At 38.8% G+C, this 103,874-nt stretch overlaps 4 protein-coding genes and 1 pseudogene across 10 annotated transcripts; 2 read left to right on the top strand and 3 right to left on the bottom strand.

Moving 5' to 3' along the window:
- Window positions 1–2,676: 2,676 nt before the first annotated feature.
- Window positions 2,677–17,741, bottom strand: CTSS (cathepsin S). The gene is made up of 8 exons (XM_079760658.1): window positions 17,333–17,741; window positions 16,002–16,128; window positions 13,626–13,748; window positions 12,588–12,737; window positions 10,414–10,641; window positions 9,234–9,399; window positions 7,885–7,987; window positions 2,677–3,993 (listed from the first exon to the last, which is right to left on the bottom strand). The coding sequence occupies exons 1-8, from the start codon at window positions 17,356–17,358 to the stop codon at window positions 3,894–3,896; spliced, it is 1,023 nt and encodes a 340-aa protein (XP_079616784.1). The 5' UTR covers window positions 17,359–17,741; the 3' UTR covers window positions 2,677–3,893.
- A 140-nt stretch (window positions 17,742–17,881) lies between these two features.
- LOC307093011 lies at window positions 17,882–19,613 on the top strand (annotated as a pseudogene). Its single transcript has one exon. The product of its transcript is annotated as an uncharacterized misc_RNA (transcript).
- Window positions 19,614–24,485: 4,872 nt separating this feature from the next.
- CTSK (cathepsin K) lies at window positions 24,486–32,833 on the bottom strand. The gene is made up of 8 exons (XM_079760659.1): window positions 32,702–32,833; window positions 31,030–31,153; window positions 30,444–30,566; window positions 30,204–30,359; window positions 28,575–28,793; window positions 26,283–26,448; window positions 25,913–26,018; window positions 24,486–25,177 (listed from the first exon to the last, which is right to left on the bottom strand). Exons 2-8 carry the CDS (start codon window positions 31,150–31,152, stop codon window positions 25,078–25,080), a joined length of 993 nt encoding a protein of 330 aa, XP_079616785.1. The 5' UTR covers window position 31,153; window positions 32,702–32,833; the 3' UTR covers window positions 24,486–25,077.
- A 377-nt stretch (window positions 32,834–33,210) lies between these two features.
- On the bottom strand, window positions 33,211–84,425 carry ARNT (aryl hydrocarbon receptor nuclear translocator). 6 transcript variants are annotated; one of them, XM_079760631.1, is made up of 22 exons: window positions 84,254–84,425; window positions 74,045–74,156; window positions 70,497–70,541; window positions 65,756–65,800; window positions 60,451–60,495; window positions 58,317–58,530; window positions 55,932–56,145; window positions 54,672–54,774; window positions 52,637–52,702; window positions 52,157–52,242; window positions 47,768–47,844; window positions 46,937–47,071; window positions 44,692–44,766; window positions 42,666–42,817; window positions 41,797–41,907; window positions 41,571–41,643; window positions 41,293–41,416; window positions 40,999–41,101; window positions 40,468–40,615; window positions 38,064–38,226; window positions 36,982–37,148; window positions 33,211–36,225 (listed from the first exon to the last, which is right to left on the bottom strand). In XM_079760631.1, exons 1-22 carry the CDS (start codon window positions 84,276–84,278, stop codon window positions 36,136–36,138), a joined length of 2,373 nt encoding a protein of 790 aa, XP_079616757.1. In that variant the 5' UTR covers window positions 84,279–84,425; the 3' UTR covers window positions 33,211–36,135. The 6 variants fall into 6 exon arrangements, with proteins under 6 accessions (XP_079616757.1, XP_079616758.1, XP_079616759.1 ...); XM_079760632.1 differs by having other exon boundaries at window positions 38,064–38,223; XM_079760633.1 differs by having other exon boundaries at window positions 40,468–40,609.
- A 15,404-nt stretch (window positions 84,426–99,829) lies between these two features.
- CTXND2 (cortexin domain containing 2) lies at window positions 99,830–99,991 on the top strand (the record flags this gene model as incomplete). Its single annotated transcript, XM_079762096.1, has 1 exon — window positions 99,830–99,991. One exon carries the CDS (start codon window positions 99,830–99,832, stop codon window positions 99,989–99,991), a length of 162 nt encoding a protein of 53 aa, XP_079618222.1.
- Window positions 99,992–103,874: the final 3,883 nt, after the last annotated feature.

The following is a 103,874-nucleotide window of genomic DNA, read 5'->3' as shown; positions in this document are numbered from 1 at the left end:
AGAGACGTCGATTGGTTGCCTCCCCCAGAGATGCGCCCTTGACCGGGATCCCTGCCGCGCGCGCGGGCGGCCGCTCTAACCACTGAGCCACCGGCCAGGGCTCAAAGGCTTTTTTTAAAAAAAGCATAATCTTCTATTTTTCTTCACTTCATAGTATTCAAGCATTAACAACATTGTACAGGTAGGTACTGGGTAATGAAAACCTGCCCCTGCCAAACCCTGTACAACAATCTTTTAATTTTTGTTTTAAATTTGTAGTTTCAAAATAAGCGAATCAGGTAACGTTCCTTCACTGAGCTTGTAGCACGGCTCTGGATGGAAGCCTCCTCTGTGGAACAACCATAAATTAGGCAAACAGAAAATATCCTAGATTTTTAATTTTTTTTTTTTTACTGAGTCTGGTTTCTCAATTATAACTTCGTTATTTTGCCGTTTCCATTTTTTCGGCCCCAATTTCATTTTTCTTCATCAGACAATTCAACTAGAAAAGCTCATAGGAGGGTCTATTTACTGTAAACATTTAAATTTCTCCTGATGAAGCCTGGACGAGACGTGAGGTAACCTATTTTCAAAGGCCTCTAACTAAGAAGACATTCTCCCCTGAATGTTTCGCCTTTAAGACTCTAAGAAACTTAAAAGTAAGCAGCCGGGGCCAGAAAAAGAGATTTAAAAGCAAATATTACTACTAATAATACAATTAATAAAGGAAAATAGACACAAACATATATATTACATAACGTCTGAGGGACCAGCGACCAGGAGAGCGCCGCACGAAGCACGAAGCACGCTCTTTGCCCAATGCGCATGCGCTATCCTTCAACGGTTGCCGGAAGCAGCGCGACAGTAGCCTTTTGACCCCCAGCGAGGTCAGCTTTCCCGCCAAGAGTAGCGCAAGGCAGGCTGGGAACCCCAAGAACCTGGTGCCGCATCTCAACTAGAAAAGCCAGGTGCCCGAGGAGGGGAAGGTTAAGTAAGTGCATGTGCAAAACTTTGCCGGTGTGCACAGATTTCCTGCCGTGACCAACGTGTCCTCAACCTCCATTTAATTAGTCATAGTAATCTCGGATCGTTTTCTTTGATTTTGTTATTGAATCTACCATATAGTGCATTACCACCTTACAGTCTCATGTGACTTCGGGGAAACCAGTTTGCTCTAGCAGTCTCCGACATAAGATGTTTATCCTGTGCCATACACCTGGGGACAGCAGATAGCTTCGAATATCATGAATGTCTCGTTTAGAAACAAAATAATAAAATCAGAGCTGGTAGGTAATTTGAGATTGTCTAGCAGTACAAACTTCCTAGTTTACCGATTGTTATATGTCCGAATAAATTGGGTTAGAGGTGTAAACATATCGTAATTATTCATAATCTTGGTATGTCTGTATTACCAGTTAGAAAACAGTGACTCCATATATGAAAAGACTTGCCCAGGGTCAAATAGGAGAGGAATGGAGACTAGAACCCTGTTTTCAGGGTCAAAAATAGTGAAAATCCCCTGGTATAAAAATTATTGTGGTTTATATTTCTCACACACTTGAAGTTTATGAAGAGCTTTCACATTCACTGTCACATTCTCCTACCTTACTCTTACTTACTACGTCTCTCCCAAGCGCCTTGTGAGGAAGACTCCTGTTTTAGAGATGAGAAAACCTATTCAATTGGTTTGCCCCAATCACAACTAATTTCAGTGTTGGCAGAGGAGGAGCCAAACCCCTAATGACAACATGTTAAATTTATGGTATGGTGCTTCATATGAAATTTACTTTGAGTCATTAATAACTCTAGGAAAAAAAACAACAAAAATATGAAACCGTAAATGCCCATCTGTGAATCATAGAATCAGAATAATGCTGTAGGGGAGGGATAATTTCTCCTCTACCTTCTTCTTAGGATCCTTGGCTACCATTTAAAGACAGAAAGGGAGAGCGAGATAGACAAACAATGATGACAGAGACTTGATCGGCTGCCTCCTGCACAATCCCTCCTGGGGATCGAGTCCACAACCTCCAGCATGTGCCCTGACGGAGAATCTAATCATGACCTCCTGTTTCATAGGTAAACTCAACCACTGAGATACACTGGACGGGCAAAAAATTACATCTTTATCTTTACTAACCTCCAACTGATTTATTTTATTTTTTATTTTAAAATTTATTGGGGTGACGTTAGTCTACATGAACATATAGGCCTAACCTCTAACTGAAAGTTCGCATTTCTTTTATGTAGTTCATAACCCACAATATTAGCAATACTTGTAATTTTACAACCAAAAGAAAACTCAGATATTTTTATATCACCTTACAGTTTTTGCAGATATCTTCAAATATGCTCATCACTACTTCAAATTTAAGATAGTTATTAACTCTTGTTATTTAATGCATTTATAAAGAAGCATGTACAGTATGTTACTATAGCACAAATTTATATTTTAACATTTTAATAATCAGCTTCCTTTGTAATCCTATATATTTTATTTTATGCACTTAAGAACATTATTCTGAGAAGGTGTCCATAGGCTTCATTAGACTGACAAAGGTAAAGAACCCATATTTTTACTCCATTTACAGTGCTTGAAAAATTGTGGGCAAAATAAAAACGAAAGAATAGTCAGGAGACTTATGTAATACTTTAAACAATAAAGAATTTAAATTAAAAAAAGAATACTCAACTAAATACCTTTTTAAAAAATACATTTTTATTGATTTTAGAGAGAGGGAAAGGGAGAGGGAGAAAGAGAGAAACATCGATCAGCTGCCCCCTGCATGTCCCAGTGGGGGACGGAGCCTGAACCCAGACATGTGCCCTGACCCTGAATTGAACCTGTGACCTCTTGGTGCATGGGGTGACACTCAACCAACTGAGCCACACCGGCCAGAGCTTAACTAAATACTTTTTAATTATAATGTTTCTCTATACGTACATTTGATGATAGTTATATAGTATAACCATGTTTTTATAGTTAGCAATCCTTGTTCTTTAAAATGTACTTTATGGGGGGAAATGTACTTTATGGGGAGGGATTAAGAGATAGTGAAATTAGTTTAAGTTCAGTTTAAGATATACTAATGACATCATCCTGCACACATTTTATGTCGTAGGCATGAGCTTATAAAATTTAAAGTTCTTGCTGCCTTTTCAGAACCCATTTATATATCTATAGCAGTTGTGAGGAAAGATCAATCTGAATTATATAAAAATGAGTAATGGAATATTAAATATCAAAACAAATGCAGTTTGGTTATTTTATTCAGGTTGACTTCATTATTTGCTCCAAAAAGGTCCTGGCCAAATTGCTAATAATTGAATTAGTATATTAATTGTTGATCATTAAATCTTGCAAAGTATGTGAAAACAATCTCTTAAGCATTTGTCTACTTTAATAAATGTTTCATTTAAAACATTTATTGAATACTTTTATGTGCAAAGATACAATCTGAGCCACATTAATAACTTAATAGTTTCTTCCATTGAAGTTGCCATAGCCCATCACCAGCATACCACAATTTATACTTTCATGATAGATTATAGTATTACCTAAGAATAAGAAAAGAATGTTATGTGGTAATGATACTAAGTTGAAAAGACAGATAATTATTAAGCATATTCCATCAAGTTACAAAAGGATATCAAGGGACATAAAAAGACAAAGAGGTAAAATAAGACAATGACAAATTGGATTAGGTTGACTAATTCTCATACAGTTATATCTACAATATATTATTAATTTTTACTTTGCAATTTTTTTCAAGATCTGCAAAGTTAACAAAGTAGAAGAGTCAAACTATATATCTACATTGATCATGACACACTTATTTCTACTGGTTATAGCAGGTAAAATTGAAGAGAAAGTGTTACATCTTTCTTGACTTGTTATATAATGAAGAGATCCTCTAGATTTCTGGGTAAGAGGGATAACTAGCAATCCCACAATGATTTCCGCTATTTCTTGCCATCCGAACATATCCTTGTTCACCAAAGTGGAGGCCCCAGCTTTAGAAAAAGAAATAACACAAAATTACAAATGAATGCCACATTATCAATTTTTTATCTGTTAGACTGTGTTTCTCATAAAGAACTCTATATAAAAAGCTGTAGGCCCTGGCTAGGTAGCTCAGTTGGTTAGAGCATTGTCCCAATACACCAAGGTTGTGGGTTTGATCCCTGGCCAGGGCACATACAAGAATCAACTAATGAATGCATAAATAAGTAGAACAACAAATTGATGTTTCTTTCTCTCCCTCTCCTTCCCTCTCTCTCTCTCTCAAATCAATAAAATTGTTTTTTTTTAAAAAAGCTATAAAACAAAATTAGAACAAAATAATATAATAATTTCCCAAGAACTTTCAGGCAATTTTCAAAGGAATTTTAGAAGGCTTTTGTGCTAAACAGGGTGGGGCAAAAGTAAGCTTCTAGTTGTGACTACGTGAAACAGTTTATTCTTGTATTATTACTTATTATATTATTTTCCATATGAACAATTGTAAACCTACTTTTGCCTCACCCTATTTTGATGAATACTTAATACGTAAAGAAAACAATGAAAGGTCATTCCAAACCTTTAATCCTCCTACTTTGTAAATATGCCTTATGCAGGGAATGAGTATTATTATTCTTTCCAAGGCCCCCTCTAAATGTTTTTGCATAATAGGATCATAGGTGATCATTTTCTATTAAACTTAAATTCCTTTAGAGAATGTCAATTAAATATTTTTGAGAGACTACTATAGAAAAGGCATAGGGCAGGGAATTCTAAAGTAAGCAATAAAAAGTACAGCTCTCCATCTCCTTTCCTCTCTCTGAAATCAATAAAAACATATTTTAAAATAAAATCAATAAATAGCATGTCCTCAAATGAGGATTTTAAAAAAAGGAGAAAGAAATGCAGCAGAGAGTTTATAAAGCAGAGAAGTCTTTCACATTTCTGTGCCATGGCATAGGCTTTTTAGGTCATTGGGGAACTTATTTTCCTCCTCCAGTACAGGAGCAATTCTCATCTGAAAACTTAGTACAAGTAGTGTCTTCTCTGTGGAGGCAATTAGGAATCTCTTCCTCTATGGTCCCATAATCATTTAGACATGTCATTATACCATGAGTTATATTTTATTATTTAAAGATATATCTAATTCCCCATTATCAGGGAAGAATAATTTCTTATTAACTTTTGTATCTCCATAGCCTAGATAATGCTTGTCATGTTATAGATGCCTAGTAAAAGCTTATTGAACAAATAAATACTGAAAAGAGGTTTTAGATTTAAACACTAAAAGAAATATATAATCTTTAAGAAGAGTAGTTTCAGTGGAGAAGGGAATTTAGAATATTTAGTATTAAAGATAAATACTGTACAGAGTCAACAAGATCTAAGTGAAAATATTGCTTATTTTAAATGAGCTATCATTTGCCCTAGTGTCTATCAGCTTCAGGATAATTTGAGAAATGTTTTTCCCTTTGATATTTCTTTTTTTAAAAATATATTTTAATTGATTTTTTACAGAGAGGAAGGGAGAAGAATAGAGTTAGAAACATCAATGAGAGAGAAGCATTGATCATCTGCCTCCTGCACACCCCCCACTGGGGATGTGCCCACAACCCAGGTACATGCCCTTGATCGGAATCGAACCTGGGACCCTTTAGTCCTCAGGCTGACGCTCTATCCACTGAGCCAAACCAGCTAGGGCTCCCTTTGATATTTCTTAAACGTGATCTAAATTTGAATATGTGTAACCTATGGAAAGTCTCTGTATTGTTGATGAGATCTTGCACCTGTGCTGTTGTAACCAGTGTCTATATGAAAACATTACTTTTCTATGACAGAATGGTGCAGATGTGAACGCCAAGGATATGCTGAAGATGACAGCTTTGCACTGGGTCACAGAATACCACCATCGCGATGTTGTAGAGCTACTTATCAAATATGGAGCTGATGTCCATGCTTTCAGCAAGTTTGATAAATCTGCCTTTGACATAGCCCTGGAGAAGAACAATGCTGAGATTCTAATCATCCTCCAGGTCTGTTTTTTTGTGTGTTTTTTTTTAATCCCCAGAGTATACTTGAATTGAAGTTAAGAATTTATTATGGGAGCTGAATCAAAACAGATTTTCCCTCTCTTATCAAAGAAGTACTTCTAATATGCCTTAGTCTTGTGACTTAGTGTCATTAGTATACTTAAATATATATATATATATATTCTATAAAGCATTGAATTATTCATGGTGATCAAATAATTTTGGTGTTCATTACAAAAACAAGACTTATTTGGTTTTATAATGATTTTTTTTCCCTCCATGAAAATTTTTCTTTCTAATTAAACTTGATTTGGGACTATATTAAAAGCCTCTTTATGGTTTTTTTGTTTTCTTTTAAATATATTTTTATTGATTTCAGAGAGGAAGGGAGAGGGATAGAGAGATAGAAACATCAATGATGAGAGAGAATCATTGATTGGCTGCCTCCTGCATACCTCCTACTGGGGACCAAGCCTGAAACCGGGGCATGTGCCTTTGACAGGAATTGAACCTGGGACCCTTCAGTCGCAGGTCGACGCTCTATGCACTGAGCCAAATTAGCTATGTTTTCTGAATGTACATCAACTGATGTGAGACAGTACATAGCTCTAAAGCCTATGGAGTCATCTCAGAATTAAAAGTTAGCTGCCCGACCAGGGTGGTTCAGTTGGTTGAGCATCATCCTGTGCACCAAAAGGTTGCCAGTCTGATTCCTGGTAAAGATAAATAATTGAATATATGAATGGGAACCATAAGTGTGTATAGTTCAATATAACTAGAATCAGAAATTTAAGACAACAAGCGCCAGGAGTTGAGGCTGACCAGGCAGGTAGGGAGCAAAGCATAGACAACTTGTCTTCTTTACTAGGGAATATTAATTTTACACTGAATGGTACTAAGTAGAAGAGTTATAAGTTCAGACTCATATTTTAGACAGACCAGTTTGGAAGCAGTATGAAAGATGGATTTGAGATTAAAATTAGAAGGCTATAGGACTAGTCCAGGCAAGAGATGTCTGACCTGGAACAATAAAAGAAGAAATGGAGAGGGAACAGAAGCAAGGACAGATATGAGGAAAAATTAATTTGACTTGTTGCTTGATTGGATCTGGAGGGGTCTAGACAAATCCATAGTATCTAATTGGGTGACTGTGTTTTGTGGTATTGTCATTTAGTGATATGGGAAGCTCTGGGGAAGGACAGTATGGTAGAGAGGGTACTGAATTCCTTGGATATATTGAGTTTGGAGAAAATAAGATACACAGAAGTGAATATGTCCCGATAAATAAGTCTGAAGTTCAGGGCAGAAATCTGAACTAGAGTTAGAGATTTGAAAGTATCTATAATAATAAAAGCGTAATATGCTAATTAGACCAGACTTCCTTCCGGACGAAGCTGGGGCTGTGAGGGAAGCCCGGGTCCCAGGTGCCAGAGGAAAGCTGGTGCTGGCAGCTGGGGGAAGGAAGGCCTACTCTTGCACGAATTTCATGCATCGGGCCTCTAATATAGTATATACCTAATATCCTAAGAATGGAAGGATGTTACCCAAGAAAAATGTAAAAGAGTAATGGGCAAAGGATGGGGCCCTGGAGGAAAGACCAACATTGGCGAGCTAAGCAGAGGAGTAGGTATTCTTAAAGGAGATCAAGAAGGAATGATCAGAAAAGTATTGTAGAAGATCAGCCATGAAAACAAAGTGCTGAAGGCACAATAGGAAGTGAAGAAATGGGGGCACTGAGTTATTTAGAATGTCACTTTATAAGATGTTATCATTATCAATATCATGATCATCATCATAATCACAAGAAAGCATTTGTTGAGGCTCCCTCCAATTCCTGATTTTAATTAAATATACATTAAAGTACAAATATATTACCTGTTTTTCACCAGCCAGTAGTCTTTTCCATTATAGTTACCGTAGCCAACCACTAATACAGCATGATTCACATTTAGAGTACAGGCTTGGTCATAGTAGACACCTGAGAATAAAATGGGTGGATATAGAAAAAGAGTGAATGGTATGTGACAATGAAGGACATTTGAAAATTATATTATTTTTATTAGACTGTTTTGCATATATGGCTAGGTTAATTAAAATTTTAGGAACATATGCTCTAATTTTTAAACTATTTATATTTAATAACTTTTTGCCATCAATGCTGTGTTTGTCAGGGTTTTTTTTTGCCAAGTTTCCTAAAAAGTTTTCTTTGATAAACTGTCACCCTTTTCTAATTATTTTTAACTCATAAATAGTTATTGTATTTTTTTTAACTTAAGAGAGAGAGAGAGAGAGAGAGAGAGAGAGAGAGAGAGAGAGAGATCGCTTTGTTGTTCCAGCTACCTATGCATTCATTGGTTGCTTCTTATATGTGCCCTGACCAGGAATGGGACCCTCCACCTTGGCCTATCCAGATGACGCTCTAACCAACAGAGCTAGCCAGCCAGGGCTACTGAATTTCTTTGTAAATATTCCTAAATTGTTTCTTCCATACATTTTCATTCTTTATTAGATTAAATTATTTTGTTAAAATTTTCTGTTAATCTTCCCCGATGATATTTTTTCCATTGCTTTTCAGAGAATGTAGAAGGGAAGGAGGAAGGGGGAGAGAAAGAAACATTGATGTGAGAGAAACACATCAACTGGAGGCGGGGAGTGAACCTGCAACCCAGGTACATGCCCTTGACTGGGAAGCAAACCAACTACCCTGAGGTATGTGGGGCCAACACTGTAACCACTGAGCATACCATCCAGGGCTAGATTAAATTATTTTTAAGGTGAGGTTTAGAAAATATTATTATGGCCTTCTACCCATCAGTGGGTGCCCTCCTTTATACTGCTATGCTGCACCTGTAGTACACAGAGGCTACAGTGGTTAGGAGCACAGGTGCTGGAGTCAAGTAGCATAGTTTCTAATCCCAGCTAACCGTTTTCAGACTGTGTGACTTTAGGCACGTTAACCTAAGACTTAATTTTTTCATTTGTAAAATAGGGTTATTGTGAGGATTAAATGAGATAATGCATAGGAAGAATTCATCATGGTACTTGGCATATAGTGTTAGTAAACTTGGGCAAGTATTACTTTACTAATTAGAACTGGGTATAAAATGTGTATATGAAATGGAGGGTTCTGTTTATCCTACTCAAAACATTCAGAGGTGGATAATATTCTTTCTAATAGTGCAAGGGCAGAATATAACAAGAGGATGCTATATCTGAGTTTTTACCACTTTTGTAGAGGAAGAAAGAAGGATGGCTCGCATCTATAGCAACAGACACAGGTCCTTTATTGGCCACAGCTTCTTTCAAGGCCTCTTCACTACCAAAAGGAAGTTCAACATACTTTGAGCATGTGGCAGCTCGATATTTTGAGTCATACTGGCACTTTCCCTCCTGCAAAAAAAGAGTATAAATTAGATAAAGAAGTATACTTCACTTTCTTTCATAAATCACCAATATCCTAAGTTTGGACTTCAAATATCTTTTCTTTCCTCATTAGCCTTTTCAAGTATCTAAGGTGCCTTCCTGTTTTTGAAGAAAGAAAAATCAAATCTTCCAAAGCCCAGTTCCATGTTTCATCAATAGCAGAGGATGTACAGAATTATTCTATTGTTTTACATTGTGCACATTTCATATATGCATAAGTTGCCCAGATAATGTCCTCAGACTCTAAGGTGGATTGTAGGGGTGTACAACATAAAGATCATAAACTCTAAACTAGAGCTTTAAAATCTTTTTGGTAATATAATGCCTGCAAGATGATCTGCAGTTTAAATAATGGTTTAACAACCATGTAATATGGAAAACAGTATATTTCATGTGGGAAAGGGGAGGTTACCAATTCATGTTTGTTTCTACAACTACGCTTTTTAAGTGCTTAGTAGAAAAAGAACTTGAAAGAAATAAACCAAAATAATAGTGGATAAGATAGGAGGTTTTGGAGTGACTTTATCTTTTCTAAATTTTCTGCAATATGGATGGATATATTACTTATATTATTTAATAAAATATATCATGAACTCGCAAGGAGGAGGAAGAGAGCATTACTTAGTTTTTTAGTAGCTAGAAGAATGATGTGGTTGATGATTTGAGATCAGAGTAATCATGGGAGGCTACAGAACAGAGTTTAAATACCAGGCAGATATATAGAAAGAATTTTAAGGAAAGTTTGCTGAAATTCCATTTTTAAGCATGAATTGTATTTGCTTGTCTAAAACTAATATGCCACTGATAAATTAAGAAACCTCCTGCATAAGAAAGAGAACTCTTGAGAATTTAGAATTCCTAATCAGGATTTTTACACGCACAACACTGTTTCTCAAGCTATTGGCTTGGTGGTGAGTTTAGTACAGTCAGTCAAGGGATGTAAGATCATGGGGCAGCCCAAAATATTTGCTTGTGACACACCATGGCTTTATAGGGATAGGAAGCGTCTGAATCGATGCCTTTGTTGTCAATGATATATTGGAAAGCCTGTGTCATGTATCCACCATTGCAGCCTTTATTGCTGTATTTTTCAGTTGAGCAATCCACCAGGTTCTGGGCACTCAGAGACACCAGCTTTCCTGTCTTCAGCTTCAGCTGTGCTTCCAGGGCCCCCACAGCACTGAAAGCCCAACAGGAGCCACAAGAACCCTAAAACAGAGAGAAGGTCATAAAGGCAATCAGAGAAAGTCAGTAACACCCAAACTGGGCAACACCCAACATGTCAGCCCTGTCGATAGTTATCGGAAGAGCTCTCCCACTATAATTTCCTCTTCTCTTAGACCAGTGATTTTCAACTGGTATGCCACAACACACTGGTGTGCTGCAAGAATTTTTAAAACATACAATACCTGACTATTTAGTCAGGGGCACTGACCATTTTTCCCTTGATTGTCAAATAAAAAAGAGACAATAGCTGCCCTGGCCAATGTGGCTTGGTTGGTTGAGCGTTGTCACAGGCACCTAGAGGTCACGGGTTCCATTCCCTGTCACGGCACATGCCTGGGTTTCAGGGTTTCAGTAGGGGGGCATTTGGTAGGCAGCCAATTGATGTTTCTCTCATCATGTTTTTCTGTCTGTCTCTCTTTCTCCTCCTCCCTCTTCCTCTCTAAAGTCAATAAAAACGTATTTTTCAAAAATGACAACAACTAATACAATAGCTGTCCAGTATGAATGAATCAAAAATATACCTATTTTCTGTGTCAAATAGGCAAAAACCATATTTTTTGTTGTGCCACAGATTTTAGTAATTTGTTTATTTGTGCTATGAGATGAAAAAGGTTGACAATCATTGTCTTAGACAATGGGAATGAAGACTAAACCCTTGCTCATTCTCTGGGCAAGGTTCAACCTTGATAAAGATTTGCAAATGGCTGAGCTCAGAGCTTAATTACCATATTCAAGCATATTAAGAAACAGTACTTATTAAGCATGTACTAAATCCAAGCTATTTTCACCCATAAATAAAGGAAATAGTTGCCTACAATAAAATGATTTTGAAAGGAGCTGGGGTGATTCCCTTGATCTAAAATACCCTTTCTCCTGCCAAATGATGCCATGCCTGAAACATAAGGTCAAAATTTATTTTAGCTTCTGAATTTTTAATTCCAAAGACATTTTACAAACAGAAAAACAAAAGATACAGAGGGTCCTGAGCCCTATCATAATTGCTCTCACTCTCTTCTCTTCTCATCCCACCTTGCTCTCTACCCAAAGAAAGCACACTGAAATTGCTTTTGGTTAAAGCAAAATCACCTATTGAAATGCAAGCACCCAGGGAAAGAAGTTCAATACATTATTTATAGTCAACACCTAAATAAGCAGTTTATCAGATCTTCCCTAACTTTTATTTTAGAGAATCTCCTATAAGAAACCCAAACCTAGTTGAAAGAAAAGTAACCAGGTGAAAAAAGAGATTAACAGTAGCATTCACTTATTAATTTTTACCTTCTTTATGGGTCACAAGCCGGGGCAGGTGCTTAGAATATTCTGATTCTTCCGTACCTAGATCTCTAAGGTGATACATGTGTTTTACTCTTATTTATCCCTAATTTAGGATTTTTGTAGCTTGTTGGTTTTTTTTACAAGCAAAATAAAGGAAATATAAAAACATAGAAACAAAAATTTAAAAGCTTGTATTTCTTATTCTAACAATGCAAGCCTAATCAAATTAATTGACTGTGTAATTTATAGACTACTCTGAGCTCTAACTCCTTCCTCTCCTTCCAACCTGAATTTCCCAAGTGAGATGGACGGAGATATTCTCACACACACAATACTATTTCTCAAGCAGTTAGCGTGGTGGAGGGTTCAGTGCAGTCGATGGATAGCATGAGCAGTGAAAGTCTGTCTTGACCTATTTGCTTAGTTCACAGTTTTTGTATAATGTGGCTGTAACCATTAGTGAGGAATACAAATAAAGTACGATATGTGGTCCTTGCTCTTAGAAGTTCACAATTTAGTTGGGAAGACAGAATAATAAAAATAATTAGAAAGTACATAAGGGAGATTCACTGCCAGATTATGTAGCTAGACTAAGTATTTACAGAAGAGAGAACTCTACCTAGGGTGCAGAGGCCTGGCATGATGATACTCACCTGGTATTTCACTTCGGTAACACACCCCTTGTCTCTCCAGTCCATAGAATCAGGTAATTTTTTATTAGGGTTTGACTTGTAAGTGACATTTCTCTGCCATGGGCTGGGAACTCTTAGGGAACTCATCAATAACATTACTTCTTCACTGGTCTACAAGGCAAAAATAAAAAAATAAAAAATAAATAAATATAGATCCTTTCACTTATATCCTGCTTTTCAATATCCTAGTAACTATAACTCTGAATATATTTGACAACTGAGAAAAAACAAGTGGTAGTTGTGACCATCATAGATACCTTGTGGGTGAATTATCTGGGTCTCTTTTTTACTCTTACATTTTGCATTAGTATCCCAGTTAGACAGTAGGAAGGAGAAGAAGAAAATTATAAAAACTAGAAGTTACAGGGAGACAGATTTTTGGTTCAAAGTAAGGCATAATTCTATAAAAGAGCTGTCTAAAAAGTGGATTGAACTGGTTTTCCTTGTGAGAAAGAATTACAAAGGAGAGTCCAACATTTAAGTGGGAATTTAATCTACCTAGGGTGTTCCCTTCCAAGGAGGGATTCCAGGGTGCAAAATCTCAAATGATCCCATGATTCTTAATTTTGGCCACAGTGGTGCAGTTTTGCAGGGTAGTACAGAATCTAAAATGGGAGATTTTTTGTGTGATATTAAATGCCTGCATATTAAGAAAGCAGGTGGACCATATTAAATTGTCAATTTAGACTTACATGAGTAGGGTAACTACAAGATTGTGAGCAGTCTTACCAGGCTTTAAAAAATTGGGCAATGTTTTATAAAATTAATAAGAACAAAAAACTATAGTCTATGAGTTTAAAATAAAGAAGGGATTTGTTAAGGAAAGTGGTAACATTAGGACTAAAGGAATCTGTGCAAATTCTTGTCTTTAAATTCTGCATTTTCTAACTTCGTACATGTAGATAATTTGCCTTTGTCATTTACTTTCAATTTGCTTTTGGAAAGACAGAAATCATGCTTACCAAGAGATAAGAGTAGGATTATCTGTGGTTTACCTACCATGTCTGCCAGGTGGTTCATGCCTAGATCATATGAATGCATTCCCATTGAATGCTCCAGGTTGTGAAGCATCACAAATTTTAGATTCTTTTCCCAGATGAAACGTCGTGTTACTTCCTCATTCTAATATGTAAGGAAAAAGAACATAGTTGTACTGAATCCTGCACAAATAAGTGTTCAATAATGAAAATAAACATATTATGAAGCATTCTACCAAATGTGGATCTGCCAGGGGGCATGTGAATAAATGAATATATTCAATATAACTGGTAAAACTGTATATTAATCTTAATTCTTGCTCTTAATTGCTTGATGTAATTAATATTATTTTATGATATATAATGAACTTCTTCAATCTGCTAAAAAGATTTTTGTTTTACAAAGTGCTATTGGTTGAAGTATATCCTTTGTAGGTAGTAAATTCACAACATCTTTACAGGCTTAAAAAATTTTTTTTGCCCTCACTCTTGAAAGATAGTTTAACTGATTATATATTTCTAGCTATTTTTCTTTAGTGATTTGAAGCTATTTCTCCATTTTCTTCTGGTATTTATTATTCTAAACCACTAGAATAGAAAAATGGAATAAAGAAAAATAAATATAATGAAGTATAGGAAAGCAGATTATTGCTTTTAACTTTGGTAACTTTTATGATTCCCTTTCTCTTTGATATTTTGCAGCTTCATTACATGTGTCTGGGTGTGGGTTTCTTTATTACCTCTCTTGGGTACTTTTGATTGAAAGACGCAGGACTTTTTTTTCATATCTAGAAACTTCTCAATTACTACCATTTTAATTTTCAAGATTCCTAATTGAATTTCTAATTTCTTTTATACTTTCTTGTTCATTTGTGTGGATGTTATTATGTATGTTTTATATATGTATATATATTTGTCTTAATATCATTTTTGGTTCTATTATTTTAATTTTATCCAGAGTGAATCCATATTTTGACTATTGAATTGGTTGCCCTCAGGGAGTTTCATTTACATAGGATCAATGTACATGGAATACAACGTATACGGTGCCTCCTAAAATCCCAAGCCCTCATCCCCACGCCCAAGGCTATAGTTTCCAATAAGTGATAACCCGATGAGCAACCAGCAACAACTATTTTCTGCCTCATCTCATTTAAGTGTTAGAGCCCAAGCCCAGACCCTGGTTCCAGGTAGCAAGTCTAGATGCAGCCCTCTCTTCCTTGGAGCAAGATTTTATTGTTACCTCAGTAGTGGTCATGTACAGATATATTGCCAAACCACTGGAGTGGAAAAAATGGAATAAAGAAAAATAAACATAATGAAGTATAGGAAAGGAAACAAGAAATGAACTTTGAAATAACTAAAGTAGGATAAATTAAATAAATTAAGGTAAGATACCAATGGAAAGTCATTTTTATTTCCCCTTAGGGAGTGAATTCATTAAAAAGAGAGATAGCTTTAACCAGACAGTGGTGCCATCTGCACATCTAACTCTAGTGGACTTTGAAATTAGAGTGAGGGTGAAGTCCATCATCCCAAGAAAACAACTCAGAGTGCACGTTCTACTCAAAGTATCTTTTTATACAAAAATGATACATCAAATAAGTAATTGCATGTTTGCCTACAAACTCATTAGTACTATATACCAAGTGTCCCACAAAATGTATATATACAATGTCTGTAGATTCTGTTACATTTTGAAAATGAAATGTATTTTAATAAATACTGACTTTATAATTATTCAAAGTATGTATACCTTTTGGGGGGACACCCTGTAGTTACAGGACTTAGTTATTTGGAGCACTAGGGTTAAGGACTTAAAATCAATAAGTATATTTTGAAATAAAAACAAGAGTACAAAGTGGGAAGTGAGAGTCAAGAAACAACATCTGGCATTCCATCTGCCAGGGGCGGAAATAAGGGTCTTTTATTTCCCAAACATGTCCTCTTTCCCCTTGGCCTGGCACCTTCACTCTAGTGATCTGCTTTGCTTGCTCCCTGGCTTCTCTCCATTCTCTGCTCAAATGTCACCTTATAGGTGAGGCCTTCCCTGACTATTCTATAGAATAATCATTCCCAGCCTCTCCCAGCCATCACCCAGGGCCCTTCCTACCCTCCATGCCTTGCTTTGTTTTTCTCTACTTCACTTATCACCATTTAACCTACTATATACCTGCTTATTTATTGACTTATTTCCTATCTCCTCTACCAGGGTATAAGCTCTATAAAAACAGGAACTTTGTTTTGTTTTGTTTCCGGCTGTACCAAGAGCAGAATCTGCAAAAAAATGTGAACGGAACATTTATTGAAAACACTGCTTGTAAGAATATAATCTGAGAGGGAGAAAGCACAGAGTACTAGAGTAAAAGCAAATCACTCCAGTGGCAATCCCGTCTACCTGTTCCGTGTATTGCTTGCCATAGGTTTTCTTCCAGAGATCCCAGTGGTGATCCAACGTGGGATCTTTGTGCAGTTGTGCCATGGCAGAGGAGCACCCCAGGAGAACCCAGAGCAGCCATTTCATTCTGTGAAAGGAAAGGTCACATAGGAAGAGTAGCTGTTAGCTGCATCTATTGTGACCATATCTTTTGTAACAAAAAATAGCAATGCAAAGTCTGTCAAAGGGACAGAATACTACACATCAGAATTATACAGGAAAACTTTGGGAGGATATGTAGGGTGGGGCAAAGTAGGTTTACAGTTGTTTGTATGAAAATAATACAATAATTAATTAATAAATAATAATACAAGAATAAACTTGTGTACAGAGTTTATTCTTGTAATCAACTCTGTTTCATGTACAAAATTTATTCTTGGAATAAACTCTGTTTCGTGTACAAAATTTATTCTTTGCTATTTTTATGAATTATTGTATTATTTTCCACACAAACAACTGTAAACCTACTTTTGCCCCACCCCGTATAGTCACAGGGAATAACTGCAGATTCAGGGCATAAATACTACTACTAATGCTTATTAGCTCTTTAAAAAGTGATTTTCAGAAATTTCCTGGTATTTGGTAAACCAAACTCACTTGCAGGGTTGGCATTGTTGCATGCAGGAAGCAGGGACTTTCCAGGATTTGCCAACAAATCTAATCAAGGGGAATCCTCTTTCCTCATTAAGGGAAAGGCAAACCTTGGAAAAATCATTTATCTTCAGAATTTTTGAATGCGTAAGTTCTTCTTAATGGGCCTACTTAAATATTCACAACATTTAGAGGTGGTTAAAAGACAACTCCCAAGTATTCTTTTCACATCCAAAGGTCATTTTATTGAGTTAGTTTTTTAACTCCCCCCCCCCCCCCCCGCCAGGAATCAAAATTTTGATTTTAAAGGAAGCAATTAACTTCTTTTGAAAACACCACTTATCTATTTAATACAAAAACATTTTAACAGAAATTCAGTGACTAGCCCTTTCTCAAACTGGATTCTCCTTTTAATTCCGTTTCTTTTTAATTTAAAATAACTGGAATTGGAACCATGTAAATCTTCAAATTATACGCCGAAGAAAACTACATTTCAGCCTCAGGCTTAAATGTCTAAGCACACATTTAACTTTTCAAAAATAAATTCCTTTTAGTCCAAAAGCAAAGAGGCAAATTGAGCCATTTGATTTTTTAGTTTACTTCCTGAAATCAAAGATTTAAAACCTGGCAGGCAGAGCAAGTTGAAGACACAAAGGGTTTAAAGACCAAATGCGAGAAAACAAAACCCAGACAGTACATACATATTGGAACCAGCAGATGCTCCCATATTAAGAATGCTTGAAGGTGGTCTCTATCCAAAGGTTTCAAAGGCAGCAAAGAGACTTCAGCTAAATTTGACTTTAAAAAGAAGTTGGAACTTGTCACATGAGTCATCCCGAAGAGGAAGTGAACTTTCATTTCAGTTTCATTTAAAATCTGCTAGGTCAGCTGCCTCCAGCTCTATCTCTATGATTTTGGAAACAAAGTGGGTACACTAGGCATCATAAGAGCCCTCAGTACAGGAGATCAGTAGAACCTACTCAGTAAAATAAGAGCACTACAAGTTCACCCTTTAATCCTTCATCATTTTGATAATTCACTTTACCCTAAAGTCACCAATTTTCAGATTGGTTTCTCTCACACATTGATGTTTTTCTCTCTCTTCCTTTCCCTTCCTCTCTCTCTAAAAAATAAATTTTAAAAAATATAAAAAGAGAGAGAGAGAGAAACAATGGTAGAGCTGAGCAGCAGCAGCAGATTTTCTAGCCATCTGGTCCCCAGTGTTACCTGTATGAGTTGTAGTATTCATGTCAACTGTGTTTTTGTTCAGTAGCATCCTAGGTTGAGCACCTCTCCCTGTGTAGTTTAAGAAATGTTCCTGGTTACTTGATCTCCAAACCTGAATGGCTTTCTGACTTTCCCAGAGATTTTGTGAGCTCCCTACTATTTTTTTTAAATATATTTTTTATTGATTTCAGAGAGTAAGGGAGAGGGAGAGAGATAGAAACATCAGTGATGAGAGAGAAATTGATCGGCTATCTTCTGCTCCTTAGTATTTGTCCAAAAGTTAAAAACGTATGTCCAGGTTAGACATGCACCTGTGCTATGCGACGGGGCAGTGAGGCGAGCTGTATGGCCTTTAGCCCTTCATCCTTGGCTAAGGAAATGACCAACAAGTACAGTATTCTCTTCAAACAAGAGCAAGCCCATGATGATGTCACTTAGTCAGTGGCCTGGGGGACAAACAAGAAGGAAAACTCTGAGACAGTGGTCATGGGGTCCCTGGATGACCTGGTGAAAGTCTGGAAATGGCGTGATGAGAGGCTGGACCTGCAGCGCAGTCTGGAGGGACATCAGCTGGGAATGGTGTCTGTGGACATCAGCCACACGCTGCCCATCACTGCATCCAGTTCTCTCGATGCCCACATTTGTCTCTGGGACTTGGAGTATGGCAAACAGATGAAGTCCATAGATGCAGGATGGGTGGATGCCTGGACTTTGGCCTTTTCTCCTGATTCCCAGTATCTGGCCACAGGAACTCAAGTGGGGAAAGTGAACATTTTTGATGTGGAAAGTGGGAAAAAGGAATATTCTTTGGACAATTCATTCTTAGCATTGCCTATAGTCCTGATGGGAAGTATCATCAATATTTTTGATATTGCAACGGGAAACATGCTGGAAGACCATGCCATGCCCATTCGCTCCTTGACCTTTTCCCCAGATTCCAAGCTCCTCATCACTGCTTCAGATGATGGCTACATCATGATCTACGATGTTTAACACACCAACGTAGCTGGCACTCTGAGTGGCCTCGCATCCTGGGTGCTGAATGTGGTATTCTATCCTAATAACACTCACTTTGTTTCCAGTTCATCTGACAAGAGTGTGAAAGTCTGGGACACTGGAACGAAGACTTGTGTTCACACCTTCTTCGACTACCAGGATCAGGTCTGGGGAGTAAAATACAATGGAAATGGCTCAAAATTTGTGTCTATTGGAGATGATCAGGAAATTCACATCTACGAATGCCCAATTTAAACGTCAGTCTTCCACGCTAATGCTGCAGAGAGAATGTACAGATTTAACATAATATTCCTCATCCTTCTAGCTTGTTTAAAAGATACAGCATTTATTATAGCCAAAACTTAAATTGTGTAGATATGACATAAATATTTTCATGTTTTAGTGGGCGGGGGGGGACTTATGTCCACACAAAAATCTGCACTCAGATATTTATAGCAGATTTATTCATATTTGCCAAAACTTGGAAACACTGAAGATGTTTTTCAGTGGGTGAATGGATAAACTGTGGTACATCCAGATAATGGAATTTTTTTTTTTAAGGAATTTACAAGTTTTTTTTTTTAATTGATTTTTTACAGAGAGGAAGGGAGAGGGACAGAAAGCTAGAAACATCAATGAGAGAGAAACATCGACCAGCCGCCTCCTGCAAGCCCCCCACCGGGGAAGTGCCCGCAATCAATGTACATGCCCTTGACCGGAATCAAACCCGGGGCCCCCCAGTCCGCAGACGGATGCTCTATCCACAGAGCCAAACCGGTCTCGGCAATGGAATATTATTTGGCACTAAAAAGAAATGAGCTGTCAAACCAGGAAAAGACCTGGAGGAACCTTAAATTCACATTACTAAGTGAAAGAAGCCAATCTAAAAAGGCTACATACTATAAAGTCCAAAACAAGGCAAAACTATGGAGACACTAAAAAAATCAGGTTGGCAGGAGTTAGGGGAAGGAGGATGAATAGGCAGAGCACAAAAGATTTTTAGGGCAGTGAAACTACTTTGTATGATACTATAATGGTAGATACATATCTTTATACATCTGTCCAAACACTTGGAATGTACACCAAGAGTGAATCCTAATGTAAACTATGGTCTTTGGGTGATTATGATATGTCAGTGTAGGTTCATCATTTGTTAACAAATGTGCCACTCTGATGGGGAATGTTGATAATGGGGGAGGCTATGCTTGTGTGGGGACAAAGGATATATGGGAAGTCTCTGTACCTTCTCAATTTTGCTGTGAACCTAAAACTGTTCTAAAAAAATAAAATCAATTTTTAAAAAAACGTATCACCCTATACTTTACAGCTTCTCTTCACTATTGCCATAGCCTGAGGTTTTGACATTCCACCCTCCCCCATTCAGATTTTGAAACCTAATCTCCAATGTGAAGGTATTTGGATGTGGGGCCTTTATTAGGAGGTTAGGTTCCCAGGGTGGAGCCCTCATGAATGGGATTATTGCCCTTATAAAAGAGTTCCCCTTGGCCCTCTACAAAAAGATAGCCAACTATGAACCAGGAAGGGGCTCACACCAGGAACTGAATCTGCCAGAGTCATGATCTTGGACTTCCCAACCTCCAGAATTGTGAAAAATAAATGTCTTTTGTTTATAAACCACCCCGTTTGTGTTATTTTGTTACAGCAGCTCAAACAGACTAAGCCATCTATACCCACATAAACCTTATAGTCAAAGCAACTAGTTTTGATGTTCCCAAAACATCCACACTTATCCTCTGCACTTTTTTTTACTCATTTTATAATTTTAACTGTCCCAGCTAACAAATCTTGGACACCGATTATATGCCAATGAATGTGTATTATTATTAAAATTTCATAACACTATAAGGTAGGTACAATTCTTATCCTCATTTTATACAAGGGAAATTAAAGTTCTGAGAGATTATATAACTTGTTCAAGAGGACAGAACTGGTTGCTGACCTGGGATTGAACCCAGTTTTAAAAGTAGTGTTTTCCCACTGTCTGGAACTTCCTTCCCTCATCTCTGCCTCTTGAAATCCTGTTCAAACTTCATAGCCCATCTCAGAAGATACTTTTTTCAAAAAACCTTTTTTAAATTTCCAACCAGATGTCTTTTTTTTTCCAGCTTCTGCATTGCTTTGAGGCACTCTTGTGGCAGACTCAGAGATTCTGGGGAGAGAGAAATCATACCCTTAATTGTCTACCTAATATTACAATTATTTATTCTTTGCCATATAAGTCCACCTGTTAGCCCCCTAAGTACTAGAGTTATATATTTCTTACCATCTTTGTATCCTCCACAGTATATAGTGCAATGATACAGTAGACAATAAATATTTGCTGACATGGTTTAAATTATTTCAATAGCCTTCATTCCAGTCTATCTTGAAATCTCATCCTGTATATTACTGCCAAATTGTGCACCTAAGGCATATTACTATTATGCCATTTCCCACAAATGCTGTTGCATTCCTGATCATCTGACTCATCCTTGCTCACTGTACTCAATTTAGAACAAATTTTTAACTTTCAACCTCTACTGCAGTCACGCTGGTCTTATGGGCCTCCGACATTGCACTAACTCCCTTCCATCACAGATTAGGAAATATTTGAATAATGTGGGAAAAGGAAATGAAAGCAGAATAAGGAAACATAGCGCCTTCTTCGGGTTTTGAAATCATCATCTGTTAGCTTCATGCACCCCAAAAGTTAGCTGCTTCTAGTCTCTCCAAGGAACTATCTTATTTAGTTTTAAAGAAAAGGGACTCTGAATTTCAGGATAATACTGATGCTAGTTTAATTCTCTGTTAATTTTCCCAAGTGATTAACTTTGTACTGGAAATTTAATACAATTTAATTTTAATTGTGATGTGTCACAGTGAGGGCCTCTTTGGGTTCATCTTGTTTTGGATTCTCTGCACTTCCTGTACTTGTATGTCAATTTCCTTCACCAAGTTAGGGAAGTTTTCTGTCATTTTTTCAAATAGGTTTCAATTTCTTGATTTTTCTCTTCTCCTTCCAGCATCCCCATAATGCAAATATTGGTACACTTAAATTGTGCCAGAAGCTCCTTTTTTTTTTCTTTTTTCTGTTCTGACTGGGTGCTTTTTGCTTCCTTATATTCCAATTGCTGATTTGATTCTCAGTTTCATCTACTCTACCGTGGATTACCTGTAAATTATTCTTCATTTCAATTAGTCTATTCTCCAATTCTGACTGGTTCTTTTTTATAATTTTCATGTCCATTTTTATTCTCATTAAGTTCATTGAATATCCTTAAAACCAGTGTTTTGAACTCTGCATCTAGTAGATTGCTTCTCCTCATTTTTTTTTTAATCTTCACCTGAGGATATTTCTTCCTTTTTTTTTTTTTTAATAAATAGTGGGAGAGAGGGAGGAGAGGGAGAGAGAAACATCGACATGAGAGAGACACATCAATTGGTTGCCTCCTGCACGCACCCTACTGGGGCCAGAGACAGAACCTGCAAACAAGGTACATGCCCTCGATCAGGAATCAAATCCATGACCCTTAGGTCTATAGGTTGACACTCTAACCATTGAGCAAAACTGGCCAGGGTAACTAGTGTCCATTTTGTTTAATTATTTTTTTCTGGAGCTTTTTCTGTTCTTTCATTTGGGGCCTCTTTCTTTGTCTCCTCATTTTGGCAGTTTCCCTGTACTTGTTTCTATGTATTAGGTAGAGCTACTATATCTCCCAGGCTTGATAGAGTAGGCTAAGGCAGTAGGTGTCCTATAGGGTCCAGTGGCACAGCCTGCCCATTCACCCAAGCTGGATACTCGAGATGTGCCCTCTATGTGGGTGAAAAGCCTTGGATGCCTAGTAATAACAATTGTAGAGTAGGACTTTGCCACCAGGGTGACCATTCCTCCCCTAGCATATCACTAAAAATAAACCCAACTACATATAGGGATAGAGTCTATTGGTTGCCCACATGTCCATACAAAAGGAAATTCTAAAAAAATGCTCTTTAGGCAGAAGGGAAAAAGTTCCAACTCAAAATAACACAACTGTATAGATTTGCCTGGTGGGGAGTCTGATATCTCTCAAGTTTGTCTTTGGTCCTTTCAAAGCTCAGAAAAAATACATGCTTATTGCTGACCATGCTCTCTCCTGCCTACACATTTGAATATGCTATGCTTTGGGTCTGGAATGCCTTTCCTAACACCCCATCTGCAAACATATACACAAGCTTCAGAAAAGTTCAGGAGTCATTTTTCTGTGAAGGACCCTTCTTTGAAAAGAAGCAGAGTATGTGCTGTATTCATCACATGTCGACTTTCCTCTACTTTCTTGCATCTTCATTTTGTTCTTCATCTGTTATTTGTTCTTTACACCACTGCCAGAGGAATATTGCTAAAATACAGATCTGATCATGTCTCTCTCCTGCTCAAAAATACCTGATGCCTTCTAAATGCCTGTGTATCTATAAAATAACGTATATACTTCCTGGGACATGGGAGGCATTCAAGGCCTTCCATGATTCTTCTCCAACCTACTTTTCTCACCTCAGCTCTATCATGTATGTCTTTGTATCCTATACTTGAGACACCCCAGCCCTCACCATTCACACACACAATTCTCTCAGTGACTTTGTTCACTGAGAACCTTTGGCCTGATTTGCCTTCTCTCCTCCCACTCCACTCCCCATCCATCTTCTCTGCCCATTCAGATCTTCCAAAGCTCTGTTCTCAATGAAACCTCATCTAAAGTCCCCATTAAGAATGAATGACTCATTTCCAAACTTGCATAATTAGTATTTATTTCATTATGGTTGGTATTATTAATTGTATGTCTATCACTGGTCTATAATATTCTTGAAGTTTGGGCTGTGTCTTACTAATATATTTCATCATCATGCCTTTAAATACACTGCATACCACATAATAAATATTTACATATAAAAATAAATGATTTTGCATAGAATAAAATTAAATACTGCCTGACATATGGTTAGCATTTTCTAAATGTGAATTCTTTCTAGTGGTAAGAATGAGGATTTTGTGAAAAACGGTAAAATCAGTTATGCAGATTTATTACTAGCCTGCTAAATTCTTTTAGAATTAATACTGCTTGGAAACCATTATAAAGAGTTTCCAATGGAAAAAAAAAGTTTCCAATAGAGTGGTGAAGGCCTGGGAGGGGCGGATGGAGGGTGGAAGGGGTCAATGGAAAAAAAACCCATAAACAAACAAAGGGGACAACTGTTATACTTTCAACAATAAAGAAAAAAGTAAAAATAAATAAATGTATTTTTTTAAAAGTTTAAATTTCCTCTCCTGGTGACAGCATAAGTTTAGGTTCTAGAACTTGAGAGGGCCCTAAGGTATTTTTCAAGGCCCAAGTATTATGTGCCACTTAATCTGGTCCCCCTAAAATGGAATTAAATATTGAAATCTCATTAGATCCATTTAATTCCTGAAATTTAGTACAGTTCTTAGTACAGAGCACTTAATAGAAGTTGGTTGAAGGAATGAACAAATACATAAATTAAGATGAATTATTTATGTTATGATCTCTTCAGACAAACTATGAGCACATCAAGTATAAGAATATGTTTTATTCACCTTTTTGTCTCCAGCACCTAGGACAGTATCCAACACAAAATGAGTTGTTACCAAATAGCTATTTATTAAGTTATAGACAAGATAAATACGAGGTTTACTTAAAAAATGCAAAGAAGGAAAAAGAAAACACATTTCTTGTATCATGTTAACTTGTACCAAAAATTGATAAATAGATTTATGAATTGGGGTGCATAGATTTTTCTACCTTGGGATATAGAAGAAGTGAACGTGGTGATCGACAAGTCAGATCACCTTATTCCCCTAGAGTGGTCAAAGCTAGCTAGGCCCTGTGAATGAGAATCTGGCCTAAGATGTCTAGCTTCTAACTGTTTGCACAGCATTAGCCTCAGGACAACACAGTCAGGGCAGGCTATGGTCACATCTCTTAGCCTAAGAATGCACACCTGTTAGGAAAATTCCTCGTGTGGTCACAGTGAAAAATAAAGGCCTTGGGTGGAGAGAAGGAAAGTAGTAGGAGTGTCGCCTGAAGCACAAACGAATGAGGAGCCTGAATGGACAATCGCTGTATTACTACATCTGCTTCAAGAAAGGCATACCACTCCCTTCCAAAGTGCATCACTTCACTGCACCATCATGGAAGGAATGGACGAGCAGGATAGGGTTGGCTGGCTGAAGTCACATCCTGGGGAAGCTGGCCAGGTTGGCAATGCCACAAGCATTGTTCTTATTCCGAGCCATGAGGATATAGCCTTTGTTTCCCCAGTTTTCTCCCCAGCTGTAGGACCAATGAAGAAAAATACTTAGTACCCTCATTTATACATTAAAACACTAAGTATTGCGCTAGGAACTAATGGCATACAAAATAAATAAGACAGTTTTTATCTTTAAAAAGTTTAAAGTCAAGAAATGGAAGGCCTAATACTATAGGTCTTAAAGAGAGGAGAGATTGCTTCTGGTCAAGAGGAACAAAAAGACAATGTAAGAGGTAGCATTTGAGCTGAGCCCAAAGGCTGGATAGAGTTGGGGCCTGTTGAAATGGGATGCTAGTGGAGGAGTGTGCAATGAGTAACAGGCAGGAAAGCATGGGACATGTGTTACAGTCTTATGACTGAAAAATAGGGTGCCTGACAGGGTGTGATGAGAAGTATGTCTGGTGAGGTAGCTCGAGATCAAGTTGAGTTATTTTTACTGCCAGGCTAAATAAAGACTTGGACTCGGTGGTCCATCATAGTGGAGGAGACACTGAAGGTTTCTGATTGGGAGAGTGATGTAATCTGATTTGTGCTTTAGGAAGAGTAATCTTGAAAACATGAGTCTAGAGCATAAGAAAGAAGGAAGAGAGGCTGAAGTTAGTGATTTTAGTTTGGGAATAAAAACCATAGGAAAAATAAATGAAGCTATGAGAATGGATGAGGTTGCTAAGGAAATAAGTGGAGAGAATGGAAGACTGGAGGGCGGGGAGGGGAGAGGGAGAGTGATTGACTGACAAACGTAGTGTTCCCCTCATTACCTGTTTTTAATTATCCAGTGCTTTTTCCCCTTCTGGATCCCATATCCCACTGCCAAAACTGCATGGTTCAGATTATCACTGTTGCAGTTTTCATCGTAATACACACCTAGGAAACAATCAATCAAGGTAAAGCTTTCTGTATTCCCAGGGGCGCCCTGTGGGGTCTTCCACTCTTGGTGACCCTTTGTAGACTCCATCCCAATCAGAAGGGCTTACATCAGAGATGCTCTGTGCCATGGCAGCTGTTAGTTTCTCTCTGGCAGACTCAGTCTGAATATGGAAACGAAGTACTGAAAAGGCTCAGTGCCCTCTGAGAAGCTGCCAAGCCCACATCATAAGCTGACTGTGCTCCATTGGAGCAGCTCCTTACCTTTGCTATAAAACTGAAAGGAGCTCAGGCTTGCATCAATGGCCACTGAGATGGGTCCCACTCGGGCCACTGCCCTCTTCAGGGCTTTCTCGTTCCCCTCAGGGATCTCTTTGTACCCTCTGCACTTAGCTGCCTTCCCTGTTGGATTGTACATACAACTTTCATCCTGCAGCGGAATAAAAATAAAAAAAAAAAAGTTGAAAAAGGAGTAGGACAAAGCAACAGGCAATGAATTGGTGAGTGAGAAACTCTACCAATGTTTTTTTTTTTAATTGTTTAATATATTTCATTGATTTTTTTACAGAAAGGAAGAGAATGGGATAGAGAGTTAGAAACATCAATGAGAGAGAAATGTCGATCAGCTGCCTCCTGCACACCCCCTACTGGGGAAGTGCCTGCAACCAAGGTACATGCCCTTGACCGGAATCGAACCTGGGACCCTTGAGTCCGCAGGCCGACGCTCTATCCACTGAGCCAATCCAGTCAGGGCTCTACCAACGTTTTAATGATGTTAGTGAACTAACAGGGGCAGTGACCAATCTCTAGAGAGGTGTGTTCTCTCTCTGCCATTTTAGAGCACTGTGAAAAAGTGACTACCTTGCACCATACACAAAAATCAGTTTCAAGTGGTTTTAAAATATAAATATGGAAGCAAACACTATAAAACCTAAAAAACAGGTAAAGAAAGAATTTTTTATTACCTAAGTGTAAAGATTTCTGAAATAAGATTTTTTTAAAAGCACGTTTCATCTTCTGGCCCTATAGTTTGTGGGAGCTTGGGAGGGCTACCATTATTGTTAATATTTAGATAAGGGTTTGTTTGTTTTTTGAGCATTTTATTGCAGCAGACATCATTTCAGATGACTAAACATTAATTAATAAACTCATTGTTATTGAATTTTTAAAGGAACAAACTACAAAGGAAAAAATTAATAATTTTACTACACTAAAATTAAGAGTGAAAAGACAAACATCAACCTATAATACACATATTAGTATCCAAATATCTTTTTTAAATCCCTAAAAATCAGTAAGAAAGAGAAAAATAACCAAATTAAAATGGGCAAAAGATATAAACATTCAATGCACTGAAGAAGAAATGCAGATGGCCACATAAACACACTGATGAACATGTGAGACTTTCCGTCAAGATGGCGGAGTCAGTAGACACTGTGCTCACCTCTTCCCACGACCACATCAAAATTCCAACTAAGTCATAGAACAACCACCCTTGAGAATCACCTGAAGACTAGATAAACAGAACTCCTGCAACTAAGGACATAAAGAAGCCACATCAAGACTGAATGTTAATTGTCATTGAAAAATAAGTTTTTTAAAAAGATGTAAATCAATGGGATTTCTTATACACTGAATGTGGGAATATAAATTTTCCAAATACTTTGATAAAATATTTGATATTATCTATCTAGCAAAGTTAAATAACTTAAGACTTAGATAATTCTTGCATATATGCGTAGAAGACGTGCCTGGCAATGTTTGCAGCAGATAAACAGATCTGGGAGATAAATGCTGGCTCTGCTACAAAACTAGTGGTATGAATTTGAATATGCTGTTTTACCTCGTGCCAATTTCCTCTTACAAAGTGAGGATACATCTACCTTACAGGGCTGTTAAGATTACATGAGAAAATGCACCAAGCACATGGCTTAGCACATAGTAGCCATCATTTTCATTACTAAAACTGGTTATCCCTTCTCCAAAGGCTCCTGTTGCAAAGGCCCCATATTATATTATCAACCCCATGTCTATAAAAAGCCCTCAGAATTTCTTCATTTTAGATAAGAAAGATCTGCTTTCTATTGCTAAAGAGGCTTATAGGAGGAAGTGAGTTGACCTCTAAAATTACAACAAATATGAAGCAACTTGTTTTCTCTCTCATTTTATACATGTTAACTTACATAATTTGCTTAAATGTTCCCAGAACCCACACTGAGATCATACAAAATAAAGCCACATGATTCATGAAATTAGATTTGTGATGGGAGTGGGCGTTGAACAGAGGGTTATAGAGACCTTCTCAGAGATCTATGCAATAGCCTATCCCCGGTTTCTCCCCACTCCCCCAGGGCACAGAGGCAGATGGGATCTATGGTAGCCTAAGCTCCCCAAATTCTCCCAGAGTGTGGGAATCTTCTTGGCCTCAGTGGACTATTTTCCCAGTAAGAAAGCAGAATAAGGTAACCGAAAACAAGATTTCTGGAATTGTTTCTAGTACAAAATATCATGCCGGGGCAGGAGGATCCATTACAGAGCTATGTGGGATGGTCTCACCTGTCCCACATACGGGTAGGCGTCTTCGGAGTCAATGCCCCGGTTCTTTTGCACATACTGGAAGGCATTGGTCATGTAGCCCCCTCCGCAGCCATCATTCTCAGACACACAATCCACCAGGTTTTGGGGACTAAGATTTAAGAGTTTACCAGTTTTCTTCATGAGTTGACCCTCCAGGGCACCCACAGAGCTAAAAGCCCAACAGGAACCACACTGACCCTGAGAGGCATAACAGAGAAACTATCAGTCATTGTTATTCACGCTTTTTGTTTTTTCACCTCTACCTGCCTGATGAAATTCCATAGATTTTATAAATTCCAGCACACATGTCCCCTTTGCTGTGAAAGCTTCCTATTTCCCTTCATTTAACATTTGTTGCACTGTTCTATTGCTATTATTGCTATTGATAACTTTTGTTACTATTGTTCCATTAGCTGTAGTATAGCAGAGTACTGACTTTGTAACCTCTTAGATATGTAACCTTGAGTTAAGTTACTAAACCTCTTTTTCCCTCAGTTTCCTTATCGGTAAAATGTGGATAATAAAAGTGCTAGCTATCATTAGTGTTTCTTAAGATAGGTGGTAGATTTTTCTTTTTTATATTTTTATTATTATTTTTTGGTCCTTACCTAAGGATATGTTTTTCATTGATTCTAGAGAGAGAAGAAGGGAGAGGGAGAGAAACATCGATGTGAGAAACATCCATTGGCTGCCTTCCATACGCCCCAATAGAGGATTAAGCCTGCAAGCAACCTACGCATGCGCCCTGACTGGTAATCAAACCTGTGAGCTTTCAGTGCATGGGATGACACTCCAACCAACTGAGCCACACTGGCCAGGGCTTTCTTTCTATTTTTTAAGATGGAGGATTTCTTGAGGACACAGGTGTGTCTTAGTTATCTTGAATCTCTACTGCCTAGCACATATCTGGTTAAGTTCTGGAAAAAAAATGTATTCGTTGAATGAATATTAAATCAGTTGTTCATCTGGTTGACACATACAATCAACATTGTTAAGGTTGTGGGAAAACTGGCATTCTCGTGCTGATAAGAATGTAAGATAGTAAAACCTTTTTGGAAAGGATCTATTCATTTTAATTAGAGGATTTATTTTGCATGAATATTTGTATATGGATACAAAAATATATGCACAAGGTGCTTACACTATTTGAAAAAAGGAAAACGCAGAAACAACCTAAAGCCCTGTCCAGTGTTGCTCAATGGTTAGAGTTGGCCTGCACACCAAAGGGTTGAGGGTTCGATTCCTGGTCAAGGGCATGTATCTGGATTGCAGGTTTGATCCCCTGCCTGGGTTGGGGGTTGGGGCATTGTGAGGGAGGTAACCAATTGATGTCTCTCTCACATCATCTTCTTTCTTTCCTCCTCTCTTCCCCCGCTTCTACTCTTTCTAAAAATCAATGGAAAAAATATCCTCAGTTGAGGATTAACAGAAAAACCTAAAAGTTCAAAAATAGATGAGTTAAATGATGGAATAGGCTATTAGCACGGGGAGAGGTAACCTTAATTCCTCACCCCCTTCCTAATGCCCTCGTATCTTAAGAACAAAGAAACAGCAAAAGGAAGAGGTCATGCCAGCTTACATACCCATTCCCAGGAGACAGGAGGGTACCTGATTTTTGACAGGAGTAACATATCCCTTCTTTCGATAATCAATGGAGTCTGGGGCTTTGCCTTCCCAGTCTGGGATATAGAGGGTGTCATTGCTGCGAGAATGGGATGGAGGTACTCTGAGTCCAGTCATCTTCTGAACCACCTCTTCACTGGTCTGGGACAAAGAAGAGAGAGGCCAGGCATAATCAGGAAACTAAGGCAAACAGGACAGGTAGGACAAGAGCTGAGGTTCACTCACCATGTCCCCCAAGTGGTTCATTGCCAGTTCATATGTATGGACACCAAGAGAGGCCTCAAGATTATGGATGGAAATATGCTTCAGGTTTTTTTCCCAAATTAAACGCCGAGAGATTTCATCCACCTAAATAGAGCATCGTCAGTACTGGCATAGACTGGGTTCTGTGTGCAAAGTTACATATGCAATATTATGGAGGTATTTAGGAGAAAAGATAAAAACTTACAATAATTGAGAGTATACAATCTAGTTTGGGAAATGATCATGGAATTATTAAGAACATGCAAGAAGAAACATATAAGCATATTCAAATAATAGAATGCAAAGATCTGGAGAGATGTACAGAAAAGTTGCTTATGGATTAACAGCATTAATCTGAGAAGTCTTCCCAAAAGAAAAATATAAAGAAGAGTAAGGATAGGACTTGATGGTGACTTGAGGAGTAGGAATAAAAACTCTATGTTAACAGCTGGGGAACAAGGCAGGTTTGCTTGGTTGGAGTGGTTCAAGTATTGGATAGGAGTCTGGAACCTGCACTGGAAGTCCCACTTAGCCCTCCCATCATGCTCCCCTCCAGGTCCCCGGGCACCTTGCTGTTATACTGCTTCTTGTAGGTCTTCTTCCATAGCTCCCATTGGGTGTCCAGTATCTCCTCAGGGTATAGAGCAAAGCTCACCATGGGCAGCAGCAGTAGAACCTTGAGCTCCCACATCCTGAGGAATGGGATAATTAGGGGCAACTCTTCTATTTGCCAAGGAAGTCCTAGCCTGGCTTAGGAGGAAATACCTGGAGCCATCTTCCCAGACAGGTGGTTCTCAACCTTTGGCAGTCACAGACTCCTTTCAGAAGCTAATAAAAATTTGCAAGCCACTATATAATCCCTCGAACCAGAAAAAAATGCATGCACACACAATAATTCTGGGGTGTTGATGAGCCTGAAGTTGAGAACCTCTTCCTATCGACTATGAGGCAAAGGAAAATTGGGCTTCATGAAGATAGAAAAACAACTGAAGGTGATTTCCATGTGATAAACCTGATAGTCGGGAGGAGTCTGGGTTTGGATGGGGTGCATGCAGATACTTCTGGTGCTAAGTATTTTGACCTAGGGAGATTCCATACACACACACACACACACACACACACACACACACACACACACACACACAACTTGCACTGACAACCTAAACCGGGTAGAAAATGGACTATCAGCATGGGCTCAGCACCCGTCTCCTCCCATATCCCCAGCAGGCTTGGAAAAGATGGACAAGGTTACATAGATAAGCGCAGGGTGTATGATGGTGGTTGAATGATACAAAAAAGGGAAGACTGCCCGTTACATTTTGCTTCCTGGTCATTTCTTTAAGGCCTTCTTCTTTTCTGTGCCTAAGTTCTGATATTTTTCCAGACCTTGCCAGGAGAGGACAAAGGAAAAGTTGACAGTATTTCCTATTCGCTAACTATGAGAGAATATTTTACTGTCTCCTTAGTCGTAAGCATTTCTTCTTTCTCTTCCTGCTCCCTCCTCAGGCAGGAAACTGTCCTAATTTCAACCAGCTGCTTTGGGCAGGAAGGGTTTTTTTTTTATTTTTCTGACAACGAAAACCTCTGTGACTGCCTCACAAGACAAATAGCCTCAGAACCAAAGTTTGTTAAAAGAATGCAAGACAGTAAAGCAATGTTCTATGACCAAATATACAGCTTCCCCTAGTTTGCTCTAGCTTCACTCCTTGCAGTGGCTTAATTACGTCCTCCATTTTAAGAACAATTTACAGTCTGTAGCAAGTCACACAGCTTGCATTAAGTTTTGAATTTATAGTCCATTTTTATGCAATCTTTGCAAACTGGCAAATATACAGCAGGACATTTAATGTGTGGAGTGTTAAGGGCTTTGGGATGTCTCAGAGTAGCAAGTACTGAGCTGCCACTCCCTGCACCACTCCACTTCCCGCTATGTTAACCCTTTTGGTCCCTTTGGCCAAAACAGAAAACCCCAGAGGCTATTCTAAGTGAAGCATGGGTAAAGGATTCCTATATTTTTGCTTTTACTAACAACCATGTATACATACAGTCTTAGAAGTAATCCTAAAGATTTCCAGGCAGATTTTATTTGGCCAGGAAATGACCTACGAAGGGTATCATTGTTTTCTTGCACAGAGCCTACAAAGTTCATTTTGATCCCCAAGTCACTACATCCCTAACACCCCTAAAATGTAGAACTGGCAGGAATGAAAAACCAAGAGCTAGGAAGTTGAAAATGTTACCTGCTGATGGGATTCTGTTCTCTGGGCTCGTTTCAGCAGGGAAGTGTCGATAATGTGGGCAGATGCCTAGGATTGCTGGATTTATTCCATCAGAATTGCGGAAGTCAGCTCCAGCTGTTGGCTGGAAAATTTGGACAGGGGAGGGAGGCGGAGATAGAAATACTGAGAAGGGCGATTAGGGAGGAGGGAAGGAGGCATCGAATTTGCAGTGTTTCTGTATGCAAGTGGAGTGAGCCAGGGTGGAGAGCTTTTACAAGGGCAGACAACAATAGACCCAATACACAGTACTCAAGTCAGGGCTTATCTTCTCTCAGTAGAGGGACCTAGTCCTGATCTCTCCCATCATTTTTATTATATTGGAGGATTATTATCTTTTCCTGCTACCCATCTCTCCAACTTTAAACCTTTGCACTCACTTGCTTTTTTCTCGATTCTTTTATTCTAATGCTAACCGTGTCGAGTCACACTCGACATCCGAGTGCAAAAGGTTAAACCTTGTTTTTGAATTTGTGTCTGAGATGAAGGAATAAAAACTAAAGGCTAGAAGATTATATAAGAGAAGCCATAGGCTTCAAAATCATTTGTATTTTATAAGCTTGTTGGGTAACTGTTGTCACTGCTTCTATGCACAGGAACAGCTCTCCCAGCCTAATACAGTTGTGCTGAGGAAGGATATGCCCAGAAAATCCAGATGAAACCAGTTCTAAAAGTAGCAAAAATCAGTATTCTTAGAAATTTATGACAGCACATGAATCAATGCCACGGCACTGACAAACTCCCATGTGACTTATTTGTTGCTAAACTCTGATGGTGGGATGCCTGATGAACATTATCTGTCTCAATTACTAAAATCCCCAACCAGGTCCAGTCATGAGCTCCTCCACATACTTCCCCCAATATCCAGGCATGTGACAGATCATGAGCTACACTCCCAAACTCCATATTCTTCCATAAACGGATGTGGGGGAAGAGGAAAGAGGGTCCTTGGAACAGAAAGGATAATACATGGGATCTAGATTCAGTGTCTGGTAGATTACATAGACTCTCAAGAACACAGGCTTATGCCTATGCGTTTTAAGATTTGCTAATGAACCTAGAGGGAAACCAGGTCCAGACCTGAATAGTTTAAATTTCCCTGCCCCTAACTCCTTTTCATCCAGAAGAGGGGGAGATGCTGGGAGAAGAAATCCAGATGTGCCCAACTCGTCTCCAGTCCCAATTCTCCCCTCTCACAGGACTTTGGCATTCCCCAACCCCACCCCACGGTCAGATGTCCCTAACTTCACTCAGAATGAGTCAGGATCAGGAGGACAACCAAGGAATACTGAGTGATCAGAGCCCTATGATTTCCCATTTCTGAAATTATAGACACATTGTGCTTTATGTTTTTGTATATTTGGAACTAAAGCTATGGATTCAACTATTTGTGGGAGTCTGTTGTTTATGAGCTGCAAAGGAATAATAAAGCCGCAATCAAGATGACACAACACAAAGTTTACAAAAGGAAAAATATTTTGTTTTAAAATACTTGCTACATGTCATTATTTTTGCCACTGTAAGGCTCAGCACAGATGCCAGCAGTACAGAAATGGCCAACAAGAGAAAAACAACCAAAAATAAAACCCTGAAGGAAAAGCAGAAACAAAACCCCCAGAGCATCTTCTCCCTCCCTTCCCCACCCCTCCCCCAAAGCCCTATAATAACTATACAATATTATAGTCTTGATCACATTTAAAAACAGGCGATTATTAAAAAACAAGGACTTTATTGGAAACTCAACGTTTTGGTTTCTTAAATTGTGATATAAATATATATGTATACTGTATGTGTGCACATAGAATAAAAAAATAAACTGTCTCCTTTTCCACTCCAATACCTGGCACCAGACTGGAGACAAAAGGGAGGGAAACCCCGTAATGACATTCTCTGAGCCTCTCCAAGGCCATCCGTGCTCCTCAGTCCCCTATGGCTACATTTAAAATGTCTTCTTATTAATTCAGTCTTTCACTTACAATACTGGCCTAAGCCAATTAAAAAAAAAAGGCTGATACACATGACTGTTACCTGAGGAAGGTAAAGAGTGATAATAGTAACCTGTATCCACATTTATATGGCTATAGTTAATTAATTACTAAGTGACCCTGTTGGGATGGGAGTCCAGGCCCCATCTATCACATGGATTTATTTATTTTGCACTACAAAGCAAAATCCAATCTCAAGACTGAGAGGGAGTAAAGAGGAAAGAGTTATAGGTCAGAAAAGACCTAAATCTCAGTTTCTTGCCAGACTGGATACTGTGAGAATGGGATGAGAGGCTACTTTGCAAGAAGGCTAGTATTTGGTTCAAACTGCACCAGTGAGGGTTTTCACTGGGACTACTAATCCAAGAAGTTGAGTTTCCATGCAGAAATAACCTCCATGGAACACATATATGTAATTCTGACAAAAATGCAGCATTATCCTTATGGCCAAGTATGGCGTTTCTGAAAGTTTTATCCTGCCAGCCTATTTCTGTAATGTTTGCACATCTTCCATATAAGGTGAGAGCACCAAAAGCAGGAACGACCCAGTTTTATCACTAAATATGTCTGATGATAGACCAACCATATCAACAGAAAATGTTATATATCTGCTTAGAGTTGCATATTGGCTGGGCACAGATGTAAGTACAGCAAAGACATTTATTTAAATACTCTTTGGCTGCAATACTAAGTAGAAAATATCTGGAAGATTTAACTCCTTAGGACTCTTTGAAAAACACAGAGAAAGACAAAGATAAAATCTGGGACAAATTTTGCATAACTCCCTAATAGGGAGAAAGAAATACACAAAGAAATACATGTGTACACACACACACACACACACACACTCTCTCTCTCTCTCTCTCTCTCTCTCTCTCTCTCTCTCTCTTCTCTCTCATTTCCTCACATTTCTTTCCAGAGGAACTGCTCACAGGCAGCAGAAAGAACATATTCTCACTTCCTAAAGCCCTATATATACCTACCATGTTTCATGGTCCTCAAATATGAGGACATTTCTCCTCTCCCCCGCCTTATTCAGAATTTCTTTCCAAAAACAAGCCACAGTACAAGGCAAATAGTGGACACCAGGTTCTCTAATCTATCCCTTGACCCTAGCAGAAATCACCTCTGTACAAATTGCTGGTCAGGAGACGTAAGGCAAGGCATTTTTAACTTCACCCAGCCTCAATTTTTCAAACGGTCCACAAAACCTTGAGGATTTACTCCATCTCATCTATAAATTATGTCAGAGAGGCAGGAGGGCAAGGGAAAGGCCGGAAGTGAAAGGGGGTACACAATAGGGGTGAGGGAAGGGAAGGGAGAGGAACTTTTATTCTGTTTACAGAAAGATTTGTTTTTTAAAAACAAATGGTAATTTTTCTCCCCCACCCCTTTATCCTCACCCCAATAGTTCTATTCTGAAAAGGAGGGAAACATAGTTAGATCAGGAAATTCTTCATTGTTGTAGCTGTTGCCCTGGTCTCCCAACATGGACAGCATCTCCTAATAAGAGAAAAGTAAGTTGGGTCACACACCTTGATCCCTTACATTTATTAAGCTCCCTTCCCAACAATCCCCTGAACCACCATTCCTGTCCCCAGAGTTTCTGCTGTGCTGAGTTCTCTTAGCTTTCCTCAGTCTCAGCAACTCTGACTCCTTTAGATGACGAACTTTCGTCCTAGTCCCGTCTCTGTCTTCCCCCTATAGTTCCACACACATTTCCCTCTTTTCCAGTACTCAGTATTTTCAAAAGTGGAAAAATCTGCTTGTCACATTTCATATACCACCTCCTCCCCCATAGATATATTATGGAGAATCTCTTATCCTCTTTGTTTTCTACCAAAATCTGTTTTGCCTTCTTTCAACCTGTGTTTTAAACTAGCTCTTCCTTTGTCCTGACTAAGATTACTCCACTCAGTCTTGCAGTCCCCTCAGGACTAGGTAAACAGACCTTTATAACTATAATCAGTATGTTTATACTCAAGATTTTGTGAAGTGGGGATGTGGTTCTCCTTGAATGGGCTATAATTACTTTCTTTGACATCTTTGCATGGTGCTACACATCACTAACTATGGTCTGGTTAAAGGCTGTGCATCAAACTAAATTCATAATCTTTCCTATTAATGACAATTATCCCTACATGTCCCCACTGTCTTCTCCCACTCACACCCTAATACATGCATGCTTCCTTCTCTGTCTCTCCTCTGTTACCCTTTCTCTCCAATTTCTGATTTTCTAAAGCCTTTTCATCCTCTTACCTGGAAGACTTCAGGCTGGCCAGGTTGCGGTGCTGATGGCTGTTGAACATGTTGCTCATTAGAACCTGAACGATGATGAGGCTGCTGGCCCTGCCACTGTGGCCAGACTCCCACACCCTCTGCTGTCCGTGTCTGGAATTGTCCTGCAGTCTGTCCAGTCTCAGGAGCTAGCGAGGAAGAATAAACTTCAATCTACTAATTCCATTGGAGAGGAAAATCTAGCACATAACTACATGCAAGTCATTAATTTTACCTAGAAACCTCTTGCCTTTCTTTCTGCCAATCAATGCCTCTTCTATTTAAAAACCCAACCCAATTTATTTTTCTTCTCTAAGAAGCTGTTCCAAAGAGTCCTTTGCTCATTTTAGAATAAATTTGCATATTTAATTAATAATATTTTACATGTTTTTTGTTATAGATCTTTTTCATGTGGGTAGATTTTATTTACAAAAGGCCTGGTGTACAAAATTCGTGCACTGGGGGGAGGGGGAGGGGTGGTGGTGGTGGTGGTGGTTGTGTGTGGTGTTTGTGTGTCCCCTCAGCCTGGCCTGCGCCCTCTGGCAGTTCTGGGAGCCTTGGGGGATGTCCGAATGACGGTACCCGTGAACCCGGCTTCACTGACCACCAGGGGACAGCTCCTGCATTGAGCGTCTGCCCCCTGGTGGTCAATGTGCATCATAGCGACTGGTTGTTCCACCGTTTGGTCAATTTGCATATTAGCCTTTTATTATGTAGGGTTTATTTTTATTGATTTCAGAGAGGAAGGGACAGGGAGAGATAGAAACATCAATAATGAGACAGAATCACTGATAGGCTGCCTCCTGCATGCCCCCTATTGGGTACTGAGCCAACAACACGGGTATGTGTCCTTGACCAGAATCAAACCTGGGACCCTTCAGTCTGCAGGCCAACACTCAACCCACTGAGCCAAACCGGCCAGGGCCATGTGGCTAGGTTTTAAATAGCAAATACCTGGCATTTTCTCATAATTAGCTCAGTGCACAGCAAACCATCTTAACCTCCAAATCCTTTCTCTTTACTGCTGTGATTTTCCTTTTATCCATCTTCTGGACTGAACTCACCAAAGTTGGATCCACGACTGGTGAGAGTAGGGTAAGCAGCAGCACCAGGTGATGCAGTGGAAGCACCAGGGACGGACATGGGACTAAAGGAAGATGGAGTCTGAAAGTTGCCCACACCAAATTGGGAAGAACGAGTCTTGCCTGTAGCCTGGGTGGCCACCTGCTAAGAGAGAGAAAGGAACAGAGAACAATAGGTGGAACATTAAGATTATTGCACATACCATTCCTATGAGAGTCAACGCTCTCTGTCAATCACTGGATTCTTTTGAGCGAAACTCAGCAATTTCCTAATGCACATTTCTTCCAATTAATCCCCAATCTCTCTTGACACTATCTTTAGGCAATGTAAAAAGTGCAAAAAGAAATGAACTACAAAATTAATAAAAGTATACGTTTAGAGTTGTGAAAATTAAATAAAAATGATTTATATAAAAGCATTTTATCAATTGTAAAGTTATATAAAAATGGAGGCATTAATAACACTATGGTGTGTGTGTATATATATATATAAAAACACTTTGCATCATTTTATTTTTCAGTCTGTACCACATTCATTTGTTTCTAATGATGTCCATTTTTTTAATAACTAGCATTTTTCTCACCATAATAGTAATGTATATGCACTATGGAATATTTGCGAAGTGAAGAAAATACTTTTTAAAAATTAATCACAATTCTACCACCAAAGACATATGGTGGATAATTTCTTCCAGTTTTTATTTTCCTATGCATTTTTTTATATAATTGAGATCACATTGTGTAATAATAATTCTGGAGCCTACTTTTGGCTTTAGCTTTTTAAATTTAAAATATTACCATTTATATTTGTATTATATAACATATAAAGAATGTTACATATTATTATATGTTATATATTACTAATGTAAGTATATATGAACTTATGAAAGGATATTAGCTTTAGCTTAACATATTATACTAGAGGCCCGGTGCATGGATTCATGCACCGGTGGGGTCCCTTGGCCTGGCCGACAGGGATCGGGCCGAAACTGGCTCTCCGACATCCCCCGAGGGATCCAGATTGCAAGAAGGTGCAGGCCAGACTGAGGGACCCCACCAGTGCATGAACGGAGTGGGGAGGGACCGGGGGAGGGCTCCAGGGAGTGTCTGGCCCGTCTCACCGCCAAGTCCCAATTAGGGCTGATTGGGACCACCTCGTCCTGTCCTGATTGGGGCTGATAAGGGCCAGCTGGCCGGGGAGGGCCCGCGGGAGGGCTCCAGGGCATGTCCGGCCCGTCTCGCCCAATCCCAATTGGGGCTGATTGGGGTCATCTTGCCCAGTCCCAATTGGGGCCGATAAGGGCCAGCCGGGCAGGGAGGGATCGTGGGAGGTTGACCAGCCAGGGTGTGTCCAGCCCGTTTCACCCAGTCCTGATCTGCCGGACCCCAGCAGCAAGCTAACCTACCAGTCAGAGCATCTGCCCCTGGTGGTCAGTGCGCATCATAGCGACTGGTCAAACAGTTGAACGGTTGGAAACTTAGCATATTAGGTTTTTATTATATAGGATATACATACAGACTATATAGGGACTTTTCACCACTTTTGTTTTGTAAATAGACATCCCTGTGTCTAAATTCATAATTTTCTCCTTTGTTCCTATATTGTGTAGTCCTAAACGAAGTGGAAGCCTCTTAGAATTTACTTCAGCCCTAGTGGGTTTGGCTTAGTGGATAGAGCGTCAGCCTGTTGACTGAAGGGTCCCAGGTTCAATTCCAGTCAAGGGTCTATGCTGGGGTTGTGGGCTCAATCCCCAGTAGGGGGGTATGCAGGAGGCAGCTGATCAATGATTCTCTCTCATTATTGATGTTTCTATCCCTCTCCTTTCCTCTCTAAAATCAATAAAAGTATATATATTTTAAAAATCTTAGAAAAAAAATTTATTCCAAAACACATTTGAAAATCTGTTCAAGATGTTTTATGTGAGCAATTCTGATTTATTTAAAATATATATATATATTATTGATTTTTTTTTTATAGAGAGGAAGGAAGAGGGATAGAGAGTTAGAAACATTGATGAGAGAGAAACATCAATCAGCTACCTCCTGCACACCCCCTACTGGGGATGTGCCCACAACCAAGGTACATGCCCTTGACCAGAATCGAGCCTGGGACCCTTCAGTCCACAGGCCAACGCTCTATTCACTGAGCCAAACCAGCTAGGGCAGCAATTCTGATTTAAAGTGGGTATGTAAACACCACAGACTCTGAGTTTCAGATTATCCATGGTTTTTAATTATCTAGTTGATCCCAACCAAGATAAAAATTGGAAGGTAGGTGGTGGGGGTTGAGGAAAAGGAGCCTAAGATAAACAACAGTAACTTTACATATGGAAAACAGCCCAAACAAACAAAAAACAATATCCAGGGGACAGGTGAGAATCTTTACCTGGGCAGAGAAGCCTGGGCGGGTACTAGGGGTCCAAGTTGGGGCTGCTCCCTGGGTGGGGTTGGAGTGGCGGGAAATCTGGGCCAACATTTGTCCTGCAGAAGCTGATGGCTGAACGATGGTTACAGGAGGTGCCAGACCACTATTTCTAGGCATGAACAAATAGTTAAGGTAAAGGATTAAAAGGATGGGTTTATCACAGAATCTAGGAATCATAGGACAATCTAGTGCTATTCTCAGATTCCCTTGACTTCCTTGGGGTTAAGGAGAACTTGATAAAAAAAAATGTGAAAAAGATCAGAAAGACTGACAGTCACACACTGATCAGGACACAAAGATGGAACCTAGAACATGGCAACAGGCAAAGTGCAGAGACACAGGAGGAAGAAAAGCAGCTTGCCTCATCCTAGGCCCTATAAGTTCCACTGCTTTGTCTGAAATAACCAGAGAAAGCTAGGGAAGAATAAAACCTGGACTCAGCAAATGAATCCATCAGTTGCCCTTAAAGCAATACACACATATGGGGCTCACCTGAAATTCTCTGCCGGCCGGGGGGTAGGAGGGAATGTGTTGCCCTGGGAGAATAGCTGTTGGGTGGCAGGGACAGTGCTGGAAGAGATGCCTTTACTCTGATCTGTGGACCAAAAGGAGTAGGGGAAGGGCCAGTCAAGGGGCTGTACTATATTAGTTCAGCAAGTTCCTATTTACTCATGAGGTATTACGACTAAGAGGGAATATGTTGGACGACTACTGATTGGGCAGCAGCAGGCCCATTAGTAAGTGATCAAAATGAGAATTTAAAAGGAGAATGAGTAAGAAACATACCTGCATTGATGTTGGAATAGATTTCTGAAAATCTTGGATCTCTATCCTGGGCAAACAGACCATCTGACTTCTCAAGGGGCTTGCTGTGTTCTGGCCCTGTGGTTGTCACAGGCTGGACAGAAACCTGTGGAATACAATGATAAAAATAACCATGAAAGGTTTAACATGACAATCCAATAACCCTAAAATTCACATAGATACATTTATACTCTAACTGGCACTGGGAGACATTTCTTTAAAAAATGCTCACGGTCCTTCTTCAAAGAAGATACACTAACCTGGGAATGATTGTAGCTGGCCAGTCCATCTCTTCCTGGTACTACGTCCAGTTCTGTTTGTTGTTGCTGCTGCCTATATGTTAAAGCCAGTGAGGAGAGAAATAGGGGGGAAAATTTTTTTTTTAAGAATCTGGGGAAAAGCCTTAACAAAATAAAAAAGTAATGGGATTGCAGATGGCCCTGGACTAGTCACTGCTCAATAAATGATTCTTCCAACATTTCTCACCTGGGTGCCAGCTGCCCTGAGCCCATCTCCAGGGATAAATTAGCTGTGGGACCTAGCTGTGGCCTCTGAATTGTGTTGGACAGTGTAGGCCGTGGTTCCTGGCTGGAATTCCTGGGAAAATGGAGAGAAAGTAACACTGAGAAAAAATATATCTAACACTGCTTGTGCATAAAGCTCTATATATTCACTTGTAGGTGGGGTGATCCCTAATAAATTCCCTTTCAAGTCCAATCCTAAAGGCAACCTATGACCTCAGATTCAACAAATAATTCACAACTATGGACAACATGGCACAAAGAGAAACTATGTCCTATGGCACATGGGACCCGCGGGCCGTAGTTTGAGGACGCCTGCTCTAAAGCAAACTATGGTCCCTGGGGCAAATGCAGTCCATTGCATTTTTGGAAAGAAAAGTTTGGTGGAAGATAGATATCTTTGCTCATTTTATTCGTCTAGGACTATTTTTATGCTATAACAACAGAGTTCAGTAGTTGCAATAGCAAGTGTATGCCCCACAAAGCCTTTAAAATATTTACTATCTGGCCTTTTATAGAAAGTCTTCAGATATCTGCTGTAGAGAAAAATTCTGCCAGACTAGAGCAATAAAATGGGGTATACAACAAAATCCTTTCTAGAGAGAATTGAAACGAAATGGAAATATAAACCTTTCACATCTCAGAACCTCATCTCTAATCTATTGCTTATTAAAATCTTATTCTACCTGGATGAACTACCCAAACTGTAAGAAGTTGGAAGATGAGGAACTTCAAACTAATGCTATTGACTACTAGAAAAGTAGAAGAGAAGGAGGTAAGCAGATTTGGCCCAGGAGAAATCCCAACATTCGAAAAGGCCTTTATGGTACATACTTCACATTGGTGTTGGTACAGATGATGTACTCAATTTCATCTGAGTAAGGGTTCTGGAAAGTAAAGGAGCTGGTTCTCATCCAGAGCCACTCTCGGTTCTTGGACCGGAACCGGAACATGACAGACAGCACCTGGCCTTTTAATTTCACCACCTGAAAAAGTTTTCATGCTATCAGTGAAACCCACAAAAATTATCCTTAGAAAATTAAAAAATAAAATTCCCACTCTATAACCCTAAGATTCCTGTGTCACTGTCTCTTTCAATGTTACTAATAAAACAGTATGAGGAGTGAAAACTAAGTGACTAAATAATTAGGAGATATATTTATCATATTTCTTCCCAGAATCCCAGAACTACCTGACCTCTCTAGTCAAAGTAAAAAAGGAATAACAATTCTTTCCAGGAAAGACAGACTATGTTTCCACACTTCCCTTGGAAAGTCCCTTAAAGATAATGCTGATCTAGCTTTACAAGTCTAAACTAGAAATTTATACATTTAATAACACTGAATTTAGCTTATGCATTGCTCCTTAATCCTCGCTTTCCCCCCAAACCTAAGCATTTCTGTTCTCACAGCACCCATGAAGGTTTCTATAAATTAAACAAAATTGGCTTTAGTTCTTATTTTGCTTTAGTTTTGCAAAAGAAACTAATTTTAGATTATTTTAGCTTCTAGTCTAAAAGGAAATAATCTTTTGATTCTCATTCTAAAAAAGTAATATTAGCAGTAATATTTATCATATAGTTTCTATATGTCAACCACTAGGTTTTGTGTTTTTTCTTTTAAAAACACCATCATTCACTTAACATGATTTAAAAAATGTAATGTAAATATCTGCATTTAAACAACAGTAAGTAGCTTTTAAAACTTAAATGTATTCACTGTATAATATGTATAAAATGAACATAATTACGTTTGTACACAAACTAAGTACTGGTTCTGAAAACCTGCTTATTGCTGTACATATCTATTCCAATGATGTATAAGCCCAGTACTTCAAAATATCCACACTTAAAATTTTTTTTTAAATAAATGATAACATTTATGTTTCAGCTGATGAATGCGACAGTATCAGCTGATCTTACAAACTGACTGAAAAATAAGTATAGCAGAAAATAGGACATACTTACCTTAGCAATAATAAAATAGCACATTTTAAATATATGTCTAAAACTTTTACAAATCAAGTGTGAAACAAAGCACTAAAATAATCAAAATGAGGAAAAGGAAGCTTCATCCTTATACTAATACAATGAGGACACTACTGAAATATACTGTACAATATGTTCTCCCACTACTGAAGGTTCGTATCTTTAGCTATGAATAATTTCCACACAAGTCAGACTAGGTTTTGAGACTAGACATACAAGGAATATGATCCTTCTGTGAGCTGCAGCCGAGTGGATGGAACTGATAATGCTGAGTACTCGGGAGACAGACTTTTTACGGCCAATGTCTGATTTCCTCCAGAAGTTGGGTTATGTGCTTTACTGCATTATCTTATTTAATCTTCCCAACAACCCTCCGAATTTAAGTACTATTATTATACCTATTGTATCAATGAGGACACTACTGAGGCATAAAGAGAAAAATTAACTAGTCTGGTACAAAGTAAGAACTACCACCTAATTGACCAGATATTTTCAGGATATATGGCCTGAAAATTACAATTAAAGAGTCCGCTTACAATTAAGAGTTAACTATTTAAGAACTATAAAATGCATTTTTCTAATACTATCCACAGTTCAGTAAAGCATAGAATATTTTACATACTTTAAAGAGTCCCTTGGATGCAGCTAGTTAGATTTAAGATGGTCAGTAGCCAAAGCCAAACTAAAATATTTTGGACATTATTCAGTTTCAAAGATTGATCTTTTTCTGTTCCTTAAAAATACAGGTTAAGTACTATAGAATGTAAAACTGTAGTGCCTGTCACAATACTCAATTAATCAGTAGTCAATAAATATTTGTGGAATGAATGTGATAAAAATTTTACTCAGATCCAAACCAGGAAAAAAAGTTACCTGTTGGAAGCTGTCTCTTAGAAGCTGCTGGTCTTCAGGATGACAGAATTCTACAATATTCTTTCCTAAAAGTTCCTAAAAGGGAAAAAGAAGAGTAAGAACAACACTTTTATGAGCATCTAACTTTCCTGGCCCATTACTGAGGGGTTGGATTTTATTTCACCTATCTTTATCCTAGGATTATTGATAAGTGTGGAAGGGGGAAAGAAAAAATAACAGATGGAATCTGCTAAACTGGCCTCTGGAGCATTTTCCTTTCAGAGCATTGTAAGTTTATCATAACTACATTTTTTATAGATTTGAGGTTATAATTTACATATATAATTCACTCATTCTTAGTGTACAATTTCCTAGCCAACCATTAATCTGCTTTCTGCTTTTTCAGTTTTGCCTTTTCTAGAAATTTCATATAAATGAAATCATACAATATAGGTAATCTTTTATGTCTGGCTTCTTTCATTGAACATAGTTTTGAAGTTCATCTATGTTACTGTAATAATATATTCCTTTTTATTGCTCAGCAGCATTCTAACATGGATATACCACAATTTGAGAATCCATTCACTAGTTAATGGATATTTAAATTGTTTCACTTTTTGGCTATTATGAATAATAGAGCTATGAATAGCTGTGTATAAATATGTGTGAAACAATATTTTCATTTCTCTTGGGTAAATACTAGGAGTAGAATTGCTGGGTTATGAGATAAGCGTATGTTTAACTTTTTAAGAAACTGCCAAAATGTTTTTCCGAAGTGGCTATACCATTTCACATGTCTGCCAACAATGTATGATGGTTCCAGTTTCTCCACATTCTTGCCAATACTTTAAAAAATATTTTTTAAATTAAATTTCTTAAATGAGGTAACACAGTGAACACTTCCTAATTATAGTTATTCTAGTGGGCATGCAGTGGTATCTCACTGTGGTTTTAATTTGCACCTAACTAATGACTAATGATGATGAATATCCTTTTCAGTGGCATTTATATTTCTTCTTTAATGAAATGTCCATTCAAATTACTGGCTGTCTTAATGAGTTAAAAGATTTCTTTATATAGTCTGGATACAAATCCTTTTTCAGACATATAATTTGCAAATTTTCTCCCAGTTTTTGGCTGGTCTTTTCATTTTCTTTTTTTATTGGTTTTAGAGGAAGAAAGGAGGGGTAGGAGAGAGAGGAAGACAGAGACAGAGAGAAACAGAGAGAGAGACAGACAGACAGAAAGACAGACATTGATTTGTTGTTCCACTTATTTATGCATTCATTGGTTGACCGGGATCAAACCAGCAACCTTGGCATATCAGGACAAAGCTACAACCAACTGAGCTACCCAGCCAGGGCCTTCAATTTCTTAATGATGTCCTTTTAAGAGGGCAAATTTTAAATTTGATGAGGGCAAATTTATCAATTTCTTTTGTAAATCATGCTTTTAGTGTCATATAAGAATCTTATTTAACTCAAGATCCAAAGATTTTCTACTTTCTTCTAAAAATTTTATAAGAGTTTAAGTTTTGTGTGTGCTTTTTGCATATGGATATCCCAATTTATCCATTACCATTTGTTTAAAGATTTCTTTTCCCCATTGAATTCTCTCAGCATCTTTGTTGAAAATTAGTTGACCATGTGAGAATAGACTCTTATTTTGGTCTACTGATCTATGTACCTATCCTTATACTAATACCACACTGTCTTGATAACAATGGCTTTATAATAGTTGTTAAATCAGGTAGTGTAAATCCTTTGACTTTGTTCTTCTTTTTTAAGACCACTTTTTTATCAACCTCTTCACACAGCCATAGCCAGAACTGCTTCCTAGCCACTATAGTTTTGAATGTTTATATAATGACTTATTTCTCAACTGAGGTATAGTTACCTGGTATGCTCAATAAGTCTAAATAAAATCCTAATAACTTGTGGGTTACTATTCATCTAAATGATTAGATGAATTACCAAAAGGTGGCCATAGCATAACTAATTAAAATTAGTACTTTTGCACCAATATCTGCATTAACATCATTAACAAAAATGTATATATCCGGACCTGCTGCTCCCACCTGGCTTCAGAACCATATTTCTCTAGACCGAATGATAACTTTTATAAGAAGCTGAGAATAAATTTAGCTCTGAGCTAGGGACTGATATGTTTGGCTGTCTCTGGAATTACATCACTGAATAATCTCAACAAAGCCAAGGGAAAACAAGAGGCTAAAGTTATCAGTGGTGCAACAGATCCAGCTCCTCACCTGTGGTTGGTAGCCAACAGTAGCCACACAGCGGTGATCCACAAAAGTGAAGATTCCCTCAATGTTGTGTCGAGAGATAAACTCTGTTGGCTGACAAACATTACTCATGTCTGTACAGTTGGGAGAACTAGTTACCTGAAAGTAAAGAGACAAAATGAGATAAAATAGCATCTTTTCTCTACAGATGTATTTCCTACCACCTCATGGTCATTTACATAGACATGAAGCACCCAGTTTTAGGAATTCAAAACTTTCACACCTCATCCAGGAATAAAAAAAATGATAATCACAATCAAAGAGCACATTAGCCCCATTCCCAAATATATATTCTTTAACAACTTTGTAAAAAAAAAAAAAAAGAAAATTCATTCAACCCAAAACCCTCTTACCTTCAATTAGCTAACCTGTGTTCATTATTCAGACTGGAAAATTATAGTCTCAAGTAACCAAGAAACTTATCTATTTTTATAGAAGAATCAAAATAATATCACTTCTCTCTTTTAGTCACGTAATAATAAAAAATTTTAAATCTCTCTCTTTTTTGTATACAGGCAAAAGAAATTAGTTGAAAATAGAAAATTCAGCATTGTAAAGCTGAATATATGAAAAATAAGGGGAAAAACTCTCCCTCCCTCTCTCATCCTCTTCAGTTTCTGTTAAATCCAAGAGGAGCACTGTTAACTATGAATGCCATATTCCTTCAAATATGTGGATTTTTATAGAACTGTTCATTTGTATCAGAGAGTAAAAGAAAAATAACATGAACAAGTCCTGAAGGAGATTTCTTCTCACTGAAAAGGGATGATACATATATGGAAAATTCATACTTGCCTGCAGTCTGCCAATGGCCACTAGGCAAAACTTGCTTCCCTGGCCAGCCTCAGGGTCATCATCTGGGAGGGAGACACCTTTAGGAAGGTGAAGTTAAAAGATTTAATAGGGATCTCAAACTCAACTGCCTTCAAAGTCAGATAGGTAAAGATTTAAAATACATGCAGGTATGAAGAAGCTAGGTGTAAAACAATAAAGAGTGCCAAAAGATAAGATAAAGGTATTCATAAATACAGAAAAGAAACTGATGGCTGGGATGCAGGGATAAGCAAAAAAGGTGAAGGGGATTAAGAGGTACAAATTCCACCCAGCTGGTGTGGATCAGTGGTTGAGTGTCAACCAATGATCCAAGAGGATACCAGTTGATTCCCAGTCAGGGCACATGCCTGGGTTTCTGGCTTGATCCCCAGTAGGGGGCCTGGAGGAGGCAGTAAATTGATGTTTCTCTCTCACTGATGTTTCTGTCTATCTATTTATCTATCCCTTTCTCTTTCTCTATAAAATAACCAATAAAAACATTTTAAAAAATAATTTTTAAAAAAGAGATACAAATTCTAAGTTATAAAGTAAATGTCACGGAGATATACAGCACAGGGAATATAGTCAATAATATCATAATAACTTTGTACAGTAACAAATGGTTACTAGATTTATCAGGGTGATCACTTCATAAGGTATATAAACATCACATCTTTGGGTTGTACAACTGAAATTAACATATTTTATGTCAACTATAATTTTTTAAAAATTGAAAAATTTAAAAACTGCAAAAGAAAAGAGTGCTTAATTTAAAAATATATTTTTTAAAAGGTGTTTGGTATAAAAAAATTGAAAAAAAAAAATCAAGGGTTAGGGAGAGGTGGGGGAGGTAAGAGATCAACTGAAGGACTTGTATTGCATGCATATAAGCATAACCAATGGACGCAAAACTCTGGGGGGTGAGGGCAAGTATGGGAGTGGGGTGGGGGGGGACAATGGTAAGATATGTACACATATAATACCTTAATAAAAAAATTTAAAAATAAAAACCAATAAAGGACTCTGGCCAGGTGGCTCAGTTGGTTGGAGCATCGTCTCATACACCAAAAGGTTTCTCTCTTACATTGATGTTTCTCTCTCGCTCACTCTCTCCCTCCCTCCCTCCCTTCCTCTCTCTCTGAAAATCAACTTTAAAAAATAACATATCCTCTGATGAGGATTTTTTAAAAAAAAGAATAAAGGTAAACAATTATGTAGAATTTACCATATATGCCAGGTACTGTTTTAAGAGTGTATATATATACATATATACATATATGCATATATATGTATGTACATGTACATATGTATATATCTATATCTATATATATAAAAGGCTAAGAGACCGACTGTACGCACATCTGATCATCCGATTGACCGGCTGGTACATATGACGCACACTGGCAATTTAAAAATAAACGTCGACTCACGCATGCACAATACATATAAAGCTCTCATTGGCGCCAATCACACACGTGTTTTAATTTTATAATACTATATTATATATACTATTTTGACACGTAATATTTTGCAGTAACGTAATTACCGCAGAAATCTTTCTTCTAATTAATTTCCTTTCAAGGCGCACGAATCTGTGCACCGGGCCACTAGTATGTATATATGTATGTGTATAGGTATAAATTCATATATTTTATCCATATTAATTGTAATAAGCTGCAGAATACAGATCCCATCCAAAATATTCCAAAAAATTATGCTGGCCAAACCAAACACATATAAAGATAGCCATTCAGCCCTAACCGGTTTGGCTCAGTGGATAGAGCGTTGGCCTGCGGACTGAAGGGTCCCGGGTTCGATCCCGGTCAAGGGCATGTACCTTGGTTGCAGGCACATCCCCTGTAGGGAGTGTGCAGGAGGCAGCTGAATCGATGTTTCTCTCTCATCGATGTTTCTAAATCTCTATCCCTCTCCCTTCCTCTCTGTAAAAAAAAAAAAAAAAAAAATCAATATATGAAGAAAAAAAATAAAATAAAATAAAATAAAGATAGCCATTTATTTTGTGACCATATCATAGACAGAAAACAGATGTCTTGCCCAACCTATGAACTTTAAAGTAAGCAAACAACCAAAAATGAAATTAAACCAAACACCAATAGTTATTTATGTCCTTTGGAGAAGAGAGAAGCCAATGCTTTTTTTTTTAAATTGAGGTTATTGGAGTGACACTGGTTCACAAAACCATATAGGTTTCAAGTGTACAACTCAATCATCTGCACAGTGCATCATGCAGTCATCGCCCCTCGCAAAGTCTCTTTCTGTCCTCATTTTCCCACCTCCATCTAGCCCCAACCCTCCTTACCCTCTGGCTACCACCACTGTTGTCTGTGTCTGTGTGTTATATGTATCTGTTTTTTTTAAAAAATATATTTTATTGATTTTTTACAGAGAGGAAGGGAGAGGGACAGAGAGCTAGAAACATCAATGAGAGAGAAACATCGACCAGCTGCCCCCTGCACACCCCCCACTGGGGATGCGCCCGCAACCAATGTACATGCCCTTGACCGGAATCGAACCCGGGACCCCTCAGTCCGCAGACCGACGCTCTATCCACTGAGCCAAACCGGTTTCGGCTGTATCTGTTTTTTTGGCTAATCACTTCACCTTCTTTCATTCAGTCCCCCCTCCCCTCTGACAGCTGTCAGTCTGTTCCATATCCATGCCTATGTTTCTGTTTCTATACTTTGTTAGTCAGTTTATTTTGTTCATTAGATTCCACATCTAAGTGAGATCATGTGGTATTTTGTCTTTCTATGACCAGAGAAGCCAATGTTTCATTGTTTTATGTGGAAAGAAAAGAGGTTGCATTTTCTCTCTACTCTTTGCATAGTTATCTTCTTTTTACCAAGAAAAATAGAATTACTTTGAGAGCTATACAGAAGTACAAAAGACGATGTATTTAGCTCAAAAGTTCAAATGTCATTACTATTTAAAATTAATTCATTACATTTAAATACCATTCATTGCCTACCATATGGTGCCTACCATATACCAGGCACTGGTTTGGGTACTATTCTTACATTAAATCTAACTGGCACAATAACTCTATATTAGATATATTATCTCCAAAATACAGATGAGAAAACTGAGGGTTTTTGTTGTTGTTTTTTTTATACAAAGGTCAAACAATTTACTCAAGGTTATACTGCTAGTAAATGCCAGAGTCAAACCCAGGTTTTTCCAAATCTAAAGTTTAATCTCTTACCAAAATATACCATCTTGCTTCTTTTCTTAGTTTCTGTCTTCCTACAACATCCACTTCCAAATTATACTCATCCAGCATGAAGTAATAAAGTTGCTAAGATTTGGAAATTCTGAAAAGCTAGTTTAAAAGGCTGGTTAGTCCCTATTATCCCAACCACCTTTCTCACATTCCCTGTTTGACATCAAGTTGAGCTAATCTGCTCACATCCTGACTTAAAGCCTTAACAAAAAATACTCCTTTTATAAGTCAATACAATCAAGCCATTTCCCTTCTCCCTCAAAATCTTGCTCCTACTTCATTCATTCATTACCTCACCTGAAGATATGTTTTTATTGATCTCAGAGAGAGAGAAGGTGTGTGTGTGTGTGTGTGTGTGTGTGTGAGAGAGAGAGAGAGAGAGAGAGAGAGAGAGAGAGAGAGAGAGAAACATCAATCGGCTGCCTCCCGTACATGCCCTGACTGGGGATCAAACCTGCAACCCAGTTATGTGTCCTGTCAAGAAATCAAATTTGGCCGAAACCGGTTTGGCTCAGTGGATAGAGTGTCGGTCTGTGGACTCAAAGGTCCCAGGTTCGATTCCGATCAAGGGCATGTACATTGGTTGCGGGCACATCCCCAGTGGGGGGTGTGCAGGAAGCAGCTGGTCGATGTTTCTCGTTCTCTATCCCTCTCCCTTCTTCTCTGTTAAAAATCAATAAAATACATTTAAAGAAAAAAAAAAATCAAATCTGAAATTTTTTCATGTATGAAATGATGCTCCAACTAACTGAGCCAACCAGCCAGGGAAAAATCTTGCTCCTAATTTAGGAAGCTTTCCCAAATTAACTGTATTCAAGGCCAACTTATTTTTAAACACAAATACTTAGAACTTAGGTATTCAGTATACATTATTATGAATTTGCATATTTAAAAACTACATTCTGTGAGACAGCCAACACTGAGTAATTTTCAAGTCTGTGTAATCATCTCATCAATTGGAGTATAAATCCTTAAGGGGGAAGGGAAAGAGTCTACTTTCTTTCCCCTATTTTCTTAGTTTATACCAAAGTACATTTCATACACGAGGGATATGTTAAATATTAGCTAACTTTCTTGGACGCTGAGGGACCTGCTGCATGAAGAGAGAAGCCACTACCCAACTTTCCTACCTGCTGGGGGCCAGGCCTTGATGTAGCCTGTGCAGTGGACCACCACGAAGTGAGGTTCCCCATCCTTTACAGAGCCAAGTCCATTCCTGGAAGAATTACAGATGTGAGGAGAAAACTCTACCCAGTAACACTGAAAAGGTAACACTGATTTAGAACCTTTAACTTTAGACTCTTAATGTTTAGAAAACAGGGTAACTGTATTTGGATCTTTCCCTCCCAAAAGTGGCCATCATATTGCTGCTGACCCTTGCCAAAGTCAAGCAACTTAAAGGTACTGTAGCAGAAAAAAGAAGATAAAGTGGCAGAGCAACTTCCTTAAACACGATAATCAAAAGCTTTAAAATTTTAGGAAAACACTGCCAGAAAGTGAGGGATCAGGATGAGAACTACTGAAGGAAGTACTACAGTAAGGTAGTTGAAGAAGTGATGACTCTACAGGTACTTGGCCATCCCTTTGGTTTTAATTGCTTAGAATCTCACCTGCATCTGTTCCTCACAAAGCTCAGTCTATTCATGGAAACTGGGTCCACAGAGCTACTGCCACACCTATTTCAAAGAACAGATAAATTAAAAGCAATTAGCTGCACTATCAAAGACCTTTTCATCCATTAACAGCCAGATTATAGGTTCTGGATACAACCAGACACAGGAAACTGAATAAAGCTCCTAACAAGAAAGCGTAAAGAAGTCAAGTATGTATTTCCAAAACTTGTAACAGTCCTAGACTTTGAAGTCAAAATTTTCTGCATGTTCTTCAAATGCAGAAATTCTCTACATCAGGGGTCAGTATACTATCTCAGTAAAGGACCATTTAGTAGATATTTTCAGCTTTGTTGGCCATACAATCTGTTGCAACTAGTCAACTCTGCCATTATAGCATGAAAGCAACCACAGACATGTAAACAAGCGGGCATGGCGCTGTTCCAATAAAGGCTTATTCACAAATAAAGAGTTGTGGAGCCCAGCCAGTATGGCTCACTGGTTGAGCATCAATCTGTGAACCAGGAGGTCACGGTTCAATTGTTGGTCAGGGCACATGCCCAGGTTGCAGGCTTGATCCTCAGTAGAGGGCGTGCAGGAGGCAGCTGATCAATGATTCTCATCATTGATGTTTCTCTCTTCCTCTCCCTTCCTCTCTGAAATCAATACAAATTTAAAAATTAAAAAAAAAAAAAAAAAAAGGTTGTGGGCCCTAGCCGGTTTGGCTCAGTGGATAGAGCATTGGCCTGCAAACCAAAGGGTCCTGGGTTCAATTCCGGTCAAGGGCACATGCAGGAGGCAACCAATTGATGTGCTTCTCTCACATCGATGTTTCTCTCTGTCTTTCCCTCTCTCTTCCACTCTCTCTAAAAACAAATCAATGGAAAAATATCCTTGGGTGAGAATTATCAAAACAAAACAAATAAAGAGTTGTGGTATGCTGACTCTATACCTAATCTGTTTGCTGCATTTCATTATTATTTATCTTACTCCTGCCTACGTCCTTCCATTAGCCATGTCCACATACTGGGACACTCTCTGCCATCCTCTCTACTTTCCTTCTCTTATTTCAAATAATAGATAAAACTTACATAGAATATGTGCCAAGTACTATTCTAAGCATCTTTATGTATATTTATTCATCTAATCCTCATAACATCTTTATGAAGTTGATATTAATATAACTCCCAATATTAGGTGATAAAATCAAAACACAAAGTAGTAATTTAATCTGCTCAGGATCTCAAAAGATAGTGAGTGGCAAATCTAGTAGTCTGGATCTGAAGCTACTTTAAACCAGAGCCACAATTCAATTTTGCAACTTTCCTAGGAAACCTTTCTTAACATTCTACTCATCCCTTTTAATAAGCGTATTCTCAGAACAAAGTAGTCAATTTCTATTATACAACCTGGAATTATTTTGTGACTTTAAGGGATTTTTTCTACCTTTGTAGAAAGTACCACCATCCTTTTCTTCAGAATCCTAAAATGTACAGTATAAAATTTATAAACACTAAATATTAACTAAAGGACATAAAAAAGTCTCAAATTTCTTTTTAAAAAAAACAAAAACAGAAAACCACACACACACAAAAAAGAAACAGCAGAAATTATCTGAATGGTCTGACTATATGGATGTTGTCTCATGATGTACTGAGAAAAAAACAAACAGGTTCTGGAGTTTAAAATAAAATCCTGCATCAGACATTATGCAATCCTGGGGAGTTAATTTCTTTGAGTCTTTTTTTTTTTTTCTCAGCAAAATAGTAACCATAAATTCTACCCTAAAGGATAGTTGTGGGAAATGAGATGACAAACGTAATGCACCCATCATAATGTCTGGCATACGAGGGATTTAGTAAAAGTTACTTCCCTTATCCGACACTTTATTGTATGTTACAACCCATTGGGTCCTGAGAGTTAAATTTAATCCAACCAAAGCTTGGATTTAAGAGTTTAACTCCTCTGACCAGAAAATCAAACCCTCAGCTCTTAATTTTCTCTGTCAAATCACAATCTTCAGCTTGACACTCACCTCATACGGCAAATAAATGATCTCCTTGAGCCCATGCACATCCTCATAGAAGACTGTTGACCTTCCTTTTTCACTGTTCCAGTCTTCAGGTCAAGGATACGCCCTGAAAAGGAATCCGAAGAGTAGCCTGGAGTGCGTTCTTGTATATGAGGAAGAGGGGGAGAGACACTGAAGGCAATGATAGTAAGTAACCTTATCATGACCTCCAATCTTCTGGCTTGTAACAGACTGGGCCAAGGAGGGGATGGATTTTTTTCAAGCCTAAAATACCTCAAAATTCCCTTCAATAAATCTTGCTCTTAAGTTCAAAGGTAACACTGGAAATAACCTTGTGCAAGGGAAGATAGGAGTGGAAAGTAGTGTTGGCAAGCAAGAGACAAAGCTGTATTCTTGGATCTAATTATTTTTATATCTATGCATGCACACACAGATGCACACAAACAGTAAATATCACTAGTTTAAAAACAATTTTATAAGCAATAGAAGCATGTATCTATGTCAAGCCAAAATTGCTCCTCCTTTTATCATATAGAAAGCAATGGCAACTTTGCGGGGGAGGGGGAAATAGCAAAATGAAATCCATTAAAAACATAAAAGAGGGTGAAACTAAATACTAACATTAATATAATCAAAATGGTCTTATTTTAATTACTAGCTTTGATCTGCTTCCACTTCAAAAATTTTTTCCAGAGTTGCTTAGAAACAGATGTGACTTGTTTCTTTTAGTAAAACTCCGGCAAAAAGACTGAAGAGCATTAAAATGGAGGTGGGGAGGGATCAAACCAAAAAAGACAGAAAAATAGTACAAATACAAAAAAACTAAACCTTACACACTGGCTGATAACTCCCCTCTATAATAAAAATCTATTATCATAGAATCCAGTACAAAGCCAAGCACAATGAAGTAGAAAAAATACCAGGTAATTACCCATACAAATGAGACAGAAATATGGATCATTTAATTCTTTCAGAATGGAAAAAAGTTTATTGGAGTTTTTACTTTTACTGTTTTATTTACACTAATATTAAGATTAAAGTAGACTTTTAAAAGCATTGCCACTCATGAAAAGTTTCTAAGGATGAGCTAGCTACAAAGTGTATTTTCTGCATGTAAATAAAAAGAACTGATTATATTCATTAAAGGAGAAAATTCTAGAAGCCCTGCCAAATTCAATGAACAAACTTAAGAGCTAAAACACTTCTTCTATCTGAGAAAGAAAAGAAAGGACTTTCATTCATTTCCATCTACCTATCTCATACCTGTCAGGGCATTTTCTGAAGTAGAAAGCTGCTCACGAAGTTTATCCACATCATCTGGGTGCACCTGATCATAAAGTGTGCTACCAAACCATTCAGACTGTGGCTGGTTCAAAACAGGGGTCACTGAGTCAGATACATATACCACCCGGCCTGTCTCACATGACACAATAAACAGAAAGCCATCTGCTGCCTCCAAGATCAAATGTTTCAGTTCCTGTCCAAGGAAGAGAAATAAAAATTAATACTGAACTCTTGAGAAAATAATTATTATTATTCATGGAAAGAAGACACTTCCAGTCATAAGTATCTCTCCAAAGCAATTGTTGGCTCCTGCCTCATCCACACCCACAGCTTTGCACCTTAAATATAATTACCTTCATTGACAAGATGTTTTTTCCCCAATAGATATTTCCTCAATGTGTCTATGTTACTATCCATCCTTACCCTTTTTACCTCAGGACTAAAGATGGGAAATAAAAAGACTTACCACTAACAGTTCTTTATCTCACCCTCTCTGGTCTCTTTTTAAGATCTATCTCTATAAATGTTCCTATTTTTTTCTCTTTTGCCCCTCAGATCTATAAGTATAATAAACTTCTCTCAATTCTACACAAATCTTCTGTCAACTTTGCCTGACTCATCTCTTTTTCAGTGCCAAGATTATATACCAAGAATAATGTTACATTCACTAGCTCAAATCTCTTATCTTTCATTCCACAATTCCACTGCAATCTTCACTCTAAACCATAGCATTTATATTTTTTTCAGGGGGTTACTAACTGTCAAGTCAAATCCTCTTAATTTCTAATGCAAATCCCCTTTCCTGGCTCTTTATCATTTTACTCAAGCTCTCTTCAGAATCTGACAATGTTGTCCATTCTATCCTTCAAATGTTATTTTCCCCTGGTTTCTATGACATCATACTCCAACCTTTGTTTCCTTTTTAAATATACTTTCCTTCAAGTCTTAAGTGATGGCTCCCCACTGCCTAAATATTAAAATCTAAATTCTTTAACATATCTCCTAAATATTCCATCACCAGTTCCCAGCACCTTCCTATTATCATCTCCCAAGGCATGCTAAACTACTTGATTTTCTTTGATAACCCAGTCATTCTCACTAGGCTTTGTTCTCACATTGCTCAAGTTACAGTATTCCCAAAATTTACTATACTATTCCCCTATTCTGTTTTCCATACTTGCACTTCTACAGGACTTATTAATGTACCTTTATTATAAAGCTGATTCTGTGTTTATGATTTACTTATTTACATGTTATTTCCATCAGTGACAATCTCCTATCATTCTTTATATTTTTCACAGCACAAAGCACCTGGTTAGCCCACAAAAGGTACATAACTGGGGTTCGTTGAATCAATATCTGGATGAGTACTATTAGAACAAACTGATTAACTATTTTGATGTACATATATATATAAAATCTGTGCTATATGTACTTTCATATAGATCATCTTTTTTGGAAAATTCTTATTGCTTTCTTCCAAATTACATTCCTTCCTTTCTTTTAATCCTTTGAATAAGAGTGGCATTATAGGTCAATTTCTTTCTTCCTTATACTTCCTAGATTTTCCAAAATTTTCTACAGTAACCCTGTGTTATTTTTAATAATCAAAATAGAACATGGCTTCCTTACTCTTAGAAGTCTTTGCTGACCATCCTCACACAGGCCTGGTCATTCTATTCACTTCAGCAATCCCACCAGTATATATCTACTGTATCTAGTCCCATATTAATTATTTTTTTTAAAGGTATTTCTTCTCTGTATGCATTTTCCTATCTTTTTTCACTTATGTATGTATTCTGCCACTCACATATTCATATTCAGACTGAGTTCATGAAAGGCTGAAAATGTTTTTGCCTTCTCAATTCTTTTCATAATGCATCAAATGCAACAGCAAATCACTAAGCAATGACAACTGCCTGTTAGACTCCTTTAATCACTAAAACTGGAGCTGCTTCAGGAATAAAAAATAAATTTCTTCCATCTTCTATAACTCTAAAGCCAAGGAAGATGACTGGCTATACAGACAGTCATCACTTCTCCTGGTGATTCCACTGTTCTTCTTCTACCTTATAAGCTGTATTTATGAATGAAGTTTTAAAATACTTATAAGCTTGCTAAATAGTTTTCACAAGTCGTCTCTACTTCTCACTGTTCCAATGCTAATATGTTATAGCCAGGAATCAAAACTCAATTTTCCCATGGTCCAAATTTTTCCTTAAGAGCTGAATTCTTGTCCTTTAAAAAATCTACAGATTCAGCTTTGCTATGACACCCTCTATTCAGGATTATGGTCATCTACCCCAAAAAGATAAAAACTTTCAAGAGTTTCTAGATTCTCTCAGAGTTGTACATCTCAGAGACCTGATCAGTGAGGAAAGACGGCTTGTAGGTGCCATCAGTGGATGTGTTGCCAGTTCCTCGTAAGGACTTCATGTGAGAAACTGCCATGCGTAAGATGGTTAGCTTGTCTGGTTTTCGAGCCAGGGCACTACAGGTGGGTACCATGTCTGACAGTTCTGTGATGTAGGCTGTCATCTTGTTCCGTCGCCGTCGTTCAATTTCACTATGATTTTCCCTGCATAGAAAGAGAGGAGAAGTCCCATCCAGGTGGTCACATCTGAACATTTGGGAGCAAGGAGAGTGATATGAACACCAAGTGAGCTGCTGGAAAAATGTGGTATTTAGATTCAGGGATGCTTAAGTCTCAGAAGTTAGAGTAAGGTCTGCCAACCTTCTCATGCAGAGCAAGCATGGAATAGAAACTAACAAGGGGGACAGAGAATAAGCAGATACCAGCAATTCTATTTCCTGGAAATGTCATCTTCTGTGTAAATTACCACTCCCTCAGAACAAAACAAAACAAAAATGTTTTAAGACAAGACAGTCTTAGATATTTAAAAGCTGAAAACATAAAATGACTACTTTTTTCCAACACAAGTATGTTGCTCAACAACTGATACAAGAATTGATAGTATAGATACTGTTGGTCTATAAAATGTTTATTCTAAGCTTCCCTCTCATTCTCAACACTAGAAGACAATTAAAATTTTTGAAATTCTATTTGTACAAAGTTCCCCCTTCTCTATCTTGGTGTGGTACCAGTGCACTGAGCTCAAGAGATTGTGAGATACCGTCTACTGATGATTCCTTATGGGGTCCCCAGATTGGGACAAAGTGAATTGGAGAGTAGGAGTGGAGTAGGGAGGAGGATGAAAAGGCCTATATAAATAGACATTTTGTATTTCATCAGTGTAAGGAGATTACATCTCTAATACTGACATCCTCAAAATTAAGATGGAATATTATCATTAAAAATAATAATCCAGTACTCTCAAATTAGATTTCTGCAAAGCCTAATAGCTCCTCAGTGTTTTCATGGGGATGCCTCAAAGAGAGAACCAAAGAACATGCTGCATTTTTGCTACACAGGAAGCTTTATTTACTTCTATTTTATTTACTTCTATTACCACATAAGGATTCTATTTGAGCAAAAGTTCTCTGTCAACAAAAAGAAAAAATAGAACTAATCTAACATAAATCTCTTTTTTATGAGAAGAGCAAACTAAGGTCAAGCAGTTTACTTAGATGACTGTTCCAAGGGCTGCCTTCATACCAATGAATGCAAAGCTCTTCCCAACATACCATGCAAATCAGTTTTCAGAAGGGTGAGTCAGTAGGAGGCATGAGTTGAAATGGCAGCAAAATAAACTTGTGACCCAGCTGAAAGAGGTAATGACATATAAAAGGAGGGGAAAGTAGTAAAAATAGGTGTTTGGATCAACAAGCTATCTCCTATTGAGTGTCCCAAATCACAGAGACCAGAAAACAGAAAAAAAGAGGAAAGGTCTCACCACAGAGGTCCAGAAATAGGAAATGCTGCTCTCAAACTTAAAGCACCTTTCTTCCTATTACCTGACAGTTTCCTGACAATGAAGTCCAGAAGGTTGATCTTTTAAAGAGTCACATCAAGGCTGCTGAAAATTTTCTGGGAAACCACAAAAGATTCAACCACCAGAGCAACACCAGTACTGCTGTGACATGGTAATCTAGGTGTGTCTACACGGAAAAATAAGGGCGAGCTTTCCAGAGAGGTGTGAAGTAAAGGATGAGGCCTAAAGGCCACGAACTAATTGCAAGCACAGGCATATTTATTAACTTTCTGATAAAAGAGTCCCTGCTAGAGCACCAACTGGCACAGCTGCAATGTTTCTAAAAGCTTTTTGTTCTGAAACTTAGTGCTGAGATAAAGAGGAAAAGAGAAAACCATAAACTAATAGCAGTTTTTAAAATTCCTAAGTCCCTCAACTCACCACTCAATTTCTGATGGAGGAAGCCAAAGTTCCTATTACACACAAACTTCTAAAAAATATTGTCTCCTCTTGCCACAGATAAGGAAAAACACAAAGAGAAAGGGGAAGAAAAGAGCAGAGTAAGAAAAAGGAGAGAAAAAGCAGCATTATCTGCTTTATCATGCTAAAAGATACTGTTCTCCTACCTGGCGAGTCTCTCTTTATCCGCAGAGCTCTGCTCATCATCCGACCTAAAAACAGAATTAATGAACTAAGCTAAAATGTAAATAAAAAGAAAGAAAAAAGGTAGGAAGGAAGGAAAAGACAGGAAAGAAAGGGAAAAGGAAATAGAATAAAATATATACAGAGAACAGAGGAAAAATGGAAATATGGATAGGAACCTTGCCTGTAAATCTACAAAGCCATCTGTTAGAATAAAGAAAAAGTAACTTACAGTACAAAAGTCAACACAAAAGCAATTTTATAAATTAACATAATCTGAACACAGAAAGCATTTTGTCAATTAATCTCTATAGAAACCAAGTATATATAGCTTGAAAAAGAACCAAACCAGGGCATACCATTCTCACACAGTGTCCCAATCTGTAAAGAAAATTATATCTAAACTAGAAGCCCAATGCACGAAGATTCATGCCAGAATGGGCCTTCCTATCCCTGGCTGCCGGCACCACCTTCGCTCTGGTCGGAGCCGCCTTTCCCCCTTCCCACGCTGCCTAGAGGCCCAGAGTGGCTGGAGGTGGTGCGGAATGCCTGCGTCATCGCCATGATGACGACGCAAGCGTCCCGCCCTGCCCCCGGCCGCTCAGTGCCTGAAAATGCAAATTAACCCGCCATTTTGTTGGGTTAATTTACATACTCACTCCTGATTGGCTGGTGAGTGTCGCGAAGGTATGGTCAATTAGCGTGTTACTCTTTTATTAGGTAGGTAATCAAGGAGGAAATCATGATAACTATGTCAAATAAGTGATCACACAATCTCTCTATAACACATAGGCACACATACATGTATTCAGACAGAATATTCAACCAGGTTTTACTAGAAAAGTATGTAAGTTAAACTAAGAGCTAGGTTTCTGGCATTTCCTCTATCACTGATTTGATCCTAAAGTAGTAAATTTCTCTTCAGCCACTCTCCTGCTTCTCTGAAATGAAGCCTGGTGGATCCCCAGTAACAACTCTCCCTCCTGGGAGGGGACTACAAAATATTACTGTTAAATCTGTGTGGAAAACTGAAATACTGTAAGGATTGGTGGCAACTGAAAAAACACCAAGATGTTGGTAGGCCAATGTTATCAGTAATCAATTCCAATACACAAACACACATACACAAACACGTGTAAATAGATTAAGAAGCCCCAAATAAAATGTCTAAATATGACATGTTAACAGATTATTTAAAATGACAAACACAGCCCTGACCAGTTTGGCTCAGTGGATAGAGCGTCGGCTGCGGACTAAATGGTCCCCAGATTCCGGTCAAAGGCACATGCCTGGGTTTCGGGCTTGATCCCCAGCGGGGGACGTGTAGGAAGCAGCCAATCAATTATTCTCTCTCATCATTGATGTTTCTGTCTCTCCCTCTCCTTTCCTCTCTGAAATCAATAAAAAAAATTTAAAAAATGACAAGCACACTTCATCAATGTATGACTTTATCAATATATGACAAAGTTTCTATAAAACAGCCAGCAGGAAAATAGAGACTCCAAATAACAAAATAACTATGAGAACTTTTACGTATGTGAAAATATATATATACTAATGAGCAGAGAAAGAGAACTGAGTGATGTTACATAGCTTAAAGTTTCCGGTTATTATAGTTCCTTAAACTACAAGTCATTTTTTTAAAGTTGAGAAAAGTAATACATTTTCAGATTTTCAAGACCCTCTACTAAATTCCCAAGGAGGATATGAGGTGAATTAGCTTAACAAATCATATCTTAGAGGAATAAGTTGTGCTGTTTGGAAGAAAATTAAAATATCTAAAATTCCTATTATTACTGCCTCCTACTACTATAGATCCATAACCCCTTGTCCACTTTAATATTGCTGAATGAAATATATAAATGTATAAATATTCACCTTATGCAGGGTAAATAAGATTAAAAAAGATCAAGTCATGTTTTCATAGCTTTTTGGAATTTCAGTCAAGAGACTGTGAACCTATACCACTACTATTTGATGGCTTAACTTTCTAATGCAGCTTGAAAAACTATTACCTAAATATCTATGATTAACTTTTCATTTTAGAGATGGTTTACATCCTAAAGCGTTTACAAGTATCTACTATGATAAACAAATTCTTCAAAAACCTCTTAAATTTACTCTTCTATTGCCTTTGCTACCACCTTTATCCCTGGCCCTCATGATTTTATAACTACCTTCTTATTTCAATAGCTTTCTAGCTATCTCCCTGACTTTAGTGCTTCTTTTATCATACTACAAATATAGAAAACTCCCATATGCATTCTATATAGCATCCTCTCATTCAAAGCCTATGATAGCATCTTAGTGCTTCAGAGAAGTTTTAAACTACTCTGACTGATATTTCTTAGCCCTCCACATCAGTGATTCTGAAAGTATGGTCCCCAGACCAGCAGCATCAGCAAAAAATTAAGTACTAAGTGTGCAGTTAAGCACTGGATTTTGAATTATTCATTTTTCTGAGGTTGCTATAACTCTATTTTTAAAAAATAATTTACTACTTAATAATATACAGAATAAACTTTCTAAATATAAAACCAATAAGTTGAAAAGGATTTATTTAAGAAAAAACAAAGTGTTTTTCATCTCAATGGATAATTTAAACAAATTTATTTCAATCAAAACTTGTCACCACAAAAACTGTTTCTCTGTTCTCATTTTTAAGATAAAATTTACAGACTGATTCATTTGCCTTTCAGCATAACCATTATTGCTTGTCTCATTTGGGTTCTTATAAGTGTATTTCTAGTAGCACATGATCTCACTCATCTAGAGGAAATGATGAACAACATAGACTGATGAACAAGAACAGACCCAGAAACAAGGAGGCATAGATCAGACTGTCAGGCCTCAGAGGGAGGGTAGGGGAGGGAGGGGATAAAGGGGAGAGATCAACCAAAGGACTTGTGTGCATGCATATGAGCCTAACCAGTGGTTAAGGACAACAGGGGGGTGGGGGCATGCGAGGGAAGGGGTGTGGGATGGGAATGGGGGGATGAGGACAAATATGTGATACCTTAATCAATAAAGAAATTAAAAAAATAAAAAGATAAAATTGCCGCCCTGGCTAGTTTGCTCAGTGGTTAGAATGTTGGCCTGTGGACCAAAGGATTGTGGGCTCGATTCCTGGTCAAGGGCACATACCTCAGGTGCAGGTTCAATCCTGGGCCCTGATTGGGGTGTGAGTAGGAGGCAACCAATCAATGAATCTCTTTCATGTGGATGTTTCTCTCCTCCCCCCCACCCCCCTCACCCCCGCCGCCCTTCCACTCTATCTAAAAATCAATGGAGAAAATATCCTCGGGTGAGCATTAAAAAAAAAAAAGAACTGCCCTAGCCAGGTGGCTCAGTTGGTTGGAGCATTGTCCCATACACCAAAAAGTTGTGAGTTCAATTTCTTTTTTTTTTTTTAAAGGTTATATACTTTTTTTAAAAAAATATATTTTATTGATTTTTTACAGAGAGGAAGAGAGAGGGATAGAGAGTTAGAAACATCGATGAGAGAGAAACATCGATCAGCTGCCTCTTGCACACCCCCTACTGGGGATGTGCCCGCAACCAAGGTACATGCCCTTGACCGGAATCGAACCTGGGACCCTTGAGTCCGCAGGCCGACGCTCTATCCACTGAGCCAAACCGGTTTCAGCTGTGAGTTCAATTTCTGATCAGGGCACGTACCCAAGTTGAGGGTTTGATCCCCTGTCCGGTGATCGTGTGGGAGGCAAACAATTAATGTTTCTTTCTCATATCGATGTTTCTCTCTCTTCCTCCCCCATCTCTAAAAATCAATAAAAACATCATCACATGAAGATTTTTTTAAAAAAATACACTGTAAAATATATACCATTAGTTTGAAGTCATAGTGTGAAGCCATGTTACCCAAACAACAATCTATATATATAAAAGCCCAGTGACTTTTATGGCAGAATGACTGGTCACTATTACGCACCAGCAGGGGCCACCACCAACACCACTGCTGAGCCCGAGGGCCCTGGGGCCAGTTGTGTGGCAGTCACCAAGGTGCCAGTAAAGAAAGCGAAGGTGGCCAGTGTGAGCCTGCAGCTTGAAATGAAGGCTCTGTGGGATGCATTCAATCAGCTGAGCACCGAGATGATCATCACCAAGGCTGGCAGATCAGGGTGCCCCTCTTCCCACTGTGACTCTCCCCACATGGTGCCAGTCTCGGGCAGCAGGCGTTGGCCCGATCCACACAAGCGAGACTGAGAAGCGGGGTGGGAGGGCATGGACTGGCCACCTGCGGGTCCAGCTCCTTCGTTCTCCGAGTCCCAGCTCTCACAATAGTCGCCTGGCGCGCTGGGCCTGAGGATACCGCTCTCAGGTACTGCTCGGGAGGCCAAGAAGGCGGTGGAGAGAAACCCTGTGGACCTGCCACCCAACCAGCAGCCCAGGAGACGGCACCACAAGAAATGGACTGGCTCAGAGCACACTGAGCTTGGGGGGAAGGCAGTCGCCTGTGAGGGGCCTTGCCACCAGCAGGCTCCCGGTGGATCCAACCTCAAAGGAAACTTGGTCTTTGGTTCCTTAGTTCAGTCTATCCTGGCTAAAGAGGAGCAGCTGGGCACATTTTAGGGGAGAATTAAGACTAAAGCAGGGTGTTCTGTTCCGTGGAGATTGCTACCCAGTTGTCTTAGGCCTAAATTCTGGGTGATTGTGGGGCCTGGCTCTGCCACTGGGGCCCGCGTCTTCCAATTGGCCTGTATTTGTTGTAAGGGCCCAAAGAGAAGAAGGGGAACAAGTTTTTTGATGCAATGGATTTGACCAACAGACAAATTCGAGTGCAGAGCTGTGTCTAATGTACAGAGATACCAGCTCTGAGTCTGCCTAGCCAAAGGGAGCTCAGGGCCTGTTTGCAGAACCTTCTGGTGGTTTCTGTTTCCTTGCTGAGGCCATCCTCCCTGGAAAGCCTGGGGCCCATGCTCAGCTCCAGCTCAGTGGGTCTTCTCCAGGCCCCGCTCCCAACTGCCCCCCCCAATCGGGGGCGGGGCTGGACTCCCTCCCTCCCCTCCCCCCCGCCGGCCCACCTCCCACATCCCGTCCCCCCTGCCGGCCTGCCCTGATAGGCCCCTATTGGGGCGGGCCGGCCGGACCCTACCCTGCACAAATTCGTGCACTGGGCCTCTAGTATTTATTATAATATTAAGTTAGTCAGCTTTCAGAACAGAAAAGAGGCTGGACAGGAAAACTGTCTCACATTGAAATAAAATTAAAACTTAGTATGCTTGCATTGCCTGGTCTTACAACACAGACCGAGATGTTCTACTGTATTACCTGGCAAATCGTTCCTTATCGTTAGACATCTGATCGTCATCACACCTGAAGGAGAAAAAAAAGAATTAGTTCAAAGCATTACACTTATGTCCATTTCACTCTGAAATGAAAACTAGAAAGGAGTAAAAATATTCAACGGAAAAAATCCAATGGAAAAGCACCATAAATCCATACAGATAATAATAATATCCCATAGAACTTTGTAAACCCCTTACTTATCAGGCACACACACACACACACACACACACACACACACACACACACACACAAGATAGGTACAAAGATAATATCTTAAGGGCAGGGCTGACTTCCCTGTCAGCATCCCTCTAAGGTTAGAGATAGGTGTTTTCATGTTGTGGTTTTTTTTTTAATTATGGTAAAAAAACACATAATATAAAACTACCATCTTAACTTTTTTTAAGTGTACAGTTCAGTAATGTTAACTATATTCACACTGTTGTGCAAAAGATCTCTGGAACTTTTGCATCTTCCAAATCTGAAATTATATCCACTGAACACCATCTTTCCATTTCAACCTCCCACACCACCACCAGTTCCTGGCAACCATCATTTTACTTTGTTTTTCTGATTTTGCCTACTTTAGATACCTCATATAAGTAGAATCATAGAGTACAGCTATCCCTTGAACAACGCAAGTTTGAACTGGCGGGTCCATGTATACGCAGTTAAGTGAATCCATTCAGTTTGCACCTGCATTGTTCAAGAGTTAACTGTTATTTTCACTCCACGTATACAGAGGGTGGATTTGTACTACAATTTTTTATTGCGCCAGCAGTTGGCGCTCCAACCTCTGAGCTGTTCAAGGGTCAAATGTGTTTGTCTTATTTTGCTTATTTCACTTAGTAGAATGTCCTCAATGTTCATCCATGTAGTAGAAAGTGACAGGACTCCCTTCTTTTTTTAAGGCTAATAACAATCATTGGATATATATATACCACATTTTCTTTATCAATTAATCTATCAATGGATATATGGGTCACTTCCACTTCTTGGCTACTAAGAATAATGGAGCAATGAACATGAATATGCAAATATGTCTCCAATATCCTGCTTTCAATATTTTTGAATATATAATCAGAAGTGGGACTGCTGAATCATATGGTAATTCTGTTTTTAATTTCTGAGGAATCTCCATACTGTTTTCCATAGCGGTTGCATCATTTTATATTCCCAGACAACATCTATAAAATAGTTTTTAAGAGCCCTGGCCAGTTTGGCTCAGTGGATAGAGCGTTGGCCTGTGGACTAAAAAAAGGTCCTGGGTTCGATTGAGGTGAAGGGCATGTACCTTAGTTGTGGGCACATCCCCAGTAGCAGGTGTGCCAGGAGGCAGCTGATCGATGTTTCTGGCTTTCTATCCCTCTCCCTTCCTCTCTATAAAGGATCAATAAAATATATATATACATTTTTTAATATATTTTATTGATTTTTTACAGAGAGGAGGGGAGAGGGATAGAGAGTTAGAAACATCGATGGGAGAGAAACATCGATCAGCTGCCTCCTGCACACGCCCCACTGGGGATGTGCCCGCAACCAAGGTACATGCCCCTGACCGGAATCGAACCTGGGACCCTTCAGTCCACAGGCCGACACTCTATCCACTGAGCCAAACCGGTTAGGGCTATATATTTTTTTAAAAAAACAGTTTTTAAGAATGTCGAGGTTTTGTCCAGCCAGTGTTGCTCAATGGTTGAGCATCGACCTATGAACCAGGAAGTCCCAGTTCAATTCCCAGTCAGGGCACATACTCGGGTTGCGGGGCTCAATCCCCGGTGGGGGGCTTAGAGAAGGCAGCCGATCAATGATTCTCTGATGTTTCTCTCTCTCTCTCCTTCTCCCTTCCTCTTTCTAAAATCAATAAAAATATATTTTTAAAAAAAGAATGTCAAGGCTTTGAAACTCTAGGTACAATGTCAGAGTTACTAGTAGAAACTAGAATAGTGCTTCTCAAACTTGAATGCATGTACATACATAGAGAGGTGGGCAAAAGCACGTTTACAGATGTGAGTACGTGCAACACAAAAGTTATTCTTGCATTATTATTAGCCTACTTTTCTCCAGCCCAGTATTTTCAACTTTGGAAAGAAAAAAGGCAGGCTGCTTTGGCTGGTGTGGTTCAGTTGGTTGGGCATTATCCCACATGCCCTGAAAGGTTGCCAGTTCCATTCCCAGTCAGGACACATGCCCAGGTTGCCAGCTTGATCCCTGGGAGGAGGGGGATATGTAGGAGGCAGCTGATCAGTGATTCTCTCTCTCTTCCTCTCTAAAAACCAATTAAAAATCATTTTTCTTTTTTTCTTTTTTAAAGAAAAGAGGGTAGAATATGGATGATGAGGGCTAAGAATGCCCTCCTGAGAAGCGAACAGTATGTGAAATGCCTGGATTGTCTAAATCACGGTAAGAGGTAGGTACTGTGAGTGTAGAAGTTTAGCGATAAGGAAGAACACTGTTCTGTGAAGAAATGATGGAAACCACTAAATCTGATATAATGAAAATAGCAAAGAGGCTAGATTTCATGCCAAGTCAAGCCATGCCTCAGTGAGTATTTGGCATATGTTTATTTTATCTCATCTCCTCAGGTGCACAGGATCACTGAGGATTCACAAACTTGTACACAGAGAAATATCTTGATACTGATTTTATAGATTACTGATAAAAGGTTAAGTCATTTTCTAAAGGATATTCAGCAAATATGATGTCATCATCTGGCAATAAATGCTTAAGGCCACAGGCCCTGTTCATCTTTAGGAAGATCAAAAAGCTGCTGAGAGTAAAACAAAATGTGAAGTTACCTTTGAAAAGTTAACATTAGGACATCAGTGTGTGGGGATTGGGTTACTTATCATCTCCACCAGAGGGTGTGTGGGCCCTGGGAAAGAATGTACGTCATTAGCTTTCCCTTAGCAGGTTTAATAAAATGAAGGGAGAAGATAAAACTTACTTCTTCAAATAAGAGCAAGGAATTGCCTAGACATCAATATCATTTAACACTACTTTTTCTGACCTCCTGCAGTGTAGATAAGGAATACCTGGCGATATATAATTAGTATTTTCTTATTGAGAACAGACTGATAGTTGTCAGAGAGGAAAGCAGTTGGGGGCTGGATGAAAAAGGAGAAGGGATTAAGCAAAGAAAAAAAAATACTCATAGATAGTTGGGGAGTAGAAGAGGGTAAAGGGGGATAAATCGTGATGGAAAGAGACTTCACTTGAGGTAGTGAAAACACAATACAATATACAGATGATGTATTATAGAATTGTATACTTGAAACCTACATAATTTTATTAATGTCACCCTAATAAATTAAATTAAAAATAAATAAAATTAGCATTTTCAGAAATGTAATAATGTTTAATTGTAAAAATATTGCTAGTGTCAATGTATACTAGGCCTTAGAGTTTTTTCGGTATGATACTACCCATTAAACATTGCTCAGATGTTTACCAAATAATAAAAAAATTAAAAGAAGAAAAGAAAAAGAAAAAAGGCAGGTTGCAGTCAAGGTTATCCTCCTTTATTTGACTCTTACTGCTTTCCTTACTTACAATCAAAGCCAAGTAATTGATCTCCACAAGAATAAATATTTCCCATCTCTGAAAGAACTCCATCAAAATACTGAAAAGTCCATTTTCAGTACTTCAACAGAGTCAATAATCAAAAATACAAATTCCAATTCCTGTCATGGACAATAGGGGGGTGGGGGCATACATGGGGAGGGGTTTGGGATGGGAATGGGGGGATGAGGACAAATATGTGATACCTTTATCAATAAAGAAATTAAAAATAAAAATAAAAAAATTCCAATTCCTGTTCTATAGGAGAAGTGAATGGGTTTCAGAGAATGACCCACCAACAAATTACGCCCCCTTGTATCTACTCCCTTGTATAGGACCCCCTCATTGACTCTGATGTAGACATCTGACTTGCTTTGTCCAATGAAACGTTACAAATGTCAAAACAGAGCAGAGGCTTGATAAGCATTTAGTTATCATAAGGTATAATAAATCCTACAATACAAAGGATAAGGACTTACCCTCTGGATTATAGCCATCACCATGTAAAGAAACTCAGCCTGACCTACTGGCCCCCTTAAGAATAAAAGACCAAACTAAATATTTTTTTTGTTAATTTATTCTCAAATGTCACTACTGCTAGTACTCCCAACCTGCCCCTTATCCTTTTTTTAAGAGAAAAATAAAAATTTGTAAAGCTTGTGATCCATTTGGGCAAATTCTGAAGATCTCAAATAACTTTATATCAAACCATTGATCAATAAACAGTTACTAATGAAAAAAAAAAGGAATAAAAGACCACAAAGAGATATCCACCCACATCAGTTGAGTCAAGTTCCCAGCTGACCAGCCAGCTGAACACAGTATTGTGAGTCTAGGAAAGATTAGCAGAATAACTATCCACCTAGCCAATCTACACAATTCTGAGAAATAAGAAATCATTGTTTTTAAGCCAAACACACAGCAATAGATAACTAACACAGATGATCTTGTAAATTCTCTGCCCTCCCCTCAAAGAGCTCCTTCCTTTGCAGCTATTAAAAGAATGCTTGGAAATTTCATGGAATACAATATAATAGAAAAACTTAGTTCTAAGATGAAGCATTCTCCTTAGGCCTAAAGATAAAAATAATACAAGTCAGAAATATAAAGATCATGAACTAATTTTTAACATCAGAAATCTAGAGAAAGTTTTTCAAAATCTTACCTCAAAAATTTACTGTTGCCTTCTCCATCATCATCAAAATCCAACCTAGGGAAAGCCAACAATAAATAGTGTAAGCCTACTGACAATACAGAACATTAAGAAATTAAAAATTCTCAACCTACAAACTTCTTGAACACCCAACCAAATGAAAGAAGGAAATAAGTAGACAGAAGTAAAACAAAGCTATGTTACCTCTTCTTAGCTGTACCAAACTGGACAAAGAAACTGGGCAATCAAAAAAGAGTACCGCCCTGACTGGTTTGACTCAGTGGATAGAGCATCAGCCTGCAAAATGAAGGGTCAGATGTTCCTGTCAAGGGCATATGCCCAGGTTGTGGACTCGATCCCCAGTGTGGGGCATGCAGCAGACAGCCAATACAATGATTCTCTCTCATCACTGATGTTTCTATCGCTCCCTCTCTCCCTTTTAAAAGAGTACCTACTGCTACCTTACATTCTCCCAGGGTAGCAGTCAACCTTTGCCAAGTTTTACATCTGAGTAATAAGTAATACAATCTCTACAAAAGGAGTAGGAACACACTAAAAAAAAAAATTATATGAATAATTCAAGTCCATTTCTCATTTCTATGATCTACTCTAAGCTGTGTTACCAGATTTCTGAAACATCTTTCAGAACAGTAATATTACATAAGAGAGTGATTTAATACCTCAAAAGGTTAAATACTGCTTTTTCCTTTCTTTTTTCTAATAAACCTGTAATTTATGCTACAGTCAAGACACTGAGTGTACTAGATGAGGTGAAAACAAGAGACTCGCCTTCAAGGGACTATTTGTATACACAAATACAAATATAAAGCAAGGAGCATAATCAATGTGCTACTGTTGTTCAATGAAAGTACCAAAAGCAGAGGTGACTTTTATTTCAGGAAATTAGGAAAGATTATAGGTAACAAGGTAAAACCAATCTCCTATTAATCTCTGTACTCTTATTAAACTTAAACATTATATTAGCACCTTAACCCAGTGATCTCTTGTAACTACACTAGTGTGACAAATTGGTATTATGGTCCTCTAGGTGGGTATATAAGTATGCAGCATCAATCCTGAAAGTGTTTGTCCCTTTCCTCCCTGCAGTCCCTAAATATCTGTCTACCAGGTGTACCGGTTAATAATGTGGATTTTGTGATCAAAGAAAACACGATAATTTCAAGAGAAACATCAAAAGTGCTTGAAGCCTGAAACCAAGGTATGTGCCCTAAACTGAAATCAAACCAGGGACCCTTTGGTACGCAGGCCAATGCTCTATCCACTGGGCCAAACTTGCTAGGGCCAGTACTCCATTTTTAAATATACTGTAACTTAACTAAGCCCTTAATTTTGATATTTATATTGCTTCTAAATTTTTGTGATTTTTTTATAGCCATAACACTGTATTTAAGAGAGTGGACTCTAAAGCTAACCTCCCAAGTTTCACATCACAGATCTTCCCCTTACTTTAGAACCTTGGGTAGGTTACTTATCCACCCTATGCCTCAGTAAGTAAGCTAAAATGTGTAAAGCCCTTAGAGACATAACAAGTCTTAGTGTGTTACTCACGTTACCACCTTAGTCCAGGAATCACTCTTGTATTACTCTTGATGGGCTAAAACTTAAAGACTAGCTATAATATTAACTACATAATTTTTAAAAAGGAAAAAGGAGCCGAAACCGGTTTGGCTCAGTGGATAGAGCGTCGGCCTGCGGACTGAAGGGTCCCAGGTTCGATTCCGGTCAAGGGCATGTACCTTGGTTGCGGGCACATCCCCAGTAGGGGGTGTGCAAGAGGCAGCTGATCGATGTTTCTCTCTCATCGATGTTTCTGACTCTCTATCCCACTCTCTTCCTCTCTGTAAAAAATCAATATATTTTTTTTAAAAGAAAAAGGAAATAGGAAATTTTAATGCCAAAAAATGGATAAAAATACTACCCATGCTTCTAGGCCTTTCTAAAGCAACCTCCTTTCTGAAGTCTTTCCCAATCTTTACCAACCAATTATGGCATTATCATACTGTGAGACACAACAGTCTATTTGTTTCTTTCTTAACAAACTTGGCATATTTTACCTTGTGTTATATTTATGTATGTAATGATGATCCCTCTCAGTTGATTATGTTCATAAGCAACTTAAAGGACTGTGTCTTATTTACCTCCATATCCTACTAGCAATCAGCCCAATGCCTTATGCGAATCAGGCATTTCATAAATACTTTTGGAACTGAATACACTCTGCATTCGAAATCAAGAAACACTCTGCATTCGAAATCAAGAAGCTGGTTTGGCTCAGTGGATAGAGCCTGCACAGTGAAGGGTCTGGGTTCCATCCCGGTTAAGGACACATGCCCAGATATCCCAGTAAGGAGTGTGCAGAAGGCAGCCAATCAATGATTCTCTCTCATCGATGTTTCGATCTCTCTCCCTCTCCCTTTCTCTCTGAAATCAATAAAAATATTTTAAAAAAATAAACATGTCAGTAACTTAGAGAAGAAATATTCTAGGGTTCAGAATTCTCTAAATTTATAAAAGTAGACAGCCTATCAAAAACATTTTGAGAATGCAGACACAAAGTTTAATGAAAGCAGTAAAAGTTTTCTCAGTAACATTCATAGTCCTTTACATTGCAGAAATTTTTGGTTTTAAAAAGACTTATAGGAAACTTAGACAAGCCCTGGCCAGTTTGCTCAATGGTTAGAGTGTCATCCCAGAAACCAAAGGGTCGTGGAAGGGTCCCTGCCACTCTCTCTGAAAAGTAATGGAAAAAATGTCCTCAGGTGAGGATTAAAAAATAATAAACAAACAAACAAACAAACAAACAAATAAATAAATAAATAGACAAAAACATCAATTCTATAATTTAAAAATTCAGCCATGACCCACATAGCTAAATGGTTAGAGTGTCGGCCCACAGACCTATGGGTGGCAGGTTCAATTCCTAGTCAAGGGCACACACCTGGGTTGTAGGTTCAGTCGACCGGGGCACATGCGGAAGGCAACCAATGGATGTTTCTTTCTCACATGGATGCTCCTCTCTCTCTCTCTCTCCCTCCCTCCCTCTTTTCCTCCCTCTCTTTCATCCTCTCTAAAATTCAATGAAAAAAATATCCTTGGGTGAGGATTAACAAAAATAAATAAAAATCAATAAAAAAATTAATAAAATAAACATTAAAAAATCCAGGGACTAAAAAGAGTTATTTGCCCTAGCTGATCTGGCTCAGTGGATAGAGAGTCAGCCTGCAGACTGAAGGGTCCCGGGATTCCGGTCAAGGGCACATGCCCAGGTTGCAAGCTCAATCCCCAGTAGGGGTGTGCAGGAGGCAGCCAATCAATGATTCTCTCTCATCATTGATGTTTCTCTCTCTCTATCCCTCTCCCTTCCTCTCTGAAATCAATAAACAAATATATATATTTTTTAAAAAGAGTTACTTAAGAGCAGTATAGTAAGAAACCAGTTGAAGTGAAAGGGCTAGGAATAGTCAAGAGGGTTCAGCTACAAAGTAAGTCAGGCTGGTTATTAGGAGAGACACTCATGACACAATTTACCCCAAACTTACCCTGGTCGCCGCTTAATAGGCCTCTGTACAATGGCTCCTCCACCTTGAATCCCAGGCCCAGGGTTTCCAGAGGCAATGGCTGGACCCAGTGATGGTACATCTGATGTCATTTCTATCAGTGAAAAACAGAAATACACATTTTAAAAAGATGGTCCTTGCTCATAATCACCATCACCATCATGATCAAGTTGGCCAGAAGAAAGGCTCAAGTTATAGATAAAAATTACAGTAGTTTGCTAGAAAACACAAATGTTCATGTCCAGATTGCTCTTCTTGAATTCTTACACTGGTAAAAGATTTCCCAGGTTGGAAGAGAAAGTACTATATATATTCTGCAGACTTCACTTTTAAAAACTTCTAATAGTTACATAATATTAATCTAAAACTTATACACAAATTGGTTTATACATTGCATTCATGCAACAAATATATATAACTTAGCTCCTTTCATTTATTTTATTTTATTAAAATATACAGAAAACCCAAAAATAAATATCACCTACCAATACTCAGAAAATTATATAGGGTAAAACTCTAAGTCCTTTTCCTGCACCTTTTATCCCCGCCCCCCCCCCCCCCCGCCGCTCCTTCCAACTCAATCTCATTTCCCAGAAAGAACCACTGTTATCAGTTAAGATCATTTTATTTCTTATTTTCCCCTCAGATTATATATACCTATATCTCTAATAAAAAATAGGCATATGTTTTAATGAAAATGGAATCCTGGTTTACAACTTGCTTTTTTAAAAAATATACATCATGGATATTTGTACACACAAACACAATCACACACATATATACCTCATTCATTTTTATAATTTCAATTATGTAAGTACTAAAGGTCCGGTGCATGACATTCGTGCACTGTGGGGAGGTCCCTCAGCCTGGCCTGCACCCTCTCGCAGTCTGGGACACCTCAGGGGATGTCCACCTGCCAGCTTAGGCCCGATCCCCCTGGCCTAAGCCAGCAGGCGGACATCCCTCTCGCAGTCCAGGGCTCTTGCAGTCCGGGACCCCTCGCTCCTTACTGCCTGCCTGCAGCAGAGGCAGGAGAGGCTCCCGCCACTGCCGCTATGCTCGCCAGCCATGAGCCCAGCTTCTGGCTGAGCAGCACTGACCACCAGGGGGCAACTCCTGCATTGAGCGTCTGCCCTCTGGTGGTCAGTGCACGTCATAGAGACCGGTCCTTCCACAGTTCGGTCAATTTGCATATTAGGGTTTTATTATATACTAGAAGCTCGATGCACGAAGATTCGTGCTAGAATGGGCTTTCCTTTCCCTGGCTGCCGGCACCGCCTTTCCACTCCGGCCCAGCCCCTTTCTGCTCAGGCCATGGAGCCGCCTCTCTCCACTCAGGCCCGCCTTCCCACACTGCCCAGAGGCCCTGAGAGACTGGGGGTGGGGCAGAACGCCTGCATTGTCGCCATTGCGACATTGCAAGGGTTCCACCCCGTCACTTGGCACATGTGTATGCAAATTAACTGCCATCTTTGTTGAGTTAATTTGCATATCACTCCTGATTGGCTGGTGGTGTAGCAGAGGTACAGCCAATTTACATGTTTGTCTATTATTAGGTAAGATGTTACTATTCTATTTATTATTATAAGCTTCTTACTTTTCTTTTACTATTATAAATAATGCTCCAAGGACATTTACATATACAACTTTTTTTAAAAATATATTTTATTTATTTTTTTACAGAGAGGAAGGAAGAGAGATAGAGTTAGAAACATCAATGAGAGAGAAACATCGATCAGCTGCCTCCTGCACACCCCCTACTGGGAATGTGCCCACAACCAAGGTACATGCCTTTGACCAGAAGCGAACCCGGGACCTTTCAGTCCGCAGGCTGACGCTCTATCCACTGAGCCAAACTGGTTTTGGCTACATATACAACTTTAAATTCTCTTTTGCTATTTTAGAATAGATTCCTAGAGATGAAATTCACTGTGTCCAAATATATAGGCATTTAAAATTTTGATGGATATTGCTAAATTACATTCCAAAAAGGTTACTACAATTTATGCTCCCACAACAGGATAAAAGAGTACCTATTTCCTTCATCAGCACTGGATATTATACTTTTTAATTTTACCAAATCTGGTAGATAAAAATAGTACATTATCACATCTGAAACTTATAATTTTATTAACCAATGCCACCCCGATAAAGTCAATAAAAATCCATTTGCTTTAACTTGCATTGTTTCTTTTTATATTTATTAGTCATGAGAAATCAATGAGTTGATTCTTCATACCTTTGCTTATGTTTATGCTGAATATGGGCTTTTTCTAATAAATGTATAAGATCTATCAGCATGTAAAAGATACTGAGTCATTTGTCTATTATGTAATTATAAATAACTATACACATTTTACATTTTTATGTTGTTAAATTTATCAATATTTTTCCAAATAATTCCTGGATTTTTGTCTTCCTTAGGAAAGCTCCCCATCCTCCAGATTACTTCCATATTTCCTTATAGTTTTGTTTTTCATATTTAGATTTTTTTAAATCGATTTTAGAGAGAAAGGGAGAGGGAAAGAGAGAGAAAAATCAATGTGAGAGAGACACATCAACCAGCCACCTTCCGCATATACCCCAACTGGGGATCGAACCCAAAACCTAGGTATGTATCCTAACCAGGAATCAAACCCGGGGCCTTCTGGTGAACAGAGGACACTCCAACCAACTATTATATACAGGCCAGGGCCATATTTAGATTTTCAATCCATCTGAAATTTATTACCACATGCCTACCTAGCATAAAATAGAACTCTACTTTCTTCCAAATGGATAGCTATTCTAACATCATTTGCTGAATAGTCCATCTTTTCCTTACTTATCTGAAGTGATTCCTTTATTAAACTTTAATTATATATAGATAATTGATCTCTTTCTACACTTCTATATTAATATATTTTCCCGCTCTTGTATAAATACCCAGAACTTTTGACTATAACAGATTTAAAGTACCTTTTAAATTATCAAATAGTAAAGTCCTCCATTCCCCATTATTTTACAAAATTTTCTTATTAAATGTCACATACTTATTTCTGCTCCCATGGCAATGGAGTACATGTACTTTTCCTTATTCATCCTGCTAAATACAACTAAAAGTCTGAACATCATATATAAAACAAACATAAGAATACTCTGAAAGGTGAAGAAAAGGCAGATGAGCTAATACCACATGACTTGAAGAATGAGAGGGTGATGAGTTCCCTTGGGTTTTCTTGGTGCCTCATATATCCCAGACACAGGGCTAAAAAGTCAGCAACCTGGCAAAACAAAGGGGTACAAACTACAAATAACTCCCCCAAAAGCCTGCTCTCTCTAGCCACAGGACCAGGAAATGGGCAGTTTACCAAGACAGAAAATTCTTAGACAACAATCTCTTCCCCAGCCAAACACCAGAGGAAAATCGGACCTCAGTTGCACCCTGCCAGCAAACATCCTGAGTAGGGAGGCAAAACATCCATCCTTGTGAGGCTGTAACAGAGGCCTGAAATGGTGTCAGAGGACAAGTAGGGTCTTGGAACTTCCATTTCCACTGGTTGAAAATGAAAACCTGTCCCATACAGTGTCAGTGGAGACAATGTGAGGAGGTGTAACCTCCATCCCCATCCAGCAGTAATAAGAAGCCTCCACCTCAGGTGTCAACAAGGTTTAGTAGGGAACCTGGGAATTCTACTTCCACCTAGCAATAACAAGGAGTACTCCTCATCACCCACCCCCAATGTGGTGCTAGTGAAAGCCAGCTAAAACAGGTTTAAATAAGATCCAATATCAAATAACATTAACACAAAAATATCCACTTATTATTTTTTGTAAAAATATATATCTAGGCTTCAATTTTTAAAAAATCATTTATCATACCAAGAACCAAGATGATCCTAAATTGAATGAAAAATAACAAACAATAGATGCCAACAATAATATGACACAGATGTTAGCAGTATCAAAGATTTTAAAAGCAGCCATGACAAAAACGCTTCAACAAGCTCTTACTAACGCAGTTGAAACAAAATATAGAAAGCCTCAGCAAAGAAATAGCCCAAACAAACAAACAAACAAAACAGGAAATATAAAGAATCTAATAGAATTTTAGAACTAAAAAATAATAAAATAAAAAATTAAGTGGATGGGGTTAACAGCAAGGACAAATGAACCAATCAGTGAAATGGAAGGCAGAACACTAGAAATTATACATTCTGAAAAGAAAGAAAATAGACTGGGGGTGGAGGGGAGTAAACAGAAAAACAAATTAACAGTCTCAGAGATCTATATAACTATAACAAAAGACATATTTTGTCATTATAGAACCATGGAAAGAAAAGAGAAAGAAGGTAACACTAAAAAATAACATCTGAAGTTTCCTAAATTTGGCAAGAGATGTAACCTACAGATTCAAGAAGGTGAGTATATCTCTACAGGATAAACGTAAGGAAATCCATCCCAATACCCATTATAATTAAACTTCTAAAACCTAAAGGCAATGAAAACTGGTTAAGTAGCCTTAATCACATATTAACATGAGTGATAAGAAAATATAATTTAAAAGATTAATCTGATAGATTTAAAGTTTGAAGTAATAGAAGTAGGAAGATGAATTAGACTAATAAAAAATGAGGTGATAGCCCTAGCCGGTTTGGCTCAGTGGATAGAGCGTCAGCCTGTGAACCGAAAGGTCCCAGGTTTGATTCCAGTCAAGGGCACATGCCCGGGTTGTGGGGTCAATCCTCAATGGGGCCTTGCAGGAGGCAGCCGATCCATGATTCTCTCTTATCATGGATGTTCCTCTCTCTCCCTCTTCCTTCCTCTCTGAAATCAATAAAAATTAAAAAATTTAAAAATGAGGTGATTAAGGCCTAAATTAGTATAGCAGAATGGAATGGTAAAGGAACCTCTAAAATTGTAAAACTATGCAACTTAATAAGGATAGTGGATTAAATGTATACATCTACTTTTACTTTCTCCCCCCCAAATATGTATGTATGTGTGTGTGTATATATATATGTGTATATATATACATATATATACACACACACACACACACACACACACATATATATATATATATATATGAGAAAAACAGTTTTATACAATATAAAACCACATGGACAGAAAAATGGGAGGAAGAAAGGAACAATAAATTTTTGGAAACTGGGAACAACTTCCTTGGTAGACCCACAAGAACTCACTCCTAAGCCAGCAAGGAAAAAAGCAGAAAACAAAACACAATTTACATGGTGAAATCTCCCAAAGTCTAGGAACTGGTGACTAATGGGAGTGGGGGAGTGGGGGTGTGGGGGTGTGCAGGATGAATAAAAGCCAAAATTAAAAGGATTGGTTCAACATCTGTTTCAGCAGCAGGTAGATTCCCAGATCCTCTCCCTCCCTGGTTCCTTCTAGTAGAAAAACTGCCCCTCCTTCACCCTGTCAAAAGACTGATTTATTCTCTGGAGAATGTAAACCAGAGGTCCTCCAGTCTGGAGAACACTGGGCAAAGATGAAAGTGAGGGTCCAAACTGAAAACTGGGAAACCAACGGCAATGTATGTAAAATGATTGCTTGTTTTCTCCTAAGGTCCTGCCTCTTTCCTGTCCTCGGTTTCTTCTTTCTTGGTACTCTCTCCTACTGGTGAAGCACATCCTCTAGTGAGCTCCTGAAAAAGAGTGTAAGGGAGACCTTGGATGGATGGATGAAAATACCTTTCTTCTATTTCACTAATTGACAGTTTGCCTAGATAGGGAATTCTAAGTTGGAAATTATTTGCCTCAGAATTTTGAAGGCATTGCTTCGTTGTCTTCTCGATGAGAGAGAAACGTCGATGAGCTGCCTCTTGCACACCCCCTACTGGGGATGTGCCCGCAACCAAGGTACATGCCTTTGACCGGAATTGAACCTGGGACCCTTCAGTCCGTAGGCAGACGCTCTATCCACTGAGCCAAACCGGTTTCGGCCCCATTTTCTTTTTTCCTCTCTGGAGCTTGTAGGATGCTCTTTGCATATGATGCTGCAGTTTCATGATAATATGCTTTGATGTGGTTTGTTTTCATTCACAGGTCTGGCCCCTCCAGTTTGAAAACTGGAGTCTTTTACTTCAGGGACATTTAATTAAACAAAAAGTTTGGTTAAAAGATATAAAAATGGTTGTCACTGGGAAGGAACTGAGAGAAGGGAGAAGACTGCTGTTTTTGCAACAAATTATGTAGAACAGTTGTTAATATATGCATGGATAATTATGATTAAAATAATTTTAGCCCTAGCTGGTGTTGCTCAGTGGATAGAGTGTCGGCCTGTGGACTGAAGGGTCTTGGGTTCGATTCCCAGTCAAGGCACATGCCCGGGTTGTGGGCTCAATCCCCAGTAGGGATCATGCAGGAGGCAGCCGATTGGTGATTCTCTCTCATCATTGATGTTTCTATCTTTCTCCCCCTCTCCCTTCCTCTCTGAAGTCAATAAAAAATAATAATAATTTTAAACATTTAAATATTACATGCAAAATATTTTATGCAAAAAAGATATGATAACTAGATAAATACATAAAAGAATACAAAACTGTGATCATCATAAAAGATAAAGTTAAAAAAGGAAATAGATATGAGGAAATATTGGTGAGCGAAAAAAAAAAGAGTATGTTAAAGATTATTCAACTAAAGATGTCTTTTAAATAAGAAAGCTTAGTTCAAATTTTACTAGTTTTGAAATTAACTCCAAGATGTCATGGACTAAGTAAAATAATTTTAAAAAGGGTTTTGTTTCTTGAGTGTTGCAATTTAGTTTTGAAGATCAACTACAGTGGAAATTCCTATTGTTATTGCATTAAAAGATAGTGATCCATAGCAGAAAACCACAAAAAAACTTTCACAAGACAACATATTAGTTTCATCTGTTGGGCTGATAGAAGGGTAGGATTGGAATTTGAAAAACCAAGCTGAGAGACCACTATTTCAAAACAACAACAAAACTAGAGTCGAAAGAAAGCAGAAGTATTTACTTCTTAATTTCTAAGAAAATGGAGAAGATTCAGGTTGATGCTACAAATCTTATAGTATAAAAAGTATGCAGATTAAACAATTAGTAAATTAGTAATTTTTCAAAAGTGTTTGTAATAGAATATAATACAAAGTATCTTGGCATCTTAATTTTACACTACATAAATTGTTAATTGATGCTTTTAAAACTGTAATTTATGTAGGCAAAAATTATGTGAAAATTTTTCCCTAAATGTCAGCCTTACAAACCCTAACAGTATTCTTTCCCTTGCCTTTTACCACATTTTCCATCCACAATAAATGGTACTTAATGGTAGCACACAAAAAGAACTCTACTAAAGAGAATACCAGAATTAAGGGAGGAAACACCTATACTCCTACAAACTCATTCATATCTTTGGTTTGTATACTGAATTGTAAATCAAATACCTACTGTCTTCCCTACCAGCACCTTAGTCAATCACATATGCAATTTTAAAAGTGTTCCTCAAAATTGTTAGTATTCTATTGACAAGAAAAATATAGCCTAAGACTTCATGGGCCATATCCACCCACTCCTATTTGCCAATGGAAGTAGAATTAGTAAAAAATAATAGAATATAAAGAATTATTAATTCATGCAGAAAAAAAAGCCATCATCATATTAGAACTATCACTTCAGCATAACTTTTTTTAAAATATATTTTTATTGATTTCAGAGAAGAAGAGATAGAAACATCGATGAGAGATAATCATTGATTGGCTACCTCCTGCACACCCCCTACTGGGGACCGAGCCCACAACCCAGGCATCGAACTTTGACTGGAATCGAACCCGGGACCCTTCAGTCCACAGGCCGATGCTCTATCCACTGAGCCAAACCAGCTAGGGCCAGCATAATTCTTATTAGAGAGTAGATATAAACCGTTTCTTACTATTTCTCTTGATCCAGCATCATGTTAAGACAGTGAAGATGCAAAGGAAACAGGTCCCCTGCAAGATACTAAAGGGCCACCCAGAGTCCCTAAATCATACTCTACGTACAATTAAAATGATCAAGCATTGTTATTAATGCTAAGAATTAACTTAAATGAAGCTTAGAGAGAACAGTTAATTAGTACAAAAGCCCTTTGCAGACATATGTAAAGATAGACCATAAACTGTAGGGAAATAAGCACCAACCAAAAAAAGTAGAAAAAACTCAAAGAAATAGGTATGATGTCGCTAGTCCCTAAAATGGCTCTAAGAAAAGGTTTGACCATGTGACAAAGAATTCTGACCTGAAAACTATTTACTTTTTTTCCACTGAGCACAGTACATGCCCACCCTGTGTCCCTCCATTCATGGTCCTCATTTCCCAAAAAGCAACAGGCTATTAAAAGTCCACACTGCATCTATGATCTTTCTTTTGATATAAAGTAGCAAAAGAAATGAAGAAAAAAAATACATTTTCTAATTTAATTATAATGTGCTGAACATGAGATCAATAACTTGGAAGAGTTTGAAGAATTTTTCAACATCAAAAAATAAATCTAAAAATTGCAGAAGTGGACTGTCAATGGACAATCAACAAAATCAACTGTTTCATTAGCAAGGATTCGACACACGTACAATATTTTTTGCTTACAGATTTAAGTTGATATTAATCAGCTAATGAAAATGTGGTCAAGTGATTGTCATTCTGGTTACTGTTAAAAAAAAATACACACACATACAACAAAATAAAGCAACCCCACCTACACTACTGGGGGGGAAAAAAATTTCGGACACATGCACTGAACTTGTTTACCCAGGCAACGTCTTAGTAACAGAAATGCTTTGCAACTTGACTAGGATTATATAAGTATTTTGCAATGTGTTATCAATTTAAAATCTTGTTTCTTTACTCCCCAGTTAGGAATTAGGTTATTTTACTATAAGGCTATAATAATAGCATCTCTCCGATTTGATTCCATCACTAAGCACTTCCTACAATGGAATTTTATCTCCTTTTCCTCTAAAAATAAAACAACTTAGAAGATTTAAAAATACGATACCGACATGTGACAAAATAACTTAAGTAATTCTGTTCCCAGAAATGTGGTAGGAAAGAGTAAATTTCACAGTGATTCAACTATTATAGCAAAACCTGGGTACTGCAAAATAATACTGACTTCGCAGACACGAAAGAAACCCAACTTAAACTGCAACGTGGGAACAGCACTGAATCCCTTCCACACTGTCTTTTCAAGAAATTCATCCCCACCTCTTAAGTCTCTTAGAGGTAGGGATTTCTAAGAAGGGATTTCATTTTGCAAGAAAATGGCCAAGGTAAACTAGGATCCCTAAAATGAAATACTTCCTATGGGTGAATAACTGTAACACAGTGGAAAGAGGACTGGGACTAGGAATTTGAAGACCTGATCCGTCTAGACCTGATGCACTATACACCTCGCTCCACCTCTTAGGACATGAATGGCTTGATTTTTTATTTTTTTTCCCCATGTCCAAGCTCCCCCTTTGGAAGAGATGTTCATTGAGAAATGGCATGGAACTGAACTTTTCTTTCAAAATGGGAAATGCTTCGACCCTCACCTAACAGTATTTAAACGTGGGTTTTTGAATGCTTGTTGTTAATATCTGCCCTGAACGCAAACCATTTCACAAACCTCCGCCCTCGGCAGCTAAAGACACTACGAGGCACCTCCGATACAGAAACGCAGGTTTCAAAGGATAGCCCGTGGCGCAGTGGGGTGCGGTGGGGTGGGGTGGGGTGGGGGGCAGGGTGCAGCCTAGAGAAACTGTGCGAACACATTCAAATATTCTTAACTTTACATTTAAATCTAAACGTTTGAAAGTGCCACTTCAGATAAATAGCAACGTGGTCCAGTGTTTAGGAGTCTCAACTACTTTTAAAGTAAGCTGAGCCACTCTACCCAGTTATTTGGCGTCCAGCAGCTCCAGTGGGCAGAGGGTTGAAAGAGGACCCTACCGAACTCCCAACAGAACTCGGGGTGCGGAACCCCCAACGCCCGCCCGCTGCCTCCCTCTCCAACTCGAGTCTCCCCAAGTCCCCAGGGTCGGGCCCCTCCCCCAGGTCAAGCCCATCCCCCATGGCCCCCTCCCGGCCCCCCACGCGTCCGCGTGCCCTCAGCTCCGACTACGGCCCCTCAGCCCAGGGTCCACCTCAGTTGCCAACCCCGTCAGCCCCTCCTCCCCAAGAAGGAGCCCCAGTCCTCCGTCTCCTCACCGGGATTAGCAGTTGTAGCCGCCATAGCCGTAGGTGCCACCGCCGTCCCGCCACCCCCCCCCGCAGTGGGAGGAGCCACTGACACCGAACGGGGCGGGAGGGGGGAGCAGGAGGGAAGAGCCACTCCCCGACGCGGCACCCTACGGCCGCCACCGCTACCGCGGAACCCAAGATGGCGGCCACAACAACCCCCACCGTCCCCAGACCCTACGGCGCGGGAGGCCCCGCCCACTTGGGGGCGGAGTCATAACCAGGGCCAGCCTCCTCGGGGAAACTGGCCAATGGGAACGCCAAATCGGCCACAGGCAGGGCTGGCCACGGAACCAGCCGGTCCAGTGGAGGAGGGAGGGCGAGGAAGAAGTCAGCTGTCTTCCTAATCCCACCTCTTGGGCGTCAGAGGTCAGTGATGAGAAACGTCAGTGAAAAACAATTTTACTAAAATGCTTCCCTTGGTAGTGGATTCGCCCAGTTGGACACTCTGCAGACGATTGGTTTTGTAAAATCCGCGCTAGGTGCTCTAATGCCTAAATTTCATATGGTGATCTGGAATACTTTCTATAGTTTTTTCCCCTTTTAAGAACATTTGTCCCTGGTGGAAAAAAAAAAATTCAATAACTAATTTTTAAATGTCTGCTATGGTACTGGTAGTGCAGGAGGATCTGGGCGCTCACGGTCTAATAAGGGAAATACCGAAAGTCAAAAACAGAAGGCAAGAAGGTATTTTGACTGAGTGGGGATAACTTTCTTTGGTCCAAGATAGGGATATAGTGACGGATTTTTAGTAAGGAAGTGATAAAATGAGGACTGCACAGATTTGTTCAATAATAGGAAACGTTGAGTACTTCGGGCCAGACACTGACTAAAACTGCTTTATATGTATTTACTCACTTAACCCTCACAACAAAACTGTGAGGTCGATTCTATTACTGTATTATTTCCATTTTGCAGATAATGAAACAGCAGCAAAGCAGGTTGCAGGCTAGATCCCCAGTGTGGGGCGTGCAGGAGGTAGCTGATCAATATTCTCTCTCATCCTTGATGCTTCTATCTCTCTCTCCCTCTCCCTTCCTCTCTGAAATCAATAAAAATATGTATTTTAAAAAATACAGATTGGCAAATTTGAACTTCAAACAACAAATAATTTTTTGTAAAAGTATGTTCTAAATATTGCACAGGACATATTTATACTAAAAAAAATTATTTATCTTTTATCTGGAAACCCTACTCCTGGCAGCTAAAATTTTAAAGAACACTGATCCAGGTTATTTTGGGAAGATGAGAGACTAGAAGCAGGAAATCCACTTGGGCAAATAGCTACTGCAAAAATTCAGGGGAGGAATTTCAAGGACTAAACACAGGTCAATGATACTGAAAAGGAAATGATTGCCATAAATGCTATTGTGACAATACCAACAAGGCCTTCTATGTAATTGTATATGGAATAAAAGAAAGCTGTGATATCCAAGAAGGCTTTGGATGATATCAATAACAAGGTGCTAACTAGAAGTTCAGATTTGTTCGGTTGGTGGACTGTTTGGTGGGACCGCCAAGTAAAAATGCTTATTAATCGTATAAAATCGTAGGGCATCTGCCCAAGAGAGAGACCTAGATCTAAACCGTGCATCAATTGCAGGAGACTAGTAGTTGCAGAGAATGACAGCACCAAAGTTAAAGGAAAGAAGAAAAAGGACACAAAGGATGCCTCAAAAATACTTGTTTCAGATTATGGAAGAAGGGAGAGGCAACCTGGAAAGAGCAGGGCAGTAGGAGCCAAAGGAGTTTCAAGATAAAAGAGTTTAAGCAACAGCACCATATGTTCAGAGAAGAGAAGAGCAAATCAATAGAGAGTAGAGGGAGTAGAAACCATAGTTCCAGTGAGTGATAAGTGAATAGCAAGTGAGTAAATAGAGGCAGGTAGATAGCATACACCACTCTTTCAAGAAATATGGCAATGAAGAGAAAGTGATCAAATGGTAGCAGGGGTGGAGAATAGGCTAGGGGTGGGAATAGAAAAAATATGTCTGTAGTCTGAGGGGCAAATAAAAAATGCAAGAAAATATATGTGCACAAGAAAAGAAGTTAGCAAGGCCCTAGGGAAGACAAGGAGACAGGTTAGGGCTGTGTGTGGAAGTATTTCTCTCTCGCTGGCTCTCACTTTCTCTCTCCAATCAATCAATAAAAATAAAATAATTTTTAAAAATTAAAGCTGGAGAAAGCCACCAAACTGTTAACAGTGTATCTCTGGAGAGTGTGATTAATAGACCTCTAACTGTTGGTATGTATTTCTGTAATGTTTGGATGTGATATGATTTTATATTACATTTATAATTATAAAAAAAAGATGTAATTTTGTTTTAAGGTCCATCACTAAATAAATGATAACTATTATAATAAGCCCAAGTCTGGTTTTGTTTCAGGCTTTAGTTTTTCCTATCCTGGAAAGAAAGAGGTATGACCCTTACCTTCCCTCAACTTTTCCACACAATTTCATATGGTCAAGATCAAGAGAGATTTGGAAACTGAAAATATTTTTAAATTATTATATTTAGTGTTACTTCAAAATATAAGAGTTCATGGGCCGGGACTATACTTTATTCTCCATTCTGTCCCCAGCAGCTATCACAGTGACTGACACATGGTAGACATTCAGTAAATATTTATTAAATATAGCACATCTTTCAGGAGTGTTATTTTTTAAGGTGATATTTTGAAAATTTATCTACTTGAAAAAAGAAATTCTGAGTAGATAATATACACATGGTATTGTATAAGCCACCCAATTTCTCATCTTGAAGCCCTGGAGTGTGTCCCTCCATAAGTATTCTGTATATTTATGAGAGCATGTACACACTCACACACAGACCCTATAGAAGTTTTTATAATGAACCAAATAAAACCTTAGAGGAAACGGTAGTAAATTTTGCATTCAAGGTATATATGAACATGTATAATATAACTAAAGCTCAATGAAATCGTTTTGACTTTTCTGATCCAAATGTCCTAAGTAAATTTTTTTTGAGGAAAAGGAGACATTTTAGTGCGTCACTGATCTTGCTGACAAGTAGTTCTCAAACTTGAGCATACATCGCAATCACCTGGAAGAATTGGTGAAAACACCGATGCCAACCTGTCCACAGTTTCTGATTCATTGAGGTTGGGATGAGGGCCCAAGCATCTGCATTCCTAACAATTTTCCAGGTGATGCTGCCAATCCAGAGAATGACTGAATAGACCAAATAGCTGGCTATGACCCATCTTCTCCCACTCATGTGATCCTACTTAGAAGGTATCATTGGAGCTATTAACCTTGGCTGCCCCAGCCCTGGCAGAGTGGTGGAAATACTCTTCTACTGATCTAGGCTCCAATTTAATCTGGTGGGATCATTTTCTCACTCACTATGGGAGTGTCTGAAACTTGATCCTGTTTTAGCTGAACTATTAATGAAGCCTCCCAGTGTGGGAGTGGGGAAGGGAGAGAGCTACCAAACACTCACTCGCCTTCTGTAAGAGGGGGTTGACAAGAAGAGCAGAGGCTGCCAAGAGATGGACTGGAGTAGGAGGAGACTGCGCTAGCGACAGCCAGCCTTGAATGTCATTCTCTCAAAAGGTAAATAACTACCTGTAGTGCCTTCCTGGTGATATTTTTTACCGGAACAATTCCAACAGTTCTTCTAGATTTAATAGTACATTTCTACAAGCTTGGGAAATACATGACAGAAATAAAGACCTTTTTTTTTTTTCCTCCGAGTTTTATTGGGGTGAGGGGGAAAGTGAAACTTTCATTTGAGAGGGGATATCTGAAGCATAGTCTTGTTTTTGAGGCAAGTGAGGGGGATGAGAGGGCTTTTATTGGTCCTATTAGCCAGAGGATGTCTTTGATTTGAAGATTATAATAAGAAAGCTTCATTATTGTACTTCTTGATCATCATCTCTCCCTTCAAACTAAAGTTATGGCCAGGAGAGAAAAGCTGGGTCTTTCTTTTTAAAGTTTTTTTGTTTTAAGAAACATAAGATATTACAGATGGAGAAAAAGTTATTTGGGACGAGAACACAAGAAAAGGAAGAAGTGATCAATCTTTCTGGGAAGTGTTAGGTGATGGAAGAGCTGACTTTGCTGCAGATTTGTAAATGCTAGCTCTCAAGGCTCATTATGCTCTGATCTTAAGCAATAAAAGTATATCTAGATGAAAAGCCTTGAGTTATATAACCTTGGGTCTTATATTCTGTATTGGAAACTACATATAATTAAGCAGGAATCTCTCTCTTTCTAAAATAATGTCTTTTATTGATTTTAGAGAGAGGAAGGGAGAGGGAGAGAGAGAGAGAAACATTGATCGCTGCTTCCTGCATGCCCCTACTGGGGATCGAGCCTGCAACCCTGGCATGTGCCCTGACCTGGAATCAAACCAGCGACCTCTTGGTGCATGGGACGATGCTCAACCAACTGAGCCACATTGGCTGGGCAAGGAGTATCTCTTGTTGTCCCATACCCTAGGACTCAGGTCTGAGTAAGCTCAGGGGAGTGGGTCAAAGAACACATTGTCTCACAGGCTGTATATTGCCTGAATCTCATATCTCCTCTGACTGTAGCCAGACCCAGGAATCCAGACTGTCTCCCGTAGGGTGAATTTTTCACCAGGAAAGTCTCTGGTTAGAGATAAGACAGAGGGCTGGAAGACCGATTCCTAATCATCTTAAAAACTGGCTTTGACAGGAAAATTCTAGGGGACACACAGCCTAAGCTCAAATTGGAATCCTTTCTTCAAGTCATATCATACACTGGATATCTATTACATTCTTGCACCCAATGAACTGAAACCCAGGGGCTCCAGACCATCTTAGCTTCTCTTTGCTGTTGATGTTAGATACTTTCAATACTGCACAACCGTGACATATAAAGAGTGTGCTCCACTGAATAAAACATTCAAATGGCATTAATTTTCAGACACTCCATAGCAAGAGAAAAGGTGAAAAAAAAATGAGGAACATAGTAAACCTAAGAGGATAATAATAGCAAACACTTGCATAGCAGGTGGTATATGTCAGGCACTGTTCTATGTGTTCTACATGCACCTATTTATTTAATATCAACATCTATCTCATAGGATTCTTATATATTACTAGAGGCCCGTCCACGAAATTTGTGCACAGGTAGGGTCCCTAGGCCTGGCCTGTGATCAGGGCCAATCTTCCCCTGCTGCCAGCATCTGACCCCGCCCCCTGCCACCGCTGCCAGTTGCCCTCTGTGTGGGGGGCAACCAGCAGGGCAATTGGGGCCCCTGTGGCACCCACCTTGGCCTGGCACTGCCCGCATCTGTCGCCACCCACCCCTGGTTCCCCATTCCTCATCTGGCAATCAGAGCCTGCCACCCATGGGGGAGGGAACAAGAGGTTGGCCAGCAGGCCCTGATCAGGCGATCGATCGGGGCCTGAGGGCCGGGGACAACTCCTGCATTGAGGGTCTGCCCCCTAGTGGTCAGTGCACATCATAGCAACCGGTCATTCCTCTGTCTGGTTGATTTGCATATTATACTTTTATTATATAGGATCCTCATTTTATAGATGAAGAAACCAAGACTCAGAAAGGTTAAGTAACTTGTTCAGGATTACCAAGCTTTATTAGAGCTAGGATCCAAATCCAGAGGAACTGGCTCCAGAATCCATGTTATTCACCACCATGTTACATTTCACGATTGCCATTAAATTGTTCTTATTGGGGGTTGACTTATCTGAGAAGAATGTCCTTTACCCTTCCAAAATCAAGAATCACATGGATATCCTAGCCGGTTTGGTTCAATGGATAGAGCATCAGCCTGCAGACTGAAGTGTCCTGGGTTCATTTCCAGTCAAGGGCACATGCCCAGGTTGTGGGCTCAATCCCCAGTAGGGGGCATGCAGAAGGCAGCTGATCAATGATTCTTTTTCATCATCAATGTTACTACCCCTCTCTCCCTCTCCCTGCCTCTCTGGAATCAATAAAAACATATTTAAAAAACAAAAAAACAATCAGCCCTAACCTGTTTGGCTCAGTGGACAGAGCGTCGGCCTGCGGACTGAAAGGTCCCAGGTTCGATTCTGGTCAAGGGCATGTACCTTGGTTGCGGGCACATCCCCAGTAGGAGGTGTGCAGGAGGCAGCTGATCCATGTTTCTCTCCCACCAATGTTTCTAACTCTCTATTCCTCTCCGTAAAAAATCAATAAAATATATTTTTTAAAAAACAAAAAACAATCACATGGATAAGCAGGAGTTTCTAATTTGCTCTCACTTTGACAGAGTAACCTCCCACCCCCACATACACACAAACTGATTTCTGGAGCCAATGCGTACTGGTATCCCACAGAACTTTTTTGTGTGTATGGCAATGTTGATACCAATTTCTGATTATGCATTAATGAAAAGTTTAATTTGATACATTTAATTTTTCTAGTTTCTCACAGGACTTATTCTCCTCACAAAGATTTTTAGCAATCAAAAACATTTTTTCATCCTGGAAATTAAAGGACTTCTCTTATCTCAGGACAACTGATAGCTATCAGTATTGGTTTGATTTCCAAATTCCTCTCTTTTAAAACAACTTAAATTCTATTTATGTAGATAAGCCCTGCCTATCTCCCTACCTTCATGAGGCAGGATATCCTGGAAGTCTGGACATTAGTCTGATGGAAAAAGCTGCAGGGAGCTTAGCAGGGATCTGCAATGGGGAAGATGAATTAGACACACACATATGGGGAAAAATAAATGCAGCTTAAGCAGAGTTGGAAAGCCTAGAATCCAACTCACTGAAACAACTGTGTATTTTGTTGTTATTATTGTTTTAAAAATTTTTTATAAGTACTCTCCCAGAATTCCTCAGTTCATTCCACAGAAGTGATATATCACCTATTTCTCATGTGTGTAGGGTTTGCATAGCCCTGAAAATTCATTTGGGGGAAGATGAGTATAAACTAATGAATTAGGGAAACTAGGCATTGTAATACAAATTATAATTGTAGGATAATAAGCTCCATTATATCAGGTTTCAGTGAGTTAGAGTGGACCATTCTAATGAAGATGTTGGATAATAGACTGCTGTGGCTAAAAGCCCATAAAATACATCAAGAAGGATTTTAGTGGCAAAGATGAAAATATGTCCAAACTTTTGTATATGATCTAGGATACCACATGCATTTTTTTAATTTTTAAAAATATAATTATGTGCCCTACTGTGTTGTGTGTTGTTTTTTTTAAATTCCCATTCTTCCACCTCCTCCCCTTTGGCAACCATTGGTTTGTTCTCTATTCTATGGCTCTATTTCTGTTTTATTAACTTATTTTGTGTTTTTTTTTTGTGTTTTTTTTTATTTTGTTTTTTAGATTCCACATATAAGTGAGACCATATGATATTTATCTTTCTCTGTCTGACATTTCACTTAGCATAACACCCTCAAGGTCCATCCATGTTGTCACAAATGGCAAGATTTCATTCTTTTTTATTGCTGAATAATATTCTATTGTGTATATATATACCACATCCTCCTTAACTATATATCTATTGATGGACATCTAGGCTGCTTCCATCTCTTGGCTAGGTTGCTAGGAAGAGTGCAATGAACATCGGGGTGCACATATCTTTTTGAATTAGTGTCTTGAATTTATTCAGATGAATACCCAGAAGTGGAATTGCTGGATTGTATGGCAGCTCTGTTTTTAATTTTTTGAGGAATCTCCATACTGTTTCCCATAGTAGCTGCACCAATTTATAATCCCACCAACAGCATATGAGGGATCCCTTTTCTCCACATCTTCACCAACACTTGTTATTTATTGACTTATTGATGTTAACCATTCTGACAGCTGTGAGATGATATCTCAGTGTGGTTTTGATTTGCATGTCCCTGATAATTAGTGACATTGATAATTTTTTCACATGTCTGTTGGCCGTCTGTATGTCCTCTTGGAAGAAATGTCTATTTGGGTCTTCTGCCCATTTTTTAAATTGTATTGTTTGTTTGTTTTTATGTTAAGTTGTATGAGTTATTTATATATTTTAGATATTAACCCTTTGTAGGATGTATCATTTGCAAATATCTTCTTCTATCCAGTAGGTTTTCCTTTTGCTTTGTTGATGGTTTCCTTCACTGTACAAAAACTTTTAGTTTGATGTAGTCCCATTTGTTTATTTTATTCTTTTGTTTCCTTTGCTCAAGGAGCTATATCCAAAATGATATTAAGAGAAATGTCCCGAGATTACTGTCCATGTTTTCTTAGGAGTGTTGTGGTTTCAGATCTAACATTTAAGTATTTATCCAATTTTAGTGTATTTTTTGTGTATGGTATTAAAAAAAGTGGTTCATTTTTTGCATATATCCATCCAGTTTTGTCAACATCACTTATTGAAGAGGCTGTTTTTACCTCGTTGTATATCCTTGCCTCCTTTGTCATAGATTAATTAGCTGTGTAAGTGAAGATTTGTTTCTAGGCTTACGTTCTACTAGAGGCCCGGTGCACGAAATTTGGGCGCTCAGAGAGGGTCCTTCAGCCAGGCCTGCACCCTCTCGCAGTCTGGGAGCCCTCAGGGGATGCCTGACTGACGGCCTGCAGTCAGACATCCTTAACACTGCTGCGGAGGCGGAAGAGGTTCCTGTCACTGCCACTACACTTGCCAGCGTGAGCCTGGCTTTTGGCTGAGTGGCGCTCCCCCTGTGGGAGCGCACTGACCACCAGGGGGCAGCTCCTGTATTGAGTGTCTGCCCCCTGGTGGTCAGTGCTCATCATAGTGACTGGTCGTTCTCCCATTCGGTTGATTTGCATATTGGCCTTTTTATTATATAGCATTGCATGGGCAGGCAGGAGTTTCCAATGAGCTCTCCCTAAGCTTGTTCTCGCTTCAGCTCTTCAGAGGACACACCCCTTCACAAACTGATCTCTGGAGTCAATGAGTACTGTATCCCAAAGAACTTTCTGATTCCTGATAATATACTTGTAGTGCAGGAAAATTGTTCCCATTGACACTTAAGAAAATCAGTTTGTCAGTTTTCTCCAAAAACCCTGATTTTGGTGGAATTGCATTCCATCTAACTTTACCATGTTGAATCCATAAACATGTTATATTTCTTCATTTAATTTAGGTGTTCTTTAATGACTTTCAGTTAAAGTTGGATTTCTTCCAAACAGGTCCTGCTCAACTTTTGCTAGATATATTTTAAAATACCCTCTATATTTTTGTACTATTGTAAATAATGCCTTTTTAAAAAAATTTATTTAGTGATATTTAGAGAAAGGAAGGGAGCGAGGGAAACATTGACTTGTTGTTCCACTTATTTATGCATTCATTGGTTGATTCTTGTATGTGCCCTGATGGGAGATGGAACCTGCAACCTTGGCATATAAGGCCAATGCTCTAATCAACTGAGCAACCTGGTCAGGGCCAATAATGCCTTTTTAAAAATTACATTTTCTTATTGTTTGTTGTTGGCATTTAGAAATGCAATTGTCTTGTATGTTATCCAGACACCTTGCTAAACTCTGCTTATTTCTCATATTTTCTGTAGATTACTTTGTATGTAGGCAGTAAGATCTGTGAATAACAAATGTTTTTGTTTCTTCTTTTTAAATCCTTATACCTATTTTTTCTTTCTTTATCTTATTCTACTGCACAGGCTAGAACCTCCAGAATCATATTGAATAAAAGTAGGTAGTAACATCTTGTCAAGTTCCTGATTTTAAAAGGAAAATCTTTAAAAAAAAAAAAAAAAAAGGAAAATCTTTCAACTTTTAAGCATTATGTGGGATGTTGGCTATACATTTTTGGTTGATACCCTTTATCAAGTTACAGTTGTTTCTTTCTATCCTTACTTAGCTAAGAATATTAACATGGGTGTTGTATATTAGTATTCAATTTTATCATATGCTTTTTCTGCCACCATTGAGGTGTTCACATGTTTTTTCTCTTTTAATCTGTGTATACATACATATACATGTCATTTACAGATTTTCCAATGTAAACTACACTGCACTCTTGGGATAAACTCAACTTGGTATTTGTATTCATTGAAGTTTATTTGCAGAAAACAGAAACCATTCTCACTATTTTAAGTAAAAAGAGAATCAATACCATGAAATTAGAATACTTTGTTTCAGATGACAAAAATAATAATAATAAAACAAAAATCCAATTCAAACTAAATTAAAAATACATGAAAAAGTATGGATTTGCTAAGTGTTGGGTCAGGGTTCTATAGGTGTTCAATAATTCAAGCTTGTTAATTGTATTATTCTAATATTTTATATCTTCATTGATTTTTGCCTATTTTACCAATAATTGAGAAAATGTGTTGACTATCCACTTTAATGGTGTGTTTTTTACCAATTTCTCCCTATAGTCCTATTGTTTCCTTATTTATTTTAAGGCTGTTTTTTAAAAAAATATATCTTATTGATTTTTTACAGAGAGGAAAGGAGAGGGATAGAGAGTTAGAAACATCGATGAGAGACAAACATCAATCAGCCACCTCCTGCACACTCCCAACTGGGGATGTGCCCGCAACCAAGGTACATGCCCTTGACCGGAATCGAACCTGGGACCCTTGAATCCGCAGGCCGACGCTCTATCACTGAGCCAAACCAGTTAGGGCTTAAGGCTGTTTTATTAGGTATATACAATTTAGCTTTTATTTTTTTGTTTGTTTTGGGTGGGGTTTTTTAGCATCAAATTAACATTTATTAAAGTAATTATGAAAATAAAGCTAATTTGTATAAGAATCTTGGGAAAAAACTCCCTATATTTTTCATCATTTCAGATATACTCCAGATGCTCACAGTTAAATTCTGGTTAGTTTCTGATTCTGCAGATTATTATACCAATCATTTTTGAACATTTTTGTGTAATATTTCCTTTGAATTTCACACAGGAACTTACAATCCATATATTCCAGTCTGTTAAAAGCACAACTTACCCTGGTAATTTATCCCCTTCTTTGAGGGATCAAAGAGCTCCACCTTTGTCTGCCAAATGTGGTCTGTTTACTTTTAATTTAATTTGCTCTTCTTTTTTCTAGTTTTCCTAAGTGGAAGCTTAATTTATTGATTTTAGATTATTCTTCTTTTCTTTTTTTATACTTTTTAAGATGTTTATTGAATTTATTGGCATAACATGGGTTAATAAAATTACATAGGTTTCAGGTGTACAGTTCTATAATACATCACCTGTATTGTATTGTGTGTTCACCACCCAAAGTCAAGTCTTTTTTGTCACCATTTGTCCCCCTTTACCCCCACTTCCCTCCCCCATTCCTCTAAGCGCATACAATTTAGAACTGCTACGTCTTCGCTCTGAATTCTATTTACCCTTTGTTATAATCTATTAATCCTCTCTATCCCTAATAATGCTTTTGTCTTAAAGTCTATTTTGTCTGATATTACTATAGCATCTCAGTTTCCTTTTGGTTAGTATTTACCTAGTATACTTTTTAAAATATCTTTCCCATTAAATCTTTCCATGCCTTTACATTTTAGGAGAGTTTTTTATAAACAGCATATGGCAGCCAAGACCAAAAAAATAGATGTCATTTTTTGTCTACCCAACACCCAAACCCCCTTCCTATTTGAGGGGAATCTTCCTTTACGCAAGTTGGTAAGAGACAGAACCTCATTCCCACTACAGAAGTTTAGGGGAACCAAATATTCCCTCTTTTATCCCATGGTGGCTAAGGTGCTGATGCGTGACTCAGCCTTGAACAGTTGGATGCTCCAGCCAGGAACCGGAATACTGAGTGACACAGAGATGACACAATTTATAATTCGGGCATGACAGAGGCAGCAGTGTCCAGTGACAGCAGAGCAGTGTTCAGCAATGGCAGTGTCGATGGTGGTGGTGTCCAGTGCCAGCAGTGCCCTAACCGGACTTTTCCTGTGCTGCCCTTGGCTGTGGTTCCCAATGCCTGGCCTCTCTTGGGTTCTGCCGCTTTTATAAGACCAGAACTCCTTCTACTTGATTGCGGAAGCTACCTGATCTCTTTATAATAAACTAGAGGCCCAGCGTGTGATTGAAATTGTGCAAGGAGGTGCCCCGCCTCCCGTTGTGTGAGGAGGCACTCCATGGGGGGCCAGGACCCACACCTGACTCACGCAGCGCCAGCTGCCGCAGGAGTCAGGTCAGACCGGCACCTGACTCACAGCGTCCCCCAGCCCCCCTGCCTGTGTCCGCTCCGGGCCGCCCAAGCCACTGGCTCAGGCAGGCCCCCCTGCCTCTGTCTCCGTCTCTGCTCCAGGCCTCACCTGCGCGAGCAACCTCCTCCTGTCTGGTCGTGACCCAGCCTAATTTGCATATTAACTCTTTTATTTTTATATATATATGCGCGTTTTCTGCTTAAGTAAGGGAGACTGTTTCTGTTGCTTGTAAACAAGAATCCTGGCTGATATAAAAGTGTTCTTTCTCCCTCTGGAATTGGGGAGGAGGAGATAATATGAAGAGGGACTACGTGAGGTCTGGATTTGCTAGAGCCATTCTTGCTACTGCTAGGAAGCCTGTGTATGCAATCAACATAGAAGAAAGGTGGGATTGAGAAAAATCATAAACTTATAAAGGCAGAACCCTGATAACACCTTGAATCTGCAGATGCAACCATACCTAAAGTTAGCCTTACTCTGAACTTCACCCTCATAAGTCAACAGGTTATTTAATGTATTATTTGATCTCACTTCAGTGGATCTTTCTGTCACTTGCACCCAAACACATCCTCCCCGATACATTTCTATTCTGCCTTTGAAAAGGAATCTCTCACTTGATTCTGTATTCAACATTTAGCTGCTATTCTACTTACCTCTTTCCTAGTTGAACTTCTCGTAAATGATTTAAAATCTTAGTGTCTTCATTTTCTCACTGCCCTTTCCTGTTTAATCCACTAACTCTGGATTTTCTTTACCAATCTGCTGACACTCTTTTCTTTCTCTTCACTACCTTTGATCATGATGTTTTTATTCAAAATTAGCTGTCCAAAGTGATTTGACCTTTATGGAATAAACAAATTCAGTTTATGCCTCAGGCTTCTTTTCTTCTGTGGTGGGTTTCTTTTCTGTGGGCAGCTTTACGCCAGGTGCCATACAGATCATCTAACTCGCGGAAAGCATTTTCAGTCCAAATGCAGGAACAGCCCACATGCCCACCGGGAGCGAGTTTCAAAATGTTCAGTTTGCTGACATTAAGCAGAGTAATTCCAGGGATGTTTCTGGAGGCTTTGATGATACCATTGCCTGATTACAGATGATGCAAGTTCCCCTGAGCTGGATACAATGACGGTTTCTCATTTTGTCCCTGCCAGCTCTCATAGGCTTTTTTTTATATATATCATTCTAGGTCTTAAGTTTCTTAAGAAGCAAAACAGCCTCCTTGGTTTTCCCATAACCTTTAACTTTATCTTCAACCACCACAGGAAGTTCAGGAACCTCCTCAATATGATGACCTTTAGACACGACCAGCGGTGGGAAGGCCGAGGCAGCCAGGGCAGAGCAGGTGGCATATCGCTGCTGTGTTGTGTTCACTCTTCGGTGCCAATGGCGCCAGGTTTTGGTTGGTGCAAACATGTGGCCCCCACAACACTTGTTTCCAAAAGCACCCTGGCTGCCGAAACCGGTTTGGCTCAGTGGGTAGAGCGTCGGCCTGCGGACTCAAGGGTCCCAGGTTCGATTCCAGTCAAGGGCATGTACCTTGGTTGCGGGCACATCCCCAGTAGGGGGTGTGCAAGAGGCAGCTGATCGATGTTTCTCTCTCATCGATGTTTCTAACTCTCTATCCCTCTCTCTTCCTCTCTGTAAAAAACCAATAAAATATATTTAAAAAAAAAAAAAAAAGCACCCTGGCCAGAATGATGAGTCCCACCACCTCAAACTCTGGAAATTCAATCCACAGCTCTGCCAGTACCCCAAAACTCAGCCCTCTCTCTCCCTTCTCTTTCTCTCTCCTCCTCCCCCCCTCCCTTCTATGCTCTCTAAAAATCAATGAAAAAAATAACCTCACTCCTTGGGTGAGGATTAGAAATAATAATAATAAATAAAGATTGCTTTGTGGTTTGGAGGGATTAAAAGTGTTTTCAGGAAATCAGAGCGTGTTTGCAGAAGCCTAGCATTTGATGGCCTAGAGTACAGTGCTGACCAAAGGCATAAAGAAAAAGGCAGTTGGCCCAGCCAGCGGTTGAACATAGACCTATGAACCAGGAGGTCAGGGTTCAGTTCCTGATCAGGGCACAAGTAAAAAAAAATCCTCTGTGATCAATTCAATCTCAATTCTGCCCTTTTCTCTGTTGCCATAGGCTGCTTTGGCCAGCCTCTTTCTTCCTTTCTTTTTTATAAATTGTCTTTTATTATGGTAAGGACATTTAACATGGCATCTACTCTCTTCAATTTCTAAGTGTACAATATATTATCATGGACTATAGGTACAATGTCATACAACCAATCTCTAGAATCCACAACAAATTAGTTACAATAAGTACTCTTAGAATTTGGGAAAAAATAATCTTAGAGAAAAATTTGGACTTAACACAGAATTGGGATGTTTAAGACAGTTTTTCCTGGATCTTGCAGGGCAAGGGAGCCCCAGATGATTTCTGAGTTATACATATTTGCTTCTGTTTTGCTCTTGAGAAATTCTGCAGATATTTTATGCTTTTACGTGTGTGCATATCTTGAACGTCACCTATACTAACTATCCATTTCATAAGCACTTCTTCAATAAATCTTGTTGACTTTTTTTTTTGCTATTTCTCTCTCTCTTTCTTTTTTAAACATATTTTTATTGATTTAAGAGAGTAAGGGAGAGGGGAGAGAGAGATAGAAACATCAATGATGAGAGAGAATCATTGATTGGCTGCCTCCTGCACACCCCCTACTGGGGATCAAACCCACAACCCGGGCATGTGCCCTTGACTAGAATCAAAACCAGGACCCTTCAGTCTGCAGGCTGATGCTCTATCCCAGGCGTCTTCAAACTACGGCCCGCGGGCCACATGCGGGTGTTTTTGCCATTTTGTTTTTTTACTTCAAAATAAGGTATGTGCAGTGTGCATAGGAATTTGTTCATAGTTTTTTTTAAACTATAGTCCGGCCCTCCAACGGTCTGAGGGATAGTGAACTGGCCCCCTGTTTAAAAAGTTTGAGGACCCCTGCTATCCTCTGAGCCAAACCAGCTAGGGACTGACCTATTTTTTTCAAATCCTCTTTGGTTTCCACATAGTGCTGTTAAGAAAATACATACAGCCCTGGCCGGTTTGGCTCAGTGGATATAGCGTCGGCCTGCAGACTCAAGGGTCCCAGGTTCGATTCCGGTCGAGGGCATGTACCTTGGTTGCGGGCACATCCCCACTGGGGGGTGTGCAGGAGGCAGCTGATCGATGTTTCTCTCTCATCAATGTTTCTAACTCTCTATCCCTCTCTCTTCCTCTCTGTAAAAAATTGATAAAATATATATTTAAAAAAAAGAAAAAGAAAATACATACATACATATACAAACCAATAAATTTGCTTTATCCTCTCTTGTTTAGGAATATGACAAGTCTGAAGATATACCTGAGGAGGTAGCTACAGCGGGACAGGTGTTCCCATGGATGAGTCGAGCCTGTCCAGCACTATTGATGTAGACAAAGGCTTTGCCATTGCCTTTGTTGTTCTTCTGTTTATTTTCCTAACAGTGATGATTTTTCGATGTGTCAAGTTGGTGAAGAATCCCTATGAGGCCAGTTCACAACCACAGAACCATCTCTGAGCTGAATTATGAAAAAGCCTGGTAGACTCCCCCTCACAGGAGAGTCGAAATCTTTTATACAGACTATTGTGATCCAGATTTTATATTATTTTACCTCCCTGTTTCTCCGTCCTCTCACTCCTGCATTCCACAATAGGCACATGAGTGTGAATTAGGAATAATAAAAAGGATGAAACACAAGTCAGTTTGCATTGTTCCTGTTCAGGGAGTTGGTTATAAAAGGGGGACAGAGACAGATTGAACTCATTCATTAAACGAAGGCAATGGGTGGCAATGATAAATCAATAAGGGATTATTATCCGAAATTTACAAAGAAATCAACACCCAAAAAATATCCAGTTAAAAATGGGCAGAGGACCTGAATATACACCAATCCGAAGAGGACATACAGATGGCCAATAGACATATGAAAAGATGCTCAAGGTCATTAACCAACAGGGAAATGCAAATTAAAACCACAAGGTATCGCCCAGCAGGTGTGGCTCAGTGGTTGAGCTGTGACCAGTGGGGCATGCAGGAGGCAGCTGATCAATGATTGTCTCTCATCATTGATGTTTCTATCTCTCTCTCCCTCTCCCTTCCTCTCTGAAATCAATAAAAATATATTTAAAAAAAAATAAAACCGTGAGCTATCACCTCACACCCGTCAGAACAGGTATCACCAATAAATCAACAAACAAGTATTGGTGAAGATGTGTATTGTTTGTGGGACTGCAAATTAGTGCAGCCACTATGGAAAACAGTAAGGAGGGTCCTCAAAAAATTAAAAACGGAACTATCTTATAACCCAGCAACTCCACTTCTAGGAATTTATCTGAAGAAACCCACAACACTAATTTAAAAAGAGATATGCACCCCTATGTCCATTGCAGCACTATTTATAATAGCCAAGATATGGAAGCAACCCCAGTTACCCATCAATAGGCGAGTGGGTAAAAAGTGGTGGTACTTATATAGAGTGGAATATTACTAAGCCATAAAAAAGAATGAAATGTTATCATTTGTGGCATCATGGATGGACCTAGAGGGCATTATGCTAAGTGAAATAAAAGACAAATACCCTCTGATTTCACTTACATGTGGAATCTAAAGAACAAAATAAATGAAGAAACAAAACAGAAACAGATTTATAGATGCAGAAAACAAAATGACAGTTACCAGAGGTGAGGAGGGATTGGGGGCCTGGGTGAAAAAGTGAAGGGCTTAGCCCTGACCAGTTTGGCTCAGTGGATAGAGAGTTGGCCTGTGGACTCAAGGGTCCCGGGTTCGATTCCGATCAAGGGCATGTACCTTGGTTGCAGGCTCATCCCCAGTAGGGGGTGTGCAGGAGGCAGCTGATAGATGTTTCTCTCTCATCGATGTTTCTAACTCTCTCTCCCTCTCCCTTCCTCTCGGTAAAAAAATCAATAAAATATATATATTTTTAAAAATCTGCTTAAAAAAAAGTGAAGGGCTTAAGAAGTATCTATTTGTAGTTAGGAAACAGTCATAGGATGTAAAATACAGCATAAGTAATATAGTAAAATAAATAAATAATAAGGTCATGGGTTTCAATTCTCCAGTATCTAATGTCCTTACGATAAGACAGTTGACCATAATTTTATGATGTAATATAATATCATGATGCTTGGTAAGGTGCACCTAAAACTAGAAGCCCTCCTAGAGGTGGTCCTAGGAAGTCCCTTTATTATACAAATGTAAGGCCAGCAGGAACCTATTGTACTATGATAAGAATCTAACAGGACCTTTTTAGTGACGGAGGTTTTATAAAATCTGTGGCCCTTATCAACTGGGCAAAACTCTATGGTAGAAGTGAACTAATTTGCCGTGGTTGAATTCCTTAATCTCTCTCAGCTCAAATTTCCTCATCTATAAAATAACATTTGGTGGGTTGAAAAGAGACCCTCAAAAACATGTCCATGTCCTCACCCCGAAATCTATCAATGTGACCTTATTTGGAAAAAGGGTCTTTTGCAGATAAAATTAAGGATCGCAAGATAAACTCATCCTGGATTATCCAGGTGAGCCCTAAATCCAATGACTAGTGTCTTTATAAAAGACAGAAGAAAAGAAGACACAGGAAGACAGAGGAAAAGACCACGTGAAGATGGAGACAGAGATTGGAGTCATTCAACCACAGCTAAAGAACCCGTGCCTGGAGCCACCAAAACTGGAAGAGGCAAGGAAGGATTCTCCCCAGAGCCTTTGGAAGGAGTACAGCCCTGCCAACACCTTGATTTTCAACTTCTAGCCTCCAGAACTGAGAAAATAAATGTCTGCTTCTTATAGCTACCTAGTTTATAGTATTATGTTATGATGATCACAGGAAGCTAATATACAATACATGATGCTGATGATGACAAATATGCACAAAATTCCTAGACACTGCCTTGTTTCCCAATCCTTCCTTCCAGAGGTAACTGCTGTTATTACAATTTGTTTTTGCATATATGTGTGTCTTTACAGACATTTTCTTTTTAATGCAATATGTGTGAATAAGTTACATGTTTTCAGGTTTCAGAATTCAAAAAGTATAAAATGGTGTGCAGTGAAAACCCTCCCTCCAGTTCTTGCCCCCACCCTCCATTTGTCCTCTTCAATGACAGCCAGTGTTAAATTCTTGTCTCCTTCCAGTGATATTTTATGTAATGTAAGAAAAAATATGTATTTCTTCCATAATTTACACAAACAGTAGGGTGTTATATAAATGTTCTGCACCTACTTTTCTCATTTAATGTCTTGAATATCACGCCATATCAATGCACAAAGAGCTTCCTTAGCTTTTTTTTTTTTAAATCCTCATCTGAGGATATGTTTATTGATTTTAGAGAGAGAAGAAGTGATCGAGAGAGAAACATAGATCAGTTGGTTGCCTCCTGAATGCGCCATGATTGAGGCTCAAACCCACAACCTTTTGGTGTGCGGGATGACGCTCCAACTAACTGAGCCACTGGCCAGGGCAAGCTTCCTTAGGCTTTAAAAAAAAAGCACAGCGGAAACCGGTTTGGCTCAGTGGATAGAACGTTGGCCTGAGGACTGAGGGGTCCCAGGTTCGATTCTGGTCAGGGGCATGTACCTTGGTTGCGGGCACATCCCCAGTGGGGGTGGGGGGTGGGGTGCAGGAGGCAGTTGGTCGATGTTTTTCTCTTATTGATGTTTCTAACTATCCCTCTCCCTTCCTCTCTGTAAAAAATCAATTAAAAAATATATTTTAAAAAAAAAACACAGCTAAAAGGTCCTGGCCAGGTATCTCAGGTGGTTAGAGCACCATCCTAATACACTAAGGTTGTGGGTTCAAACCCTAGTCAGGGCACATACAAGAATTAACCAATGAATGCATAAATAAGTGGAACAACAAATCACTCTCTCTCTCTCTCTCTCAAAATCAGCCAATAAAATTAAAAAAAAAACACAGCTGAAGAGTATTCTATTGTTTGGTGTGCAATAATTTATTTAACCAACCCCTGCTGATAAAAATTTACATTGTTTCTGAATATTTTGCTGTTTTAAAAAATGTTGCAGAAGATAATTTAGCATTTATATCATTTCAAAGGTATATACAATGAGTGGCCAGATTATTATGATCTCTGAATGCATAATAATCTGGCCACTCAGTTTATATATATTAATATATATATCTACATATATATATATTAATATATATATTAGAGGCCCGGTGCATGAATTCATGCATGGGTGGGGTCCGCCAGTCTGGCCAGGGGGAGGGGACATGGGCAGTTGGCCGGCCTGCCTGCTGGTCGAACTCCTGGTTGAGGGGACAATTTGCATATTAGCCTTTTATTATATAGGATATACACTGAGTGGCCAGATTATTATGTGTTCAGAGATCATAATAATCTGGCCACTCATTGCATATTTAAAG

The sequence above is a fragment of the Cnephaeus nilssonii genome (assembly GCF_951640355.1).
Source record: "Cnephaeus nilssonii genome assembly, chromosome: 21".
NCBI lineage: Eukaryota > Metazoa > Chordata > Mammalia > Chiroptera > Vespertilionidae > Cnephaeus > Cnephaeus nilssonii.
Note: the sequence above shows the minus strand (reverse complement) of the source record. Positions and strands in the feature narration are given on the sequence as shown.

Bases quoted from the DNA above. Each gene is read 5' to 3' on its own strand.
- CTSS (XM_079760658.1), bottom strand. From the start codon at position 17,358: ATGGGAGCATCTGCTGGTTCCAATAT. The intron at 12,738-13,625 runs GTAGGTAAACCA...TTTGCCTTGTAG, and splicing joins TGAACCACCTGGCAGACATG to ACCAGTGAAGAAGTAATGTT. The intron at 7,988-9,233 runs GTAAAAACTCAG...TTTTATTCTCAG, and splicing joins TTTCTTCCTCTACAAAAGTG to GTGTCTACTATGACCAAGCC.
- CTSK (XM_079760659.1), bottom strand. From the start codon at position 31,152: ATGTGGGAGCTCAAGGTTCTACTGCTGCTGCCCATGGTGAGCTTTGCT. The intron at 30,360-30,443 runs GTGAGTGAACCT...TCTTTGTCCCAG, and splicing joins TGAACCACTTGGGGGACATG to ACCAGTGAAGAGGTGGTTCA. The intron at 26,019-26,282 runs GTAAGGAGCTGC...ATTGTTTCCTAG, and splicing joins CTTTCAGTTTTATAGCAAAG to GTGTGTATTACGATGAAAAC.
- ARNT (XM_079760631.1), bottom strand. From the start codon at position 84,278: ATGGCGGCTACAACTGCTAATCCCG. The intron at 54,775-55,931 runs GTATGAGATAGG...ATTCCTTTTCAG, and splicing joins TTCAGAAAATGCCCTGACAG to GGCGTATCCTTGACCTGAAG. The intron at 52,703-54,671 runs GTGAGTGTCAAG...TCTTTGAAATAG, and splicing joins TCATTTATTTGCCGTATGAG to GTGTGGCAGTAGCTCTGTGG.